The sequence below is a fragment of the Pleuronectes platessa genome, chromosome 22 (genome assembly GCF_947347685.1).
Source record: "Pleuronectes platessa chromosome 22, fPlePla1.1, whole genome shotgun sequence".
In the NCBI taxonomy this organism is placed as follows: Eukaryota; Metazoa; Chordata; class Actinopteri; order Pleuronectiformes; family Pleuronectidae; genus Pleuronectes; species Pleuronectes platessa.
In genome coordinates this window covers 4,638,712-4,780,317 of record NC_070647.1, presented here as the reverse complement: position 1 = coordinate 4,780,317, position 141,606 = coordinate 4,638,712, and the positions used below count along the sequence as shown (strand labels likewise).

Sequence of the window (141,606 nt, the reverse complement as noted above, 5' to 3'; positions counted from 1 at the left end):
AGTTCCATCGTCATTCAATCTCTTTTGATGACCTTTAGCATGAACAAAACAAGTACTGAAAGCTGCAAGCTCACATAAGATCATCACCATTCACGTACATTGGGTGTGCACGTACAGGTGTAAACAGGAATTGCTTGAATAACAGCTTGTCTCCTACACAGGTAATCAGCCCTCTCATTGTAAAATGCAGGATTTAACTGCACAGCAACTGTCAGCAAAGACAACAGGGTCAGCAACTCTTGTTATCGATTATTCTGGTTGTTTGCTTCTGTAGGGGGTCATGTGATATGAGCCTGACTGAAGAATGAGGGCTACATCGTGACTGAAAAAAAAAAAAATCGTATCCAAACTTCTCAATTACTGCCTGTCCAGATTCTCAAAACTCGGGGCCATGCAGTACTGATCCCAAAAATCTCTGTTATAGCGGATCCAAAACAAATCAGGAGAAGTATAGACACCAGACGTATCCCTAAGCTGAGTTTCAAACAAAAACAAAGCCGTATGGATGTAGCCTCAGACAGTGGATGTTAAAGGTGAAACATCTGAACCAAAGTATACCTCCACTGGCTCCTTTATTTTCTCTCCTGTGCACAGACGACCGTTGCAGTAAGTTAATAATCCTCATATTGGAAAAATAAACAGACGACAGTGTTGTTATGTCTTTTCTCAGCCATTTACATGGACCTGTAATATAAGAATATGTGGACTGGAGCGACAGATCTGTATTTCAAAGCTAGAAGAATGGTAATCTCATCAAAACACACAGACATTCGTCCCACAGCTGCTCGCGGCGAACGTGTTGGAACGGTCTAGACCTAAAAAAAACTAGGGAGCTGTGTTGAAAACAGACGTTCAGTGAAAACACAGATGTGATTGTAAAAAAAAAAAAAAAAAGGCTCAGCGGAGTCTGTGCAGTGAACTAAGCTTTGAAATTGATCAGAGAATATTGGCAAAAAGTTTTTTATTCTCTTTAATGGAAAATATGTCATGTTTTTCATTTAGTTGCTGGTTTACTTCCCTCTGACAAAAGGTCTGTTAACCTCCGCTATAAAATCCTTGGCAAAACACAAAGACTTTTGTGACTACCTTTTTGAGTATTGAACAAGTCCTCAAAATGAAATGATCTGGTTTCATCAAGTTTATTAAGTTAAAGAGTTTCATTGGATTCCAGAACCCAATTGTGAAATGCCAGTCTGTCGTGTGTGTAGACTGATGGATGAATTCTGCTCTTATTTTATTTTTTTACATGGATGAGTCCCAGCTGCTTCAAGGTGCTGGTCTCCTGTTAATTTAAAGTGTATTAATATCGAACGTATCATGTATCCAAAACACTCCAAGTTTGACTCTGCAATTCCTTGGGCCTTAAACAATACAGATGGCAAGTGTGAAGCAGAGAAGATGGACGGTTCTTGATATAAATGAGACACATACAGACAGACAGAAACTGTTTTCAGACACAAACCCACAAAGAATGTCCGCGTAATGGAGTCTAGACTTTCTCCGGAGTTTTCCTTTTACCTTTGAAGAACGCAGCAGGAGAGCCTGCGCGAAGACACGTTCACAACAACACAGAAATCTCAGGGCCGTTAATGGATGTAACCTAGACATTTTGCTGCAGAGATCGCTTTTCTTGACATAAAACGGACACCGGCTTGGCTCCAATCAAAAGCTCTCAAATCTTTGTCTTTCTTAAGGCCAATTTATGCTTCTCCGTTTTGACGGACACAGACAGATAGGACCGCCTTCTTTGCCGTAGAACCTCCTCTCCGGGCTCCACGGAGAGCTCTTCATGCAGCTCTGATTTTTCTAACTAAACGTCGGCATGGCGGAGAGCCTACGGATAGCCCTTGGCTGTGATCGGTCCGCTAACGACAGTATTTCGGAACAACATCATTTCCGGACCTCAAACTTCCTGTTTCATTTCCTATATCACAATAAACCCAAACACAACTACGATTCTACGATTAATGTGACAAGTGTGTTAAGCCAGCGGAGTTGTCCGACTGACGGTGGCTGGTTAGAGCCCTGACGGCATGTGTGTACGATCACATACAGTTATAACGAACTTTCATAATGGCGCTAGCGTCCCAGCCACCATGCTAACTGCGGTGGTAACTGTGAAAAAACATGCTGTCGCGACTTTAATTCCACGGCTATCATGAGACTGTTTCTCAAACACCGTCAGGTTAGAAGCAAATACTTGGTAGTAGTTAGTATCGGGAATCCCAGCTGACTGTGTGTGGAAGCTGGGGGGAAGCTAGCTGCCTCCGTGTAGCTTCAAGCTGTTGAATTAGCAACAGAAAAAATTTGCCTTATTTTACATCTTCATCAGCTCCTCTGTTTCTTCCTGAGATTCTATTCTTCCTTTTTATTTGTTTCTAGACAAATCATCAATGCGCCGAATTGCTCGCTGTGAATCATTCGGATAATCTCCTGCTGTAAGCTCACATGGGCTCATTCGGACATTATCCAAAGGCCGACAGGTGAAACTCCGGAGAAAGTCTGCAGCGACTCTGACATTTGGGTTCTCGCATACACTCCCGAGATCTCCTTAAATGATTGAAAACAGCTGACCTATTTCTGGAATTAGTAGATGGAAACAGTATCTTCCATTGTGTTGTTCCTAATGTTTGTTGTTTTGGCACGTTTCTGTGTACTTGTTCTTGAACTGAATCCCCGGAGAGACATATCGTGTCTGCAGTCCAGGAAAATACCAACACAGCGTATCTAATTGCAGGAGCCAGTATTCTTTAGCATTCTTTGTAATCAAAGCAGGGCACTCTGGGTTATTTGAGGTTATTCAGTATAAAGTAGGTTAGAGGCAGTCAACGATGACGGTTGTACAGCTCATGCAGACATCCTTGTTGTCAGGATCACACCGTCTCTGTCATCTTGTTCGTGTGAGAAGCCATTTAGACACCCGATAGCTTTGCTTGTGGCAGAGCAGTTTTTTTCATGTGGCACCACCTTCATTCGGAGCACACACTATTGTCTCAGAAGTTATGCAACCGTCTTTGTCGGTGGATCGTTTTATGCGTTTTTTTGTTCAGTGCTGTCTGTCCCACTGGGATGAGAGAGAGAGCTTTGCTTCTGTCTAACACCGCAGGGGAGAGGTGTGTTTGTTGGCATTGATCTACCTCCGCTGTGTTGGCAGTGTGGGGGGGGGGTTTCTGCACTGAGGGACTGAAGGTGTGAGTGACTCAATGCTGGGATGAGTAATAGCTCGAAAGATATGCCGTGTCCCCTGACGTGGTGGAGATGGTCCAGGTGGCTTGTGGGAGGCTCTCACGCAACGGGCCGGCGGAGGGGGCTCGACCCAGGTGAGGTCAGGATGATGGAGTCAGGTGGGACGTGTGCCGCTGCACGTACACCACACGTGTTGGCTCGTGTGGTGTACGTTGGTGTAGCAACAAGCATTTATAGAACAGGTTATTCCAAGAGCGAAGAAACTTTTACCTTCATCTGATCAAGTGAAAAAAAACATGATTCAAGTCTCCTGTGGCAGTGTCAGTAAAAGAAAAGTGCGCTCAGTCATCAATTAAAGTTTATAATTCAGGGTTAGGGTGAGGCTAACCCTCACTTTGGAGTGTGTGTGTGGTTGTATTGGACCTTTGTATGTGCTGTATATCCAAAGCAATACACTATTCATATAGACAAGGGGACCAACCGTGAGAAATAATCGAAAAATAAAATAAAGATTAATGCTGATTGTGAACTCTGAAATGAAATTAGGCTACATCCACATCCACTCTTTTTCTTTCAAAATTAAATTCATCACCGACCGTCCGTCAGCTCTGTATCAGAAACAATCTCATTCTGTACTAACACACCTCAAAACACATCTGACCATTCACCTGCACTGGACATGGAACCAAGGAGCAGATTGTCTGACTGCAGTGAAACGGTACACAGAAGAAACAACAACCATGAAAAGCTGGAGCAGGGATTTCTTCTTTTGGAACAAGGACGACGTTGAACCTGCAGTACGTAAATGGTTGGTATTTATTTAGCGCTTTTGTAGTCAAATTCACATACACATTCATACAGTGCATCTAGGTGCAGCCCTTTCCCTGTTACACATCACTCTCACACAGCCAGGGGCAGTTCTGGGCTCGGTATCTTTCAGCCGCCCCTCTAGTGTCGGCAAGGCTCTGCATTCAGTCTTGGTTGAGACTGATGTTGCTGGTTATCTTCTAGGAAAGGGTCACGTAATAAAATCAGAGACGGATACGTTGGACCTGATAAAGACCCATGTAGGGAGTTGATATCGGCATCTGCGTCACTATTTCCAAAGTAGCAGTTTCTCCTTATGCAGTGCCAAACTTCTTTCCAAACCACTAATCCTTGACCCCAATGGAAGGGGGTCAAGGTCACGAAAAATTGTGAAAGAGAAGCTGCAACGAGTTAGGAAATGAGGACGACTGCGCAGAGAAATTGCAACTCCACAAAATATTTAACGATTTAAACGACTTCATTTATAAAAGAAGACACTCACAAAATGTCAGGTATTCTGCAACAGTTCAATGCTTTATATGCTAAAGGAGATAAGTCAGGAAGCACTGAAGCTCCTTTCCTCATTTAACAGCTCTTGTTATGGCGGCAGCTGAAATCCTTCCAAATCCTTTCACTCACTAAGGAAGCATCCAAAGCAAAATGGACTATTCCAACTAAAACATGACCGTCAGCATTTCCAAAAGTCTTTTTGCGGAACTGAAAAACTCCAGAGTAGTGAGGACACCAGGTGTAAATGTAACAACACTGATGAGTTATAAAACACATTAGTGTGAATGTAGCCATAAAGTTTGATCAACACCTCTGGGACATTGACTTAACAAAAACACAATGTGCTTTACAAGCCTGGTTTAGTGCTGTTGTGTTACAGTTGCACTTAATAAACTGGTGATGCAGATTATTTTGAAGTAGCTACAGGAAGTGGCACTGGTACATTAAAATACCCCGTTGAATTATTCTGCTCATGAAGGCAAATGGAAAGACCAAACTGCTGTGTGACTCTTATTATTGATGAAAAAGACACACTCACACATACATCTGGCATCTGATGTCAGATGGTAGTGATGGTGATGACTCCCATGGAGGAATAATGACTCCAGTGATCCCACACACTAATGGCTAGTTGGTTTTTATATTTTAGTGAAATACAGAAATCTTATCTTGTGCCATATCAGTAATCTGCTCAATGAAGGTTCTCTGAGAAAATCATATTGAGCAATTTTACTTTGTCTAGTTCAAGCAGGTCCACAAGAACAACAAGGCGCCTACAAATCTTCTCCTTCCAAAGGAGGTTTTTGCATGTTTGCTATTGACTCACTCAATGCAACTTATCTGAATTTGTCTTTTTCCACAAACACACACACACACACAGACACCGATAAGTTTGGGATGAGTCCAAACAGCCAACTCCAAGTCAACAAATAAGACGAATGAGACAAAGACCGGCGCAAAACTCAGACCTCTCAGTCAAAAGATCCACAGGGCTGAGGGAAGTCAGAGATAACAGTAAAAAGAAATTCAATAAAGAGACGAGACGTCTTCCAAATCAGCACAATGTGCAGCAACCAGAGCCTGGCTGGAGTAATGAAGCAGCTGGAAGACATCAGCTGGAGGAAAAGGAGCTTTCAGTGCAAGCAAACTGAGATGACCTGCCTCGTCTGCAATGTGCATTCAGATCAAAGCCACTGTGAAAAGTCTGATTACACTGAAATTATCCTTCCATGTGTGTTTGTGTCTCCCATCGCTGTAATCAGATCCGGGACAAATGGCTGTGAAAAATGTGAAGTGGGTCGGGAATGTATCTGAAGTTAATGGTTAGACTCCGGATAAATAAAACACACTGTGGGTGTGACCGATGCAGAGCACGCACACACACACGCATACACTCACTCCTCGCTTCTCATCCAAACCACACTCTGAACTGCTGACCAACATGACTGATGCTCTTTGTTTTGTTTCCTCCCCACCACTAGCACCCAAACCCACAGTCACACACACACACACACACACACACAAGCAGCCCTACATGTGACGACGGCACAAGAGGCGACCACATGTGTTCATGAGGCCAGTGGGTCACAGTCCCGAAGCTTAGATCAGTGTGGTTACTGATAGAGGACCTTATTTAAACTCCTAAATTCCTTCCTCAAGAGGAATCACTTGTGCAGAAATCCTTTTGGATTCATGAATGGGTAAATAATGAAACTTTTCACTTGTTTAAAAAAAGGACAAAATAAAGAAAATATGTCACACTCTGGATGAAAACATACCCTGAAGTGTCTCGACCAATAGTTGCTTGAACATGCTCAGAGGATATTCTCTTTTATTGTTCTTTTTTGCCTCGTCAAACCATCCTCAATAAATCACAGAACGTTATACCTCCGACACGGTGACTTCCAGCTCTCCATAAAATTGGAAAGAACTGGAAAAGCCCTCGCACCTGCCCACCTACCTGCCTTTCTCATATTTCCAGTAAAACTACAACCCCTCACCTCGACCTTTGACCTGGAGCCTTCGTACCTGTGCAGCTGCAGCCGGCAGGCAGCCACGGCCTGCGGTCTAATGCTTGGGAGTTATGGAACCAGTCTGTCAGCATCTTTGACATTTTCAGACAGGTTTTTGTGTGTGGATGTGATGTAGGTCCAGATTTAGGTTCACACACTCTCTTAATGCATTTTTGTTGTGGTCACACTGTGGAATCGAAACAGGCTCTCCATAATCTAATCAAAAATAAGGCGAATCCACACCCTGAGGAGTGGATTCTTTGGAACCTGTGGGTGTGCAGATATTCTATGTAATTTTTACTTGGGATATCATCAAGTGCGCAAACTCCCCTCTGATGTCATTGGCTGAGCAGGCAGAGGGTTTCGAGTTTGACTACTGTTCGGGTTGTGCAGTCACTACAGTCAGTAAATATTACTTGGCGTGAATGATTAAAAAATTCTTATCAAAATGATGAATCATAATTACTAACAAACTTCACGTAGCAGATAAAAAACAAAAGGCATTTTGAAGTAAACGCACTTAAAAGTATTTTATTGTAGAATTTAAACGAACAAGCCATGTAAAAACTTTTCTCAGTGTGGGACAGTTCTGCTTGAATAACTCACAAGTGACTTTTCAAGGTGTCATTTTCCAGGGAACGCTTTTGCAAGCAACTTAATGACGACTTCCCCTCTGCATCTCATTTGCAGGCATTTGGCCAGCAATCTCACCCGCGCTACTTTTAATGTCTTGTATGTGTGGCTGAGAAGTGGATAAAAAAAACAACTTCAAGGGATTCTAAAAGTTATGATTGTTTTTTTTATTCATATGCAATTCTCAGATTAGCAGGAGGCCTAATCTATTGCACTTTTGTCTGTCCTGGACGAGGGATCCCTCACATGTGGCTCTCTCTGAGGGCTTTCTACCTTTTTATTTTGTCGCTTTTGCTTACTCTTTTTGAGGGTTAAGGACGGAGAACTGACCTTCAACCACATTTTGCAAATACTTTTGACTCGGAATCCTCATTTCCTATCTGCCCGAGTGCAAACTGTGCCACAGGACTAATCTGCTCTGGAAATCGGACAAAATGAAACAGCTCAAGGAGGAAAGTCATTCAGACATTCTGAGGACACAGAGGAGAGTAGTTTTGCCCGCTGTGGGGTCTTCAGAGGTAATACATCCTCATGTCTGATGGAGGGTTTCTGTTCAATAGGGCGGAGCGCACATGCAGTAGTTGGACACTCACTCGCTTTGATGTTAAAGTAGAGCAGCCATCTGGAATCGGATCGCTGACTTTATGTAACTGTCTCTTACCTCATTTACCCTTTAAAAGGGATGCAGAGTAAGGGGTTGGGAGAAGGAGAAGGCTTGGGGTGACATTCAATTCAATACCTCTGATCCTTATCCCAGCTGTTTTGATTAAAGCAGAGTTCTTAACTCTAAAAAAGGAAGAAAACCTTCATCTAGCAGGTTCAGTTACGTAAATCGCAATCATGAAGGTTCTAAAAGTGCTAAAATGTAATGAGGAATCATCAATCTGTCGTTTTCAGTGTGTTTAAAGAGACTTTTTGTGATGTCTCGGAACGACAGTCTCACCAGATGTGCATACAGTTGATGTTGAGAGTAGCAGCAGTTGTGAGTGTGAATCCGTTTATGACCATATGTAGGAATCCAGAATCAAATCCAGTGTGTGTCTGAGCCACATAAACGAGGAAGAATCATAACTTGGATCAGCTTTATTGGCAAAGTCTTTTTAACGCATACAAGAAATGTGACACCATGAGTAGTAACCATTAAGCCCTGACGACTCCTCTAAATTCATAAATTAAAGCCCTTTAAAATAGTCTCTTAGTGAATATTCTTTTACAACTATTTTAATGATTCTTGACTCATTCTTAATGGTTCATATTGTCATTTTTGTTTGTGAAGCTTATATTTCAAGTTTCATCCAAAAACAGATTAACGAGGAGTTGTTATTGCTGTGTTTTGCTTTCTGACCTTAACAGTCACGCTGGCAGGTTCTAAATCCGTGTCTATACAGAAGAGCAAAGACGACAATAAGTAGACAAGCTGTCGGTGGAGGTCAGAGCCACATGGGATTACAGCCCAACAATGTCCCCCTGGTTCAATGCTGAACTCCTGTTTAGTCTAACAACAATACTGTTGCGTGCTGCTGAGGAATGGGTTGGTGGAGAAGAGGGAAGCTGGGGCCTCCAACACATTTCCCTGAAAATGTTTCCAGGTTTTTTACAATGTAGCAGCATCTGTGGGTTCTCAGTCTGATCTGATGGGATATAAGACCAATAGGGTCATGGCACTATAAGATTCTCTTCTCAACTTTTGAAGACAAACGGAAATTTGCTAAGAAAGCTAGCACAGTGTGCAGTTAACCAGCCATGCATTCTATGTTGTTAGCCTGGCTAATTCTACTAAAGCTGCTTTCAGACATGCACTGAACTCTGCAGGTTATCCAGGATAATGTCCATATAAGTCCAGGAAAAGTCAATGTGTGAACACAGCAGGGGACCTCCGTGTTTGATTTACAGCAAGAGAGTGGATGACGCTTCTAACATGCGATAGAAGCAGAAATGAAGGATTAGTATCTTTAGCTCAAGGGAACTATGGCATGTGGGGACTGGGATCGAACTGCCTACCTCCTGATTGTATTGACAATTAGTAAAAAGGAAAGGCTGATTCCAATGGTCACTCAGGCATAGATCATTGAAGCAATAGCCGGGATGTGTTGTCGCTGCCTTCTAAAGGAGGCATGTTTACCATATTCCGTAGAAGAGTTCATATGAACAGATTTCTGGCGTTTCCAGATATGGAGGAGGCCATGGAAGGTATAAGTAGTTACTGTATATTAGCGTCCATGTTGCCGTTCCCCAGCAGTGGTGTATTCATAGCTTGAACATGAGAACACTCTGTCCTGTGTCAAAATAAAGACCTATCCAGTTCCATTTGAAGGTAAAATATGATTCAAACTATGGGTAACATACAAAGTAATGAACTAGCTGTGAGTTTTGAGAATCTGGTCATTTGGTATGACCCCAATAGCATATGTTTAAATAACATGACTAACAAGTAATTAATGATTATATAATTATCATATTGGGCTAACTAGCATCTACCTTCCAGAGAGAAGCTAGTTAGGTTAGCTTGCACGCTGATCACATCCTAGGTGAAAACTTTACAGCATGATGAGTCTTGCTAACATTTGATAGTTAACCTTATTGCGAGTGTACAGGGATGTCTTGTATCGACATGCCCGGGTACATAGTTTGACGTAGAGCACGTATCACATGTCGGGCAACCGCTGGTGCCTGAGGAGGTGTGAAACTGAAGAGTACTACAAATACCGCCCTCTTTAGAAAAATGAAACAGTATATCTGCAGCAAAAGTCCGAACAAAAGGACAAAAGCCGGCTCAGACACGTTTCAATAAAATTATTCAATTTGCTTGTTTTTCCTCACACCAATGCAAAAGAAGACAAAAAACTGGAGGTGTCAGGGTATCCCAAACAATATACAACTCCTGGGTTATATGAAATCTCTATCCTCTTTCCCTGAACTCCCAACACCAGTTTAGACAACTGGCAAACACAGGGGTAGGCATCAAGCAAGAGGAACCAATATTAACTGAAGCTCATGATTGTCACATTGTGTTTTAGTCACACATCTCAGTATTTTGAGGAGGACCACACAGGTTGGAGAGGAAGAAAAAAATAGCACAATCTTGTAGACTTCCTCCGGGGTCAAAGAGCATAGATATGGATCTGTGGTCTGGTGAGAGGCTTGACTTCCTGTATGCATCTGTAAATTCAGCTCCAGCTTCCCCCCTGTAGTTCTCCGTGTTTTGTCTGTGGAATCATATTTTTAAAAGCAGGACAGATGGCTAGGTTTGATTTGACAAATTGAGAAAAAAGCATTTCGATCACCACATCCCCTTCCTCCTGTCGTCCTTATGGTGGAATGGCCTTTTTTTTCAGGCATTTCTTTTCAGTCTCTACTGGGAGAAACCTTTCAAGAGATTTGATGCTGTGGGGAAATGTGCGCTCTCATCTTGATACTATATGAGTCAAGGTTTTGTTTCTTGGCAAGATGCAGCAGCACGCTGCCACTTCAACCTCAAATTATAGTTCTTCAGCCAAGTTTGATTAGGTCATCTGATTACTTAATTCAATTATATGATGTTTAAAGAGTTGGACCTCAAACCAGAAATATTTAGGTAGAGAATATACGCTTATTTATTGCCATGGTCTATACATGTTTGAAAGCGATACAACTTAGCCCTGCAATGAGAGAGCATTGCTAAATGTTTTCCATAGATTGCAGTTTAGGTAAAAACCTCTGGATCTTGCTCTACATAGTCACTGAACAGAAATGAAAGCGGAATCAATCAGTAGCACATACATGTCTTTATCAAAATCACTTCAACACCTTTAGGGATGATCAAGTCTTGTGCTGAGTCCTTAAAGGGATAGTTCACCCAAAAATGAAAGTTCACTCATCTACTCACCACTATGCTGTGGAGGTGGTGGGTGAAGTGTTTGAGTCCACAAAACACTTTTGGGGTTTCAGGGGTAAACAGAGCTGCAGCCAAATCCAACACAATTGAAGTAACTGGGGGACCGAATCTTCAAACTAAAAAAAAACTGATTAGAGAAAATGCCTAGGAAGTGTCCAGAAGCCCCCACATTCAAATTTGATTCAAAACAGCCTCATTTACACCATGTTTTAAGACTAAATGTCCTGTGTTATCCTCGTAGTTACTGTGGCAGCTCGTGAGTATCAGGATAACTCAAGATATATGTACCTAGTAACTGCAGCAGTAACTTTCGAGTTCTCAAAAACACCTCATCCACCCCTCCATTGGCATAGAGGCTTCCTAGCTTTGTACGGGCGGCTGTGGCTGAGGGGGTAGAGCGGTCTTCCTCTTACGCTGAAGTATCCCTAGGGAAGACACTGAATCCTACATTTGCCCTTTCTCATTGAGAAAGTGCTGCACATAGATGCACTGTATGTATTTTTGTGTTAGTGGGCAAAAACTCTACTATAAAGCATTGTGTGTGCTTACGTTCATGAAAACAGATCTGACATTACAAAAGCCCCAGTACTTCAGGTGGTGACTGCCACTGGCTGTAAACAGAGCACAAAGTTTCGCTTGATAAATTGAAGCTTCGGTTCCCAATCTGGTGATCAGAACCCCACAGAGGTTTGCATGACATCTTTGGTAAAAGCACGCACTACTAAAGGGGGGGGGGTTACATGTAGACGTAGCTTTGTTTGAAGGGGCGACTAGCCAACACAGTTTGGCACCCTACACTGATCAAATCCATTTTATTTGAAGTAAAGTTTAAAGTGAGTTCACCTGAAATGCAGCCAATGCCGTGCGTACACAACTGCAGTGATCATGATTGAATGTAACTTTTACAAATCTCCTAGTTCTATTGTTTCTTGCCCCATCTTCTTTTAAGTAGAGTTTATTGCTCCGTTGAGTAAAATGTCATATTATTCAGTGAATGGTGGCCAAGACTCCTTCCGAACAACAGGCTCAGAAGTATTTGCCAACTCCAAACATTTTGCACAAACTCATTTTCCCCTACAGACCCTGCTAACTTTGCCGTGGTCAACAATCCGCATATGGTTATGTTTTTATATTTTATTCATACAAATTCAGGTCCTTTCCTTGGTGAAGAGAACCCCCCCCCCCACTGCAAAACGAGAGATCACACACGCGGTACACTCTCCAAATCCCGAGATGTCACATGTTAGAGATTCTTAACCTCAAACCCTCATCTGAGAATGTTGTTGCTTTAATTCCCACTAGACCCATGAATGAATATTTATGGAAATAATACTGTAACAGGTCCTCAGACAGAAAATTGCGTCTCACTTGGAAAATTACCTGTGGCTCCTGATGTCAACGTGGAAAATTGCAGGACCATTTATGGGTTGTAGTGCAGTGAGAAAGAGGTCTAGTTAGCAACAAGGTCTCGGTGCGGCCTGAGATAATCCTACATTCTCAGGTTTCCTCAGGCTAAACAAACTATGTTTTCTCGGCTAATCTTTTTTTTTTTTTTTTTGGAACACTTGGAGGCCTAGACAGGGACGAGAACACAAAACAATCCGGTGACAGATTTGAAAACAAAGCTCACTCCTGGCATTCATACCTGACAGGCTGAGTCAGTGTGTGGAGGCAAGCAGGGACGCTGCCAAGCTATTTTAGACGATGCCTAATCTGTTTGTGAATGTTTGATATGTGGAGCAGATTGCTATTTGATGACAAAGGGGAGAAAAATCAAATCAAATCAAGCGGCATTCCTCCCAAATTTAACATGCGTGTGCTCTCACTCAAAGTGCTGCAATGTGGACAAATCCATCTCACTGGGTTTGATGGCTCTCTTTTTTTTGTAAGTTATTATACCACTCTTGGCACGCCATGTTCCCTTAAAGCAAAGCTGCTGTCCGCTGCATCTTACCTCAGCCAATGTCAGCACATAGGCAGTGATTACTCACTCCCACAGACTCACAACGCAGCAACACAGGGAAAGCTTGGCATCGCTGACATCCAAGTAAAACGGCCATTAGCTCAGAGCGAGACGTCACCGTCTCATATCTGCAAAGCCCTGGGCCTCTTCAAGAGGAAATGAAAGAAACTTTGAACCTCCCCCGACAACAAAAAGTAATATCTTGGAGGATAAGTGGCATTTCGCTGAATATCACACACACTTGTTGGCATTTGTTTCACGTTTTCTTTCATCTGGAGCACTGGCTTATAGAAATGCCTCAGATCGGTATTGGGAGCGATCCGGGCATATTTGAATGGATCAGTAGTATCTCTACTGCTAATCAAAATTTCATCTTTCGTGTATGCCCTTCAGGTCCTGCTGTGTTTTGTCCAGCTCAGTCTGCTCATGTTGCAGCGCCTCTCCTTTGACACTGTCAGGTTCTGCATTATTGCCTCCTGTTGCTTGAGCCAGTGAAATCAGTGTGTGCATAAAAAAACAGAGTCAGAATGTGTTCTCCTGGTTTCTAGTGGAACCATGTGCGTTGTCCTGCGCTGGAGCAGCACAATCTGCCGGGCCCTGGTTTAACAATGCAACCTATGGCGGGCACACCCTACATAAGTTGCAAGATAAGGTTTAACATGTATGACAAACCTGAAAAATGGAAAACGAATCCTCGCTCTGTGTTTTGGATATGAAATATTATCTGGAGGCAGTGGCGACACAGAGTTTAGATGCTGAGGTTTGAAAAATACAGATTCAAGCTCCAACTATAATATATCATTAGAAAAGCAGTGAAGGAAATTAACGTTTAATAAATGACCGGCCATTTGCTGCACTGAGGAAAGTTTTGTTCTTATAAGAACAAGGAATGGAGTTAAATTCAAGACTGACCAACGAAGCAACGTCGACCCGCGGTGCTCTTTGGACTATAGTAACTCCCATTTCAAAATTATACAGTTCCATAACCACTTCTCCAGAGACTCATTTTCCTCTGTGCAGCTGCACATTGTTTATAATGAGAATTTAATGATAACATGTTTCATAACCAAACAAACGTGGCCAATAACATCGTCTGTGGGAAAACTAATCAGGACTTTCATCTCTGGAACGGTTGTGACATAATCCTGCCCATTTGATGAGGGCTCATTTTTTTGGGTGCATCATAAGAGTGTAATATAATAATAATGAGATAAAGAGTATTAAAAGTGAACTTTGGGTGAAAAATTCGACTAAACAGAAAAAACAACTAGAAAAGGATCTCAAATCCTAAACTGAAAAACTTAGATCACACTGGGGAAACAGTAGGAACTCACGAGTGAAGGAGAGAGGGGGATGACGCTGAGGAATGACGACACACCGACAAGGACAAAGGGAAGCACAGAGACTTACTCACACAGGGAAGGCAGGGGTAATTGAACACAGGTGGAACTCATGAGGACTGGTGCAGACAATCACAAAGGGCGCGAATCAGGACAAAGACAGGAAGTCCAGATGGAAAACACACAAGGAGCAGAAACTACAAAATAAAACAGGAAACAGAACACAGGGTGAACACAAATCTAAACACAGAAAGAAACACAGATTGGGAAACAGAGTGGGACACCATGAAACACAGGTACAGGTCGAATAGAATCAAGGAAAGATAAGAAACACAAGGAGGCCATAATCAAACTGAAAACACTCTTCATCCAAGAGGCAACAAGTGGAGAGAATAAATAGTCACCGTGACACGCCGCTTTCAGCCCTACTCTTGTTTTGTGTAAAACATCCCTGCAGGGAAACAAGTCCATCACCATTGTGAATTAGGTGAATGTTTGAGTGAACAATTATTTGTTGTTCAAGGTTTTTTTTCTTCCCAACCTCACCTGTCATCTCCTGAGGCAGAGAGGATCCCCCGTGACAGGGGGATATTTATCAGAGGGATAAAGAAACACATTGAGCTGACAGCTCCTCTCGGAAGTGTGATGACTGGACATGCTGCTGCTCTGTCAGGACGAGCAGACCAGAAGGTATTTTGACACACAAACATGGGGTCAAGGTTTTCAGGGAGCAGCTCTGTGAACCTGTTTGACCTGCAGCCCCCTGAGGCTGCCCACAAGCGCTACGCTGCTCGGATTGAGTCGTGTGCTTATTGTGTTATTGGTTGTGGGTGTGGATTTGGTGAACTGATCTACAACTCTCATATCCGGGGAGTTTCCAGTGCCTCCCAGCAACGTCTCACCCAGCAGTAATAAAATAGATCTTGTGTTCATGTGAACCACAAGCATGAGAAGAAGCAGCGGTAAGGCTGTGCGTGTGTGCATGGTAATCTCACAGACAAACTGTTATATTATCCCAACTCTGTGTGGGGCTGTGTTGACCTTTTTGCCATGCACGAGCCATGAGTGGGTTTCTTCATCGCCCACGTGGTCCAGCAGCACTGACAGGCTGCTGTGTCCTGTTGTCCATCAGATATGCTGCACACATCATGTACACTCGAGTTTAAACCGTGCTGTCAAAACAGTTCATGCATGTTCACGTTTTTGTCGCCATTTTCCTAATCTGGGGAGGAGCTTTATGCTGTGTTCACACCAAACACTAGTGACTGAGACTACATACAAAGTTAATGTTAAATAGACCCAAATTTTGTGTCACAGAGATTTATTCCATTTGCTTTTATAAAATTTCTATAATATAATCTATTTATCTATTTAGCTTTTGCTTCGCTCGCTCAGGTTAAAATGTTTGAACATTTGTTTTGCAGAAAATAGCATCCTGCTCGAAATGAGGTTGATTAGAGCCACAGTAGTAAATGATAAATTGTCTGTGGCACTTTGTCTAAGAGACGGACACAGCCCCCAGGGGCAATTTTGGGTTCAGTCGCTTGCCCAAGGACACTTCGGCATGCGGAATGGTGACTGGGATCAAACCACCAGCCCTCTGGTGAGAGGACGACCAACTCCAACCCCTGAGCCATATAGAACATTGAAGTTGTGGCCGTAAAACCAAAACAGAGAGCAGAAAGATGCTAAAAGCTTCATAGGGGACAGAGGAGGACTGAAGACGTGGGTAAAGGCCTTTTCAGATAAAAAGTATTTTGCGCTGCATTTTTACTCAGCACAGCAAAATACTTTCTTAATAGATCTATGTTGTCATTTGACCAGGTATTGATTTAAAAAATGAAATAGTGCTGCCTTTAATATTAGTTTTTAAATAATGATGTTCTAAGAGGGTAAAAGATCTGTGAGATAATATGGTGGATGGGTAAAAGGCACAACATCTGACTTACAGTCATCAGATTATGTTTTAGTTCCAATTTCAGAGAACGAAAACTGTTCATTTGACAGAAATGTGGACATTGTGGTGTCAGTTGGAATATCCAAACCAACCGTGTGAGGTTATCTGATGTTAAGTGTTAGGTGTCACTTCCACTTTATAGTCAAAGTAATAGAGAGACTGGGTGTCTGACTCAGACCGATCTGGGAAGTTCCTGATTCTCCACTTTCTACATGATCCTCGTGTAGAGTCTTGAGTTGCATCAGGCTGAGTTTGTGGAATTTCTTTGGTGGAGGGAGACGAGTGGGAAATGATGTGACAGTGACGACGACTCACTGACAGGAGGCCTGACGGTCTGCGTCCGTCAAAAATCGGGCCCACAGGTCTGTCAGGAGCACAAGTGACCTACTGAGAGGTTCCTGATGGGTTGTGTCTTGGCTGGTTCTCAGTTCGCTTGGTTTGCTGTAAGAAAGAGTCATGATGCCGGTTGAAAACTGCACGTTTGCTACTACATATGGTTTGATTTAAGTTACACAATGGTTCCTGTTCAGGGACAAGGAGACAGAGATAGATTAGTACAGAGCTCCCCTCAGGGTCAGTGCCCATGGTTTTTAATTTAAATCGGCAAGGACTTCATATGCATGTGAATGATCTGCGGATCTGTAAACCGACAGTACAGAGTTACACATGGCTCGTCTTATTTCTAAATTCTCTTTCTGCCTGTTCTCCTTGAACCACTCGGTTGTTGGATGTTGCTCTTGAAACATCTCTTTGATGCTGCTTTGATATTTGAGACTTGAAACAATGTATTCTGACATGCTCTGAAGCACCTGCATCATAGCCTAACAACCACACACTGATTGATTGATAGACCAATCGGTGTTGAGATCAGATGCCTGGTGCATGGTAAAGTTTTTAATATCGGATTTGGTAATGAATTGAGATCATTAAACATGATCAACATGTGTAAATGGTGAAAACCAGTGTAATGTTTATATCTGTAATTTTAATTCTGATGAAAAGCAGGACAATGTGCTAGTGAAGGATGGTCTCTGTGAGGAAATATCTCTGAAAATGGATGTATGGGAAGTGATTTCCTCCGACTCACACTGATAACCTTGTAAAGAAACTGAAGCTAATATTATATTTTAATTTTTCATTTAAAAAAAGGATTTCCCATTGTTTCAAGGAAATACCTTGTTCAGTCATCGGACATATTTTTTAGATAATAGTGATACTGTGTATATGCAGGCATCATAACTTCCATTACCATTTGGATTGACCCTGTCTATGGCCCTGTTATCTTGAATATTGGAACAAGAAGTCCTCGGTGTGATTCATACAAGTGAACTGGACACAAATACAAAGATTCATAGGTTTCTGTAATGGAGTCATCCTCAGTGAACTTCTTGTTTACCTCAGTGAACTGCTCTCTCCTGTTTCTGGCAGATATCAGAGCCGATCATCTACATGTATAATCCTCAGTGTTCAGTCTGCACAGCTAGCAGACAAACTGGATTTTCTTGTTATGCACCGAGGCCTTGAATGAATTTACAAGAGGATCTTTGTCTGGAAACGCTGCCTACTCACATTCAAACATCTCATTCAAAAAAAAAAAGTTTGGAGATTTATGTGAATGTTTTTCTAAATTTTCTCATGGTGCCATTTTGTCCAAGTATCCTGTTAAAGAGATCATGTTTCTGCTCGGTTAACTAAATTGATCAAAAGACATTTCTTTTTCCATTAATCAGATTTACTCCAAGGATAATTCTGTTTTTCTACAACTTGGATCTTGCTCTGTTTTAACAGTTCAGCCTTCATTAGCAGCAGGAGGCAGTTGAGACAGACAGGAAACATGGGGAGGAGAGCCTGGATGTGGATTGGGAGGCGGGGAATCATCCTGCAAGGATGTATTTCCAAGGGATAATGGGGCTTAATCACAGGGTATGAGTCTGTACCACTTGGCTATCAGGAGGACCAAACTTTGAATGTACTTTTGCGGTTTTGGCCACTTTTTCAATAGAAATAACGTTGTCTGCACTGGGTTAATGGCTGAGATGTGGGAAGGCTGCGAAATCACTGGGAAGAAGAGTAATGGAGAGAAATGAGAAGTCAGAGGAACGACGAACAGCCAAGTCTGTCTCACTTATTTGGAAGAGGCCACAAAGATGTAAAGGTTTTTACTTAAACATTTTGCCTGTCCGTCCGTTGACAGACCAACATCATGGTTCTTCTTTGACCTATCATATAGTATTGTGGCATGTATATTGTCCAAAAATGGTGGTTAATCAAGCTAAACTGTTAGCTGGCCTGCTCCTGTTGCTGTATTTTGAGTTTTCAATATTATATTTAAGCAGAATGGTATAACATGGTACAAGTAAAGAGAAAACATTTCTATCTCCAGTTTAACGAGGGGGAAATCTGTACCCACTTCCCCCTTCGGACTGGATCACAGGAGTAGAGGAGCCAATAAGAATACTAATGAAGGGAAATAATGAAAATAATGGTACGAATGAACAAAAACAAAACACAGGAAAAAAAGGCAACATCCAGGCTGATACATCTCGTTATTGAAGGTCCCTGTGGTTGGTCTAAAAGTCCCAACCTATACATGACACCACGCTGACAGTCTAAAGACTCTTGTGGGGACTGGCCGTGTTGTGGATGGGCAACAGGTGCGGACCCAGTGTAGGCAGGCATGATGTGAGAAGGATATTCCAAAAGTACATCAGCCGCCTCCATTGGGAATAGAACTCATCGGAAGAGCCTCTGATTGTGAAGTTTTCCAAATTTAAGAGTCAGCCAATATGATACTAGCCTTGATAGATTATCACCCACAGTTCTGCTGCGCTAGCTTCGAGATTCAGCTCCAAATAAAGCAGTTTATGGAACCACTCTACGACCGGTCTGATTGTCTGACTGCTTGCGATTCGTGTCCTAGGTGACTTTGTTGTGGCCTAGTCAGCGTGTTCCCAGATCTCAGCAACGGTGAGCGTAATGTTTTAACAACCACAAAGTTGTAATAAACAGGGATTTACTTGGACTCTCCAGAATAAAACATTATCGTAAAAGTTTAAAGGCCTTGACAAGGTTGGAGCAGAAATTACAACTATAACTGCCATTAAATTATATAAAGTACAGTGGATTTGATGGTAAGAAGTTTTATCCATCGTTCACACTCGCTGGTGTCTAATGTGCATCACAGGCTGTGATACATTCATTTCTCTATGTGTAACCCTGGTACACGTTCAACTTCTATTAAAGTTGCCTGACTGTGTGGGGAGCATGAGCCAATGTTTGGAGAATGCTCTTAGACTAACACACTTAATACGATTGGAGCTGGGTTCTGCCCGGCAGACAAATTAAAGAGAAAGAAAATCTGCTGCACTACGACAAAATACTTAATGTGTTGATTCTAAACTGCTCGCTCGCTGAAAAGAGCCTCTGTCAGTAAACTTTCTGTCCGGTAATCACTTTATTCTTCTTGCATCATCACCAAACTACAGTCCAGTGTGAAGTGTGAACCTCTTTCAGCTCAGATCTGTTTGTTCAAATGTTTCACAGGCTCTTAGGAACCATGTGTAAAGTCTTTCCTAATGGAAATCATGAGGCCTTTCCTCCAATAGACATTTTATCAACAATAAGTTATTATAATCCTGGAGGGACCAGGCAGGGATGTCACTGTTTGATATAAAAAAGCTAATCCTGACTAATTCTTACATTGCAAATGTTTCTCTTGGCGCCCATGACTGTTTAGTTAAGAGTTTAGCAGTCATACATCAATGGGTACCTCCTTTGACCCCTCAGTCCGGGCTCTGCATTTCTCAAAGGGTGAAGTCAGAGCGAAGAAGACACGTAGGCAAAGGTTCAGATGCAAATCTTACACAGACTTTTATTGTTCTTTATTAAATACAGTTTGAGGCAAACAAATGCCTTCTTTCTTTCTTTCTTTTTGTTCCATCTCATTGACAACATCTTGTGCACATACGAAAACCTTCTTTTCCCATATCTCTTCCCCTACTTTCTTTTTCCACTCAAGTTTTACCTTCTATCATCTCAGAGCAAGATATCACTGGATTGAAACATCTTGCCCTTACAGATCTTTCTTCTTACTAAACATAACTTTAACCATCTTGTCTTTACTTCATCTTTTCTGCCTTCAGTCAACATTCCTCTACTTTCTTTGGCAAGTCCTTTACACGTTTACCCGTCCCGTCCCTCACGACAGGTTCATACATCATTACTGCCTCAACAGGTGGGAGCGGTGCCCACAACCAACAGCTCCATGCAAGATGCTACACTGAAAAAGTTCATTCTGAAAAGTCAGCTTTTTCTTAAAAACCAACATGGCTCAGTTTAAAAATTGAATTCGATAACTCCTCCTCTCATCTCTGACATGATGTCAACATCTGATGATTATTATGTTAATCATAGTGTCGTCTTTGTTCTAACAGTGAGAAAATGAAATCTCACATGTTAGGGGATTTAAGTTAATGCCTCTGACTACAGTATATGAAAAAATAAAAAGTGTTTGGGTCCAAACATCTGTCATTTAAGGAATGTATAAAAAAATAAGATCCTCTCGTTTATCTAAAAAAAAAAATCAGACTTTACAGAGAAAGTTGTAGCTTTGTGTAGTACATCTCTTCTATTTGGGGATTCTCTTCTTTTCTTGCCTCATAAACATGCTCAAATTTTTCAAATAACTTCACCTAAAAGCTAAAACAGTGCTGCTTTATGATATCTAAAAAAAAAATAATACTATAATTAATTTTAGAATATAAAAATGTAAAACTTTCATTAACTCCCCATAAACGGTCTAAAATAATGTTTAAATATCAAATTAATAGTAAACAGGATTTGATGCATCACCTCTATCTTCAAGAAACCCACTCATGACACACAGATTCATGTGTGAAATGTTTGCTTGCTTCTTGTTGTGCTTCCCTTATTAAAGCTGTTGGAATTCATGCACGTCTCTGCAGAGTACTGGTTCTCTGTGGGACGCACTTTGAAGCAGGGGTGAGGTAAATAGCTGCCAAAGAGGACAGTAACACAGAACACTGTTGTAATAATACACACACACGCACATAAATACAAGTCCCACGCTTCTCTGCGCTGTTATTTAACAGATATGTACAGAAAAGTCTATGTCCGCCCAGGAGTCCATTGTCTCCTGCCAACTGGAGATTAAACCATGGTCTCTTTTCTCTTCCCTAAAGAACATAGAGACTTCTTGTCCTTTTTGGTTTTGAGTGACGAGGTAAGTGGGGACAACGAAGACGTTGATGATGACGAGGAGGAGCAAGATGAAGGGGTGGGGCTGGGGGTTGTGTTGGTGCATGGCGAGCTGGGGGCTGACTGAGAAGTCGGCTGCAGGCAGTTCTCGTCTGCTTCCTCCATGTGGACGATGGCCGAAACGGAGGAGGGGCGGCGCCTGGAGCGGGCAGCACTCATGGGCGGGCTGGGTGTGGTGGGCTCGTTGACGGGCCGGTGGACGGAGATGGCGCTGCGGAGGCAGTTGAGCCACTGCTGCTTGTGGAAGACGTCGTTGACTTGCAGCGTGTGGGACTGCGCCTGGCTCGGGTCTTGAGAGCGCACTCGGAAAATGTTCTTGGCTGTTAAAGAAAAGAGAAATATGAAATTAGTTGTTTGATATATTTAACAAGGAGACACAAAGCTACAGTAGCAGCCACAAATACTTCAATGTTGGACACGAGCCTTACCTTTGTCTGCGTTGCTGAAAGCGCCTCTGAAGGAGCCGCCCATTCTGACGTCTCCGTCCTGCAGGTCCTCCAGCACCAGGTCCTGTACTGGGATCGGTTGTCTGTAAACCTGGAAACACTGGCGCTCATTCCTGGTGACGGGTCGGGTGAGAATCAGCAGCTCAGTAAACAGGAACACGTGCAGCTTCTGGGAAGACAGACAAGAACAAACAGAATAAATATCAAAACCAGAACAGTGATATTTCACAAAACCACAAGCACAGTTTTCTGGAAGATGTTATCAAAGCTCATGCTTGCATGGTTAGATCAAAGATGGTTGGGGGGGTCCGCAGAGTAAGCAGTTACAGCTTGACTACTTTATACAGGGTGTGAAGCTTGTGTTGATGATGTTGTGTGAAGAGGCAGCCAAATGAGCAATAGGTTGTCAAGGGGGAAGTATGTGTGTTTGATTTGCTCACCGTGCCGCTCTTGTTACGTAGCTCCCCATGACACAGCAGGCTCTTGCAGTGCTCGATGCGAGGGTCCTTCTGTCTGTCGTCCAGATATTCCAGCTTGTCGATGTAGTACTGGCACTCAGACTCTCCTTTCTTCATGTTGATGTCAGATAGAACGCCCTGAATGATTGTGATCTGAGAACAAAGAGGAACCAAATGATTAACTTGCAACACATTTGAGAAGAAACAGTCAAAGGATAACATTGGTTCCTTTTTGATGTTTACTTACAGCTTCCTCGAGCCTGCCGACATCTGGATGCTCTGGTGGAGTGTGTCTCAGTATCTCTTTGAGCAGCAGTGGGTACTTGACCAGGCGGGAGCGTGGAATGTCCAGGAAGCTCCACAGGTCCAGCTTCCTGCTGAACGGTGACTCTAGGCAACGCTGCAGAAAGTCCTGCACTCGTCTGTCCTGTTTCTTCTGGTCCAGCAGCGCCTTGGCTGCCAGCTGGTTGCTGCAGTAGTCTTTGTAGGCGTTTAGCCTGGGCAGCTGCAGAGAAAAGTGGGAGGGAAACGTTAACTAAATGCTTGCTTTATTTTTTTTTAAACCAGAATATCAACAGAATCATCGAGGAACCAATGACTCAGTGAAAAAACACTTACCCAGTTAATGAAAATCTGTCCGATCTGGCCCACAGTTCCGTCTGGCCCTGTTGCTTTGGCGAGCTGGGACAGCAGGTCCTCATGCAGTGGGATGTAGGCATCTAGGTTGCCGAAGATGTGAGTGAGCTCCTCCTCAGACATAATGGAGAGCTTCAGCATTGGGTCATGGTACGCCTGTTGGTGGGAGCAGAACCAAAATTGTCAAATAACAATATCCCAGCAGGCTAAGAGGCGGTGGATGCTATGAATAGCTCAATGAAGAGCTTTAAGGGTACAACAGAAAGACAGAGGAATAAGTCTTGTCTTTTTATAGTTCCTGGCTTGGCCGTGTGGAATGCCTGCCAGACTTTGATTTAACCTGCTTGCTTTATAAGTACTCCCTATGCCTCGGAGGTTTAAAAGTACAAACCTTGCGTGCGAGCTGGAGGTCCTCAATCAGGTCCTGTTCACCACGAGACAGCTCATGTATGGCCTAAGGAAGAGGATAAGAAAGACACCTTCTTAGCAAAACACATGAATCAGGATGTTAGATGATTGCTAAAGACAGTGATTAGACTAAATCTAAAACTGCAGTGGTGCCAAATGACTGGGGTCAACTTTGAATCTCAGGCTGCTCTCTACCTCTCCTTGCTCACTGTGTACAAAACTGTGCAAAGACTGACAGTTGGCTAAGATATCTGGCATGTGCAGGACAAATGGGGGGTGGAGTGGCTGGGGACTGGGAAATAGACTGGGAAATGGTTCCTGGACTGCTTTTGACCCCATTTAGACTATATGACACAAATACTGCAGGGATTTGTGAAACCAGTTTATAAATTAGGTAGTATTTTACTGCTGTCTGGATTTCTGACTTACAATACTTGCCTGGCTACAAATACACTTTTCCCTTTGGCTTCCTAACCACGTTCTACCATTTCGACTGTAATTAACTTTATTTGAGCTGATTCTCACCTCCTGCCGCTTGATTTCTTTTGTTGACAAGGTTCCCTTCTGGTGGACGTCTAGTGTCTCTGACCACAGCGTGCTGTTCCTCCTCTTAGGCGGTGTGGGGGCCGCTGCCTTGCTGCAGGGCTTCTGGGGCGCACCCGGCGACTTGCCATCACCTCGGAATGAGGCCTGCAGATGGAAAAGAGGGTGTCCCAGATGTCAGGCACGTTGCAATTGGAAACAATGTTGTTTGGCAAGACACGTGAAAACAGCAATGGGGTGTCCGTAGGCACAGGGTCATGATGAATTACCTGGATGGTTTGGCCGAAGCGCCGGACGGCCCCATGCTTCCCCGGAGAGATGAGGTTGGCTAGCGACGTCACCCTGCCGAGAGGTCGGACACGCTTGTTACTGGGTTCCTGCAGAAGCAAGAGAAAATGGAAGGAGAGATTAGTCAGGCATTTTATCGTAGCTTGCGTCAATGACAGAAATGAATTGTTTAGTAATGCTTAGTGTGAAATTATCACCGATGCCTCAGCAGTAAGCCCATTCGCTCTCTTGTGACTTCCTTGTGACAGAGCACATCAAGTCATTAATAATGATAATTGACTTTACACGCTTCTTTGGGTGGAGGTTGAGCAGCAACCAGACAGACTGGCGGACCAGCAGACAGACAAAGACACTGAGTCGGAGGAAGCAGCTCCAGCAGCTGTTGGCTCCATCATGTGAAGTGTCTTGAGCCAGACCAGCCCACTGAGCACAAAGACCCTCACTGACTGCTGATCTGGAGGGGAAGGGGGTCTGGTGGAATGCTAAGAATGCACGAGACCCAGCTCTCAGCTGTTGAACACCCCCCTCCCCACACACGCACGCACGCACTGCTACTATCTGGTCTTACAACAGCTACAGTCTCACTTGAGAATGGAGCTTTTCCATCATTCAAACAGAGTAAGATAAATGCCTAGTGATTGCTCTAACTCTTTAACTACCTTTCCCAGGAAGATAAAGTGGTACGTGAGAGAATGGCAGTGTTGTCAGAGCTGTTCAGTAAAACAGACCAGCCGTGTGAGGTTGGGGGGGGCAAGCAGACAGAGAATCTGTCCTTTCTCAAGTGTTTACATAGTGTGGCGTTGCAGGGGGTGCACGGCGGTGTTGATAGCTGCAAGTCGAGACAAGCTTCTTCACAGAGCTTTGCGTGAGAGCAGCCCTACACCTGGACCAGGTGACCCCCCCCACTCCCACCTCAGCCAGCCCTGAGCTTGGGAGAAAGGGGAGAAGTACTTGGCCTCGTGCCAACAACAACAGACTACAGGAATCAAAGTGCTGCAGATCTGAGGTAATGATGCTGGCCCACTGAGCCTCTTCAAAGACAGGACAGGATGAGACAGCCACAACCATAATTGGCATTACCAAAGTTTGCACTCCCCACAGAACAGTCTACTATTTTCACAAACTACACACTAATGAAGCACTGCTCTTTGAAATTGAGTGCAGCACTCCAGCAGTTGCTTGCTTCTCCTGACTCAGGCCAAATGAGATTTTGCCTTGGCTCAGCGGATCTGGGAAACAGAGCAGTCATTGAGGCCCTGCAGACACAGCTGTGGAACAGATACACTTAATTCTGGCCTAGCCTTAGTGCTGGTGAGGCTGCGGTTGAGTCCCAATGTGCTGTGGCCTGGCCCGGGTCTCCACATTAGATCAGATAGGAACAGCCAGACACCCAAGAGAGCACAACAAGCCCTCTAGTGGCGGGGGCCATCGAAAAGACAGCTTTGACTGACATACATGGAAGGCCAGAATTTTTTTATTCGTCCTTGGAAATCAGGTTTGCCTGCCTCTAGTTTATGACCTTTTAATATCTGTAGACAAAGAAAACAAGTAAAACAGAAAAAAGGTGGAGGAGGGTGAGGGGTCCTAAAGTCAATATTGGAAAAGTGTGTTGGCCATTATGCGCTTCCTGTCTGTTTGAGACTGGCCCCAGAATAACAAAAGACCACTAAACCTCTCATTGTGAATCAGTTGTAAAGTGAAACAGTGCAGACAGGGAAAGTTGCTATTCCTGGCAGTTTGACCCAGGAATTACAGTGAGTCTAGCGAACTTTAAAAAAAAGAAAACATATGGAGCCAGGGTTTGAGCTGCTGCTTTGGGTTACTTTTATCAGTGGAACAATGACCCTCTAGAAAATGCACATGTGTGCTCCTTTAACTCTTCATCTAAGATAGCAACTTCCTAAACATCATCCTGTGCTTTCTCTTTGATGTAACCTAATGTATGCTATGAGCTTAACCCCCCCAGATGTGTCCCTGTGATTAAAGCACAGCTTGAGCTAAGAACAGAACAGCCTGACCGTTAATGATAGAGTTGAGGTCATCACAGGGAGAGAGAAAAAAAACCTTGCACAAGGCTAAAAAGTGTGTCAATTGTGCAATTTCTGTGAAAATAAGACTTTTTTCATGCATTGACCACAGACTTCCCCCTTCGTGTGGTTTACTGTCAATGAAGCCACAGCATCCCAAATCGTCTTCCGAAAGGGAACCATGCAGATCTCAAAAGGGGAAGGCAGCAGCTGAAGTGAGTACTCTCAGTACAGAGGCCACACCTGGGTTTCAACACCTGGGTCCCTTTAATAGCTGAAGGAATGCTCTCAGGCCGCTGAGCTGAATTCACATCAAAGACCTCTGACTTCAGAGTCAGAGGTCAAAAGAAAAGTATTTCTAGACGGGACTAAGTTAAATGGAAGCAAGTTTGTTGACTGAGATTTCACCCCCTGTGGCTTTGCTCTTTGCAAAACCTTAAGTCTGCAGACACAACCTGATCTCTGCGTATTGCACCAGGGCTGAGCAGCCTCCTGGGGTGGAGGCCGTTTACTGTTTACAGCTTCCTTCAGGTACAATGTGATCCAATGATTAACTTTTCCAGATTAGGTAGTATCTCGTGCAGAGTTTTAAGTGCCTAAGAACAAAGTTCAAAGTCTCATCTTACAGGAACAGGGCAATTCAGAACACACACAGCACACCCAACTTAGATAAAAACAAGGCTAGGCACTGATTTACTCACATTCTGACACATGACACAAATATATGACTTCATCTAAATGAACTCCAGTCAAACAGTTTCTGCTGAGACACCGGTAGCAGCTGAGCAAAGTGGAAGTACCAGCCACTACCACCACCATCATGTGCGTTTTTCTTGCGGAAACTCACCTCTAAGTCTTTGTTGGCTTGGTTCTGGTAGTCTATCGTTTGCAGAGTCCGTTTGATAGGCACCAAGCTACCCAGTTCATCGTAAGCCACCATAGCTTTCAGTAAAAACACAATATCCTTTTCTTAATCCTAGCGGGGTCAGCTCCAAGTAATCCACATTAGAGAAAAAGGTGATGAAAATCAAGGGTTGTGTGAGCGGAAAAACCCTTAAATAAATAAGCTTTTCTCCTATTCGTAGTTTTCTTCTTTCCTCAGGGGATGAAGCTTTCTGAAAGCTCCCCTCAAACACACATGCACACACACTTTCTAAACTTTGGTCTGAGGTATACTGAGGGGGAGAGGGCTTTATACCAGAAAGTCAGACAGGGAGGAGCCTCCGCTCAGCCCCTGGGGCTGCACATGAGGCGGGACTGCATGGGTTTTGCTTGGAAGTGAGCACAAGCTGCCTATACGCTGTGTTGATCCAGCCACTCAGTGAAGAGTAGTGAGAAATACTAAGACCAGAGGTAAAGTTCCGTATTACAGAGTTGACACAATAAACTCCGATGAGGTCCAACAAAAGTCGCAAAAGAACTGAACCTTGTCTAACATAATACAGGTTTTTTCCTTCAGGAAACTTACCTGCAGTAAAGCCAACCAAAGAATTAGTGAGTTCTGTAGGCATTTTGATATTTTTAATAATGTAGTTCTTTTTTGCCAGATACTGCTTTTGAGATAAACATATGACAGTGATAGTACTGACAATAATTCCTCACATTTAGAAATAAATATATGCTACTAATGCTTCAATTGAACATTGAGATTTAATTATTTAAGGAGAGAGGAAGAGCAAATATCAAATAGTACTTTTATACAAACTTACCTGGAAATGGTTATAGTTAAAGAATATTAATATAGATAAGAGAATATTATATAAATCCTTTATTTAGACAAAATGCTAAATATTTTCGGTTTCCAGCTTATCTAGCACAATTCAAAACGATACAGTGATCTGGGTTAAAGCTGCTATGGGGTTTATCTGCCCAGCTTTTGGTGAACAGCCACTGGTTAAAATATTACACTGAACCCGAAATATTCAGTGTAATGATCAGTGTAATTCTAATTTTTTATCAGTAGCGTGTTTGAAACTACACTGCAGCCTGGAGTCCCTGCTCTCAGTGGGAAGCAGGGTGACAGCTGGCTCATGAATGGGTCCAATGCTGATTCAATACTCTAACAATGATGTTTTGTGATGTTTTAATTTCTTTTTCTTTAAAATCACTATGAATTGAGTGATGTTAGACTTTGGATGGCAGATAAGCCAAATAAATAATTAAAAGGGAGGAAATATAAATAAGTATTCAATAAAGAATACAATCATATTAAAATGTCAATATAGACGTAAGGTTGACAGCAGGGTTTGTTACTTAGAGTTTTAGAAAAGTTTATCTATGAATTAGACTGATTTAAGGAAACTGTCAACATGTCAATGAAGTTCAATCACAGATTCAATTATGACTTTATATCCCTACATTACTGTGATCATTAGATGAGATAATATAATCCTTTATTAGTTCCACCGATGGGAAATTTGCTATAATACGCCATCAAGAGTAAAAAATAGTCATCAGTAAGTAATAATTAGTAACATGTTATACTTAAGTTTAAGGGTAAACCAATGTTTTGCTCCGACAGAATGAATATTGCAAAGTTAACGATCAATAGTGATCTGTCGTCACGATAACATCAAATTACCTATTTATAAATTTAAAAATACTGCACATGCTATAGAGTAAATTCAATGCTGCAACATTTCTGATTTTATTAGACTAATGTTAATCATTAAAACTGAAACCATCATGTATTTCTAACATTGCATCCCAAACACAATTGAGAGATTATTTTGTTTCAACTTCTACAACGACTGGTATCAGGTGCTACAGTGTTTGAAACTAAATGACTAGTTCTGGTTGACATATTCTAAACTAGTAAATTACAAAGTCATTTTATTTTGGCATTTCTTGTTAGCTATTTAAAGCAGTTTCTGTAGGGAAGAGCTCTTTTCTTTCAACCGTCCTTATCAGTATCTTCAGCTGAAATGGGGGAGGTGATCAATTAGAATATCAATAGTAGGGGCACAGTTCAGACAGATGTTTCAAGTGAAACCTGTATATTGGGGGGTAGGGTGCGACTAACAACCATTTGTTGATTGGCCTAATAAGGGGGGGCCGAAAGTTTGGCAATTTCAGTAAACACAAAGGTCCAAATTGAAGCCGAAGTCAGACCTTTGGCTCGTCTTCGTGCATGTTTGCACAACATAGACGACTCCAGCAGACGGGCTGATGGAAACCACACCTGAAGCATACACACCCATGCAGCTGGTGCACAAATCCACAGCAAAAAAGTGGAGGTGTTAGCTCTGGTCTGCCGGAGAGGTGAATGTGTGTCTCAATGTGTGTGAATGTGTTTTGAGCAAATGGACAAGCCCGTTCATGACTCCAGTTCATCCTCCTGGGTCAACATGGAGGTGTGAAAAAGGACAGAGGCCTCATGCTGGTGCTGTGTGTGTGCGTGGGTGACAAAACACAGATGCTGTTCGAGGTGTATGGATGTTGACACCTTGTTCTTTAGGTTTGTTGACTGAGTGGTCTGGAAAGCTCATCTGCTGCAGACCAACAGCACACGGAGTCTGGAGTACACTCATTAGGATTCAAAACAAAGTGGAATACTGTGGCTTCAGTGTCAGCCACACAAAAGGGGCGAAAAAGAACAGCAGAGTGTACAACTATGCAGACTGAGGAGTCAGAGGATTAAATTAAAAATGAATCTGTCTGTGTTTAGTCTGTCCTTACATCGAGAAGATCCTGGCAGCCATGCTGTTAGTCACACTATGGGGAGACCTAGCGCTGAATCAGCTGTACATCTGGCCCAGCCACTATAAAAACTACAGCGTAACGTGGCTAGGCCTGCCTGGCCTGTTCGCCCCCTAGTCACTGTGAGCTGCAGCTGGAGTGCAGCCATGATTTACACTCCTGAACACACAGAAACGCACGCACAAGTACTTGACAATGCGAGAGCAGAGTGGGGAAGGAGGATGAGTAATGCAGTGAGCGGCGGAGTTTCACCGTTGTCTAACCTTTGCCGTGCCAGGAACAGACTTAGCTCTGAGGCCCGAGGGGCTAGGCTCAACTTAACATCCACATCAGCAGCAGTGAGAGCACGACACACGGATCCTAATTACAGCTTTGGGGAAGACACTGAGCAGGCAACCCTGGGCAGAGAAAGTCTGCCGAGTAGTGACCAACTATAACAACATGGGGACGGTGGAGGTAATGCCGCCCTCTGCTGATCAAAGTCAGCATGATCAGAAAACAGGGAGTACAACACGGAATTTTCCATCTTTCAAGGTCGTAACGATTGACCTGTCAGATCTGTCACTCTATCCACATTTCCCATATTTGAACTCTAAGTGAGACTGGACATGGACAACTTTGCAGAGTTACTTGTAATAATAGGTTCCCAAGGAGTGTGGAAGTCTGCCGGAGGGAGAGACCGATAACATTCCCTCATCCGATTTTTGATGATTGACGGGAGCGCTGTCTAAATCCTGTTTCAGACATGGAGTATGTATCACTACTGGTTTCATCTGTCTGCAATGAAAGTGACGTCTTTAGTCATCCACACACTGTCAAGTGCCTCTTACAGAAACGATGGCCACACACGGACTGTTGAAAGAGCTGCAATGTGACATATTATTTTAACTGGTGCACAGGGACCTATGGTTTAAATCTGCGGGCGTAGCTGAAGGTGGTGGTTATCGACAACAGAGAGCCGGCTGTCCTTATGACTTTCCATGTTGAGCTGCTAGTTACGGTTTAAATCTATTCAGTGCTATTGGCGGCACAAACACTAATCAGTGGCTGCAACATTTCCTTTCACAGCTTCAAGTTTACCAGACACACATAAACATACAGGATCCATCTCAAAGGGTTTAAAACCATTCTTTCTACCTGTAAGAGGAAGTGATAGAAAAGTGTTCCTCGGTCAAACCAAGTAAGATGCTGTTTTGATTACATTTGTTTACAGGCCCTCATGCCCTTTATTGTGTTATTTCTCTCTTACTTGAATATCAAAGGGAACGGTACTAATAAAAGGTATTATCAAGAGGGAGTCTTTAAAAAATTTAATTAAATAAAAACTCTTCCACAGGGTAAAGGAGTGGGTTTATCTGCAGGGACCTATAAATACCTCCACTCCTCTGTGTCTATAATTAAATAAAGAGGGGGATATGCAGACGATGTAGACAGTGATGAAACTACAACAGCCCGCAGAAACAATGAAAACCACAGTTCTCGAACCATCCTTGGATTACTCAACAGTTTTAGTTTCTCTTCTTGACGTTTTGTTTTGTCAGTGTTCACACCCAGAACAGCCCTGGTTGCTAGAAAACACAGGGAGGTAACTAAGACTCAGTGAAACCCCACCAATGCTTTGTGGATAGAACAATCTGATAAACTGATAGAGCTTCAGCCTGTAGACACAAACAGGGGAACACCATTTACCATATTAAAATCAGGTCATATGTCACTGACTGTGACACAGCAACAGCTGGACAATTCACATAGGGACGTTCTGTAGTAATGCCCAAAACTCTATGTGTATATTCCTTTAACTTGTACCGCAGTGTTTTCATCTAAACACAAGCACAGAGATCTTCAGGGAATTCGGGCCCGAGTTACTACTAAGGTGATCCAACTCTAAACACCACGTGCGTCACTGACACTGAAGATCTTATTGTGGTGACAATTTGTGTTGGAAGTATCAGGGCACCTAGACATGAGCTGAGGGCAGGACGAGGCATGTGCAGGGCGGAGCCATCGTCCAACCCAATGAGGGGGCTAGACCGCCTGCATGGAAATACATGATGTGAAGCTGGTGTGACGAGCTCAAGAGAAATGTTGTCTGATATGATGCATCATAGGTTTGATTGTCATCAGAGGTAGTTTTTCACAAGCCTTAAACTATGGTTGATATTACTTTAATATCTCTGGAGGTATAAGGCCACTTTGGGTAATGTTGCACATTCCCATCTGTTCACTTTTTCTATTAACAGTTTCTTAATTTTTTTCTTTATTTCTTTTATCCTATACAACACTGTATCACTATGCTGATATAAAATCAACACACCTCTTTAACAGGTCTGAGTGTGTTTATAAATACGACACAAAGAGAACATCTGACAAGCCTGTGCCTGTGGATTCGTTTGACGCAAATCACGTCACCTGCCCCTGCTTGTTTTATGTGCAGTATATGTATGCACTGTTTATTTTCTGTCCTGGGCTCTGTTCATGTAAAGTGGTCGGTTAAACTTGGGTTCTTTATTTTGATATAGTTTAGCAATGTACAACAAAAGTGTGCTTCTTCTTGCTGTCAAGGGTTTGTCACCATGTTTTCTAGTGCACGTGTCTCTCTGAACAGTTTGCTATGGATTTTCACTTCAATACAGCCCATGATCCCAACGAATTAAAGTCCAAAATTAGGTTAGGACCAAAGATTTTACAGTAAGAACTGTGGCCACTGAACATTCAACCAAATGAGCGCCTGTATTTCTTTTTTTTAAATATCATGTTTTCTAATTCACTGATTAGTTAACCAAGGTGAAGTCTTCAGATTTCACTTAATCCGAAGATTCAGTTCACCATCAAGTTCGATAGAGAAATGTATAAAATATTCTACATTTCTGCTTAATAACATGACTGAAAGAAATTATTCATTACTAAAATAGCTACTAATACATTTTTTGTTGGACGAATTAATTATTTGACTAACTGATGTAGCTTAAAAAAACTTCAGAGAAGCTGTGAATCCAAGAAATGGGCGTCAGATGTTATTTAAAACCCTAAAAATCCAACAGTGTGCAGAGAAACTGTAAATGAGCCACTTTCTCAGACCATTCCTCGTAACTCAGAATTTACTCAACAGCTCCATTTGGAGTGAGAGCCAAAGGGCAGCAGTGAATGTACCAGCAGCAGCCATATGTTTAACAAGGGATTTCCACAACAGATGTCTCTGTATATGCCACAGAGTGTGCAGGGATTTGACTGCGCTGGAAGCAGCTCAATTAGAAAAATAAAACACACAAAAACCCAGTTTGAATTTTGTTTATCTAAACCACTGCAACTGATCTGACTGGTTCCAGAAATCCAGGCTGTAAGTCTCTGCTAATCTCTCTTCTGTGGGTGGAGGACCAAAACAACCAGCGTGGATGGATGGAGGCGGCGGCTTGATTGTAAACGGTTCTTTGATGCTTGTCTCGGGATAAGAGGACTTTTGTACAAAAAAATGTCAAACAAGTAACAAGAATCCAAAATTCTGATTTGACATAAACACTAGAAAACTTTGAACCACTTCTGTATAAACAAGCAATCCATGTGGAACTCTCCCATGTCTGGAAGACAAATGAAACATGCCTGAAGCTAAGTGTGTTCTAAAGCACTGACAGACTATGTACACAAACGTGTAGGTGTGCTCATTTAACGCCCACACACATACTGAGGGATATATTTCCCACCCCGGGTTTGGTTGTCTGTCAGATCTCTGAATCCAGCTACCTGCTTTTGCGTAACTAACAGCAGACCTTACAAAACAAACACGGGTTTTATCTAGATGTCTTCCAAAGAAAAACTCTGTCATGTTGATGATATTCTCTGAATAAACAGGAGAAACAGAACCTCCGGCTTTAGCAAGAGATCAGATATGGACTCTGTCTTTCAGTGAGGCAGCTTAGTGTTTCTTTCATCACCGAATGTTTCTGAACGACACCATAAACAGACTAATTTAAGAGAATAATTCATGAACCTTGATGAAGAAAATCAGGCATGTTCAAGGACTGAAAGTGTGTGCAATTCTAAATAAAAATCCTGATCTAGTGAATAAAAATGTGGTTTCCTGAAGGGACTGGTACTCTCTGAGTCACATACTACTTTTGATTTGATTTAACTTTGTTTATAATGACTTGGCCTTGCAAGTCTGCATATGAATAGTTGCATCATTCAGTGGGTCCAGACCAGGGGACCGAAGATCATAGCTGAATCACAACATGTTGTTTATTTCGAAGTGCAGACAACATACGGCACCTCCCTTTTATTTCAAAAGTGAAGTTGTGTGTCACAGTGACTAACACTTCCAAAGCATCAGAGGGAGAGGACTTTAGACTGAAGCTCTAGGTTATATTCGATTGAGACCGTCTGTAAGAAGCCAGCAGTTGTTGTTTTCTCTGATTTCTTCCTTTGGTTTTGCTGGCCTGTTATCAATATGCCATGCTTACATATTAAGGCCCGTTTTAAATGTCATTTCTGCTGTATTGCTTTCATTTGTGTGGGTGTTTTGTTAACATCAACGTACGCTTTTGACTTATTATATGATTTTTATAAAACTGAACGGGTGTAATGTAAAGAGTGTGATCAGACATATAAAAGGAGGAGATGTGTGGATCCTATTTACTGGTTTTTAAGTGGGGTCAACTGACCACCAGGGGTATAAGAAGCAGTACCAGGGGCCTCTGGCAAATCAAGTAAACTGTCTGGCCAAAACACTGGTTTCACTTTCTGCAATGTGATTGTTACTCATACTTCAACACTTTTAAACGAACTACAATCCCATAACAGAAACACAATATTTCAAAATGTTAGCATAACATAATACACAATTGTATCATGATTATAATAAACTGTGAAAGGGGGAAAGAGTAAGAAACTCTGGTGTGTGTGTGTGGGTGGGTGTTATCCGCCTCATCAGGTCTGGTGATGTGATTTACCTTGAAGTCGAAGCTGCAGAGGCTGACTGCATCGCTGTCATCCTTCTCCCTGCGCTTCCGCTTCTGTAAAAAAAGACATGAGTGGTGTCATTAATGAGCACGTGTCATCCGGAGCGATTACGATGCATAGCGTGAGAAGTCACATCTGCCAAAAACACGTACAGGAGCAGGTGAGTCTGGATCACACATGATGCAGTTTGTTTTTGATCCAGGTGTTTGTGCACCTGTAAATGGTTTGGTTTGTATTCATAGTGCTTTTAATAGTCTTGATTACCACTCAAAGCTCCTTACATCACAGTTTGCCACACACATTCATACAGTGCATCTATTAGCAGCACTTTTTTTCAATGAGGGGCAATTCGGTGTTCAGCATCTTGCCCAAGGACATTTGAGCATGCAGACTGGGTTCCAGCTTCCGACCTTCTGGTTGGAGGACGACCGATCTACCCCATAGCCACAGCCGCCCCCAAGGATATTGTAGACAGTTAGATTGTTGAGCGCTCTCTCAAGTTAAAAACAATCAAGATAAACAAGATGTCAGAAGTGGATCATTTATGCCAACACTTCTGTGATTTCAATTTAAAAGAAAATATGAGAGTCCTTGCATTTTGGAACAACTAATATGCTGCAGTGTGTTTTCTTTCCATTCTGATGTAGTACACATCCTTGTCTGGGTGCCATGATGAGACTGTCGTAGAAACATTTACAGCCACCCCATTATCCCCCTGTAACTCAGGTGAGTTAAGCTCATTTCCCCTGTAGCTCTATTGTAAAGCTACAATATACACTGCTGTAGGTCCTGCAGAAAACAGGAAAGGGTTCATTAAGCAGTGGGACACTTTAACACTTGCATGTGGACGGTCAGTCAGCGAGTCAGTTAGCAGGTGAGAACAGTAGTCTGGCCTGTTGAGGGTTGTAAAAGCCCAGAAGAGCAGAGGTGGCTGCTGGGACACCCTGGGGTCAGTTACTGCGCTCCATTAACCATGGAAGCGAGAATGCTTCTGGCTGGACACACAGGATGTCAAGACCTGATAGACCAGCGAGGTGAGGAGGGCCAAAATGGATATATAATGGTCAGGGGTGGCTGACAATGAATGGCTGGAGATGTTTGTTTGTTTGTGTTAAAGCCCTGTGGTGTTGTGAGGCATTTCCTCTCTTTTAGTGTTTGTTTTCCCACAACCATAAAAATCTAAGAGCTATCCGCTCAACAAATTCAGCTCCACACTGTTAAATATTTCCCCTGCCTGATTACAAGTAGAGTTGTGACTTTACATAAGAATGAATAGGTTGGTTTGTTCAAAGTTGCATCTCAATACGAGCCTGTGAACAGAGCTGTGAATCACAAAAGATCGTCTTTTTCACATCTACTCGGGAGACTCAGTGCTACAGCTACAGCACAAGGAGTTTCAGCGTTAGTATTAAAGCTTATAAAGCTCGCTAAGGAATTGACTGACACACTGATGGATTAACATGGCTTAACATGTTAATATATATCTACTTCCTTCTTTATTACATTGCATTACATATCATTAAGTCGAGGCTCTTAACCAAGACTGTACAGCCCCACGCATTTTTTAATCCTCCTTAGTGTCTGCATACTCATCATGATGTCATTCACAGTGCTCAATAAAAGCTAAATCTAATCATGTCTCAACCCAAGAATAAAGTATTAACTTTTTTCTCTACTTGCCACACACGTTTCATCATATATTAATGCAGTTTGAAGGCAATACGCTTATACACATATACACATACATATTTACATAGGAAGGGGTACACACAAAACCTTATGTAAAAACACACATCATATAGGAGTGCCTTGTAAGGGATATGAAGGTGTTTGTCTGAACAGGGACACTAAAGCCACAGTAAATGGGTTGGGTACATTTCAGCAGGTCAGCAGGTCACTGTCTGCTGAGCGTGCGTGCTAAGTGTGAATGCTCCCTCTCCAAGTTAAACATTGCCCCTAAGCGCATGTCTTACATATGAGATAAAAACGACACAAGTGTAATCTCCGTGCAAAAACAGACACAGCGGGGAGAAGGAGAGAAAAAACATGAGCCATCCTGGTCCTCCCACCTTTGGAAATCCCTCCGTCAGCAACTCGCAGATAGAATAACACACTCCAAGCAGCAACTTGTTCAAATGGTTGGTTGGGTACAACGTAAATACTCTGAGTCAACAAACACAACCTCCCCACTCGCCGGTGAACACACACACACACACACACACACACACACACACACACACACACACACACACACACACACACACACACACACACACACACACACACACACACACACACACACACACACACACACACACACACACACACACACACACACACACACACACACACACACACACACGTTACTTCATTACTCATCTGGGGAGCGACTGACAGATCCACACAAAGGGATAATGATGTCCACACAACAGAAACACAAAGAGAGAGCCGGGATGAAGAGCTGCCAATACACACACGTCTCACACTTTCAGATAAACACAATGAGGGGTTTTACTCTTCTGCCTCTAGATACCAGCCTGCTGGGGGGTTTGTTACCTGCCACAACTCCTACAATATCCCATCCGTTCATTCACACGCTTCGTATTACCATGACATCATAGTCAGATGTTCAGAGAAAACTAAATCCATGGTATGACCTGCCAACCTGCTTATTCTGACCCAAACATGTGTTAAGATAGGAGCCTAACTTCTGGTGTATTCAGGGACCATCGGAAATTATAACGTCTGCTAGGGTAGCCACTTCTGGTGGACTTTTAGGCTTAAAACACAGTGGAAATGAATGTTTTGAGTCAAATATGACTGTCGGGGCTTGCGGACACTTGGATGTCTAAATATTTGGTCACTAATTTCTTCAATTGTATTGGCTTTGGATGAAACATTGTTTACCCCTGAGACTCCTAAAGTGTCTTTGTGGACTCAAACACTTCACCCACCCCTCCATCTATATAGTGGTGAGAAGAAAAAGAGTGAATTTTCATTTCTGGGTGAACTATCCCTTTAAAGTGAGGACAATTGAACTTTGACTTTGCCTTAAAACACGTGGATATTGGGTCTCTACTGATCAGATCCCTGCAGCAAGATACGTTTATGAGCGCCTGTAAAACATCACAAAGAGCTAGTAAAACAGGCTACAACCTAATTTCACTCAACACGTGCTATCAGTTATTAAGAGGCATGAATCCAAGTTAGTGGACAACTGCAATGCAACATCAAAGCGAGGTCTACTTGCAGAGTGATGAAGCAGCTGTACTGGGTTCCCTCCCTGACATGGATGAGCATCCAGTGGAGTGCAACACCTGAGAGGCTTTCTGTGTTATCAAAGGTTATGTGATATAAATCCAGCAGTCTGTGGAACGCTGAAATATTCAGATAATCAGCAAGGTGTTGGTGTTAGTACCAATATACATTTCTGTTGATCTGGGCAAGACCTTCCCACAATAATTATCACTGTTTGGGTGAAACACCAGACGTGACTCAGCCACTGACAGCCACATTAAATCACATCATCTGATTAAAGCAGGAATGCTTCTTATCGGTCGAGGCACTCTTGAGGCTGACATCGCTGGCCGTCTGAACTTGTTGCTTGATGAGACAAAAAAGCTCAGAATCTGACTCTCACCCTTGTTAATTACCTTCGCATTCCACCAAACGGCAGGCTGGTTTGATCTGTTCCACCTTGGCACTGGGCTGGAAATCTGATGCACATTCTTGCCATGACAGAAAGCCCCTGGAGGTCTCTTGCCTGATGTAGTCTGAGAAGTGCACCAAGTGCCCGGGAGGGGAATGCTCGCTCAAGTTCGCCTCAGGGACAATGCACCCCCACCTGTACCTGGCCACGCTCCAGGCAGCAGTGAAAAAGAAAATCCCCCCTAACCACTTCAAAGCCTGGAGACCTGGCAAAACTGTATTTAAAGGCCTGGCAAAACCTTCAAGCTTAAAGTGGCAAGGGGGAGGTAGGGCAATGAGGGGCAGGAAGACAAAGACTCTTCCAAGATTCTTTTATTGTTTGCTGTTTGGTCGATTTATAAGTGACAGATAAATTGGAAGCGGGGGGGAGGGGGTGGATTGAAAGGGTGACCTAATGAGGTCCACATGGTTTTGGTGGAAGAGCTAAGCGTGCCATGTCTGCAAATCAAAGACAGCAGGCTGGCACAAGATAAAGAGCTGTTGGCCTTCTCTCATTGCTTTTATTTCTCCCTCCCTGCCTTCAGACGAGGGATGGATTGTGTTTTAGGCAGCTTTAAAGCCGTGGAATGCGCACCCACTCTTCATGTTGCTCGCTGTCTAATCTGTATGCTGTTTTCGGTCATGCTCATTTCATTTAAGTCTGACTGTAAACCACAAGCAGGCCAGTGTATTAGAGACAGCAGCTCTTTGAAGGCCATTATGGTCCTCTGTTACGGGCTGGAATCGGAGCAGGCTGCATGTCCTACATCCAGACTTAAGTTTAGCTCTGAGGGAGTAACACAGAAAGCATAGTCCATGAAAGGGATAAACACGCTACTTACACAAAGCATAGAGGCCAGTTGTTGTGTAAAAAACATTAAAAAAGGTCTTTCAAATATAAAGATTCAAAAAATTGGGACAGGGACAGCTTCTATCGCAGTGAATGGCTTTGCAGCTCTGTGGCCCTCACAACGCTTGACAGACTCAAAAAACTCTTTGCTACCCTGCAGAGTGAAGTCAACTTCATGCAAATATTCACATATGTAGTATAAGTAAGACGATAATCTTGTTGCTAGCAGAAATGGAAGCATAAGAGATGTTTACTTTACAATGCGAAAGAACCTAGTACCTCCTAACAGGCCGACTTAGTCTACATCCATACTACTATGTTATTATCTAAAAAATTCCGTTTAATACTAAAACAATTCAACATAAGCTTTTAGATTCCGTATCAGTTTTATCCCCACCGATACTATCACACCTGAATATTTATATCACATGACCACTCACAATTGACGGGAGCGGGTAAACAGGAATAATTTGGTTGGTAGTTAGAGAAAGAGGTATAGACTACAAATTACAAGCAGCCAATGCAGAATTTACTGTTTTACCATTTTTGTTCAGCATGTCCTTAAGTAAACATTTAATAATCATCAGCTTCCATCAGTACATATAAATAAATTGTTGCCCACACTGTGTATAAAGGAATATTTACATGTTCACTGACAGACTGAGCTCACTCACGAAACATGATGTCATCTACTTTATATACTAACATGAGTGCAGTCAACCCCTTGCGTTAGCTCAGGACTATCTCATTGTTCCTTAAAGGCTGCTCTCAGTACAGCAGTGAATAGCACCAGTGGTAACATAAGATGCTTTGTGGATACGAAGACAGATCCAGATCTTCAGCAGCCTTGAACAAAACCAGGCCAAGATTCTGGATGGGTTGCAACTCTCACAACAATAAACTCGTAGGTCACAAAAACTTCAAACAGCTCAGATTGTCCGCCCCTGTGTTTACAACCAACATTCAACACAACTACTTCAGCTCTACATGGGTAACAACTCCTGTAATTGCAATGGAATAATTTACTCTTATATTTGTTAATAATAATTTTTGGCCTACATATTGTTAGCCTTAATTATTCAGTCAGGCACAAAATAGCTGTTTGTTCCCTATTAACCTATTTTCCTTTGACGTTTGGTTGCCATTTCACCTCTTTTACATCCCAATAACCAACATTCATTTTATTATGAGTTATAAAAAATTTACAATCTTGAGCAAATAAAGGGGGAAAAAAGGATCTTATTTTTAATCACCATCAAAACCAGTCGCAGTTGTGTCTAAACTGTTTCAGTTTTCATATCTTTTTAATAAAGCTCAATAAGTAAAAAGTAAAAAAGTAAAAACATCTGTCCTTCAGTCTGAAAGGTTTATCTGGGTTAGAGTAGCCCCGGGCCAACGAGGAGCCGCCTTTCATCGCTGTGACAGTGAACAGCGATACCATTTCCTGGACTCTGATGAGATTTAAAGCCAATAGAGATTGTTATGATGTTAAACGTGCACTCCCAGTTTGCACGACAGGACAGAAGTCAGCCAGAAGACAACTCTGCACCGTATATCACATATGAAGTAAATAGAATAGGTATATGATTTATTTTTGCTTGGCAATGGGCCACCTTGTAAATTATTTGCCCCTCTCTGCTGTAGGTTGTTTCGATTGGAATATATGAGACTTGCACTTACCAGACTAAAGTCCCATTGTGGTCCAGGGGTGAGGAAGGAGAAGGAGCTTCCTCTTCGCAGTGACCTGTGTGATAACAAATATAAAGGGCATCAGAAAGCACCATGTACAGTACAGAGCCTGTTCATCATGACTGCTTATTCTCATTTGAAGAATGCCCTCAGTGTCACTTCAAGCGGTCACCTCACTGTGCTGTGAACAAACATGACTCCAACCAAATCACAAAATGAGAATATTCAAGAAGCACCCGATCGATTTTAGCCACCAGTGACCCAAAGTCCCAGCCAAAGAGTGAGCAAAGCCAGTGACTTAGTGTAATCAGGGAATTCAGAAGGTGATAAGAGGGGAAACTGGTGGTGTCCTGAGAAAACATCCACTCCCCGTTACCTACCACAGCCTCAGCATGGTGGTGTCGCAGTGCCGCCCTCCAATCCAGACCAGGACTGACAGATAGGAGTCCACCCAGTCACAGAGGAGACGGGAACATGACCCCAGTTAGGCTACTTCCTCAAAGAAGCCTCCTCAGCCACTAAGCTGTCCTCGGATGTAAGACCCCTGTGACATTTGAAGGGGGGTCCTTTATACCACACCTTCCTCCCTCCCAATTATTTGGACAGGTTCAAATGTCTTATTTTGTTAAGATATTCTGAAAGAGGAGAGGGTTGCCTTTTTTGGGACTCCATAGTGGGATTGTTTGTACTAAAGCACCCACCCCCCAAAATCCATTCATGCCTACTGTAAGTCCTTCTCGTGTCAAACCACTTTTCCTTCAAGCCACGTGATAATTAAATGTATTACGGCAAGGTTAGGCCGACTAATGACACAACACTTACCGCTCAGTGAATAGTTGGTTATACACCGAGAAGAACAACATCAAAGCAACGTCTTAGATCTGTCTTGTACCAACAATAAAACTGGATTATTATTGAAGCATTATTTCACAACGACAAAATACTTTGAATGAGCAGTGGGCCTCGGACTGCCATACATGGCTTAGTGACTGTGCAACAAGTAAATACATTACAAAGGCTATGTCCTACCGAGTAGACGCAGCCTGTAAACAGCAGGGACTGACTCCTGTATCATCGTATTTATTGGTAGAGACTGTGACCTTTTTAAAAAAACACCACTAGAAGGGAGATTTCTAAAGTTTCTAGCTGTGAAAATACAAGGAAAAACTATTTGTAATAAATACCAAGTACCGTAATTGTAATTATCTGAACATTCAAACAAACGATGAAATGTTAAGACATGGTGGAGCATGTTTAAAAGAGTGATGACACAACGATGGCTCATCATATTCAGAAGTGACCGCACAGGGAGCCAAACCACCGGCACTGCTCAGATCTAATGACCAGTTCCGGGACTCGTCCATGATCGTAATCGTTGCAGTGACTGTAAATGATAGTTTATAATACTGAAGATTTATGGTTTGGGGTAGGGGGGCTCCCATGGCGGGACCTAAGGAGGCCATCAGCATGCGGAGAATGCTGAGCTGCTCAGAAACACTTGTTCTGCGTGTGTGTCCGGCAAGTGCTGCTCGTAAGGCTGAGCCATTCCAGTCATACTGTCGCCCTGCAAGTGTTGCTTCAGGTGGCGTTCATCCAGTTACACAGCAACTGTCCCACAGCACTGCAGGCGCTGGCAGCACTCCCTGCTAACCTTTCACACCTCCTAAATATGGCGCGGTGCTGGGGTAGACAATAAGCTACATTCATCTCATGACTCATCAACGTGGGTGTGATATTTTTTAATTTGATGGCACCCACAGTGGTTGAGTGTAGTCGACGGGATGATAAAAGAGTATCGAAATAAGCATAACGATATGGTGATGATGGTTTCATTTATTTTCATAAAAATCCATAATAAGGGTCATTTCAGTTAAGGCTGGGAATTTATTTTTTATTATCATATGCATGTGTTGCCTTCTGGTGGTAGTCCTCACCAAGCTAATCTAAATAAATCCTAATGAATCAGGTAAATATTTGGTAAAAGGTGAGTGCATCAAAAAAAAAAATTGTTTACAGTAATGTTTACAGACATTTATAGTTGTTTCCAAAAAAGGCCATGCTCAAACATGGAGTGAAATGCTCCTACTCAGAGAGAGGAGGGAGAATATTTTTAAGGATCAGGACAAGACGGGAATATTTTAGTTTCTGCCGAAAAACATTTATAATCCTTGATAATATAAGAGCGAAAAATAATTGTTCTACGAAAGAAAGAGCCAGAGAGAGGAGTATAACGCCTCACTCCACAAAGCTGGTCAATGAGAGTGAGTTACATAAATGGATGAACACAGGCCCGACCCCCTTATCTGACCCACGTCAGATAAGGTGTGGGTAAGATATCCAAACATCCGGTATGCAATAAATTCTGAGGAATGAGAAAGTCATCCCTTTAGTCACATGGTTAACGAGTGATTTCTGGGAAGCTTTGTACATAAGAATGCCACTAAATAAGCTCTCAACAAACCAGAATAATCCGACAGTACAGAAGTGGTTTGAGATGTTTACAAAACTCTGTGATACCACAATCATCGACAATAAAATAAAAGTAGAGAAAAGTTGATAGTCCTGTTTGGACCACCCACATTGGAAAAGAATGCACCGATGCTACTGTAAGGTGCTTGGAATAAACAGCATGTGTTGTGAGGGAACAACAGCAGCTACGGAGGGAAGGAAAATGAGACGCTCCCTGGGTGTCCCCGGGGCAAGTCAGGGGTCAAAGGTCATTGCAGGTGTTGTTTAGATTTAACTGTCAAAGTGCTAACACCCCTGGCACGGGTAGGTTATTCTGTTTAAGTGTCCTAAGCCATATATTTGACCACTAATAATGTGAGTCTGTATACTTCTACAGGAGGAGCCCCTGTTAGTTAAAACGCCACAGGTTATCTGATCAAAGTTCATAAGCTAATCGTTAAAGGTTTTTGTCCAGCAAAACATCTCCTGTAATGAGAGAATGAGTATGACATGCTTCACTGTGGTAAACAAGATATCTTGGAGCTACTGCATATGGTGACAGGCATTTTTTACCTGTTTTTTCTATGAAAATAAAACCATAATCGGAATAATTAATAGAAAATAGAATTTTTGTACGGCTAATCACACACTTCTTATAGTAAACTCCATTACAGTCCTAACCACATGTCGATGTTTACATGATTTAAGTTGCACTTCTAGAAGTTTTCACCCACTTGTCTTCTCAATCTATGCTGAAATGCTCCATAACGCTGGATATTTGAAACTTTGATAACCTAAGAACTGACGTCCACGGTTTCTTACTAACCAGTGAATAGATGGAGCCGTGATGGGAGAAGAAGAATTTTAGACCTTACTATTGTTTGGTATTTAACAACTCTGTTATAATATACACAAGGGTGTGTTTGTCTGAAATGGACTTTGTCAAAGGTCAATAAAGAGGTTTATCTATGAGAAATTACAAATGTAAATATTACTAAGATGCTTGTGTTCGTGCGTAAGTGTACATACAGAAAAAAAAAAAACTCACTCTACAATATTGACATAACATTGATTGTGCTTAGAATTTGCAACATAATGAGCTTGAGGGGTTTTAAGGCCTTAACAATTGTTCAAAGGCAAGTGGCACTGAAGCAGACAAGGGTATTTGAAAGGAAAGACAGTTGTTCTTGATCAGAGAAGATAAAATGGAAAGACAAAGCTCTTTAGGTCAAAGATTCCCCGCCCGCCCCTGAAACCGCCAATCATCTGTTGAACCAGGAAAGATGCAGGACTTTGCCTGAACAGAACTTTACAGTTTACTATAAAGTATCTGCTCGGCAGTTCCACCAAACAATACTGTATTTTTTAAATAAAAGTTATTTTGAATTCTGTAGGCCTCTTCCACGGATCACATTTTTGAGATGACACAAAAGCACAGCTATGAAAAATGAACTGATCAAGTCACTTCAGTTTCATGGTGCTGACTGTGTGCTGTCTAGCGAGAGTAGGCTGCAACGAGTATCGTGTGAACTCGCAAGTTACTGATGATATCGTCTCACGTCCCTTAGGCGATAGCTTGAGCAAAAACAGTGAACATTTAGCCCCAAATTTGATGTAAATAACCAGTTTTGAGTTGAATTTGTGAATATTTTAATCAAAGACCCACATAAAACTTTAAGTTAATACAAGTCACTGATACAAGTATTTGAAATGCTCATAAAGGCCAATATCATCGATCACCTGAGCTCTAAGCTTTAGCTGTAATATTGCATTTTAAATAAAAAATACATAAATATTGTTTGGTTTCTGTCTTAATGCCTTGGAGAGCACACACGGTTGTGTAATAGTGTTATACAAAACAAAAGGCTTTAGTTGGTCTCTTGTATTCATGACTTTTGATTAAACTGAAAGTTGCTCACAATGAAGCAACTACATGGTCTGATTGGGATGTCTACTTTCCGTCTATTTCACCAGTGAAAAAATCCAAATATTTAAAGTCCAACATTGGCCTGGCTGCTGGTGAGATCATACCATGAGGCGGCAGGTCCATGTTTAACCAGCCAAGTCGATACGTCAACACTTTTGTATTCTTTCAAAGTGAGAAACTGGATCCTTGCTTACCCTTGGTAAATTGCCCGTGGACAGATGAGCAACAACTACACATCTGAAAACTAAATTCTTCAAAGAGAATCCGATCTCTGGAATATAAGGCAGATTTGATTTCCTAATTCATGTGCAATCTTCTCTGCAGGTCATATATATCTCATTAGATGTGCATGTGCATTAATTAATGATTGAGTGTGAGGCAGTTGGCCACTTAACTCAGGTTAAATGATTACTAATGCTATAAGGGTACACATGATACCAGTGTTCAACTTACTATGTCCACATTTTGTGAGAGACCTGCTCCATAACTGTCTATTTCTATTTATGTTCAATAAAAATAGTGTGCAAAGTTTTCTGCATCCAGGAATTTCATCCTCTGACATTTAGTATGAGGGTAATCTGGGTCCCCAGAGGCTCTTCAGGAGTCAAAAGATCCAGTTCTAAAAAAGTCTAGGGCTGGACAAAAATAAATCAAGATAAAAATGTTCCCATTAGTCAATCACGATAAATGTCATATTATTATTATGAGTTTAAAGGCATATTTTTAATCCTGAGTGAAGGCTGTGTTTTAAAATATTTTTCTATTCACAGAAAAGTAACAAAAAAACACAATGCATAAGCAGTAAATAGATGCATAGTTATAATGCTATTGATAGAGACTACACTGCAAAAATGATCGATATTGTTTTATTGCCCAGGCCCACTAAGGTCAATTAAAGCCTCCACTGACGCACATAAATACAGATCCGGTATCACAACAGCACTGCTCCTGAGAAAAATCCCAAGGGAAACACTTCAGTGTTTAGTTTCCCATGCGGTATGGTGCCCTGAAAGCTGATAACTCCCCTGTGTGTATACCTTTTTCACAAGTGACTGACATCACCACGCATTCCTCGCCGCCACCAGCCAGGGGACAAAGGTCGGTTCTCCTCCTGTACCTGCTCTGGTGTGTCAGGGGAAGTGTACCCCGTGACTCAGTGCATTAGCATCCCTGCTCGCCCTGCCTTTGTTTGTCAAAACTGGCTCTGAAACTCAACTGTTTGCTTCCTGACCCCGCCTGCACGCACACGTCCACCTGATACTCTGTGCACCCTCGCAGCAATTTCACGATGCTGGCAGACGGAGCAGGATTCATTAAGATCATCTCACGGGGCTGCATGTTCATATTGCTGTTATATGAAGTGTTATATGATGTGATGTTTATTGAGAGTGTTTCCATTTTTATGAGACGCAAACCGCACCCTTATAACGTTCGTGCTAAACAACATACATGACATCGCTCCGCCCACTCAACGTGAAAACTTAACCCCGCGGCTTTACATGAACAATGTACCCACAACGTCGGGTTCACAGACTTTGAACCAGCCTCGTTTATTTCTGTTAGTTGGATTCTGAACGTGCTTGGCAGCAAGACCGCTCAAAATTAAAACATCCAGTGCCCGTCTTGTACATGAATGCCAGTCTCACTTGGGAAAAATCAAACCCTATTTTTCGCTCGCTCAACTTCATTGCTATTTTTGCCCCGGTAAATCTTGTTATTGAGTTCAAATATTGGTGATGTTCTTTCCATGTTTGTCTGCGGAGCCGTGCAGCTGGGCACTGGGCAGGGCCGGGACGCTTTGGCACACAGCATGGAAAGCGGTTCAAAGGAAAGCAATATAAATGCTCAGAGGGCTTTATTATACCAAAACACACTGATTGCCACGACGTTAGCCAACAGTCTGAGAATTTAGCAGAAATATCAAATTTTATTGGAATAAATGAGCTCCGGGCTGGGACGTGGTTGAAGCCCTGGTCACATGTATGGCCAATACATTGAAGACATTACATCGGGAATGTTTGTGTGTGTAGAATGTAGTTTTTTGATTTGATTAAAGATTCAAAAGTTGTAAAAAGAAATTGAGAATACACGGCCTGAACGCAAGGTTTACGATTGCGAGTGCGGCCTTGGGAATTTTAAGGGTCTCTCCATAAAAAGAGATGCACCAATAAATTCTGTTCTTATTGGCTAACATCAGTCAGATGTTACTCGTACAGCTGATATTCAAACTGGCACCGTTATTTATTAGTTTGAATGGTTTTACTCAAAGAACAAGATCACGTATTTTTACGTAAATCCCATAAAACAAGACTCTCACATCCTTTTGTGCATTTCAAGAGTTATTGGTTGCTTTGATTATTTCTCCTCTCAATATTGGCTGTGAATTGATCCATTCCACGAGTGATCTCTTCCTACATTCACATCTCAGTGCAGGATAAAAAAGAAAGTTCGGCTGCAGCTATGACACATCAGCAGTCTGCATTAGTCAAAGCCAGTGGGTATTTATTTTATGCTGGGTGTTGTCAGTGTGGCAGGAACGATATTAAAACAAGTAATAACAGTGTTAATGCACATATGGGTGGTTATGTGAGTACTGCATTGAGACAGGCATTAAAACCATTTTATCTTTTATTATAAAAGTCTAACAAGTTACTTTACTTACAAATTGGCCCTGAAGTCTCCAACTGTAGAGTAGGAGCCAGATTGTTCAGCTATCAAGCTCCAGTCCTGTGGAATCATCTCCCAGTTTCATTTCAGGAGGCAGACTCACACTCTATGTTTAAGAGTAAGGCTTAAAACCTTTCTTTTAGTTAAGGCTTAAAGTGAGAGCTGGCTCAGCTCTGTCTTGGACCAGCTCTTAAGTTATGTTGGAGGGACACATAGGACCTCTCCTTCTTCCTTCCTCCTCATCCTCACATTAATGTCTGATCAGTACATGTTACTGACTTGACTTCTCCCCTTGAGACTTTGTGCCGTAGCGTTGCAGGATCGCTGCCAAGGCCACACTGTGGAGCGTAGACTCTATTATTGTTATTATGATAATTTATTTTGTCTCCATTCATGTTAGAAGCTCTCTTCTCTCGTACATGTTGATATTGTTATTGTGCTGATGTGCTTTGGTACAAGCAACATCTTCTGCACTCCTGCCAGTCAAGGGAGAGGGATCCCTCACATGTCCCTCTCTCTGAGGTCTTTGTGTTTTTGTCCTCACTAGTTGACAGTTAAGGACAGAGGATGTTGCATCCAATCGATTATTAAACCCCTAAGGCAAATTACGCAAATATGCGCTATACAGTTAAACAAAAATGTATTATACTTTATAAACTACCTACTGACTAAAGGATTTGTTTATCGGACCTGTTATCCACATACACTTCTTCTAAAAGTCCAAAACATGATGTCTGCAGATGAATTAAAACAGGATAGACTGAGTCTGAATGATAAACAGACACAAGACTGCTCTGGCAAAATAAATAAGAATATTAAAAACATATCTCAACATGCTGATGGACTGATGGGACTGACAGGACCAAAAAAATGGGGGGGAGGCGAAGACACAACTTCCCGGACTCGAGGGGCGCATTGTGAGCCTTTGCTGCCCTCTTGTGGAGATTCGACGCAGCAGCAGAAATGAGGTGCACTTTAAATCACAGTAAAACTAAACGTGTGTACTTTAACTATTCGCTCGCAGGTCTCACGTGAATGACATCACTTTATAACTGTGCGCCCCATCCATTAAAGAGCTATAATTTCGCCACTACGCAACACAGAGCTCGTTGCAGTGATGAGCTGACGCGTGCTGACAGCTGCTAGCTAACAGTGTTAGCGGGTTTCAGCTGCTGTGGTTTCACTGGTTACAAACAAAGATGGACTCACCGCCGTAGGCTACTGTTGCTGTTCCCCGGGGGAGACGCGTCATCGGCCGGGGACTTCCCCCTCAGCCCCCAGCAGCTCGGCTCTCTCCTCAGCTTGTCACAACGCGGAGCGGGAGCAGGAGCCTCGCTGGTTTCGCCCATTTGAAACCACAGCGACGCAGGGCAGCGCTGGTTTTATGTCAATGAAGGTGGAGAATAACAACGTGAAGTCTCACTACAACAGAGACTCGTGACTACTCTCTTTGAATATGGCGGAAATACAAAGACTGACCAATCAGAGGAGGAGCGGCGGAGGGGATGGGCGGGGCTACTCCATGTATGACGTCAGATAACAATAACATTATTGTCATTATAATAAAAAAATTCCATTTAAAGACGCAGATTTTTCAAATGCCTACTGTTCCTCCATTATGAGAATATATCATATGATGGGTTCTGGACCTTCCTATGTAAAGTGCCTGAATATAATGTTATGATTTGGCACAAATAAAATTAGATGGAAATTACATTAAATTATGTGCTGAAATAGAAGAAATACACAAATACACCGCTAACATTTTTTATAGGTGTGCTTTCTCCTAGTCCTGGGTTGATTTTTGTATTCCTGCCCAAATTTATTTTTTGTTTCCCATAGTTTGCTTTCAATATATTATTTTTAACTGGTAAAGCCCCTTGTAACTGTGTTGAAAGGTGCTATATAAATGAAAAGTATCATTATTATTTTTATTTACCAGTTGTAGAGGAGTTACTCCTAAGTAAAAAAATGTTTACTTAAAAGTAAAAGAACCACATTATCTATAGATTAAGCAAGTTCTTGCCTTTAAATGTACCAACAATATTACTACAGTATTACTTCATAATGGCTGATTGTATGCAATTGGTCTATTAGTGGACCAATCCTTTTATAATTAACTATTGATTACTTTTAACATAAACAAACAATCTACTTTGTTGAATCCCACCAATTCCTTTAACATAAAAAAACAGTAAGTCTTGGAAGATGCCACTATTGCAGGGTTTTAATACATAATATTTCAGACGAAGCACAATTGTTAATAATAACTGTGTTGTGGTTTACTTCAGTCAGCTGAGGTGAGTAAGTGAGTCCCCCCTTAAAAAAAGTGCAACATAATAATCATACTATCTGAACAGCCCAGCCTTACATAACTGACAAATATTAAACGTCTTCTTTCCAAAGATGGTTAATATTTAATAAGAAATATTTTAATATACACCGATATAAACCTCCAAGGGGCGGAGGAAATGTCACTGTCCAGGCCAGGAGGCTCGGAGGTTGAGGAGAATGAGCACGTCGCACGGTGCCAAGCAGTAAACCCCAAACTCATTGAGCGCAGACTCGGGCGAGGGATCCTCTGCACCTGCCCAGTCCTTCGTCCCCTCCTCGGACTCTTTGAGGAGGTTCCTTAGCAGGATGGCAGAGCCCCCCTTCAGGCACAAGATGATACACGCCTCCTTCACACTGTGGACAGAGAGCGGACAGAGACAGAACTAATGAGACGAATGTGTAGGAAATGTCACTCCAGCCTCGGTTTACCTGAGCAAGATTGTCCAAAAGGCGTACACTGTGCAAATGACATCACAACGGTGCTGAAGTATTGGCTGGGATTCTGACGAGGTATTTCAACAGCGTATGTATTTTCTGTGGAGGAGAGGAGCTCCCTTTACTGCTGACTATGAACTTTTTAAATTTGCACAACTTACATAGACAACACAGTAGAGGAAATAAAAACTAAAAACACATGCTCCTTTGACTATTTTCACTTTCTGAAAGCAATGCATCTGGTTCTTTAGCTGCCACAACTCCCTAGTTGTGGGGATCGGCAGAATCTATAGTTTGTCCATATGAGCATGAGTAGTACCAAATGTTATCTATTGTTATAATAAATGTTGTTATATTATCAAATATTGACAAGACTAGCTTCATTTACAACTTTAATATTATATATCTATATATATTAATATTTAATTTGTTATACTTTTTAAATACCTTCTTATGTACACCATTATCAGAGCTGCAGACATGAGAATTAATAAAATAAGAGATAAGCCTGACACGCATTTGTGTGTTCTAATGACACACACAGACACACTTACTGCTTAAAGAAGTTCTCGGGTCTTTTGCAGTAGTGACCAAACAGAGGAAACAGGTTTCTTGTCATGTCGAACTGAAGCTGAGCGGCTCCGCCATCGCTGAAATGATTTGACAGGATCACCTGAGACGCAGGGAGACACATGGATATAATGAGCTCAGTGTCACTGCACAGTCTGAAAACCACACATATCAGCAGTTTCATACAAAAGATTTAGATTTATACAAAAAACTGTTCATTCTTCATCAAGCACAGGGATCATTATGGAGGAATTGTGGAATAATTATAATTTAATTTAAGTCTGTGTTCATGAGGTTGAACACATCTCAACCGCTGTGGCTGATATTAGGGAGGCTGTCAGGGATGGGATTGTTGTGTGCACCAATAACCACAAGGTGTCATCAGGGAGGCTGCTGGAATTCCACTGTTACAAAAAGATAAAACAATCACACAGGTATTTCCTGAGCTGACTGTCAAGCCATCAGCAAATAATCTGAAGTTATAAAGAAAAGGGACAGAGCATGGTGTGAACAGTGGGGATGGATGTTTCAAATTGAAAGCAGTCTCACAATGAGCTAATTAAAACAGATGGTCAATTGTGATTTGACGAAAAAAAGGTCACGTGACACATGCAGTTCCAATACCAGTGTGTAATATTCACATATATTGAAGAAACAGCTCGCCCTAACTTTAAGCTTTGCAGGTGGGGCGTCCTTCCTTCTGTATTGCTTCACGAGATTGTGGAATGTTTGTCATGGCTTTTGTCTCGGTTTCAGAATTGTTACAGCCTGAGTCAGATGTGTTCCTTTCAGATTTGTTATTGTACTTTCAGGTAGATTAAAGGGATTTCTAACAAAGAACAGCCAAACTAAAAGTTATTACTGAACATTTAAACATGATTTATGAGCTTTATAACATTTCTGATCAACATGTCCCCTTGCGATAGCCTTTCATCTACAATCTTAACCGTTCCAGTCCGGCTGGATCGCATCATTTTTAGTTTATTGTTAAATGCTCTGCCACAAAATACAAATCATTAAAATCATAAAAGCACGGACAGGGCTGTGGACTTTCAGTGGATATTCATTTCTTACATCCTGGTAGAGAAAGTTGTCGAGTCTATCCGCCAGGCCCTGCCAGGCGAGTTGGAACAGAGTCAGACTCAGGACCTGATGAAGGTTCAACAGTCTGTCCCTCACGCACAGCATCATGGGACATGCCGAACTGGACAGGGACATGGTGGACTGGTCATGCGGGGAGGGTAGAGACAGCCACCTAAAAAAAGTCAAAGGAAAAAGAGAAGAGAGTAAATCTGTTATTTTTGGCCAGACGTCAGTGAGATAACAAAAATACAGTACAATCAGGGTTAAGGCTATAAACTAATGATCTGAAAAACAGGTTTTCCACAAAGCTAAAAATAAAAACACTGAGCTGATCTGGTCATTTATCTATCTTCTGATTTATAAGTGTTAAAAGTGCTCATCACAAAAATATCTTTCTGTCCCTTTAGATGTAACTCCATTAAGAACGCTAACAGCATGAACCGAAACGTTCCCTTCGCCCAACACTAATATGTAAGGTACTCATGTCTTACCTGTCGTGAGAGTATGGTTTGGCTTTCTCTGTGATTTCCCTCATGGTCCATTCCAGGAGTCTTCCCATCATATCTCCTTTCAGGCGATCCAGCAGCGCTAACAGCCCCTCGAACAGAGAGCCCTCCAGAGAGGCCAGACGGCCCAACTCCATCTGCCCGAGGTCTCCCAGCACCGCCTCGTCTCCCAGTGACACCGCCGCCTGCTGCAGCTGGAGGAAAAACTGGACAAGGAATAAAAAGATTGGTCAACGCTTATCTCAGTGAAGAGCTTAAGCTAAAACAATCATGTGAGGGTGTGTTTCCATAGAGATCGAAAAGACTGATACACAGATTCACCCTGTTCTTAAGTTGTCGTTTGAGCAAGAAAACTTGGTATCAAATGAAGATTCTACAAACTTCTGACTTTATTTTATTCAACTTCAGTTTTTGTTTGGAAACAGTCAACACTTGAAAGGTTTGGCTTCTTTAATTAAATTGAAGATTTGCAGAAAAATATGTTAACTCTCATTTTGCCAACGACACAAATTAAATAAATATCCTCCCCCTGCTAGGGCCCGAAAGGTGAGATAGCTCACTCTTATCCTTTGAGTTTGTTTTTATGGTGACGTACTGTTGCAGGGTTCAATAGGAAATGTCTTTCAATGCCACACTTCAGTTTTGTTATGTTTTTTGACATGGTACTTTTTATACCTCCATGCTGGTGATTGCTGTGGTAGGAGGCATAAAGTCATATATATATATATATATATAGTATGAGTTTGGACAGATGTGGCTGTAAACTGTAACTTGATTGGTTGACGAAGGTGTATAACTGTATGGTGGCATTTAAATTTTTGGGGTAATATCTGTATTATCCTGAGGAAATAAGGGACAGCATCTACAGTGTTCTGATTAACTAATTGTACAATATATAACTTAAGTTCAAACAGAATATTCCTTTTGGATGCGAGTGTTTAAAATGCATCACTAAAATAGATATATTGAATGACTAAAACTCCACACACCACGTTGTCTCCCCAGTCTCCCAGGATGGTGGAAATGTAGTTGACAGCATTGAGGATGGCACAGTAACGGGCACCGAGGGGACAGCGAGACTCCTCTTTCATCACCTGGGGGGGAAAAAAGAATACCACCACTGGTTCATCCATCTACCTCTCAACCTTTTTATCTGTAAAAGTGTGTACAGTGACACAGCAGAAGAATATTTTAGAGCATAAAGACAGAAATTGTGGCTTGTTTACAGATTCAATTTCTTTCAAAAAACAACCTAGTCCAAAGCTGTTAACAGATATGAACTGTGGACAACGTTCAAAAGGCAAGTTTACATTTCACCTATGAAAAACACAGGAGGGAGAATGTCTGAGTCAGAGGACAATTAATGGGGAAAGAGAGTTTAGCACAAGCTACACAAGTCTGGGTCCATCATTCCCTCAATGTTTTTCCTGTTAACCATGAGCCAAGTGTCTTTCATCACTACTGAGTGTTTCTTGTTGTTATTACCTGGGTGAGTCGTATGCGGAAGTCATCCACCAGCTCTCTCTGCAGCCCCAGAAACTTCAGCTGTGCAGCATGACAGGGTAAGGCCCGGTACCGCTCTGAGTACAGCAAGACAACAACAAAAAACTTGTATATAAACATCCTGTGTGGCTTGAAGATATCCTGGGAAGTTTTCACTAGTAGCAAAGATGCGTATTTAATGGATTCACTGCTTTTCACATATCAACACTTGGTGGCGCCAACGCAGAGAGAAGAAATGTATTTTTAAGTTGATGTTCATGTTGGGCAATTAATAACAAATACGATTAATACATTTACACAATATCTGAAGATCAGTCGTCTCACCAGTGATGACCTGTAGCAGAGTCATGAAGGTCTCTGCACAATCTGGCGCCTTCAGCTCGTCCATATCACTGATGTCTTTGTACTGAGAGCTCCAAGCTCCCTCGGCCGACAGCATGGCGTCCATCTTCTCCACTGCCACTGTAAACACAGAGAGGGACACAGAGTTAGTAGGAATGCTCACTCGCTCTTCTGAAGCAAACTTACTGAGACCTTGCAGACTGTCTTCGGTGTAGCCAGTGTTACACCTTACAGTCTACAGCATGAATATCCGGACAATACATATACATACATACATACATATAAGATACAAAACAAATATATACAGATATAGGAAAGTTGCACAGGTTTTGTGGCTCAATTCATTTAGTTTGAAATAGTACAGATAACATTAAAGAACCACGTCTCTGATGTGCAGGTTTACATCGGTAAAGAAAGTCATCTCCCTTACCACAACTGGATTTTTTTTAATGGGTTTTTGTGTTCTTGTCACCGTACTGTGGTGTATACATATATATATATATATATATATATATATATATATATATGTCTGTATGTGGTGATTTTCCACAGTCTGAGTCACATGCACAGTCTATTATTGTAATGAACTACAATGTGATCTCCTGATCTCTCACAGGCCTAAATATGTCTGTTTCAATCTTCACTTCTGATTAGTCACCCTGATGTAGGTCAGTGTGCAGGTGCAATTTTTTTTAAATCTTTGTCATGCATTAGACGCTCTAATAAAGGCTTTCAATTTTTTTCAACAGCTGGAGTGCCCTGGTTTATTTCTTTTTTTGTCGCAAGGTCTTCCACCCCTGTGCTCAAGAGATCCCCTGCTTTTGATTTGCCTGTGTTAAACAGATTCCATCTTGGTGTTTTAAGATTGGACAGATACTAATGAAGTCAGATAAGATCATCATATGCAGTCAGTGCTGCCTGAGGCATAGACTGTAAATTAAGATGGACAATGCATCTTCACTTCCAACCAATGTACAAAAAATGAAGCCTAAATGTCTAAGATACAGCTGCTGACCTCTTGTGCTGGTTGCATCATTTTGAGCCAGTCTGCAAAGTAGGGATCATGGAGCAGAGAAGCAGTTTTGGGATCCTGACAGCTCGCGCTCTAACAGTTGGAAGTCTTAGCTGTCAATCATGATGTTTTCATAGCATTAATTAACTATCAAATCTAACTTATAAGAAACATGAACACTTGTGTGATAAAAACAACCTAAAATGACATTCAAATATTTGAGGAAAATGTATTCGACACATACTAATCCAGGTTCATGAACAGGGTTTATGACCTATACTGTAGCCAGCCACCAGGGGGAAATAAAGAGGATTTGGAGCTGCCATATCTTTACATATGGATGATACATTCTATGGCCTGAGGTCGTTTAACCACAGACATTAGATGTATCTTCCAATCCAGTTCACCTTAACACTATCTCTCTGCTCCAATCCCACACTAACCTGTATGTATAACACTTATTCAAAATCAATATATCTGTAAATTGCAGTTGGCAAAATCACCTGTTATAATAATGATGGAATAACTAAATTACTGTATACTTCTAACTAGGAATCACACTGGGAGTGAAAGGAAAGCACCAGTCTGGGCTCAAACTCTGAGGTTTAAGTTCCTGCATCCTTGACAACTTACTCTTTCTTTCCACAGTGAGCCACTTCTGAAGGACTGCGTCATCGAGCAGGAGGTGGAGCAGACCGGGCAGCCCCGCCGGGTACGACTGGTTGCTCCGGAGCTCCTTCTCGAACTGCAGCACCTCCTCCACCAGGTGAGAGAGGAGCATGTCGTCGTACAGCAGCCTGGAAGCGTCGCTGGCCACTTTCTCCTGCACCAGAGACAGTAGGCCTCGCCAGAGCTCCACCTATACACACAGACAGAGAGTCATCTGAAAAAACCTGAGAGCTTCCTGTGGTCTTGGTGTTTAGGTGTTGAGAATTAAAATTCCGTTCCAGCGAGAACAAGCGAATCCCTTCATATCTGCTATCTGTTAACAGAATGCTATGTGGTGTCTTTCTGCTTCTTAGTAGAGAACACATCTGAGTTATGTACCTTCTCTCAAGGCAAAGTCATTACCATAGAAAGAATTTCAAGAAAGCTACATGATTAGTTCCATGAAAAAAAAGAGATAAAAGAAGGAAAATAGAGTAATATACCCTGGCACTGATGGTGGCCCCAGCTCGGTCCAGGATCGGCTGGATCTTCTCGTCCATGAAGGTCGAGCTGTTCCCCATCCACATCAGAACCTGTGTGAGGTACCACTCAGGCTGGAAAGGACAGACACAGGGTGAGTCGAAGGTTCCACAGCTTCACCACCAGACTTTTTTTCCTCCGTGGGGATTGTAAGAGTTAAAATTATCATGCGAGCGAAGTTTCGTGAATTGAGGGTTGGTGAAGAACTTGCAGGAAGTTGGGGTGTGTGTAGGAACTTTGATGAATAGGGATAGAGTTCCGCAGTAAGTAGGTGCAAGTAGTTTGTACAATATATCTGAGCACGATGGAAGGCAAAAGTTCTGAACAACCATTATAAAAAGGAGGGAAGAAGCTGTTTAAGTGGAGGAATAACAGGACATATTTCAGACATGTTACATACATGTCTTACTGTATGCGTGCCTGGGTAAGAGAGACAGACCTTGCTGGGAGAGTTGGTCTGTCGATTGCCGTAGAAGTGATATCTGAATCTCCTGCTGAGCGGCAGCAGCATGATCTGGATGGGCAGACAGAGGGGAGGTGCTTGGGACGGAGGTGTGAAAGTAGAAGACACAGGCGGGGCCGAGGCTACACCCCGACCAGAGGCCAGAGCCATCTGAGATATGATGTCATCGCTGGAGGGGGGAAGTTAAAGAAACAAGCACACAGTGTTTTACACAGACATTGTCCTAAGTTTGAAACTGAATCCTGTGGTGGACCAGCTTCATCTCATGATCTAGTCTCCAGGTACTTTCAATCATCTGTTTGTTCAAAAACACAGTGTAAGATGTGTGTAACTTTTATTGTAGCTACTCCTCATTTAAGAGAATAATGATGATAATAAATATATTCTATTGTATTCAAGTGGAAAAGATGCTAAGCCACAAGAGGCACAACCTCCCTTCTTATACTGAAAAATGTTTTTTGCAGCTTTGACTTGATTTAAATGTTTAACACATGTTCTTTTGTGAGGAGAGAACATTGTATAAATAACTGTTACTTGTGTGTAAACATCTAACAAAGGTATTCAGCATTACATTTGCCTTTTCTTGTGGACGAACCAGTGATATTCCAAAAGCAAAATCATTAGTGTGGCTAAAGGCTGCAAGCTACAGTTATGTTTCTTCCAGAGCACTACTAAAGCAAATCAGCTGTACATGAATTTATAATCGCTGATCATTTTGTCAGAAACACCTATAGGCCTGCAAATTTATGTATTTATCAAGCATGTGGCAGCAGTGTACAAATATGTAGGAAATCTTGCAGCTACAGGTGTGATCCATGCAGCTTTGACCTTGATTTGGCGTCACACTGGCAGGTTTTCTTGTGTTTGTGAAGCTGTTTATCTCCTGAGGTTTTCCCACACAAGAGTCTCTGGAGTGTCTCCTCAAAATGCGGAGACGAGAAGAGTCAGACTGGTTGACAGCTGACAGAGAAGCTATGTTTTCTCAGATAACCACTCTCTACAACTGTGGAGACCAGAAAAAGCATGCGTGGGGCAACTATGAAGGTTATTACATGAAGGTAATAAGCTGTGGCTGTGTAGAAGGATACGAGGTCTGCAGGGCGAGCAGTTGAGTGACAAGCAGCTCCAGCTGGCTGCTGATCTCCTGACCATTAGCCATGGGCGTCAGCGACTGTGTCGGAGGTGAGATGATCGGCCAGTGAAGCTGAGTCAACACTTTCTCAAAATCACTGGGAAAGAATGGAAGGAGAATGATTTAGCTCACATCGTGAAACAGACAGTGTTGCCGATGGGCATGTTATAGAAATCGCTATGTGACTGAATACGTTTAACAGAAATGGCACAGAATACTAAGGCAATGCTTGTGTATGTTATAGCATTTCTGTGCTGTGCCACATTTAGATACCCAGTGACGTTATGCAACAATCTACCATAAGTGTTGGAGGCTTCAATAGAAGGGCTGCTCATTCATTAAGAATGGGGTGATGTCATGTTTTGCTCAACTACTTGTGGTTCCATTGCTTTGCAATGTCACTGGAAAGCAGTGGGAGTTGAGAGAAGCTCTACTTTTCAAGCAGCAGCAGCACGGGCACCCGCTTATCAAATCACACTCCTGACATCAAACATCAATCTGGTAAGTAAATCTGGTATGTGTTCATGTGGTTGTGGTGCTCATTTCCCGTGTCCTTCCCTTTAGCAAGGCATTGGCAACTAGCATTGCACATTGGCACCACGACCAGCTATGTTGTGTGTCCTGAGACTGTGATTGTGTCGGACAAGCCTGCAGTCGAGCGGGTGGGTGCTGGGTGGAGGAGGTACTGTGTTAACCTGGTCAGTCGGTCTTTGAGGATTTTGTGCCAGAAGTGAAGCGTTTCCCGAAGGAAGTCCTGGAGGTGAGTACATCCGGACTGACTGAGGCCAGCGTCCAGTGCAGCCATGCTGTCGACTGCCCGTATGGCCTCCCACACACTGCTGGTCATCAGACACTGCTGGACTGCAGCACTGCAGACACACAACGCTTCATAAGTGAATGGAGGCGACAAGAAAATGTTGCATGTTAGGAAAAAAAACAAGGAGAAAGAAAATGATTCTTAATTGTTTTAGCATTGCTTTCCATTACATTCTCGACCTTTATCCACCTGCTCAAGTCATTTTGATTTTCTCTCAGGAACCGAATCAGTAACTTCTTCTCCCTTCCCTGTGTTTACAGTACCTGAGCTCCTCTATATGTTGAAGGCAGCGAAGGTATTTCATGTGTCTCTCAATGGTGTCCACTTGATTAAGGACCTGGCTAAGATTATCCATCCACGGCTGGGCCCCCTGTAGGTGCTAAAAGAAAGGATCATTAATGTCATATCATGGTATAAGTGACAGGACCTTATAGTCACAGCTAGATTCCACCATAATGAAAACATTGAATTGTTGAACATAGCAGGGATTTAAAAGATTTAGCAATATTTGGGATCTGGCATTAAAGGGGGGGCAACACACACACACTTTCTTCTCTGTTTATTAAAATGAACATCTGGTATATTTGAACTGTTGGGTTCTTTACCTGGTGCAGCATGTTGGAGATGAGTCGCTCTCTCTGCTGCAGGTCGTCCAGGGAACATCTCGCCTCCTCAGCTGCAGCCAGAGCTGCAGAGACTTTAGGAGGCACAGCACTGGATACGGTCAGAACCTGGATGACGGAAATCAAACAAACAGTCACATCACACACGGCAATCACAGAGTGTACCTGCCGACCTGAACTTGTGGAGTGTCGACAACCCTAAGAACACAACAAGAGTCATGAAGAACTGTGAAAGGTTAAGGAAGATGCTTGGTGCCTAAAAAGGGCTAAATAGAATCCATCTATCCATCTATGATGTTGTAGGACATTTGTGGCATAGTAAACACTCTGCACAATCTCTGGCTGGATGTAAAAACGTTGTGGTTTGTTTTGAATGATCCTGTATCTTTGTTGCACTGTCACAGATTAGACATCACTGAATACTCAGAGGTCAAACATGTCAGTAATGTCGAGAAGTGAAAAACAAACTCAGACAATCTTCAGCCTGTATATTAAGTGTCATGAAGGTGACATGAAAATAGCCCCAATTCAGACCTGTTTCTGTCTGTCTGGGCTTCACAGGCTCCATCTTTACTTCCAATAGAAGTGTAGTAAGTACACGTTCCCAGTGGGTTCATGCAGCTCAAGAGAAGACGTGTAAAGGAGTTGAGCTCCCACCTGTTTCTCCAGCAGCTTGTTTTCCTCTGTCAGTGTCTGCAGCAGGTTGCTGACATTCTTCAGGGACTTCAGGTCGCTGCCCACCTCCCTCTGCAGGAAGCCCAGCGCGAAGTCCTCCGCTCCGCCCGACTCGGCCGCACACGAGCCGCTGCCTCGCCTGCTCGTGCTCGCTGGCGATGAAACGCTGTCATTTGGTTTGTTTGCAGTTTGCTCTGCAGCACAGACCGCCGCCATCTTTTCTCTGTGATGACACTGTCAATAAACTTCCGGTTTGTAGAGGGGAGGCGCTCGTTTAATATCTACGCGTGAGCCGCGGGCGGTCGCGCCGTCTTTTCTTAAGCGTGCTTTCTGTTTGCTCCACTCAACCTGTACACGCGGGGCAAGCCGATGAAGAAACCAGGGTCACCCTTCTCTGAAGCTGCTACGTCGGCACAGGAGAGACCGCTGGTTACACGTCATCACAACAGTGGCGGATCTAGGATCTTTCTTAGTAAGGGGCCACAAAGGGGCCACAATTCATGGCCAACATCCACGCACTATTCCTTATTCAGTTTGTTGAACATGTAAAGGCTCAGTGTGTAGAATTTAGTGAAATCTAGTGGTGAAGTTGCATATTGCAGCTGAATACCCCTCACCTCACTCTCCCCTTCCAAACATGAAAGAGAAAAATGATGTAAATATGAGTATTTAAATACAAATTGCCCATTCTAGGGTAAAGCAAACAACAATTTGTCCTTTAGATGAAACACACTAGTGAAAACATCACTGGAATTAGTTTATATTCCATTTTCGGTGAATAGACACCCTCGCTACGTTTAGCAGTCAGCTTTAAGCCTTCCTCTTTGCTAAAGATTACAGTTGGTTCAGGTCTGTCTTGGACCACTTATGCTGATATAGGCCTAGATTGTCAGGGGACACTTGACAAATGGAGCCTCTCTTCCTTCTTCTCCCTCTTCACCATATTAATGTCTCATCAACACATGTGGCTGACTTGAATTCTTGCCCATGGTCCTTGTGCTTTATCGTTTGCAGATCCAGGATCGCTACTGGGGCCACATCATGGATCATGATCCTGATGGTGGAACATGATGGTGGTTGATTGTAGACCGTGGACCAAGAGTGTGGCAGCTGATCATAGATTATGATTAGAACTAGATTTCTTAGATATATGTAATATGCCTGCCCACATATTCTTCCATTATTGGTAATACCTCTATCAGGATAAGTTGCATTGCCATTTTCCTTTTTGTATAAATATACATTGACACACCTCTCCATTTATGTTACACTGTCTTTTCTCATGAATGTAAATATTGTTCTTTTGTTACATGCGGCATCTGTTGCACTTCTGTCCGTCCTGGGAGAGAGAACCCTCTCTTGTGGCGCTTTCGATTTTCCTCACTCCTGCTGAGGGTTAAGGACAGATGATGTCGCTCCCTGTTAAAGCCCTATGAGGCAAATTTTGATTTGTGAATATGCGAATATAAATTGATGAACAATCGGTTTTAATTTTAATTCTGCAGCACGTTGATGCTCTTGTCTACTGTCTGTCGCCTTCTTTCCTTCCCGCCCTCACTCTCAGACGTGCTCCTATGTCTCCAGACGCTACCTTGACTTTACTGCCCTTAAAGCTGCTTTTTGCTGCTCTTACAAACCCAGAAACTTTCCACTCCAAAAACATGAATCAAATCTCCCATCTACTCCCACTTCTGACTCATCAGACCTGAATTAACATTTGCCCGTATTGCCTTCTCTGTAGCCCGAGGCCAGTTCACTCTGGGTTTCCGCCGGTTTCCGCCCATCCCTCCTCCCCTCTCCTTTCTCGGTCACACTTTTCCAAGAAATCTGGGGCTTCACTGCTTATGACCTTAACTGTGGGTGGCTTTGGCTCAGGAGGTAGAGGTTCCTCCATTACGTGTGCCGAAGGGTCCCTGAAGCAACTGACCAAGATGTCAGGCGAGTTTCTGGTGATGAGGCCGATGCCTGTGTTAATGTGCTGTGAACACAAAGACGTGATGTCCGCAGCAGAATAAACACGGTATATCCTGACTCTGCCTGGTGCACCGCCCCTCATGTGAACACTCTGGAGATTTCTGCGTTGTTGTCTCCTACTGCATTCTGCAGGTGTGAAGGACTAACTCCACAGAAAGTTCCGACCCAATTCTCTGGACCTCCTCTGGAGTTCAGGTCTGAAAATGGCTTTACACTGCACATGAAGGTGCTTTCAGTGCCACAGAGTAACACCACAAACTGTGTTGACATTATTACATCTTTACTACACCATCTTGTAAAGAAGACAAAATTTCACTAAAGGAAATTACATGTTATTGTAGTAGCTGGTTGTCTATTCAAAAAAGTTCTTGTGCTGTAAAAGTTGAGTAAAAGGCCAAAGCCTGTGACGTTGCTGGCCCAGGCATGTACGGCTGTAACAGTCACCCTGTAACTCTGCAGGTCAGTCTGAATGTGACAACACAAGACCATCTGCCCAACAACACTGTGTGTGTGTGTATGTGTGTGTGCGTGTGTGTGTAAAAACGTGCAGCACAATCACGTGGAGCAGCAGCCTCTGGTCATCTCTGAAAATGTTCACGTGCACATACACCTACTGCTGCGTAACACTGTCTCCGCCCCAAACAAATCTGCTCAGTCTCAAGATTTCTATAGCATATAAAATCACATAATGTTATATAATGACAGTACATACCTGTATGAGCAACCACCCACACTTTTAGTAATAAGCTCGTAATAAAACAGAAATGTCGTTATAATCACTACATTACACTTACTGGTTCTTTTTCAGTTTCTTCATCTGGTGTAATGAAAACAACAGCACAACATGGCCACTAACATGGCTCCAGACTTTGAGGCCTGTTTTTACGTATCTTAAACCCATAGAACATTTCAAACTGAGCCTTTATATTCCAGTTAAATCACGCATATGGTTTTTCTAATGTCACAGTCAACGTCACTCTATTTCAAGCTGCGGCACAACGTGACTTGCTGTCCGTAAGTACCTCTCGTCTGAAAAGTCACCTGACCTAGACTTTACGACTCGCACTAATAGATTTGAGTTTCACCCTTTTCAAAATACATCAAGCACAAACATTGTCCCCAAAGAATCATAACCTTTACTACTGTGGATTCCACTATGAAACTATCAGTCACCTCGTGACACCTGACTAACACGCAGCAACGTGAGTCAGCTGCTTATCACAGGGAGGAAGTGATTCATCCCTCTGGCCTATTAAGCTCCATCATCTACTTACACAGAGCCTGGAGCGCTCTCAGTGGCATTTTAACCAGCTGAGTATCTTATTTCAACCTGGACGGCATATGAACATTAATAGCTCCTGCCGGGTGAACATCAAGTGTCGACTACACAAATGTGTTGGACAGAGAGATGACGTAGTAGTATGATGCCTGACGCTTGTGATGTCATCCCTCGTGCGGTCTGCATCATAACACACACAGAGCACAGATACAAAGGACCCGAAGCACTACTCATTTGCTGAATAGAGGTTACTTGTAGTGCAAAATACGCAAATACATTATAAAAATAATTATACACCCATTTTTAAAGCTAAAGCATTAAGTGCTTTCCAAATTGTTCTGGAACATTCAAATTTTGGAAAATGAAGGCATATACAGTATATAAACAACATTTAGTCATACATCAAAAAATTGGAGTTAAGTCTAGTACTGCTAGTGTGGCTAATAAGATAAAACTTCAAATAAAATTGAGGCTACAGGGAAAATAAGCATAATCTAGGCAGTTGAAATCTGAATAAACAAAGTAAAGTATAAACATATATACAGTATATATATATGAAATACTTAAGGTCATATAGGTCGAGAATCAATAAGAAAACAAGTAGTGTTTAGATTTATAATAAATAATCGAATTAAATAAAATAGATAAAATGGATTAAATTCACCATAAAATAGTTCACTGGAGTCTACAGATCTCACACTGACTTGTTTTAGCCAAGTTTCCCAGCATAACGCCAACCTTGTCAGGACCTGTAGACCTCATATGGGCCAAAACCTGGTCCTATTGAGGTCAAATGTCATTTCTGAGCTCCCGGTTCAGGTTAGATACAAGTTTGTCCATAATAAATGGAAGTTAATGCAAAGTACTATTGAGGTAAGCTGTGCAAAATATGTGTGTCCTTTCAGATACATACAACTATAATGCAGTCAAACTCAACAGTCTTGCAATAAGCCCTCCCTATAGGATCATTCTGAGCTTTGCTGTTTGAGGCACTGTTAAACAATTGTCATCATTGACTTTGTCCAGTTGTTGGTTTTCTTAATTTTTCAGTTTGAAGTGTCATCTTGACATCATTGAAAATGAAGAGCAGGTCTTCAATGTTTCTTCAAGACTCCAATTAAGGTTAAATGAATAAACTGTATATATGTATGTACATATATATGTACATACATATATACAGTATAATACTGTTCATGTAGCTTCATTCATACATTCACACATACAAACATAAACATACTCGTTGTCATGTACAGTTTATGTGTGCATGACAACGAGAACAAAGCACAGGATTAAATGAACTCACTCTGTGTATTGGTGACATCTGATTCACAGGTCTCTCCTTGCCCCCGCCCCCTCTCCCTCCCTCCCTCCCACCCTCTCGGTCTTGGATATTAAAGAGTAAGAGTTGAATGGTGAGCCAGGGACCCTCACATGAAGCAGCGGGGGTCTTTGACAAGAGAAGCCTCCGCTCCATCGGCTCTGAAACCAAAGCTCCTCTGCGCCCTGCAGGATGTCTGGAAACATCAGATCAGGTAACTATCTCTTTGCATGAAGGAAGAACCTCCATCACTCTTTATTCCCTCCATCCTGCTCACCTCTCATTTCATACAGCACTTTTTTCAATTTTTCAAACACGAGGTCATGACATATCTCAATTAGAGCAGATTCTTAAGAATAAGATCTAACTCATCTTGAGGCTTTTGGACTTTTTTCTCACACTTATTGTATTGTGTTAAATTATAATGTGTTCCTTCTGCTGCTCTCTCTCCCAGTGTCTGTGGTGTGGGTGCTCTTGCTCTGTCTGGTACTCTGCAGGACACTGACCAGCACAGACGCAGCACCTCTCTGCACCAATGCCCAGGCTGGGTGCCATGCTCTCTCACTGGCCAACCTGTTTGACCGGGTCATCCAACACTCAGCCAGGATGCACGGCATTTCAAACGACCTTCACTCAGAGTTTGTAAGTTTTTTGCAATGGGCATTTTTACATTTGGTCAAACATACTTCTAAACGTGTGAATTGGATTGTACTTACTCACAAAGAAGAGAGGGAGGGAGAGATATCCTCAGCCGCTTGTGATTCTTACTATTCTCATTAATAACCTCTGTACTCGAGCCTCGGCCGACATTTAGAGGACCGCCGACCTCTGACATTTCATTCTTGCATTCATCTTTTTCATCTTTTTCCTCTCAGGAGCAATACTTCCTGCCCAGCAAGAATCAGATCGGCCGGGTCGGTCGCAACTGTCACACTTCGACCATCCTCACGCCAAACGGCAAGGAGAACGCTCAGAGAATGGCGGTAAATAAAACTCTCCCTCCTCGTTTTTAAAATTAAAATATGGCGTTCTCCCTTTCTCTGCATTTCCCTTTCTCTGCATTTCCCTTTCATTTTCAACCTCCCAATGTCTACATGTGTTCTTTCCACATCCCGAACTTCAAATCATCACATGTGCCGTGACCTAGAGCGTGGCCTGGGTTTGAATGTGACCTGTGCCCCTGTCCCCGCAGAGAGAGGAGCTGACCGAGGTGATTCGGAAGCTCCTGGTGGCGTGGAGAGATCCCCTGTGGCATTTCCACCAGAGCATGGCTCACCACCGCGACTTCACCAACTTCAGCTCCAACAAAGCCCTGGAGATGAGCGACATGGTGCACGAGCTGCGCAGAGGCGTAGAGAAGGTGGCCGAGAAGGTAACGTATGTCTTACGTCAGAGTGAAACGTCACTGTGTGTGTGTGTGTGTGTGTGTGTGTGTGTGTGTGTGTGTGTGTGTGTGTGTGCAGAGCTGGTGTGTCACATGGCTTCCGGGGATGGAGTGTCTTGTCAGTTTGCGTAATCGTTGTTAATGACAAAGAACCACAGACGTCATACAGAGGAGGCTAGCGCTGCCCTGGTCACCCTCAGATGACCTTTTGTTCAGACATTCAGAGGCCAAGTACAGAGGGAGGAGGACACCATTCTGTCTGTCTGTCTCTTTAGCTTGCCTCCTACCTTTGTGCAAAACTACGCACACACAACGTCCAACCAACCAATGCATTTGTTTGACTTTGTTTTTTTGAGTTTTACTTAATAATAGATGAAGAGTGCTGATGAGATTTAGAGAGTCAAGCAAACATCAGACCAACAGTGGGTCGACCTTTAACCTGAGTGTCAGTGGTTCGATTCCCAGCTGCTCCCATTTCACAGATTCTGAACCCATTGATGGCTGAATGTTGTGACAGAATAACCACGCTTTAAAATGTCCTGATTGGCCGATAAGAAAAGCTGACGTGTGAATCCTCTCCGCTCCAGATGCAGATGCTGGGCATGATGAGCGACTCTGTGAGCAGCCAGGCTTCTCCCGAGGCGCTGCTGCCGGCTGACAGCTCTGAGTGGCGCCTGATGAAAGACTACGACCTCCTGTACTGCTTCCGCCGAGACTCGAACAAGGTCCAGAACTACTTGAAGATCCTGAAGTGTCGCATTGTTCCGGAGCACGGATGCTGAGGGCCAGAAATACTAACGACCACGCTCGACTTCCAGACTCATCAACGCGTTGGGATGGAAATGCCTTAGTCAGAAAGTGCACAAAAAGCTGTAGCTTTTGTTGTGTTGTATGGGATAATAAGTGATAATGTTCACTCCTGTCATGAAGTGTGACTGGAACCCAAAGACTCTACCCCAACCCACCGCTTCATGCCTGAGAGCACAAAGAGTGCGACCAAACTATGGACGGAATAAGTGTAATACATGTAATTAAATATTCCTGTTGACCTCATATCATGTGTAAATACAGTCAAATCATATAAATCATTTCAGAAACCCAGATGTAATGTATTTTGTCATTTCTGCAAAAAAGGAGATACTTAGAATAGAAGGGTCCATATATGACAGACTGTAATTAAAGATGGACGACGTTGAAAGGTGGAGTGAAGCCAAAACATCCTGATCACCCCCTGGTGGCTGGTTGCAGTACAATTCATAAAAATTCCACGTCCTCCATGTTAGCAAAAAATTGAAAGGCGCATTCCAAATTAATTAAATTGCTCTTGAATTAGGCAGTTCTCATCACACTGAGGGATGTTCAGGTTTTCATGCAACTGATAGGTTTGGTTTTAATTTATTTTATGCCATAAAGCACCCGTATACACAATGTATCAGCTTTACTTTTGTACAGTGGGAAGAAGTGGAGAGGCCAAGTGCATCTTTACGTACAGTCTGTGATACAAACACTGCTGCTGCTTCAAGACTGATGAAACACATACGGTTTCTTTGTAGACACAATGAGGCCTAAATTTAAGAATGTGGAACTTTTGTCTCCCTCTTCTGGCTTTGAGAGTAATTCCACAGGGATAGACTGACATTCCACAGTGCCAAGAAAATAATTTATGTAGAAAGAGTAAAGTAAAGAGACATCAAAGTCTGCCCTTAGTTGCTTCCCACCGTCCGATACCCTCCTATAAAAGGGACAGACAGGTACCATAGACCATTCTATCCTTCCTCTAAATAATGACTTCCTTCATATATTCTGAACTTTGGCTGCTTTCTGACATGCATTTTTTTCAGTTACTAAAAGCGTTCACCACCACCATACGAGTATAAATCAGTGGGAAATTACAGCTTGGGAATGTACTGTAAATAAAAAAGACAATATATTCAGCTTTATTCTGATGACTAAAAAAGAATCCAGAAGTTAAGAAATCACAGTGGATCATTGGGCTTTTTATCATGTTTATTGAGTGAAAATAAAAAAGAAACATGTCGCAGCTACACTGAAATAATATGTGTGCTTGGGCTGAAGTTCAGTGGCTTCAGGAGGAAGCCGCGATGGAGACGGCCTCGGTGCGTCCAGTGCTCTGCTCTACACAGGAAACATGGAGGGATCCGTCCCTGCAACATACAGAAAGAACCTGAATCAGAAAAAATTGACGATCCCCACAGGCAAATCGCTCAGCTAGGAAAGAGGAGTTACATCATTCTAAAGAAACTTAGATCCTTATCCACCAAATCACCCTGTTTTTGATCCACAGCCATAAGGACTCTCAACTCAACAATCACAGTCAGTGGGCTCACACTGACACACTAATGATGTACAAGCGGTCCCGTTAATTGACCCGTGCACTGATCGTGGAAGGGTGGATACCTTTTCATGGTCACCACGGTGTCGATGTCGTGGTTCTCCTCTGTGGGCTGCAGGTCTCTCAAGATAATCTGTACAAATACACACAATGATTCATTTCAATTATTAATCATCAACTCCTCTTTCATATTCTTACACTGTGTGCCAGTATAGCTACGCAACCTGATTATTATTTCCACCTTTGTCTGTGTGCAACATCTCATAACCTTATAATACCTTATAGCTGGAAGGTCACCACACATATGGAGCAGGTTGGTGAAAAGTCAAGTCCTCTGCATAATTTACTGGGAGCGTGTGGACATGTTGATGACGACAGACTCAAAAATTAAACCAATATAGCAGTAAATGTAAAATGGTACAGATGTTTGCTCAGCCTTTGTCGTCTGGTTTTCAACTTTAAAACATTCAAAATTGAGATACATCATTCAAATTCCCAGTGAGGTCGACAAATTGTAGGATCTGCCTCCCAGCAGTGGAATCAGGACATGTGTAGAGGTTCCACATTTGACCCAATGTTGTTGCTTTTCAGTACCTTAGCTAGTTTTTCAGGCTGCTCCGTGACCAATCTCTGGTAGATCTCCAGACAGAGGGAGGACAGTTTCCCCCCTGCGCTCAGGATGTGATGTCTGCGGGCGGGGAGCGGCGTGCCGGATGGAAGAAGAACAGTGAACTGCTCCGCTCCGGATTCATCCACCTCCTGCAGAAACCAGTGGTGGGATGTAACTGAGTACATTTACTTAGTTACTGTACGTAAGTATATCTTAAATGAATCTGTACTTTATTTAAGTACATTTATTTTAAGGTACTTCTCAATTTTACTCCACAACACATATCTCTACTTTCTTCTCTACTATATTTTTACACTTTATTTTTTAGCGATTAATACTTAGAGAATCGGTCAGTACATTAAAAGTAAATTCAAAGTTAAAATTTGTATTTTCACTGCTGAAAAATTCAACTGTGTTTTTACCTTCACAAGTATGTCTGTGGCAGAAACGTCCACTGTGACGGACTCTTCCTCGGGGGCAAGTCTCTCTCTGCCGACCAGTAAGCCTGCTTGCAGCGCTGCTCCCACCGCAATGACCTCATCAGGAGGCGCCGAGCACAGAAGCTCCACGTCAGAAAACATGTCGCGGATCATCTGCTGGAGGCGGGGGATCCTGGCCGAGCCGCCGCAAAGAACCACCTGAAGACACACCCGTCACATCAGCATCTTGCATGTTGCGTGCAATAAAATTTGAACTTTAAAAGGGTGAACAAACTGTGCGTTCCCAGATGGATCAGTCCAAACACATCTTTCACAAACACTTTACCTGGTTGATGCTGCTGGTGGAGAGCCCTGCCTTCTCCAGCAGACTTCTGATTGGCTGGATGCTCTTGTTGAAGAGTGATGAGCAGAGAAGCTCGAATCGAGCTCTGAAGAAACATGATACTGACGTCAACACGCTGCTAACAACTACTTATTCACACTGACTGTCTAATTCCATTAAACCCAAACATACAGATAAACTAGAATTACCGGTTGTTTGCCTCTGCCAACCAGTGCAGATCCGGTGTACAGATTCTTACATATTTCTTCCCCAGATTCATATAAGGTCACTGTGTCCTTTGAGCATTGAAATGTTAGTAAATGTTAACAACTGATCGAAAGGTGAAGATATTCCTTGTCTGTGTTATATGTCACAATCACATTAAACATAGAACATTTCTTAGTTGCTTGTTTATTGTAGCTGCAAATAAAACGTAATAAAACTTTTGCAATTGACTTCTTGCGATCTTCCCCCACTCACCTCTGCCATGGAACTATGAGTTTGAGATATTTTAATACTGAGTTTAGGAAAACTGTTTCAACTCCATCTGTACATATGTGGCATGTTTCCAATCATTTACCAGGTCGGTTTAACGTCTTACCTCGAGATGTTGCAATCAAAGTCAATGCCGTCGTGCAAGGAGTCGACGAAGCAGTTGGCTGATTCCAGCGAGGACAGAGAGTGTTTGGCCATGTCGGCTCCATTCATCAGCTTCATCATGGCCCGGGCGTTGCTGCTCAAATCGTGCTTATAGGTGCTGCACAACACACACAAAGAATGTAAGAATAGCTGGAGGGTATTTAAGATGTGGTTTAGGTGCTGGTGTGTGTGGGAGGGAACAGAAGGGTTTGGGAGTCAGGGTACATGAGGCGTCTTTACTTGGAGACTGGCCAGAGAAACTCTGGAGGCTCACATACAGAGATTGTCCGGAAAAGGAAAGAAGTCTGCTTATAATAATACTCTGTATTTATTTCTGATGTGCTTTAGTTCTGACAGCATGTTAGAAGGAAATAAAAGCCTGTAACCAAAAGAGCGCCTTGTGTTTCCTCTAGAGGGGCATTAAAACATGTGGGTGTAATATTATGATAAACAAAGTGATCTGTTCACTGTGAAGCTTTTGGCCCCAATAACTGTCGTGTGGAACAGAATATCTACCGTTTGAACTCTGCAGCCAAGTGCTGGGCCAGAGCTTCGGTGAAGCTCTCTCCTCCGATGCTGTGGTCTGTGTGGGTGCTGAGAACCTGGAACATTCCTCCGTTGACCTGCATCACTGTCACGGTCAACGACGTCCCGCCCAGCTTAAACACCAGGACGTGGCTGTCAACACAGTGCAGAGCATCGTCAGGGAAAAGTGGGTGGAATTCAATTCACTTTCTTGCCATAAGGTGGAAATGATGTAAACAACAGGAAGCAAACAGAAACTCATGCATTTAAAGCAACTGATCACATGATGATGGAGACAAAACCAAAGACAGGACTGTGGGTGGTGATGGAGAAACATCTGTTTACGTATTGTATAACAAAATTATTGTGTACTGTAATTAAGGAGGTTTTGTTTTCACCCTGGATCACCACGAAACTTGGAGGAAGGGGAAGAAAGAATCCATAAAATATTGGTGCGAATCTGGACCATGAAGCAGATATGAAACCTGTTGGAGTAACTTTCTTAACGTATATTAATAATCAGCATCGAGTTGTTAATAATTCTAACAGTAAATAAGGCCTCTCTTTGCTCCCTGAACAGCCTCTGTTCTTTGTAGCATGGATGAAACTTTCCTCTGTGATTCTGATCCATGTTGACTTGACTACATCACATCATCTCTACAGATTTTTCAGCTGATCATTCACTCCAATCTCCTGTTCTACCACATCCCAATGATGTTCTATTGGATTCACGTCTGGTGACTGTGGAGATCACTGAACTCACTGTGGTGCTCATGAAACCAGTTTGAGACGACCAAGGCCTTCAAACCATGATTAACAAGCATCTGACCAGTGTTTGAGTCTGTGTCACTGCAGGCTCACATTTATCTTCTCAGGAAACAGACGTGAAACCTGACGTGATCTCTGCTGTTGTTGAACATCCACCTCAAGGTTCAGGATCACGCTTGTAAGTAACACAGTAACACATCTACTGAACTAACGACTAAAATCCCTAGACGTGTAAACTAGTAACATGTAAGGTTCTCTGGACCCTGCGAGTCGTAGAGTTGACAGAACCCTGAGGATGCTGTTGATGAAGCAAATAAGAGGAAGAGGCTATGTATGTGGCGATGGCCCCAACCGGGCTCCAAGATGTTGGGGAAACACACTCAGATCTGATCAGCCTGTTGTGGGCCATCCTTAGCAGAGGAGGTCTAAACAACTGATGATAAGTCCCCAACATCCACTGGATCTGCTCATGGTTGGCAACTTATCATCAAACTAGTGCAGAAGACCTTCAAGCGAACAAGGGATTATCACCATCTTGTCCTACGTTCTAAAACGTCAACACGCTGCTCTTCCTCGTCTTCAGTGTTACCTCTTTCCAGAGTGGTTTTCTTGGCCGATGTTGTAGGCCAGCAGAGCAGCGGCAGGCTCGTGGATCAGCCTCAGGACATGGAACCCGGCAGCTTCTGCTGCTTCCCTGCTCAAAACAAAAACTGTTAGTGCTTTATTTATAACCGCTGTGTCACAACATCATGGCACAGACGAGTGGATGAGTCAGTAACACCACCTACCTCAGAGCACGCTTCTGAGCATGTGCAAACTCAAAAGGGACGGTAATGACCGCTTCATTTACATCAGAGCCCAGAGCGGACTGAGCCGTTTCTGTGGAAATGGAAAGAGTCAATAAATCAACTATTCATGAAGCATGCCAGACAAAAAACAGCCCTTATAACCAGGTTACCTGCCTTTGAAAAAAATCCACATATACCTGCTAATTGTGGTGTAAAAGCAGCATTAGCAGCATTTTGCCTTCACCAATGTTAGTCACGTTGTGACTGATAAGACCCAATCAGGAAGAGAATGTGGATGTCTGCAGAATGGTTTCCAAGTTTATGTTTATGGTAATCTAGACTCAAACGCAGCCCCTGAGTTTTAAAAGTTGAATGAGGCTAACAGCGTTTACAAAAGTCTATGTTTTTGGAAGAAAAAAACTCCAGAGTAGAGTGGATGACAAAGGTAAATAGCTGCGTTGTGTTTTAAAACTAAAATGTATTAGTGTAAATGTACCCTCTGTGTGTACGTGTGTGTGTGTTACCTTTCATTTTGTGTAAGATGAGTTTTGCGACGTCCTCTGGAGCAGCATACACAGGTTGATCTCCTGCTGTGATCTCATAATAAGGCTTATCCTTTTTGTTCACCACCTGAAAACAGCGATCACTGCTTTACTCTCCAATGTTGTGTGTTGAACAAGCATTAAAAAAATTACTGAGACACAAAACTGACAAGCCGCCGTTTCTTTTAACTGAGGACAACTGATAAACAGAACAGGATAAATAAAAGAATGTAATGACGGAAAAATATTTAGTTGTGAAGCGGTGACTTAAGTATAAGGGCCTTTTCTATTTACAGGAATACAAATAAGCATTTGTGTTCCTCAGTGCTTATTTCCTAATTTTTTTTTCTTAATTCTCATAAAATTATGACTTTTTACTCATAAGTTAATATTATGACTTTATTCACGTAAAATTACAACCTTATTCTTCTCAGAGAGTCCCTAATATACCATCCTATTTCAGACATTTGGGGATTTAAAATGGCACCAACAAAGTGAATCTGGTCCCAAACTCACCTGGCACTTGGTCTCTGTTTTGTGAGTTTGTGTCTCTGGATCATCAAAGCTGTTCATTGAGAGACAGAGAAAGAAAAAAATCGGTAATTAATAGAGTGATAAGAAGTGTCTCAAGCTGCAGGGAGGCTCACCATTTAACTCATTTTGTTGACTACAGGCTCTTTATAACATGAATGACTCCTTTAGCTTTGGAATCAAGAGTCAAGGCAACCCATTGTTTGCGAAAAAACACACAATTTCTACAAAAACAAGGAATTTCACTGGTTACTGGCTGCACACAGAGAATTCCCTCACAGAGGGCACCAGAGTTGTTCTTCTAGATTTGCTCTGATGATGGTACAATCTATTTTAAAAGGATTATCAGTGTTATATTTTGGGGGGAAATTCTATGACGATATACATTTAAAACTAATGTATATCATAGTTCAAGGGGGAGTTCTGGTATTTTTCAACCTGGAATAGGGGACCAAGGCCGGTATAATAATTTGAGCCTTTTACTGGTAAAAACAAAAGCACTTTCAGTGGGCAGTTCTCGGACTGTTGCAGTTGCACCATAAGATTACATTGTAGCCACTACTGCAGTGTTGCAGCTGCCGGTGGAGGCAATCTACTGGACCGATTCCAAAGGTTTTTGTACCAGTCATTTACACACCCACATTTATAAACATAGGGAAAAGTTTAAAAGGACCAGAATTTCACTTTAATTTCAATATACAACACGAGTCAAGCTTATATAAGACTAGGTCTCCAGTAAAAGTATTAAGTGTGAATATGTCGTGTCACCTTCTCCCCAGGACTTGCTTCACTTTAACAACTGTGTTGGCGGCGTTGCGGACTCGTCCTTGCTTTGCTGCGATGCCAACAATCTGAAGGAGAGGAAACATCACTCAGTAAGAACATTTCAAACATGAAGCCACTGAGCTGCATAGGAGGCACACAATCCAACTTCAACTCCAATTAGTGAAAAACTGATGTTTCTGGGTGAAGGAATGAAGGAGTATTAAGATTCAAGCAGCAAAACATGCTTATGGATCAAAATGGAAAACAATAAAGACATTGTAAAGGGATGCACACCCTTCATTGTGGATGGGAAGTTTGAATTGCGTTTTACGTGAAATTATGTTGTAGTAGTTAAGAAGATAAGGTCCAGATGAGTTATGATAAAAATCATATCTGTGCATTTACATTTGTATTCTTAATTATGACTTTGTATCTTATAACAGCAAAAGGTGGGGAAAAAACAGCCATGCGGAAAAATAATCACCAAAAACAAAAGTTCCATAAAGCAAGATTTCCTACTAAAAAAGACAGATATTTATCCAAATTAATAAAGTGAACCTTTACATCACTGTAAATGATGCACAACAACAGTGAAACAGGCATGAAAACTGATGTAAAGACAAGTGAAGCTGATCCTGTACCTGCTCTGTCTCTCTGTAGCCCACCACCGCCGGAGTAACTCTGTCTCCGGCATCGTTGGCCACCACGTCAGCCCGCCCATCCTGTACAACAAACACACACATTCACAAACACATTAATTTCATTAAACAGTAGATGTACAGTTAATCAATCCAAACATCCATGTGTCCCTGAAGAGGATCATGAGCAGGAAATGATGCAGCAGACGCTCAGCAGTGGTCGTGTGAGCAGCCATGTTGATGTTACAGGACCGAACCTGAAGACTTAGGTTCTCCAGTTAACAGTCTCCCTACATGTCCATCTTCAAACAACCATCCCCTGGGTGATTTGGCCTGCTGAGAGGTAGAGTGAGGATTTAGGATGACCGAACACTCCTTTGCCTTGAGAGGAGTCAGCGGAGGTGCTTCAGGATCCTGCTGCAGCTGTTTCAGGTTCACCCAGCTGGGACAGAGCTGGAGCTCTCGGGAGAAGGAAGTGTGGGTCACATTGGTGAGTGACGGAGTGCTAAAAGTAGCAGCGATGCCTGAACATCATTCAAACTGTGATATGGAAGCAGACACAAGCTGCGGGGACGTGTTAGGCTGATACAGAACCTCAGGTTTGGGGGAAGATCCAATAACTTGGAATGGGCCTGTATCAGCAGTGAGAAGTCCGTTTCATTTCTAGAACTTAGTCTGGCCCGTCATGCTCCTTTACATAAGAGGACCCTCACACAAGAATCACTGGATGTGACCTTTTTGTTCCTGAAAATATCCTTAAACAGAATTACAGTGAATATTAATGAAAGAGAAGCTTTGCTGTAGGCTCTACTTTTTGCCATTTAAAGCATGTTTGGCTGAGGCTTCACTGCGGAGGTGTACAACGGAAGAAAGAAGAAAACGTGTATTGTTAAAGACAGTTTCAACTCCCATGACACCATGATAGTGTTCACACAGTTTTAGCAGCCACATGTGTCAGAGGGAATTCTGGGTATTACAACAAATATGTCGCCATTTTTCTCAACCTCACTAAGACGCGGGGTTCGTGAGAGGCTCGGCGGAGTGAGTCTGGTCAACACTCACCTTAAATATCGCCACACAGGCGCATGTGTAGCCGAAATGAACCCCGATAGCGGCCATGCTGGAATCTCTCTGCTCCAAGTGATCAACCACGCATGCGCCACCCGCTTCCGCTCCCAGTGACTACTTCCGGTACCGCTCTTTCGAAACAAAAGCTTCCAACTTCTATGTGTTCAAGAGCCCCTTCTTAACTTCTTTCTTTCTTTCTTTCTGTCTTTCTTTCTTTCTGTCTTTAGATGATTTTCCCTTTGAACAACATTTTTTTTTATAATGTTTTATAAGAGCAAGCTATGAATGCCATAATGAAAATTTAGCTCACTTCCACGTTTACTTGTATCTAATTGTGTATTGTAAAATTACTTGAAACTTGAAATACTGACAGTGGGGTTCACCCTGAAAAATAGTGTGTGGAGGGGGAATTCTCTTCACCCCACAAGGATTTTTTTAAAGTAAGCATTAGTGCCACAACGGAAGTTCTCCTGACTTTTCTTTAAGAAAAACCTCCATTTAATATTCCATTACGTTTGACTTTGATTATGTTTTTTTTATCAAACGTCCATAATAAGAGTCATTACACATTGGTTTTCAGCCTTTTTCTGCTCTTTACCGTAACACCACGAATAGACACGCATCAAACTTCAGGCTTGGGCCGGCGTCACCGGATTCTCCCAAACGACGGATCAGATGACCTTATGAGAAACGGGAATCGTGAGAAACTCTCATTCGGGACGTAAAAGTGACCCGATTCTCAATCATAGGGTCCCAATTGTGAAAGCCACGTGGTGACGTATGCGGTGACGCGGGTCCTGGGCTACTCACCGCCGAGACACCCGTGGCTAATAATAACTCACGCCACCATGTCGGTGCTGTCACTGGCCGTTCTCCTGTTTTTCAGAGGCTCTACTTTCTCTTCCGCAGCCGAATGTGAAGGTTAGACAGCATGGTGTGTAATAATAATAATCAATAACAAGCACTGGAGTCACATGGTACCTCTGTGGGGAGTCAGAATGAGCCCTGCGTGTCAGCTCTCTGTACCATGACCTGCCCTGCACGTGCTGCACTGGGATGCAACGTTCAACAAGTGATTGAACTGTGATTTAAGAAGGAATGGAGCTAAACATCTACTTTCAGATTGTGGAAATGAATCAAAAATCCCAGATTCAGCTTTCAGGATATAGCTTCTGAGGGGGCCACAGTGTGCAAAATAAAGCTTCTAATATAACTTGTTGCTGGAAACATAACGATGTTGTTTTAATATTGTTTTCATTTGTGTTCATATCACTTATACTGGAGTGAGGCTGGGCCCACAGAGACACTTACTCACTCTGCTGTGCACTGTGACGGATGAGTGACTCCTGTCCACTAACAGTGCACTGGTGTTCAGTGTGTGTGAGCTTCCTCCACAGATTGTATGGCAGCCTGAACTCAGCCCACACAGAGCTCACCCCGGCCCTGGTGGAGGAGGAGCTGCTCCGGGCATGCACCGTCGCTCAGGGGAAGGAAGCCAGGCTGGTGAGGATGTACTGTAACCATGACAACAGAGAACATCTGGCTCTTTTGGTTTTCAGTCGCACAACTTTGCAGACAAGCCAAACATTTTCATATGCACACAAGCAATCCAAATTCAATATTTGTGGAAACAATAAAAAACACTTCAGTCCCTTAAACTCAAATTCAATTATTAAAAAACAAAAAGTTGTATGTCCCTATAAACTACTGTAGTTGCTGTCTACATTCAGGCTACTTTTTCTTTTACTTTGACCACTAAATTCTAAAACAAAAGATGAAGAAATTCCCTTAAGGCCATCTTGAGATATAAATTTGGAGATGCCCAAAAAGTTTTGGGGGAGTTCAAGGTGACCTTTACATTTGACCTTACTTATATCTATGTTTTCAGCTGCACATTTGACAGATATGAACTTAATTCTCAAACCCTGGGATGATCAGTCGTGTGTTTCTTCTGTTACCTCCTCAGTGTTACTACCTCGGGGCCAGTAGTGATTCAGCGACACGTGTCACAGCATCAGTGGCCCGCCCGCTGGCCTCTCACGTCCCCGTTGAGAAGATCTGTCAGCGCATGAGCAGCACAGACACACAGATCTGTCAGCTCAGTCATGGTAAAATCTGTGTTTCAGATTCACGACAAAGGCTAAACTTGTAACACTTCGTTTTACAAATTTTTTTCTTTATTTCTCAGAGAATAATTCATGGATTTTATTGATAATAATCACGCATGTGTAGGAGACTGATATTAATGAGTGTGCGCAATTTTTGGATCTAGTGAATTTAAATGGGGTTTCATAAGGGGACTGTTGGGCTTTGACAGAGGTATAGGCTATTACGCTGCCCTGAGTCCCATTCTCGTGTATTCTGTGTTCTGTGTGCAGAGCCTCAGCTGAAGGACCTGAGCAGCGACGGGCTGAAGAAGCTGAGAGTTTTGGAGCTGAGGAACATCTTAGCCTCATGGGGGGAGGAATGTCGAGGCTGCCTGGAGAAACACGAGTTTGTCAGCCTCATACAGGAGAAGGCCCCGCTGCACGCTCACACCGTGGAACTATGAGTCGCAATTATGTGTCTCATCCACCCGCACAGTAAATAAGACACAGACTCGCGTATTCTTCAGTATTAATGTACACAGACTTGACTTGGTTATCCAAAATAACAAAACAAATTCAAATTGAGGATTTTCGCCCTCTAAGTTTTGGCCTGATTGTGAAAATAAACTTCTGCTAAACTTTCCAGTGGCCCTCTTGTTCCTCAGGCATCTAACTATAAACACCCAATTTATGCCATTGACCGTATTCACATGGCGGCCATTTTCCTCTGATGATGATTCCGTGATTGGTGTTACCAGCCCCCCCCCCCCTTATTGCTGTTGCCTGTATTGTTAGTTATTCAGTTGAGTTCAAGCGTGATACGTGCATCATATGTCTTGTCGCTTGCTGGTACCATGACCTCTTTGAAAAACTGTTTGTCACTGAAGTGCAATTAATCTTGGGATAGGCTGGGCCGGGAAGGATCCCCCCCGTTGGAGCCTTTGTTCCCCGGGGATGGAAGGACACATTTGTTCGGTTGCATTTGTCGGAGCCTTCTAGACAATTATTACTTTGCTAGATTGATAACATCCAATCCATTTTTTATACAGTCTGCTGTGTCCTGGTAGTGAATGAGCTATCAAATACGTAATTATCCGGTGTGGATTTGGTTACTTTTGGTTTATATCAGGTTAAAGTTACCGGATTTGTGCCAGTATTGGCCCGTTGTGCCAAAGGACACCGGCCCAAGCCACTTCTGCGGATCTGAGATCTGCCCCTAATGGCTGTGCTGACAATGTATGAATGGTGTGTGACAGAAAAGGCGCTGGATATAGAGTACGAATGTGTGTTGTTGTGCTATTTAAATTATTTCCTTACAAAAGTCCTTTAAGCTTGTAGCCTATATGGCTGTGGATTAGTCCGTTAAAAAATAAAACAATCATATCAAACTGTGTACATGGCATCTCATGGTTCATACACCTGGATGGATCACAACAGTCCTCTTTATAAAACAGATAGATATGGTTTAATGCATCAGGGTCAGTTAACGAAAAGGTACAAACAGAGATCTTTACAGAGCCACTCTTGATTGAGAAAATAAGTTATAGAGGTAGTGACCTGTTGAAGATCATAGAATAACCGCAAAATAATATTGCTAATAACAGTAGTGGCAGAACTACTACACATGTGTAACTATATGTACAGCGGGGAGGTCCAGTCACAGGAGACACATACTACTGCCAGGTTTGAACTGCTGAACTCAGAGCTGTGCGCTTATGATCAGATCACCTGTGAAAACATGTTATTAACACGTATGAGCTGCTACAGCACAGAGGATGCTACAGTAGCAAACGGACAGAAACACCACACAAACACACACACACACACACACACTCAGATCAGTCCAGACAGAAACAGGAACTCTGCCCTCTACTGCAGACCCGCCTCAGAGAACAGTTCCTCTGAGTGAACCAGCCCTTTGCTGTACAGACTCAGTTTGTCCCTCAGCCTGCTCTTGGCCTCGTTTTCCACCAAGCTGGAATCTGCACAAAACACACAAACACGATTAAGATTAAGATACATTTATTTATCCCAAACACATGCACAGACATGCAAAGGCACACTCATGTAATTGTAGGGAGATTTAACCTCTGCTTTTAACCCATCTGGTGCAGGACACACAGAGCAGTGAGCAACCATGTACGGCGCCCGGGGAGCAGATGTTAGGGGGAGTAAGGTGCCTTGCTCAGGGGCACTAGACAGGGCAGGGAGAATCCTCTTGGATTTTTGGAAAGATCAATCCAGGTTCTTCTTTTGTTTTTTCTCCGTGGAGTCGAACCAGAGACGAACCAGAGACCTTTTCTGCCCATAGTCCAAGTTTCTGCCACTAGTCCACCGCCTCTCAAACAAGCACACACCTTGATTTTCACTAAGCACTAGAATAAATGTAAGGGGCTGCATTTATGTGAGGATGTCCCCATTAGCAAGGTCTGATTTTAAGACAGTTTAATCTAAAGAATAAGGCCAATGGCGGTCCAGAGCGGAGATTACAACATAAGAGTAATGAAACAGTTATTTTATATTTCTTTTTTCCTTGTACATCATGTACAGACATAAATAATGAGAATTAATCAATGGAGCACGATCAGAGAAAAGGAAACAATTTAATAAAACAAATAGAAAAATAAATAGGATTATGTAAATCAGTGTGAATAAACTGTCAAAGCCTTCACAATAAGGACATTTGAATTTACAAATTAAATATACATTTTGTAACAATTTTCATTAAAAGTTCTATAGATAAACTATGTTATATATTATCTAGTTTCATATTGTACGTTCATGACAATTTGTGTGATTCCTAATAGCAAAAACTTGAGATGAGAAAATTATCCCCCTCTAGTGGTTAAAGGTGCAGACACCTCCAAAATGGAGTGACGTTTGCGAGCTAGTTCAGCCAATCAGCTCGAGTTGCGCCGCTCTATTCATGTGACACATCTCACTCTCCACAAACCTCGATAATAATAATAAAGAAAGCTGCAAAAATTCCACATCACTCCCCAGCATCCACCAGTTGGCTCTGACAGGGGGTAAAATTGATTTGCTCACATCTACCTATTATACTAATGCAATCATATCTGAGTTATTAAGTTCTACGGCTGCAATTCACATCTCAAACCTGTGACGTCTGAAATCAAAAGTACGGTTAACGCAAGTATTTGGGGCGTTTCCTAAAAAATTGGTGAACATGACTGAGTAAATTTTAGACAAACAACTCTGATCATATGTTTTCACATTGTGCCTGGGTAACTTATCTTCAAAACAGACTTACACTGAGGACTCTCTGCGAGGTCGGAGGCCATCCTGTTGGCCCTGCAGTCCTCGCAGGCCTGGCCAGCCGCCTCGGCCGAGCAGCTGCACTCCACGGGCAAGCTGCCGTACAGGTCGGGTTCTGCCTCCCCATGGGCGCCCATAGTCTCACTCAGGTAGGCCACCTCTGACTGGCTGTACTCGCAGGGCCCTGTCAGTGATAAGGAGGCAAGGGGGCTGCGCTGCTCGTCGTGCTCCACAGGTATGGAGGAGGAGGGGCTCTGTGGGGCAGAAACGGCGGCTTCATCGTGCAGGCTGCGGGGTTGGTCGGCCAACGGGCATCTGGGCGGAGGAAGCAGCTGGCTCAGTGTCAGAAGTACCTGGAGACAATTTATAGAGTTTATCTCACCCACAGTATCTTCAAGGATTTCAGCAGCAGAATAATAATAATGATAATAATAATGTTTTTCACTCCTTCTCAGTATCATTCTGCAGCACTGCAGGATCCAGATCTGACACTATGACCCAACTACTCTTCTTATTCTTATTCCAGTTCTTATTCTTACTCTTACCCTATTATGTATCAGCATTATTCAATATTAATTAAAATCATCATTGTAAACACAATTTACAATTTGTCTCATAGGGCTTAACAAGGTGTATCATCCTCTGCCCATAACCCTTAACAAGAGTAAGAAAAAACTAAAGAAACCCAATTAAAAGGAGGAAAACCTCTGTGTCGACACACACACACATTGTTATCAGACACATCATTAAACTCAGACTGGGTCAAAATAACATAATTTGTTCTTTCGTGATGAAGGATGACATATTATTTGCATAAAGAGGAAGTCACATTCAGGAACCACATCAGTGCTCACGTTCTCCATGCTTGGTCTGAGGCGGTGGCGGCTTGCAGTGCATTCCAAGGCCAGAGCCAGGAGGCTGACGGCCATTGCTGTCGGCCAGCATCCGGCCGTCTCGTCCAAAAAACGCAGACAGGAGTCCACACCACCACTGTTCTCCACCTCTGTGACTAACAAGTCTCTCTGAAAGAGGAGAGGGACACACAAGAGAGACAGCAAGGGAATGAGAGACGTGGTTAAAATGTAAACTCAGGGACATGCAATTTTGCTGCTATAAAACTGTCTTTGAGGATAACAGTAGAAAAATTGGATTATTGCATAGCTTTTGTGTGGTTACTGCACTAAAATTGCCAATTGCAATAATTAGTAATAAGATGCTATTTTCTGGATTTTTTTTGTAAGACATGTAGCATGTAGATAAAGGCTTCAATAACACTTTTCCAGCTGTTCAGGGTGGACTCACCAGCAGTTGTTGTTTGTCTATGACCTTCCGTCCTGTCACTGTTTCCATTATCACCTGCGAGAAGGCAAACAGGCATTAATGGAAATGAAGGAATCGTGTTCTAATTCCTGCACACAACATTCTTCATAGTTCTATATTTAGATTGGAGAAACACTGGTGGAAAGTTACTGATTTCTGTTTTGGGATTACTAATGTGCTTCCCCTCCTCCACCACATTACGGCTTTAACTGTAAATAACTTCTGTAAATAAGTAACTTATAGTTATTCTTAAAGTGAGATAACTTTATATGACATGATGGTACTGGTGTTGGACTGTACTAAAAAAATATACGCAATAAAAGCTTTTGAAACGTCAAGTACATTTTTTCGGTAACACTTCTGTGATCAAATGTAATATGGGATGTGCTGTGGATTCACACTCACTGCCCTAAAATCCCACATTCGCGCAGTTATAGAAACATTAAACGCTAAAGAGTCTGATATTTCCCTGTGGAGTTGGTGGAGACCCAAAACAGAGCTAATAGAGAGCTAATATGTGTTTCTGTCATTCCTCTAATTTTCACTTGAGACACAGAATTTGTAGGCTCATGTGATCCTGCTAGAGTTACCATTCCGAAGCTGTAAACGTCCAGGCTGAAGGAAAGCTTGCCATCCCGGATGTACTCCTCAGGGAGGTATCCCGGGTTGCTGTGGGAGCCCGTGTCCAGAGTGATGGTGCATTGCTGACTGGCTGAATAAGGACGTAGACGGGCCAACCCGAAGTCAGACAGCTTGGGCTGCAGGGCGTCGTCTAAGAGTATGTTCTCACTGTGAGGAGAAGGCAAACAGATGTGGACTGAAACTCTGAACTTCACAGATGTGTGTTGGGAATGTAAGAGGAATGGGTTGAGTTTTATAAATTAATAATGCATAAAATAATTGATCATACTCGAAATGAAAGTACTATCAGTACTATCACAGCATTGTTAAGATGTGTTGAAAAAGTTCAAAAACTATTTAAATTATATATTTATTATCAATAAAAATTATATTATAGCACCAACATCATATTAAAACTGCAACATTAACACTGAAGAGGAAAGCTTTAGTTAGAGAAGCTTTTTGTTTTATAACGAAAACGTCCTCTAACGCAGGTTTGAATAAAACCTTAATTGGAATGTGCATATATAAACATTATGCAAACAATATATAACACAAACATTATGAACAAACCTAATGGTAGGTAACAACACAACCATATGGAAACAAATCATATGCCAGGTGTTGATGGCACATAAAACAACACAAATCCAGCAGAGTGGAGGAGAGAAGGTGGACAGCTCCTGACGATTAGTGACATCGAACATCTGAGAGTCTCAACAAAGTAACGTTTATTAAACGTAGGCAATTTGGAAACAGCCTATAACAGCAGTTGTTAGCCACAGGCAGAGCTCTAGCATCCTGTGCTTTTAATTTAATTTGGAAATCATTTTGCATGGGATGTCTTATATTGCAAAGAAAAGACGGCCACATCCTGTGTGTACTGCTCTTGCTGTGGCCCAACATTTACAGAGACAACTCATTCTGCCAAATTTAAACATAGACCACTTGAAGTGCAGCATGATTTGGTGAAGCATAATATTAGATTCCTTTTTTAATCACTTAACATCCATAATCTATGTATATATGTGCGTATGTATACACACACAGACATATATGTATATTGTATATTTGTTCACGATACAAATTGAAGTGTTTTCATCAATGAAAATAGACAAAAGAGAGGAAATTAAAGTAGGAAGTGGATGAGGAACAAAAAGCAAACACGGGTGTCTGAGGTATCCTTCATATTCAAATCATAACGTGCACTATCTAAAGGCACTTTACATAGCAAAGTTAAGACCTTACAAAATTCTAATATAATATGATTCTTTCTAAAAAATTAATTCTTGTTAGAATCGAAAAACATTTTCATTTATTTATAAAATGGTTATTCCATGAAGAAAGGAGAAGGATGAGTGTTTTGGAAGAATGTTTCCAAATCGGGGCGGGAGTGTAAACCTGGCAATGTGCACAATGACAGAATATTTTCTGCAGGACGAAGTGATGATGAAGTGTGTGATGGCTTGTACCTGGAGACGTTGCCACAGATCACTGGGCAGGGCCGGGCCATATGGAGGTGATGCAATGCCTTTGCGATTCCCTTGATGATAGTGAGACGCTCTTCCCAAAACAGAGGGGGCTCTCCATCCTGCAACAGTGACAACATACCACTTCAGACTTAACACAAGTAAATGGTTTCAAACAGCTAATAGAGCCAAGCATAGTCGGATGCACACCACTGAGTGGAAATGACACATGATGGCACAGCATTTTACAACATAGGGAACAGGCTGGAGCAGAATGAACGTCACTGATTTAAATGACAACCCTCAAATCAACTCCTAATATCCACTGTTACTGCTCACAGAGAAAACATAGTTCCTCAAGGCTCCATTTTAGGGCCTCTTCTGTACGTCTACATGCTTTCACTCGTTCAGATATAGGAAAACAAAAAAATGTGTTATCACAATTGTGCATAAGACACACAGATTCACATAACCATACCACAAGGGGGATATAATCGCATACGTGCAATGACAAAGTGCATTGAACTAATCAACGATTGGATAAGTCACAATTTGCAAAACAAAGATACAACTGAAGAAATTGTTTTTGTCAACAGCAAAGAACGATTAAAAGTCATGTTGAGTCTTCAGAGTTAAACCCCTCAAACCAAGACAGAAATCTGGATGATGAAGAATGATGAAGACACATTAACACAATTACAAAGTTATCTTATCACCACCGGGAGAACTTATCAAGGATTTAAGATTCCTTTATTGTTCCCACACACATGCATACACCCTACATGCAATGAGGGGGGGGGGGGGGGGGGATTTGTCCTCTGCTTTTGACCCAGCTGTCTGAACACAGCACGAAGAACACAACACACACACAGTGAAAACGGAGCATTAAAGGACTTATGTCTCAGAAGGATTTAGAAAAACTTGTCCAAGAATTTATCTAACACCAAGGAAGTGGGTCACATCACTCCGGTTCTGAGATCTTTACCCTGGCTCCCTGTCTGTCGAATAATTGACTTCACATTCCTATGGCTGGCTTACAGTGCCTTGCATAAGTATTCACCCCCTTTGGACTTTTCTACATTTTGTCATGGTATAACCACAGATTAAAATTTATTTCATCGTGAGTTTATGTAATGGACCAACACAAAATAGTGCATCATTTGGAAGTGGGGGGAAATATTACATGGATTTCACAATTATTTACAAATAAAAATCTGAAAAGTGTTGAGTGCATATGTATTCACCCCCTTTACTGTGAAACCCCTAACAAAGATCTGGTGCGACCAATTGCATTCACAAGTCACATTTGCAAGTCACATAATTAGTAAATAGGGTCCACCTGTCTGCAATTTAATCTCAGTATAAATACACCTGTTCTGTGACGGACTCAGAGTTTGTTGGAGATCATTACTGAACAAACAGCATCATGAAGACCAAGGAGCTCACCAAACAGGTCAGGGATAAAGTTGTGGAGAAATATGAAGCAGGGTTAGGTTATAAAAAAATATCCAGAGCTTTGAACATCTCTCTGAGCACCATAAAATCCATCATAAGAAAATGGAAAGAATATGGCACAACCGCAAACCCACCAAGAGGAGGCCGTCCACCCAAACTGAAGAGTCGGACAAGGAGAAAATTAATCAGAGAAGCAACCAGGAGGCCCATGGTTACTCTGGAGGAGTTGCAGAGATCCACAGCTGAGGTGGGAGAATCTGTCTACAGGACAACTATTAGTCGTCTACTCCACAAATCTGGCCTTTATGGAAGAGTGGCAAGAAGAAAGCCATTGTTGAAAGGGATCCATAAAAAATCCCGTTTGGAGTTTGCCAGAAGCCATGTGGGAGACACAGCAAACATGTGGAAGAAGGTGCTCTGGTCAGATGAGACCAAAATTGAACTTTTTGGCCTCAATGCAAAACGCTATGTGTGGCGAAAACCCAACACTGCCCATCACCCTGAGCACACCATCCCAACAGTGAAACATGGTGGTGGTAGCATCATGCTGTGGGGATGCTTCTCTTCAGCAGGTACAGGGAAACTGGTCAGAATAGAGGGAAAGATGGATGGAGCCAAATACAGGGAAATCCTTGAAGAAAATCTGATGCAGTCTGCAAAAGACTTGAGACTGGGGCGGAGGTTCATCTTCCAGCAGGACAATGACCCTAAACATACAGCCAGAGCTACAAAGGAATGGTTTGGATTAAAGAATGTTAATGTCTTAAAATGGCCCAGTCAAAGCCCAGACCTCAATCCAATAGAGAATCTATGGCAAGACTTGAAGATTGCGGTTCACAGACGGTCTCCATCCAATCTGACTGAGCTTCATCTTTTTTGCCAAGAAGAATGGACAAACCTTTCCATCTCTAGATGTGCAAAGCTGGTAGAGACATACCCCAAAAGACTTGCAGCTGTAATTGCAGCGAAAGGGGGTTCTACCAAGTATTGACACAGGGGGGTGAATACTTATGCACCCAACAGATGTCAACTTTTTTGTTCTCATTATTGTTTGTGTCACAATAAAATTTATTTTGCACCTCCAAAGTACTATGCATGTTTTGTTGATCAAACGGGAAAAAGTTTATTTAAGTCTATTTGAATTCCAGTTAGTAACAGTACATAATGGGAAAAAGTCCAAGGGGGGTGAATACTTATGCAAGGCACTGTATACAGCAAAGAATGGTTTAGAGCCAACAATGACTGTTCTCTTAATATCAAACTCTTATGTCTCATTTTATATTTTTATATGTCTAGTTTTAATTGATTCTCTTTTGTATTGTCTTGTTTGGGATAAATAATTTTGCCTTGTCCTATTCATTGACCATTTTCTAACAGAAGACTTTGTTCAGTTCTGCATCACTTGCTGCGTCATTTCCTGTTTCACTTCCGGATTTCTGAGTAAAGCGTTACCTGGCAACCACTGTGCTCGGGTTTGAAGTTACACACAGAGACAGGATGAGCAGCATGCCTCAGGTGAACCCCACACGTACCTGTGGGTGCAGCCTGTGGTAGAGTGATCCGTTGGGGAGGTATGGATAGACCAGACAGTAGTGGTCCTCATCAGAGAAACAGTCCAGCAGCTCCACTATGTTTGGATGTTGATACCTGGAACACAAACAGTGCAGAACATATTGGACAAAACCCTATCAGACAAAACCAAGACGGGTATTTGGAGAGTGAGAGCTGGAACATACATGTGATGAACCTCCATTTCTTTTCTGAAGGCGTCCCACAGCTTCTTCCAGGACACGCCGTTTATCTGGACAATGACAAATTAGGAAGCAGTGAGACATCCCAAACTAAAAAAATACTCACAGGCCCATTGTACAGTAGGGTTCAAGCATAGTAGACAGAAATAAAACACTCTTCTATTTATAGTATGAGCAAGGAGAATTTAAATCAAGGAAAAAAAGGAAAGCTGATTAAACTCTTGCCACATCGGGAAACGACTGCTCAGTAAGTTTTGACTGAAGACGTTCCTTCAGAAGCAGATAAAAAAATTCTTTGCATGAGGAAGTGAAACAGAAACACAGCACTGCCATTGTACCCCTCAGCCAACCAGTGCAGCTGAGCAAAGGTGGGCCTTCTTTGGGCAAACATGCAGTGTTCTAGGCAAGTGTAATCTGGATGTGAACCTAAAGTGACCCATGTGGAATATGGTGACTATGGCCCAAATAACACAAAACGGAATTTGGGCCACCTTTGGCACATTTGGTTGACATATATTGCCATGGCTTATTTTTGACCTAGATCTGGCAAACAATAGGTATCCTCTCAAGGGTGTGATGTGGAATGTGGGCCATATCTGGGCTCAAACAACTTTCCTATGTGGGTACAAATGTTCTCTTTCCCGACTCATATAAAACCTCTGATAAACATCTGATAAAAACCTACTGCAGAGTCATTTGACCCAGTAGTAAATACCCACTGTACTCATTCCCAGACAAAATTACAGATTTGAGTGGGTAGTTGTGGGTTTTTTTGAGTAGTAGAATCAATAGTCACCTGCTTGAAAAGCTTCACTGCAAATGTATTACTTCTAATCCGGGCTCTGTAGACGTTAGCAAAGTGGCCTTCTGCAATTCTGGTTTCAGGATGAAAACTTCGGGTTCCTTCTATGACGTCTTGCAAAGTGAGTCCGGCTGTCTGGTTTTCTGCTGACGACCACACTGGAATACAGAGAAAGATCAGGACACGTGTGGGGTATGTCGAAACTCAGCAGCAGCCTGAATCAGCGTGGGAAGGGAAATTCCGCCAATTCACCTCAGCCTCTACTTACTAGGAATTGAAGGTTGACTTGAGGGGCATGCCTCTGGCTGGGGGGATTCCTTATCAGAGAGAGCACAGACAGGATGATCATTTGCTCACACGGAACACACAGATCACCACATTTAACAGTACAACTCTTCTACCTTCACTTCAGCTGCTGACGTCTGCCCTGTGGACTCTCCTGGTAGATCGCTGGGAGGCGAAGGTGATTCTGAAACGACAAGATCAGATAATAGGTGTGCACCGCAATAGAGGAACGGAGAAGGGGCTTTACATTTCCTGTGTGTAATTTGCACTTCCCTCTTACTCAGGCGGTTTGTAATCAAACATAAGCATTGTTGTAACAAAGGACAGTATAAAAAAAATCCACATGTCTGTGACTGACCTTGAGCTGGACCCTGGAAGAGCTGCAGGGCCCTGAGGTGGCCCATGTCCTGCAGCACCTTCTGCAGGTCCCGCACCCTTTTGTTCTGCTGGGCCCAGGACCACAGCAGCTCCATGCTGGGACTCCGGCCCGCCGCCTCCAAGCGCTCCAACATGCGAAGTTCTAAGTAGCTGGGGAGGATTCGGACAGCTGGGGTCCAGGAATGAAGACGGACATAGGGAAGATGCCATATTAAGCTTAGAGGAGAGACTAGTTTCTTTTTACCCCACCGTATATACAGAAACACAATTTTGTATATATTATGTTTCCTCTAGTTTGTATTATATTTCTCATCGTGGGATGTGAAAGCAGATGGTGGATTGTGGATCATGGATTGTGCTAATGGATCGTGGTGGCACCTGACCATGGATTATGTTTATGACTAGATCTCTTAGATAAACAAAATGCCTCATCACATCAGTATAACAGACCTCACCTCTATCATTCAAATAGTCATTGCTGCCCCCTTCATCCCTTTTTCTTTTCCATAGATACTTCAAACATGAATACACCTGTCTTTTCTCATCACGGTAGTAAATATTCTTATTCTGTTGATGTGTTCAGTCACACGTGACATCTATTGCACTTCTGTCTGTCCTGGGAGAGAGTGGCCTCACATGTGGCTCTCTCTGGGGTTTCTAAGTTTTCCCCATGGGGTTTTTGGTATTTTGTCCTTCCTCTTGTTGAGGGTTAAGGACAAAGGATTCTGCATCCTGTGAAGCCCCTTGAGACAAACTGTGATTTGTGAACATTGGCTATACAACTCAAATTTGATTGGCTGATTGATTGATTGATTGATTGACTATATCATTTGCTGTCTATGATTTTAAATGATACTGTATGAGGTTGCTTCTTGCCATCTATGTGTTCTTTCCTTATTTGTAATAGTCCTCTGTGAAGCACTTTGTAGCGGTTCTTTTGTAAGGTGCTATGTAAATAACGTTATTATCCCAGGGTGTTGATAACATGGTTTTTATGGATTAATTTAGAGTAGAAGAGTTTCAGGGGTGAAGTATAATTTTAAGTTGCTCACTAACCAACAAAGAAAACATAGAAAAATCAAATCAAGTGTATTGATAGTTTTATCATAATAACCAAATCCTCCTCATCTTATTAACCAAATGGTTTCAATGTAACGTCCACAGTTAAAAGGTTATATGCTTGTTTAGGATTTCCTTTTTTTTTAATAGTAGAAGTTAAGCAAACTCTTCTTTGTTGACAGAAGTCAAGACTACCGACCATCATTTTCGTATTATCCATAAAGTTGAACTACTCTGATGAAATCTTTATCAATTGTAACCATCTGAATATGGTGGCTGCGGTCGACTGGTGTGAAAAAGACGCTCCACTCACCCAGTCCGCGCCAGCCGAGGGTGTCCCCTCCGCCGTCCATGATCCGGTGAAAGCTCTCCAGTAGAGCCGGGGGGACATCGTAGAGCAAAGTGTCGGGGTCCATGTCCACGTCCGCGGGTTCTCACTCAGACACTAGTTCGGTCCTGAACACAGACAACCCCGCTGAGGTTACACAAACACGGAAACTCCCACTCTCCCCCGAAATGGCATGCCCGTCTATTCACGGCATTACGGTACAACTGCTTCGTACCCGAACATATTTATTAATAAGCAGTGTTGGGCAAGTTGCTGAAATTAGTAATTAGTTACAGTTACTAGTTACTTATTTTAAAAGTAATTGAATTACTGTATATCAAAAGTAATTAGTTACTAGGGATAGTAACTTTTAAGTTACTTTTATGTCTGCTTTTTAAATGTAATGAATATGAATAGTACTGAACAGTTAAACACAATAAACACATATTTTGTAATCAACAGGGCAACAGGCCTTAAAATCAGGCAGTAGTTCAAAAATTCCTTTTAATACTTGACTTAATACAAAATAACTGTCTCAGTCATTTAGCAGTGTTTTTTTTACCACAGAGCCGAGGCGCAGAGCAGAGCCTGGGCGCAGAGCAAAGCCGGAGCATAGAGCCAGGGCGCAGAGCATATCTTTTTTATGTGCGCCGCAGGATGTGCGTGCGCAGGTTTTTTATTAATTTGATTTAATTAAAAATGTATATATATTTTTGGGCGCAGAGCCGGGGCGCAGAGCCGGGGCGAGCCCCCAAAAAGAAAAGTCTGGGAAGTAAGTAGAGAGTTTAATTCTGCGTGGAAAGATTAATTCGCCTTCACTGCCAACGATGCAGGTTTACCTGCATGCTTGTTATGTGGCGAGGAACTAGCAAACACAAAAAAAATGTATTGTTTAAAGACATTTCCAGAGCAAGCACACAGCATCTGCTGAAAAGTACCAAGCTGGAGATGAGCAAAAATAACATAGTTCTGTGTTTCATTTATTTCAAAGTAGGCATACACATGTATTATGTTCTCTTCTTCATAAGAGTTTGGTGTTTTCCTTTTTGGTGACAGGTAAAAATAGCCATGGCGGCGGCGAAAAAAAAAAAGAGCTGGTATACGTACGCAGGAGCGTCCTCATCATGACTGCCTCTTGTCCAGTCGTGCATCGACCCACACTACCGTCGCGATCGACTGGTAGATCGCGATCGACGTATTGGGCACCCCTGCAAAAGAGAGTAACGCGAGTAACGAACTCATTTTAATTTCAGTAATTGTAACTGCGTTACTTGATTTAAAAAAAAATACATCGTTACATGCTCGTTACCGCTAAAAGTAGTGGAATCACAGTAACGCGTTACTAACGCGTTACTCCCAACACTGTTAATAAGTAAAGGAAATAAGGGAATTATCGGGCCAGCTTGCTTCAAGATTACAGAACCAAAACATTTTATGGAATAAAGCGACTAAAACAATTGAATATTAAGACTCAAAATGTAAGTGAAATTAGTGTGCAATAATATATAAATCATAATTGACACTTTGTGTGGCAAATAACAAACTAACTGTACTTTGCACAGTTTTTACTTACAACATATTGCACAATCCATCCACTGGTCCTAATAGTATTTATTATATTAAATCTTTGTTCCCTATTTATATGTCTTTTATAATTATACTTGAAGAAATACACCAGAGCAAGTTCCTTGTATGTGTAAACCTACTTGGCCATTAAACCTGATTCGGATCATTTAAATACATAGAAAAAATTATTTTGGCCCAAATTTGACCCATGCTGTCACGGTGTCATCCGCATCAGATACCATGTGGAATAATATAATATTTCCCTTCTACTATATTTAGTATTGGTATTATTTGCTACTATTATAAGTGTCTAAGGTGAATGAGATGTACAGTTTGATGGCCACAGGAAGAAGTTCTGTGGTGCTAGTCTGATCTACCATTTAAAGGCGATGCCACCATGAAACCGGTTTGCCGTGGATGATGTGAGAGGCATTGTCTATAATACTGAGTGTAGTTTCCTCAGCATCTTCATCCCTGTAACCAAGTTCCACTCCCACGACAGAACCATCTTTCCTGATAAGCCTTCGTCCTGCCGCCCCGGCCCCAACTAGAAGATAATGCTGGCCACCGCCGGGTGATAAAGCATCAGCAGCATGGTTCTGCAGGCATTTAAAGAGATACGTCTTCTGAAAAAAATAGGTGGCTCTGACTTTTCTTGTAGAGCACGTTTACTGGAAGTCACCTCTTGGACATTTGGCCATAAAAGTAAAAACTGCAAAACAATGATATACCAAACTATATAGGCCCACATGTTAAGGAACCCAGAAACTTACATAAAATTTGAAAAAAATATATGATTATATATAAATTGAATTGAGAACGTTAATGTTTGATTCCCAGGCCTCATGAATGTTGGTGTTGTCTACTGTGGTAGTGTGGTTTTTTTCTCCTGTTTCCTCCCACTTTTCTTGACGTAAATGAAATCCCAAAATAATAATGATAAAATATATATATCAGACTGAAATTCTTACACATTCCCATTTGTATAACAGAATGCTATAATTGTTTTCTTTTGAACCAATGTTTGGTAACATGACATTTATATTTTCCCAATGACATTTACATATACCTACTAATTCCACCAACATCTGTCTGTCTGCATATATCTCATGAATTGTTTATCTTATCGGCTTCACGCTTGTCATGTGTAATCTTAGTGTAATCTGGACAGGCGATATATTCAGTATTAAGAAAATAAATGAATAATTATCAAATAATAATTAAATAAATAGGCAACCTCCGGCCCCCTAGCTTTGGGCCATTTCAACATGTCCCACAACAGTTTGAATATGAGCTCACTCCAAATGTAGGGGGCAGTCTCCCTCCTCCCAGATGACTGGTCTGTGAGTCACCAAGTCAACTCACACTATCGCAACAATGAAAGAAAGCCCCTAAATTCCAGTCACTCTACTAATTTAACTATCTACCTAGCCTGTGTGCTTTATGACAACCCTTCTGTGAACTGCTATTCTTGGTTTTCAGGACAAAGCTTGAGTGTGATACAAGGGTTATTATGAACCTTGAGCTCATTAAACCATAAACTAACTTTTACCACGTGCAATTGGAGGACAAAAGAATAAACGCAGTTGTCACAAAATATACAGCTTACCCTATCTGTAAATACAATATATATTTTTTAATTTAGGTGTGTTATAGGGTTTTTTGTAGAATGAAAAGAAAGTTTTTTCACATTAGTAAAGTATTAAGTGCCATCCAAGCATTTATATTGCAGTTTCAGTCTCCGTCTCTACAACCATTACGTTGTGCTGTCAACACTAAAACAGCAAAATAGTGTCACCAAATTGATGTAAAGAAAAGAAATCTACCTAATGGGACGCATCCAGAGACATGGAGAATTTCAGAAGAGAATTTTTCCTTGTTAAAAAAATGTAAATGCAGGCAGGTGAATTTTTGTTTGTCATTTAAAGAAATCAATTAGAAAACATTATACTCGGCTCTGTGAAGAAGTTCTTTATTTCATAAATGTGTGCCACACAGCTCTTCAAATCATTATTTTTCCTTTATTTGACAGTCTGAGATTCATTAAAAAACAGTGATTAAATGATAGTGCTTCAGCTTTCATTACATGATGGTGTTGAGTCAATGACTAAAAATCATATTTACATTGGCCACTGCAAAAATTTAAAAGCAGGTTATTACAATCTCAAGCACGAGACAACATGTCTGACAATAAACACTCATGTCCTCCTGATGTCAAATTTATATTAACATTAAATGCTTTTGATGGACTATTGTTTTTGTTGTCTTTCAAATTGCATCAGGAAGAGATTTCCTATTTGCCCGTTTCAGGCCGGACAAATCCATAGACTCACTCAAGCTGCACCAGATTAAACATACTCATAAACATCGGTCTCCTAAATATGCCTGAGAATTTTCTTGGAGTTATCTAGGTGGAGACAAACAAACACATCGACTTTGTTTACATGGACAGCAACAATCTGACGGAGAATGTCCTGTTCACTTATTCTGAACAGGACATTATTCTTATTATGATGATCCCATGAGCAACTAAAAGAATATTGGGTTCACTATCCCGTTTACATGATAGAGAGCATAGTCAGATTATGACTTCCAGAATTCTGCAACTGAATGTGGATGTTGCAAATGCTGCAAAAACTCCGATAGGATGTTATATAGTCATTGAGACGTATACATGTCTACATAAGGCCACTTGGAACACTCCACGTCTTATTTTGATTATTGCGATTAAGTATTCCAATCCCAATCGCATGTAGACATTTATACATCTTAATTTAATAATAACATTCTTCTGGAGTTTTAACAGCATCCTGTGTCATTGACATGTAGGTCGTAATCAGACAATGCGCTGTAACACGTGAACAGCAATATGAATGGAGTATTTTTGTCACCTCAATAATGCTTTACTAAAAGGGATAGTGAATGAAAGTTCACTCATTAACCATTCACCACTTTGCCGATGGAAGGGTGGGCGGAGTGCACTCCTGGAGTCTCAGGGGTAAACTTTCTAGAGCAGAATCCAACACAATTGATGTCAATGGTGAGTCCTTCTACAGACGTAATAGAACAACAGAAAAACCCTTACATGTTGTGCTTTTTTCTGTTGTTTTATTACGTCTGGAGATAAGTCACTAACGTCTTCAATTGTGTTGTATTCGGCTGCAACGCTGTTTACCCCTGAAACTCCAAAAGTCTTTTGTGGACTCAAACACTTCACCCAACCCCCTCACCGGCATAAGGGCGCGTTGGTAATTAGTGAATTTTCATTTCTGGGTGAACTATCCCTCCAAAGTAAGCTTAATAGTCAGACTATTACACGTGACATCTATTGCACATCTGTCCGTCCTGGGAGAGGGATCCCTCACCCGTGGCTCTCTGAGGTTTCTACGTGCTTTTTACCCTGTTAAAAGTTTTTTTTGTCACTTTTTCTTTACTCTTGTTGAGGGTTAAGGGCAAACCTTGTTAAACCCCTATGAGACAAATTGTGTATATTGGCTATACCCAAATATTTGATTGATTGATTATTGGGGTCAATGTAAACGTAGTCGACTTAAGGCTGGATCAAGTGGATTTCGCTGATCCGCAGAAAACAAATTTAAATTCAAATCTTCTTCACCTCCTCCAGACTCAGCAGACCTGTGGTTATGAAACAAAAGATAAACAAAAGTCAATCAGATAGTTTCTGAAAAGATTTCATGTTTACTGAATTGAAAAAATACATTGACTATAATTAAGGTACATACCTGGAACATGGTGGACCACCGAGCTTACAGGCCAAGCTCTGCAGAGAGGAAAACACGAGCACATGTTGAGAAACTGGACAGTTAGGCCACTGTACTTGTGGATGGTTCAAAAGAAATAACAACACAACGACATTATCAGCTGCATTTCCACCACAGGAACTTTCCCCGGGTTATTAACTTAAGTAATTTGGAGTGTTATTAGCAGTTGCTCTCATATAACTATAATAACTCCAATATATTGAAGTTAAAACTAACTTGAAATAAAAGAGAAAAAAAGTGTGAAAGGGAGTGTTTAAAATTACAATTATAAAAAATCTAAATAAGAATAGAAGTAAAAGAGAAACTATACAAAGGATAAATTAAAAAATTCTGCAAGTGGCTGCCTACTTATTAATGTTATACCGTATATAACCATTATACTTTGTAAACCTTGAACAACCTGATTTTGCATAGCTTTACTTAAAGGGATAGTTCACAGAAAATTAGTGTCGGGGCTCACGGACAATTGGATGACACCACACGAGCAGTATGGTTGTGTGTTGTGTTGTTAACCCTATGTCTGAAGAAGAGGTCACAATTGGCTTCAATTGTATTGGATTCGGCTGCAATGTGTTTACCCCTGAGACACCAGAACTGTTTTGTGGACTCAAACACTTCCCCCGACCCTCCATCGGCAGACTGAATTGGCATTTTTTGGTAAACCATTCCCTTAATGATGGCCATGATGTCAATATTAAGACATGCGACGGACATAGACAGACTCATACCCAAAGTGTGATCTTTGGTCATCCCCAAGTGCTTCACTCTGCAAGCGAACTTGTCTTCTTGGGTCAGGGTGACAGCCACAGATTTGGTCAGGTGGTAGTTCCAGTTGGCCTCGAAACCCAGCTCCGTCTGTTTGGCTTCCGGAATTTTCTCTCCATTCTTCAGCAGATCAATGGTGATCAGTGGCGGGTAGAAGCAAGTCACGTGGCAGATTAAGATGTTGTCTTTCCCGATCTCTTCTTGCACACGGGTGTACACCTGGACCTTGGGTTTAGCTACCAAGAAGAAGAAAAGATGTCACACATTTCGAAAAACAGAAAATGAAAACAGATAGAAGAACTGGTGAAAAACTTATTTTGATTTTACTCATAAGCCGTTTTCAGACATGTCCTGCGGGTAAAATCCGGAGAATTGGGTACAGGGTTGCACCAACATTTTCAATATTCAAGAAAACCAAGATGGCAAATTTGAAACTTGAAACTTGGCAGCACACAAACCAATGGGTGACATCACGGTAGGTTGACTTAGATAATTTGTTTTAGCGTCAGTGAATCATAAGAAGAGAATGTAAAGCAAACCGAGAATTTGAAAACAGAGATTCGACGTAGCCACGACTCGCTACAGTTTAAAAAGTTGATTTGTTTGTCGCCACAATATCAACACTGATCATCCCATAATGATCGATGTTGTTATTCAGGAGTTCAACCTGTCTTGAGAGCAGCGCATTCTTCCGCTCTATTCCTCTCTCTCTCTCTCTCTCTCTCTCTCGCTCACACAAAAACACACACATATACACACATATACAAACATATACAAACAACAGAATCTGTCAACTTATATAGTGTTATATATAAAGGGGCAATTCGAGGGTAAAGAAACCCACAATTTGTACAATTTACACACTTTATATTATTATTTTACAGTCAATAGATCCCTTTCATCTAAATTGTACACACTGAAACTGTAACATAAACAAGTTTGCTCCTCTGAGAAACAATATTTCTCAAAGTTTATATCTCTCTATTGAAATGTACTTCTTCGTATCTGACACGGTGCTAGGCAGTAAACGTGTCTGAGGCCTTGCTGGCGTTTCACTCGAAGACACCTGAACGTACATTCTAACATAAACACGGACTGAAGTCGAGGTACGTACCATCCTTGGCCAGCGAACAGCAGATCAGAGCTGATAGAAGAATAAAGACTAACTCCTGCATGTTGTTAGCGATGCCGGAAAAGATGTTGGATCTTTATTCTAATATTACAGTTGATAAAAACCGCTCCCGAGCCACCAAACCGAAAGTCAAATGTGTCTTTATGATTAGAGGCGGAGATACGAGTCAAACCAGGAAACCAGGACAGCCCTCCCCAACACGCACCACAGAGGGCGCGTCTACACCAATAGAAAAAAAAGAACTGTTACTAGGTAGAAGTCCGCCCGACATGTTGTTCGCTGTTGCGCAGTTACATTAACTTCTCTGTTTTTGTTCCTTTTTTATATTTATAGAGTTGATTCCCTAAGTTGAACAGCTTCTCTGTGTTTGCCATGGGGACACGTCGTGTATGGATTGCTTTTTAGAACTCGTGACGTCGCTCTTAATATCGTTATTATACTTTATGCAGAGTATTTTTGCAATAGATCAGATTCTGAAAAACGTCAATATATATAACAAGGAACTGTGTCATAACCTCTTACCGCTGAAATGAATAGAGAAGAAGAATGTTGTGAACTTCTGTATTCTCACTCCTCTTTTTAATAAATTCCACTCCCCCCCACCACCAAAAAAATCCCCCCCTCTATGGGTTTGTATTTTTGTATTTGTGAAATAATGTTTTTGATGTCGGTCATTGCTAAATGCCCCATTTGGTTTTAAATTTATCATTGGACACTTAAAATAAAGGTGTTTTTAAGGAAAAAAGTTTGCTTTATGTTGCTTTTACTCTAATTCGGATGTATTAACATACAATAAAGGACGTCTAAATCATGACACATAGCACAATATGTAAAAGTGATTGGAAACAATAGGACTTTGTAGAATATATAATTCAAAACACAAACACACATAGAGACATTTGAACACACAAGAGGGGTTCTCTCGAGGAAACAATGTGTAGGAAATTCAATGCTAAAATAATATAATAATTTTTCCCAAACTCTAAATATGCAATTTTATGTTTTCATGTTTTAGAACTGGTTTATTATACTATTAAAGTGTACTCTTGACACACATTTCATTGTGAAGAGTGAAGGGAAGCAAATGGAAGTGAATGTCGTCCTTAACAATGTGTGATTGTAACCATTAAAGTTGTCTCCATGTTTACTTGACCTCCCTGAGTTGTCATGGCCTGACAGTCCCTTGTTTCCATGGGTGTGTTGTTAGGTGTCATATTAGTCCTGTGGAACACAAACACAGATACTGCACAACACATTGTCCTTAGGAAAGAAAGATACACAAGAAAGATGTGATTATAAAACCAAAATCCTTTTATTAGTCAAATTATTCATAAAGTGGAAAGTATATCTAAACTTGTTGTTGCCCCTCACTTGGTATCCTGGTTTAATTTTGTTTTTTATATTGATAGTTAAACTCAAAGAGCAATTTCAAATGCACTAGAACATTAGCATTCATCAATTATTCATATAAATTATAAACACATGAGACAACTATGGAATCAGTATGAGACATGTCATGTACATCAAACTGTCTCAGGTGGAACCCTTTATTCAAACAGCCACACATCATAATAAGTGACTGCAATGGTCATAAACAAATTTAACATAATGACACATATTGTCTAATAAAATGTGTGAGTTGTAGAGGTTTGGATCTTAAAAGTGAGGACGTAGATATACTTTTAAAGGACATTTATTTATTAATGAGAATAAACAAAACTCTTAACTGAAAAAGGAAATCACCCTCATACCATCAAGCACAGAAAGACTAACCCATGAATCTATCATTTATCTCAGCAGTTTACATTTCAATATCCAAATTCAGGAAATAAAAACAGTTAAGGTCCCAAACAAATATATATGTTAGCCAATAAAATCAATAAACAAGCACATTTCCTTACTTCATCAAAATCTATACACGCAATCGTCACTATCAAAGGCTGGAAAGTAAGTTGGTAAGCTACACAGGTCTAAATTATCAGCAGCCCTGTTCAATCCTTTTATTTCATTTAACAATAATAGTTTCCTGAATATGATATTGTGGTTTGGTTCTGTGATCAAATAGAAAAAGCAAGAAAGGCTGTCAGCGCCCGGGATCCTTTTGATTGAAGATGTGTAGATTAAACGTCACTGTAGCTGGAGCCAAATCACCTGGACAGGCTCCTCCACGGGGAGAGACATCACGGCGCCGGGCAGGAGAACGCATCGGCCTCCTGCTGCGGCGTTCAGATGTAACGTCCCTGCCGGTGGAGAAGCCTCGCCGGAGAAGTCCACTCACCAAGCGGGGCTTGTTCTGCCATTTTACATGTTTGGCTCTGTAAAACAACAAAAAATAAACATATATAGAGGATTATATTCATCTCATGAGCCAACACTTTGATTTCACATGTCATACTTCACATTGGATTATATTTTAATATTTAGATTATTGATGCCAATGACTGGACACATTTATAACTATTTATCACGGAGGATTCTGCTGTTTTATTTACATATTTTCTTTCTTTCTTTCTATTTTACCTGCATGAAGAAATATTTTCTTTCTCTTTCTTTCTCGCATGAAGACTTATTTTCTTCCTGTCTTTTCTTCTTTCTTATATTTTACTTACATGAAGACATACTTTCTTTCTTTCTTTCTTCCCTCAAACACATTTCAGCCTAGATAAACATGTGCTCTCCTACATTTTATTGAAATAATTTATATCTTCCAAGTGCTGTATGCATATTTTGGTGGTATCACATGCTGTATTGGTAGATAGACTGTTCCGCACACATTTCGGCTGACCCCAACTCACCCCAGCCGTATTGTTTAACGTTGCTGATGTGGGTGATCTTGCAGCTGTACTTGTGTCCATCGTCGGGAGTGAAGGACACGCTCCTCATCAGATGAAACTGCCAGTTCTGTTTGAAGGACAGGTCGGTCTGCAGTGAGTCAGGGATCTCCTGTCCGTCCTTCAGCAGCTCGATGGTGATGTCGGGAGGGTGGAAGTTCCTCACGTTGCAGATCAGGGTGTTGCCTTCTCCATACTTTCCCTTTTCAGTGGAGTAGACGTCAACCTTGGGTGGACCTGAAGGCAGCGAGGAGAAGGAAATTAGATCAACTCCCGGCCTTCACAGTCTCCTCGTCTCAACCTATAAGGGATTTTGGACTGACAGGTTAGGCGGCGCTCTCGGCCTCTCCGCCATCACCAAAAGGCGGAATAAGGAAATATGTTTTGATAGAACGAAGTCCCCTCCGCCAGGTTTATTGACCGACCGGTTATACAAGTATATTTGTGTGGGCAAACATTTGCAGGGAGGGAGGGACTCAAAACAGAATGGTGATACTCATATAAAGATACATACAGAGTAGAATGAAAAATGTTTTTACAAAAGGAATAAGAACACATAAATCAAGACGGAGCTATCATATATGGTTGATCACAACACAGATAGTTGAAGTGCGCAGGTTGGATTCTACTATTTATTCTTGTCTTTTGGGAAAGGGAAGGGAAAAGGCGATTTCTCTTTTTACCCACAAGTGAGGCCCTCTCGATTTGACATGGTGCCACAAGGATCTAAACTTAAGAAATAAGCCCTCAAATCTCCGCAGTGCCTTCGTGTGCCAGTGGAGGGTGCTGCTCTCCTTTTGAGATTTTACTGGAAATCGAAACTAAATGCAGACTGAAATCCCGAGGGGAATTCCACGCACTTCAAAACCATGATGTTTTATTATTTTTTCTAGCATATTTTACAACATAAATCTAACTTTACATGATCCTTTGGGCGACTGAGCATCTTGTTACAGATTCTCACATTATTATCGCCTGCCTTTGTGTTCCCTTCATTTACCATCAAACACGCACATCCTGGTTAATCTGCGATAATAGATATGGTAATCTGTGATGTAGTTCACCGCCACAAAGGCTGTTTGACCACAGACGTGGTTTCTGGAATTATTTGGTGAAATGACGAAGTGGAAGTTTCGGGATGCTACAGATTAAAACAGGTACTCACTGTATGTGGAGTCCACGCAGCAGTAGACTGCAGCCAGAGCCGCCAGGCACAGAACAAACTTCATGCTTGATCGAGTCTTTGTTTTCCAGGAGCTCGGAGAAATTGCGCGCATCCACACTGGTAGATATGATGGACTAAAGTGAAAGTCTCGGGAGCAGGGTAATGAAGTGTCTGACTCCCTGAGACCGCCCACAACGGGTCACCAACCAATCATTAATCCCCATCACATTGTTACTAGGTAAAATAGGATCACACAGGTTTGGGTCTGTGTGGAGAGGGTTGTTTTGGGAACTTGCTCCACCTCCTTCATGAGACTGCAGAAAAAAGAAAAGGGGAATTACTTTGAGTTGCACAAGCTGACCTCCAGACCCAACAACAGGAAGAGCTTAGAGTTTAATGATACACTTTGGAGATTTTATTGGGTACAATTTATTAAGTGTAGTGTGTAGGGATCTAATAGGTCACTACATCATTTTTTATTTACTTTATATGTTATTATCTGTATTTCTTTTAGAATATTAGAGTCACTGTTCATGTGCTCAGTGAATGAGTCGTTGAAGAGGAAAAACAATAACATGGCTGTGGCCCTTGCAGTCGCCTTGTCTCAACTCAAATGAGCTCCCATGGGGGATTTTTGGATGGATGAGCTCGATGGCTCTCTCTACCACCACCGTCACACCTAACCAGGGACTTTATTTTGTATTTTTCCAGCTTCATCCTCCCAGTTATGGTTTAGGGTTAGGGGTTCCACTCTGGAAGATGTCTGTCAGCAGGCACTGAAGCTGCTCCTGAGACCACAGCTGCCTTTTGTCCTCAAGCATATGAGAAAATAAAAACTAAATCTGAAATAGAAGTGAAACTATGCACAAGCAGGGAGGGGCCCTCTTGAGTTATTGATTTATATTTGTGATCAGCCATTACGCTCCGAGACGATGGAATGACCTACCAGTGTATCTGAGAGGAGCTGGAAATGTAGATATTTGGAAATGTAAACTAAATAACCATCTTATCAGCCGGGCTTTCGTGTGGTGTTTTATAATTTGTATAATATTTATGGCTTATTTTAGACTGGTCTTTTTTAAATCCATTTATAATAAGTTTCTTATTATTATTTCTTTCATTCTCATTATTAACATTTTATTTTATTATCATTTACTACACGTTTAACAGTGCATTGGTCTATGAACGTATTGATCCTTTTGTAAAACATTTTGTCAATCGCTTGTTAAACACTCTGAACTACAATTAATTAGTTTGAAAGGCGCTACATAAATAAAGTTTGGAGTGATTTGATTGTCCAGTGACCAGAACAAGGAGCAATGGTAGAGGCAGCATTTTCTTTCTAGCAAAACACTCTATAGCCAGTGGGGGGTGCTGTCCCAGCAGAGATGGTGGAGCTGGAAATCGAAAGTAAATCTGGACTGCTGAGGGGAATTCAATCGATTCTAAAAAACAAAAGGCCTGTTTTATCTTTCTCTTTCACATGTGACTCATGCATCAACTCTTACATAAGCCCAACCGACTGTACCCTCATTCCCTGCCTTGTGTTCTGTATACATACACCCTGATGATGTAGTTTATCTAAAAGATGAGATTCTTCTTCCCTTTCTTTGAACCTTTGGTTAAAAACTGATTCAAACTTTCCTAAACAAGTTCAAGTGTAATGATAGGCACTTTTTTTTCTCCTGAGGAATATTGTATTGGATAGAGCATGGTGATAATTTAATTGGTGCAATATGGGTGTGCCTTAAACTTAATCATGTGTCACTGAGTCATCTATTTGCCAATCCTGGTGAACCAGTTTTTTATTATCCTAAAAACAAAACACCTAAACACATTCACAATTTATCCTGTAACCCACTCAAGGATAATGTGAATGTATTATATTCTTTCTCTCTTTCTCTCTCTTTCTCTCTCTTTCTCTCTTTCTCTTTCTCTCTCTCTCTTTCTTTCTTTCTTTCTTCATAAATCTTATGTTTTTTTTAATTTGTTCTCTATACTGAAACGACTTTGAAGTGTTTCACCAAGTTAATCACAGCAGAAACTGTTTTGCATTACTTGAAGTGCTGAGTTCATTGAATTGCCTCCAGTTTTGAATCTTAAAATTCTAATCTTTTGATTATCATGAGTATTTAGCTGATAACGATATTAGCTCATCTTGGCTGCTGTGGAGCAACGTTTCATATGTACAGTTGTAAATTCACCAACAAAAGTCTTATATCATATAACATTGTAACTTAATTGTATTATATTAAAATGTTTTGTCAGATAGGTGTGATTAATCTGATTAATCACCATTTCTAAATGCCTGACAAATCCCCATTTCCTCTCTATATTGTTGTGGGAACGGAATGATAAATAACAGAGGGCGGATAAATACATTTAACATTTTTATTTTCTTATTGATGACAAATCCATGTGATGACAATGAGTTATTAAGATTGAAAAATAAAATAAAATCAAACTAAAACACACTGACCGGCCGCTTCACGTGAGCGAGCTCTGATCTCACTGCGTGTGTGTCTCTGAGAGGGGGGCGAGTACCAGGAGCGAGTCATTCCGCGCATGCGTGAATGCGTTAATGAATAAAAAACGTTAATGTATTAATTCCACAAATTATCAACACTCATTACCACGTTAATCATGACACTCCTACTTATATTATATTCATCAATCAGACCAATCATCGCTCTTCTGGCCCAAACCTAACCCAATCAGAGGCAAGGGAGAGGCGCGTCGTCATCTTTAGGGTCACATCGCTTCCGGGTTCTGCTGAGTCCAGTGTTTTCCAGCTGAGCGATAGACACGAAGGAGCGACAAGATGAGTGCCGAAAAGTACCCCCGGTCTTCTATTGAAGACGACTTCAACTATGGCACCAACGTTGCTACAGCGAGTGTCCAGATTCGAATGGGTGAGTGGAGAAGTGGGAGGTCCTCAGCGTTCACGGCATCTTTCCACGTTAGCCGAGGCTATGCTAGCCAAGGCTTTACGTTTACAGCTTAAATTTTTTATTTTATTCCAAACCACATTGCTTGTCCCCGGAGTGCAACTCAAAGGCGCATGGAGCATTATCGAGTCACAATTGGAAACAAGAGAGAAACACTGATGACATCCGTGCAATGTGCAATGTACGCAGACAGTAAAATAACACTGCAGTGGACTCAATTTAAAGAGTAAGAGTATATGGATGTAAAAGGATGGTGAGCAGGGTAACGGCTGTGGAATCCGATTTTAAGAACGTATATAAATAGTTAACGGGAAAAAGTGAATATGACCACCACTGTTTTGTTGTTATAGCGTCAACAGCCACACATGCTAGCAGACACTGGACCCTGTTAGCTGGATAGACGACCAGTGGCTGGGAGTTAACACTGAGAGTTGCACCATGATAGTTTCAACGTTGTCACTGTTTACATGTGGTTTCCTGTTTGGGGTTTTGTTTTTATTACGTAACGAGCATTCTATGTAAAAGCTGTACCTGACGTTGTTAGCTTTAAATCCCCACTGGACAAGTTCATTTTGAGTAGAACAAGCTGGTTATACTGGTGCAGACTCAACACGACCATTTACTTAGAACTTAGACATGTTTTCACGTACACACACTCAAACAAGCCTTTGAATCAGTTAGGACCAGCAAATATGTCCTCACAAAGTCAGAATGTCCTCACAATGATGGTATTGAACCAAAATCCCCCCCATAACTATAGACAGACGCACGCACACACACACACACACACACACCTCATTCATATTGACTCCTGTTCATTGTGGACAGACTAACCAAACCTTTTCCTTAAACATGACCAATTCATGCCAAGCCCTAATCTAGTCCTAACTACAATACACATTGTACACAATAAAAACAAGATGAGTAATACCTGGACCACACACACATACACACACTCACACTCTATTTGTAACTACTGCTGTTGTTGGGTAAATGAAGGGTATCCTCTGTATACCTCTGGTTCAGAAATACATGTAATGTAAGTTGTTGTAACGCTGGGTCTCCACTGCTGTCTTCACTGATCAGACTTCCTGAGGAAGGTGTACAGCCTCCTGAGCTTGCAGATCATTCTGACCACGGCCACCTCCGCTCTCTTCATGTTCTCCCAACCCATCAAGGACTTTGTCCACGCCAGGTGAGAGAGTTTTTAACCCAGATGCAAAGCATTGAATGTCAAGATGACAATGCAACAGTTTCTTTCACGGCCCTTTCACTGTATGGGCCTTTCACTCTGTATCCATAGCAGTACCTTTAATTAAATAAAGCTCACTAGTTTAGATAGATTTGGGAGCTGGGCCAGGCCTTAACCACACGTCAATCTCACATATACCTGGTCAACTCACCACACTATTTATCTCAGATTCTTTGACACACCCTTTCCCTTCCCTAACCATATCCATGCATCCCTCATCCCTACCTTCCTCCACTATCCTCCTATCCCTATCCTCATCCCTCCATTCTCTCTTACCTCCTTTCCTCATCCCTAGCCACATTCCTTCATCCTCCTTCCCTCACTTAATATTGCAGATTGTTTTGGGGATTGTGAGATGGTCCTACCGCTTCATAGGAGCAGGATTTGATTTATAATGTGTTATTTAAGCAAGACACTTGAATGTATGTTATCCTATTGTTAATGTTAATGAAAACATCTGTTCTTACATGAACATTTAATTTGTATATCTTGCTTGGTTACACCTTTTTAAGATGATGTTGTGCTGTTGTCTGACTGTGGTGTGGTTCCTTCCTCAGTCCTGCCGTGGTACTGGTTTCGGCTCTGGGCTCTCTGGTTATCCTGGTGGCCCTGGCCGTGTACAGGCACAAACATCCAGTCAACCTCTACCTGCTGCTTGTGTTTGTAAGCCTTTTCTTTTTGGTTTCCAGGATGTTGAATACTGAATTGTTTTATCTCACTAGCTTCGTATTAGAGAAAGGCCCACTAGGTCAGACCTGGTATTAACATCCGTCCTGAGAGATTCAATCATAGCTCTTTGTCTGTTCTTACCTGATGTTGAAATGCATCCTGAATATCAGGAGGAGCTGAGTAAATCTACAGGAGAGGAGTTTACACATTTGAATAAAATATTAATCATTATGTGGTTGGTAGTGTTGCCACAAGCTACTAATGTGATTTGAGTAATAAGTATCCATTCAGGAGATATTTGGTAGCCTTAAAAGTTGTGATTGGATCATTAAGGACAGATGTTGATCCCAGATTTGAGGAGGGTCTGCGTAACATTCAGGTTTAGGATATTTACCCCCTTCCAATTATGTCCATATTTACCAGTTTGAGATAGTGGATTAGGTGCGCATTGACACTTTAATAAATACTTAGTTAACTTACAAACTACAAGTACCATTAATTTTGTGTTGTTCACAGACCCTGCTGGAGGCGGTTTCCGTGGCCACAGCCGGTAAGTACCTCTTTTCAGGGATTTAGATAGTTTCCATCCTCTGAGCCTGTTGGCAGACTCTCCTGACTCCAGTTTCCTCTCCACAGTGACCTTCTATGAGTACTCCACTGTGCTGCAAGCTTTGTGCCTGACCTGCGCTGTGTTTGTTGGACTGACCGTCTACACCTTCCAGTCCAAGAGAGACTTCAGCAAATTGGGAGCTGGGTGCGTGCGTCATGGCTCCCGTTACAACTGGTTGCCCAATGTTTTTTGGAACTCAATGCTGCTCTATTGGGGGTACACCCTCAGACTTACAGTATCCTGTCTGTTCTGTTCCTTACAGCCTATTCGCCTGCCTGTGGATCCTCCTCATCGCAGGCTTCATGAGGGTGAGTGGAATGTCCTGACATGATTATGTCTGTTTCATATGACATTAATAAAAGGGGAGAAAAAGACTGAAAGAGTGAAAGACAGGGAGAGGTCAAGTTGTGCATCTTCATCGCTGAGGCAGATGAGATACACAGCTCAGTACATTGCCAATAATCCGATCTCTCTAAGGCGTCATCCATACAACTAGGTCTTTGTTTCAAAAGTGCATTTTCAAACTAAACCGATCTTTGTCCACTCGAGCATTTTGGCTCTGTATCAGTCCCCGCTCCATGCTGACTCTTTTGTCGCTGCAGTTCTTCTTCAACAGCGACAGCACCGAGCTGTTAATGTCCGCTGCCGGGGCTCTGGTCTTCTGCGGCTTCATCATCTATGACACCTTCATGCTAATGAAGCAGCTCTCCCCTGAGGAGCACATCCTGGCCTCCATCAACCTCTACCTGGACATCGTCAACCTGTTCCTGCACATCCTGCGTCTCCTCGACTCCATGAAGAAGCACTAAGCCGCCAACACCATATTCTGCCTTTATGGAAAGCCACAGATACGGCCGTGCTGTGATTGTCTTGTGTTCATGTGAGTTCTACTGTCCTGACATAAATAAGAAGTGACATTTTAGGGAGGAATCTTCTTGAATGAAATAAAGTAACTATAACTCAGTGGTTGGTGAACTCTTTCCAGGTGGCTGTGGGACTTGCTTCTTTTTATTTGTGGTTGCTGATTTCATTTAAATTGAGGATGTCCTTATCAGTGGTGATTTGTTTTGAATCCAGAATTTACTCCTCATGTTATGACAAAACTCTATGACTTAAACGTATACATTATTTTAGAACCCACTAGCGCACCCAACTGGCCAGATGGCTGCTTAACTTGTTTTGTTTGCCTTTTTCTTAAGTATAATTACGTACATCTCAAAAGGGATTTTACTAATATATTCTCAAATTAAATTTATTGTTGAATGTTTCCAATGTCATAAATAACTTGTTAATATTCCACCAGTGACCTAAATTCCTCACATATGTTAATGTTGTACAATATATAAGAAGATGATGACACACTGTATGCTGGTTTTTCATGAAGGTTTGGTGCATGCCTGGGTTTTTTGATTCCTGTGATTGTAGATATTGTATTTTTATGAAGTGAATGTAACCCCGGGTAGCCAAACTCTGATTGTTAAGCATTAAAGTGGATTGAAGAATTGAATCTGTTGATTTTTCATGAATATTACGTGATTCTATCCTCTGATTGTATCAATCTCAAGCAGCAAGAGATGGGTGAATGTTGTGACAGCATCTCTTCAGTGATGATAAATTATTTACCGTGAGAATCCAAAACATTATTATCCAGAGAAATGGAGAAAATATATTTTTTAATAATTTGCTCAAGGGTTTATCCACATGATGACTTATGGAGGTGCTCATTCAGGTTCAAAGGTAATAAATATCAGAAAAGCACACATTCCAAGATAATATCGGCAAATAATTTTCGGCGTATATTAAGTGACATAATAAAGAAATCAGAAAAGGATGTCATTGTAAATGATCAAACAATGCATTTTTCCACATACAGTATCGCTGCATCTTGTTGGACTATAAACACAACCTAAAGCTCCTATAGACTGAACTAATGATTTATGATCAAACGGTGAGAATTATGTCATTGTGACATCACTATGAAGTCAGATAATTACCTCACATAATGTAGTAATGTAGAATAGAAATTTTCCAAATGCTCAACCTCGTTTAGCCTCTGATGTCATTCTTCAACAGTTTATAATTTAGTTACTGATGTAAACAGTTCCAGGCTTTCTGGTTTCAGAACAGAGCTTCCAAATTACCACACTAAATAAATATATAACAACTAATACAGCTTCATGTTAGTTGAACAACTATAATTTAACTCTGACAGTGATGCATTTATACTCTTATTCCATCACTTGAGTTCAGAATACCAAGAGAAGACTATGATTTGAAACAAAAACTAAATCCTCTGATGCCTTTTTTTGGAAAAAAATATGCCCAATGCTGCACTCATAAAAAGCATTTCAGAGAGATGAAATTAACCACATTTTTCCTCGTCTCTTCTCTACTTGAAAAACGGACTTGGCGGCTCAATCAGTCTGAAGTCTTGACTTTCTTTTTAAGGGCGACTTTGGCTCAGGGTAGGGTCGTCGACCAACCATGAAGTCGGTGGTTCGGTCCCCAGATCGTTCAGTCTGTATTCCGAAGTGTCCTTGGGCAAGACACTGAGCCTCACTGTGCTGATGGATTATCTATGAATCTGTGAGTGAATGAAACTTTGAGTGGTTTATAAGACTGTAATAATCATTGTATGTACACTAAATGCAATCTTTCATCACATGTTGGTTTATCATCAGATTTCTCCCTCACTCATAGGGCTAATACATTTATCCTGCTTATCCACAGAACATTTGTATTTTTCCAGTGATTCTTTCCTATTAGAGTTAGGTGTATGATGTGTGGGGAGTCAGGCGACTGAGGCAGGGGGAAATGTTGGGGACATCTGTCTAGATAAAAAAAAATGGGAGGAGCAGAGTGATCAGAATGAACCAGTCTGGAGTCCTGACAATTAGAAATGTCTAAAATCAATAAGAATGTGCACAGATAGTCCTCTAAATACTCAATATCAACTAGTTGAATCACACAACCAGTTTGTAAAAGCCTGCCAGCCTTTAGCGCTGTGTTGCAAAAGAGCTCTCGACTTATTAAAGACTGCTGTTAATGCATCAGTGCTACAGACGTGTTCTGGTGATAGCTCTACGGTGTGAGGTGTATGTGGTTTAGACACTTAAAAAAAATACTATATATTAATGTCAGTGACAATAGCGCAGTTAAAATCCTGTTTCCTAGAATTTCATCCTTGAAATGTTCCTTGTCAATATCACACCTAGGGAAGGTGATATCTTTTTTAATGGATGGAATCAATTGATCCACATTGAGCATTAGAATAAAGCTAGAAATGGCTCGTCATTCAGACACTGGTTGTCCTTCCACACCATCTTGCACATCTCCAAGTTACAGATTCAGGAATTTGGCAGTTTTCTTAGTCTTTCATATCGCTCACAAACCTAGGTCTTTTATTGAATGCCTGCGGGGGAACAGCTGCACACGTCTAGAACAGTGGTGGGTAGACAATTGATTTGCTGCCAGAATATCTGACCTCTTTCGGCAAAGCAGAGCTATATTTCTTTGCCGATTTTCTGCACGAGGGCTTGTTCATCGCCTCATAAGGGAACATGCTACACACACCACATTGGCTTATTCGAGGAGAACAGGGTCTTTGGGATATTGCTTGAGAGTTGCTTTTCATGATAACATAAACCATGACAAGCCAAACTGCTGCTCGAGTATTTCTATCTCCTAATCAAATATGATCAAATACTTGAGGTAAACATTGAGTCTTGATGTAAGTAGTTTTAATACCACAGTGTATCAAAAGAGATTGTGCGGCAGAAAAAACCCTTTCACTTTTATATATATTCCATTGATTATTGTAGTCTATTATAATTATAACTATTTTTACATTATTATGACTGATGTATAAACATGTACATGAAATTATTGTAATTCGCATGCAATGTTGCTGAGCACAAACGGAAGAGAGGTCTTCTTCATCGTGCATTGAATGGCACTTCATGGATGTTATGCAAATTGCTCAATTTCAATTAGCTTGAATTGGATACAGAAAATGGAGTCAAGTCTAAGATAAAAATGTTTTTTTTTTTAATGAAACCTATATTTTGTTTGAGCATCTGTGGGATTTACTATCTATCTATCTATTGTTATAATAACCACAAGAATAGAAAGTTAGAAATGGTAAAATATAAATACATGTGTTTAAATATTTTAGGCCATGTTTTCTGCCACTGGATCTGAATTAAAATATAACAAATATAAAGTAGATTTCATGTATTTACACAGACGGTAAATCCAGATTTCTGTGAGCCTTGTTGTGGGTCAGGGTTAAGCATATAACTGTGTGTTCTTCCCTGAATGAAACAGTAATGAATTCCTCCTCAGCATGAATGTGGGCATTATTAGGGTCAGTCAACAGCTCAGTGTTACTGTGGAGGCTGGACCTTGAACGCAGCACAGTTGGTCGTCTGCCACTTCACCTCTACGTCACTTCCGCCACACAACCTTCTCCCAGAGTTTTGTCTAAGATGGCGTCAGTGCAGTTAACGGATGAGGAGCTTTTCTCCGAACTGAAGCTCTTCGGCTTCACGCCGGGCCCGGTCACCGAGAACACCCGCCCCGTGTATCTGAAGAAGCTGAAGAAGCTCCGCGAAGAGCAGCAGCAGCGGGGCTCCCGGGCCGGGAAGACGCGCAGCACCGCGGCCGTCAACAGCAGCACTGGCGGCGGCAACACGGCGGGATTCAGGCCAGCCAGCCATGACGTCACGCACCTGAGCTCCAACAGGAGACCGGGCCGGAAGTCTGCCGTCCTCGGCTTCAGCTCCGACGAGTCTGACGCCGAAACTCCACTGAGGAGAAAGGGCCTCAATCACAGTGGCAGGGCGGACCGGAGCCCCGCGTTTCAACAGCAGCCGAAGATAAGGCCTGCCGCGACGCCGACCGGGGCGAACAAGAGTCAGTATGGCGCCGGGAGTGCGCTGAATAGCAGCGGCTCTTCCCCGGGTCCGGACGGAAAGAGAGGTGTCTCGTTGGGCTGGGGGGTTCGGGCAAGATCCAGCCCCGAGGCGGAAGGGGGGGATTACGACGAATCGGGAGACGAGGACGATTATGAGGGGGGAACGGAGAAGAACTCTCGCTCTTTAAACGGTTGCGGGGCGCCTCACTCGGTCACTAGCAAGTTAGCCGGGGATTACTCAGACTCGGACGAGGAGGAGCTCGGGGCCCTTGCCGCCGAAGACCGGCGGCGGGACAGACTGGAGACTCGGCGGAGCCACTCGAAAGCGGCGTTCGCCCGAGGGTCCCAGACGGGAGGGGCCGCCAGAGAGGTTAACCCGCCCGGGAGTCTAAACATGGTGGGAAGTCGGAGGGAGGAGGGGGAGGAAGACGAGCTGAAGAGAAGGGACTTGGACCCGCCGGGAAGCTCGGGGAGGCGAAACTTTCCTAGGAAGTCCATCTACGTGTCCCTCGCCGAGAACCACAGACGAGACGCCGGCAAAAACAACCACGTCGACAGCGAGGACGGCTCCTCCAGAAGCGGCGGCGGCTCCAACAGGTTCAGCATCGGCTTGAGACCGCGCTTCACCAACTACAGCAGCCTGTCCCAGCCGTACCGGGGCAACCACTCCAACCACACCGCCCCCAACCACTCGTACAGCCAGGCAGCGCTGAAGCAGAAGCTGTCTGGCCCGGAGGACGAGCTGCTCCAGCAGTTCAAAAGGGAAGAGGTGGCCTCCCCCGGCAGCTTCAGCGCCCACTACCTGTCCATGTTCCTGCTCACAGCCGCCTGCCTCTTCTTTCTGCTGCTGGGCCTCATGTACCTGAGGATGAGGGGCTCCGGAGCCTCGGAGGCGGATGGAGTCAGTAAGTGTCTGATTAGATGTGTCACTCAAAGTTTCCCATGATCCATCCCCTCAATGGGTAAAATGTGCCCACTGGTTTAGGTCAGACAGGCTAATCCATCCCCATGTGGCCTGGTTGTTGGGTTTGTGTGTTTGTTTAGTTTTTGTCAGGCTTCAGAAGAGTGGTGTACCCCATGTAGACAGAGCTGCTGTGGACTATTACACCCGCCTGTCCTGCAAGCAAAACACTACCTTGTCCTTTGTACAAACTTCAGGAGATTCCTATCAATAATCAATTTTCTTCTTCACCAGTGTAAAACGTGAAGCAGTTGTTCCAAATGTCAGCAACTATCATACAAGCAACAGATCATCCAGTGCAGCTATGAGCCTTCACTGCTTCAACTAAGAAGAGGCCTGATTTGTTGTCAACAAGTGCAAACCATGAGCACAGGTCCTGTCTTCAGTCTGTCCCTCCTGCAGGTGCAGTCGCTGCCTGTGCTTTGTGGTGGCCGGAGCTAGCAAGACACCTGACAACCATAAACCACCAATTTCGAGAAAATGTCTAAAACGGCTTCTAAATCGATCTGATGCATTTCTTCTCAAGCAAATGACTTCTAACTGTCTCCAGACATTGGCTCAGAGCTGGTCTGTCCAGGCTGCCCTGCATCATCACACTTTTCACACACTCCACACTCCCAGTGGGTCTGCTCCCTGTGCAGACCTCCGGCTCTTTAATACAAACTGGTTTCAGCAATAACACGGTAGAAGGAATGCTATTATTAGTCAACAACTATAATTATGCACTCATAATTAAAATAAAGCTTAACTTAGGCAAAATTGTGACATTACCAATTCCGACAGGTGATGTGTTGCACATTCCTGCCAGCGGTTTCACCTGATCCCACTGATCTGCTGCACACTAAGAACTGGATTCACTGAACCCCAAACCCTGGATGTAATAAACTCCGTATGAATCCGTTCTTCCAATGTGACCAATTTCCCCTCAATGTTCAAAACCAGTGTTGTTGAATTGGAGGAGAAGCCAAACGATAACACTTCAATTTACAACCTTGAACATTGCTTTGACTTTCAGCAGTTTAAACAGTTTATTTCACACATGACAGTCAGGTTACTTTCACACTGCTACACGTGTATTTATTCGGTAGAGCTCACATTAGTGTTTAACCAATAATACTATTAACTTACGCTCATCATAGTTTTTTTTCTCAGCTTCCCACTCGCCCAGTGAGTAAACAGCCAGATGTGGGATTGCAGACATTTTCTTTCAGCATTATAATGTGTACAGTATCATTCTGTTCAGACTCCAAAGTGCCTGGCTGATGTGGTGAGGCCTCAAGGGCTGAGCTTCGTGTACAGACACTGACTCACGTGTGAAGTGATGTCTGCGCCTCGCTCACATTTCATGTCTCCAAACACGCCGTCTTCTTGTACAAGTTTTCCTTCCCACCAATCCAGCTGGTGCTTTTTGCACTTCTGGTGTGTTTGGTTTACCGTGCACTTTTAATGAGCATGCTGTTGTTTCTGTCCTGACTCTACCACTTTCTGTGTTTTCCTTGCAGCTAGGAGCCACCCTTTTGGCAGCGACTTTGACTCGACTTATGTAAGTAGATATTTTCCTTTGACCCCCCCCCCTCCTCTTCGGGTTCTGTGTACAACAGCTAGGTTGCAAAGTTTTTGTTCAACATGTTTAGCACAGGAAAGGCGATGTGTACAACCTGGAATTAGATGAGCATGATGGATGTGAGTGGTGGACCCGGTTGAAGTGCTGCCATGCTAATGAAATTAACTGGTTCTACTCCTGGCCCTGCTGCAAACTGTCCCAGAAACAACACTACCCCTCAAGCTTCGGATATTTTCTGTGATGTGCACTTGGCATGAAAACTGAAGAGAACCAAACGTCTGGCTGGGAGTTGTTTCAGATGTTTTTACATCAACAAATGTTGATTTGTAGAGCCAGGTCAAACTGAACTGAATACTAGTCATAACTCGCATTAGGTTTTAAATTCATTTTAAGATTTCCCTAAATCCCAGGTTCTAGATTATACAGATGCCCTGAGCCGAACCAGGCATATTTTAATAGATTAGCATCCGCAAGAATACAGCAGATCAAAATACGATCCTTACTTTACTCTGATGTGTTTTTTCCACCTCAGCCTTCTCATGCTGCAGTGCTGTGCCCCGATATGACAGCCAGCCTCTAGAGTGCAGCACTCTGCTGCAAATGTGAGTGAAAATATAGAGTCTGCAATTGTGGAAAATTGTCTGATGGGCACGCCAGTGAGTGACTCCCAAGTTCAAACACTAGTGTGTCTGGATTTGCCTAGTGCCAGCATATGCAAAAGAACAGCATCCAAAAACGTTCAGATAGCAGCAGTCAGTTAAAACAGATGCTCCTGGTAATGTTAACTCAGTGAGTACCTTGACCAGCATTAGCGAACATAAACTTGTCTGTTAACTGATTTATATCGGTTCTGAAGCTGGTGTTTGTTCAGACTTTGCAGATACAGGACTCTAATCAGTGTTTGAGCCATACAAATTGATCCAGACATCACTGCTAGTTTGCATTCAGGGTTGGTCCTGGCCGAAGTTTGGGCGGGGTGTGAGTGCGTGTGTCGATGTGTGTGTGTCATCGCGAGAGACAAGCTGAATTATGAATGAATGAGAAGCTACGAAGAAAGATTTGACTCGTTTAAAGAAAAGTATCGATCATTACGTGATGAGCGACGTTAAAGCTGTACAGGGTCAGAGACATCAGCTCCGTCTGGGTGTGTGAGGGAGAGACAGCGAGAGGGGAGCAGCAGTCTGTTTGTGGCGCCATTACCTTTCCCTAACGTTCTGGTACTATCATACAGAAGCTAGGCAATTCTTTTATAGTAATCAACCGCTTATAGGCATCAATTTAGCCAGGACAAACATGATCACTCCTAGCGGTTTCAACTGAACTAGAATTTTGTTGGAAAATGGAGGCGGTATGAATTCTGCAGGAAACCCCTGCTTATATTTAGCCTCCCTTAAGGTTTACAACTAATCAAAATGCCACCACAAAGTTCTAACATAAAAAATTAACTGTATTTCTGTTGGTGTGTGTTTATTTTTTGCAGGACAAGGCAGATAAGGACCTGATCTTGAACTTGCTGCTCAATCTACATGACCATCTGGCCAACATCGCTGGTAGCTATAACCCCTCTGTGTCTTCTGAGTGACTGTTCGATGTGTCGAATAAAGACTTTTCTCTCAGGAAAGGTTCTCTCTCTTTTGTTGCTGCGATGACAGAGTGAGCAGCGGTTCTTTATATTCATGGAGTGTGTTTATTCACAGCTCTTTCACTACAGAAATGCGTTGTTAAGCGTGCCATGCTTTTGGTCACAGTATCAATATGCAATCATGAGTATTAACGAGTACTAATCCAATAGAGGGAGTTAATGTGCTTCAAGTAATTTAAAGGTTTGTCAGGTCAAGGTTAGAGAAAGGTGTCAGTGGGGATGGTACATTATCTCTGACCATTGATAAGACCAGGGCCTTGGCATAGTTAAACGTTTCTATGTAATATCAGTGGTTCCCATTAATTATCTGTACTGTAGCTGCCTTTCATATTGTAATTTGTCCCACCACAGCTTCTTAATTAACCAAAAAGTGTTTATACTTCTCATAATAACACAAGAGATCTCAAACTTGGTTTGTGCAGCACTATTTGCAATGTGCTCAGGCTATTGCGAGCTACAGTCCACAATGTTAACTAATCTTTCACTCTATGTTGTGCGTGAAAGGGACCTTTGTGCACATTGCATGTGAACCTTTTCACTGACTGATACTAAAAGATAAACATTTGCATCTAATGCACAGACAAAGGAAAAGCAGTACATTGTGAAATGGATATGGAAGTTCCTCACGCCAGCATATGTTGTAATGGAAATAGAGGAACTTATAATGACAGGTGATTATATCTTTCTGAAAATATCCAGTGGTTTGACAAACGCTCATAAAGCACTTTATTAGGAACATCTGCACACCCGCTTATTCATGCGTTATCCAATGAGCTGATCGTGTGCAGCGGTGCAACAGAAAAAAGATGCAAATACAGGCCAGGAGCTTCAGTTAATGAATCATCAATTGATCAGTCAGCAATTTCTCTGAATAGAGCCAAAAAAAAAAACACTTCAGTGAGCTGCAGCTCTGTGTTGATGAGAGGTCAGAGGAGAATGCTCAGACTGGTTAGAGCTGACAGAAAGGTTACAGCAACTCAGATAAACACTCTTTACTGTGTGACCAGAAAAGCTTCTCCAAATGAACACCACAATCAACATTAAGGTGGACGTTCTACAGCAGCAGAGACCGCATCAGGTTCCTCTCGTGTAGGCTAAGAAGAGTAATTAGAGGCTGCAGTGACACAGACTCACCAACACAGGACAGATGAAGTCACAAAACGGAGTCAACCGTATGAATCCATGGAGTGATGTGGTAGAACAGGACATTGGCAGCATGAATGTGCTGATGACCAATCGGTTGAGAGGGTATGATGCAGTCATGGAGCATAATCTTAAGGCCTTGAAGAACAGAGGCTGTTGAGGGAGCAAGGAGATCAATAATTCCATTTCAGTATATTCTTAATGAAGTACACAATACATGAAATACTGTTCAGTATTCAAAATCTAATGTGATTTAATAACTTGAGGTTGGGCTTCTCATACAATCAGACCGGAGAGCTATTCTTTACTCTAAACTGAATGTTAAACATTGTGTTGAGATGAATTTAGCCAGGGTGTGTGTCTTTTTCTCGTCACTGATGGTTTGAAACTGTGATTACAGGCCAGCATGACTGTGGAGACCAGAAGTGTCCGAACAGGAGTCTGTCCATAGACGAGGCCTCCGCATATTTAAAGGTACGTCCCCATTAACCAGAAACAGACCGCAAGAGGCCATGGGATTCTTGGTACTTGCATATTAGAAAGGAGAAACTGGAAGCTTGATAAGTGTTTTTACTGAAGTGGGTCAAGGGTCACTTCTGAATATTGTGTTTGTGGGAATTTTCCCACCTGCAAAACATCAACCAGGATAATCAGCAGAGGCACAAGGACAAAACTCCTGTAAAGTGCAAGTTGCTATGTTGACGCAGCCGATTATAATTTCTGTAAAGTTGCGTAAACAGAAGGAAGATTGACTTGCTATGAACAAGCAGCAATGATATAATGTAAGAGCAGGGATATCTTTTCTCTGATGATTCTGACCTGCACACTCTGTCTACATATTCTTACACTCACAGTATATTATATTATCTATTGTATCGCCAAATACTTATATTGATACCCGTACTATATATCATATATTATATCATACTCTTTGTATATTCTTTGTATATATAAGTCTATATACACATATTTTATTTATACATGTGTACATGTTATTATTATATTTTACTATTATTATTATTATTATATATACTGTTGCTGCTATTATTACTATATACTGCTATTATATTGGTATAATTACTATCATATATATTATATACTATATATACTGTACTATCTTTTATATACTGTCTAACAATAACATTACCATCATATCATCAGTACTTATACCATCATCTGCCACTGCACCTTATCTACCTATTTTATCTTGTGTTTCTGTTTTTATTCTTTCTACCGCAATATTTTATATTTTATTCTATTGTATTTTATTGTATACAAATGTACCGGCTGCTATGACGACTTAATTTCCCCTCGGGGATGAATAAAGTAATCTATCTATCTATCTATCTAATCAGGGATTTAACTTTGAAACGTTAAAGTGTTGCAAATATTTATATTTGTAACATATTGAACTGAAACTGGGGGGGAAATTGTCTTGACTGTTTATATTGAGTTGAACCGTGTGCGAGCAAATGGGCAAGACTGACTTTTAGAAGAGCAGCAGTGTGGCCGCTCAACCCCGATAATATATCCGCCCAAATGAAAGCAAGATGTTCCGTGATACAAGCATTAGTGTGGAGGAATCTGATGCTGTCTCTTTCATCAGTTACCCCTTCTTTCTTTTTATTTAGGCCCAGAATAAGGAGTTTGAGTACCTCGTTATCAGTTCTCTGGAGTGGATAGTCCGGACAGGACAGGACGTTGGGATAAGGTAACTCACAATTGAAATATGGTTGCTGATCACAAGCTCCATCTCGCTGTCTGTGTATGTGACATGTGTCCTCACTCTCTGTGTGTAGGCTGACTGCACAGGTAGCCGATGAACCAGTGACCGACGTGTCTGAGATCTACAGGCTGGAGTCCACACATCCCAAGATGCCCTTCACGTGCCGCTTCCGCCGAGCCTTCCTCACTGTCATCAGCAGAGTCTTCCTCATCGCAGTTGGTGAGACAAACCACAGCAAGCCCAAAACATGATGTCACAAATGACTAAACGTATTTAGTATTTTAGATTACTGAACAGAGCTGTATGTGCATTAACTGTGCCTCGAGACGCCCCAAGTAGCTGTGTTTGAATTTGTGCATCCTGTGTTTGTGTGTGCAGTGGTAGGCTGTGTGTGGAGTTTGGTCTGCTATGTCAAGTATCGCTGGAGGAGAGAAGAGGAGGAGACGAGGCAGATGTACGATATGGTGGAGAGGATCATCGGTAAGGACCCCCCACAGTCACTGGGCCGTCAACCAATTGAATACAGTGTTTCCCCTAGGGCACTCTTTACCAGCGGAGCTCTCTGAATACCCTGGGACAAAATTCTTAGGTTCTAAAAAATACTGAATTAATGAATACTTTTGTAAGTTTGAGATGAGTCTGTAACTCTTACTGTTTTTTTTTTTTACATGTACAGACGTATTAAGGAGCCACAGTGAGGCTTGCCAAGAGAACCAGGACCTGCAGCCCTATCTGCCCATCCCCCACGTCAGAGACTCCCTGGTTCAGCCTCAGGAGCGGTCAGTACCAATGCTGTCGCAGTTCGATCCAAATACAACAAATATATTTAGGCGTAAAATCACTGGCTGATTATAAATCCTGCTCCTGTCCCACTGTCAATCTTGAGTTTAGATTTGCGGCACTTTAACACCTACCTCAGTTGGCCTGGACCGTCTGACTTTTCAGTTTATTCCAAACCAAAAGAGGTGGTTTTCTTTCGTCTGGATCAAACCATTCATTCATTTTCTCCTTAAAATCTAAAAGACTACTGTTTTCTATGCACTGCATGAAAATAAGTTAGCAAATACAAAAGCTAGATTGACAACATACCAACATCAGACGCACACCCGTCTACAGACCAATCAAGGTCACGTTTATGCAGACTTAGCCCACATAGGTGAGGACGACAGGCAGTGTACTCCTGAAATTTGAAACCAAAACTAACTGGATCAAATACAATCATTTTCGGACGACGGTCCAGACATGTCCCTGAAAACTGTTCAGCATGTTGTTTATTCTTAGGTTGTCGGTTCCAAATTTGGGCTCCGTAGAGGCTGAAAAGGCTTCACCTTATAAAGTTTTAACCTCAGGAGCCGCTGGTAATCTTGAACCGGCCGACCTGAGCAGTCTCCAAGGTTCACACTGGTTCAGCAGATCGGATAAGTGTTCTGGATCTAAGCTGCTCAGCGATTTATTGACCAGTAGTAGGATTTTAAAGTTAATTCTTTCTGAGACTGGTAACCAGTGAAGTGATCTGAGGACTGGAGTCATGTGCAGCAGCGTTCAGCTGGTGCTGCCTCAGACAGATTTGTAATGAAGAGCTGATTACAGATCGACGGAGCTCTTTTTTCCTCAATGAAATCACATGCAACAGGTTGATCTGAGCCATATTAAAATCCTATTTCAAGGAAGTGGAACAAGAGATGCATTGAATGTGTTTGTGTGTGTTGTGTAGTTTTTCTGGAACGGCTAGATATGTTCTTTTGTGAATTTAAAAAGGGACATTTTTTAGAAGCGACAAGATTTTTTTGCCACCACTGCGATAGGTGTGTGTAACAGGTTTGGGACATGATGTGTAGTTACTGCTGTCTTCTGTACCTTTATGTTTAAAGTCAATTTAGGATGCAACATCAGAAAACGTGATGCCTCAGGTGAGGAAGAATTTGTGAGACATTCTGCTTCTGCTGTTTTACAGAAAGAAAATGAAGAAGATTTGGGAGCGGGCTGAGAGGTTCCTCTCAGCCAACGAGTCCCGCATTCGAACAGAGAATCAGAGGATCGGTGGGCAAGACTTCCTGGTCTGGAGGTGGATACAGCCTTCTCTCAATTGTGACAAAAGCTCACTGATGCCCTCTAAAGTCTGGCAGGGGAAAGGTAACTCGCACTGACTGTTTTTCTTGCTCAAGACTATACTGGACCAGGAAAGCAGGAAATTCCCTTAGGCGTTTGTCTATAAATGTTAATTCTCCATTTCATTTGGTGCTGACACATTCACAGCACAATTATTTTTCTTGTTTATAATTAGTGGAGCAGGATATCGGCACTGATCTCCTGATTGTCAGAATCAGTTCACAATCAAAAATCCAATTGAATCAGTTACGTCAAGTGTATGCCAATGTGTGAAGCGCTCTTCAGAATTAGTAGAGAGAATAAAATCCCTCTGGCCTGTCTTGCTCTCAGTGCTAAAGAGTTGTGTACGATACCAGTAGGGTGGCTGCAGTAGTCTGAGTTACTGGGGTTGCACAGTGTTCAGGCACATACCAATCACATAACTTTCCCACTGACCACACCAACTAGAGGGTTAGAAATAGGTAGATATATAATTTATAAGGTCCATTTTTGTTTATCAGTGGTAGCACCCAGGTCACCAGTTGGCAATGTGAAAGTGTGTGCTCCATCGCATCAGAGCAACTGAGTCATATCACACGACGAGAGGAGAGTGGACCAACAGGGAAGATGACATTTGGTGCTAAAGACAATTACAGTGTTCTGGCTGTTTCAAAGACAGATACAGAGAAGGGGGCGCAGAAGGCTGTACACTTTACAATAACAGCTCAAAACCGCTCAAAGATCTTTTACGTTATTACGAGGAGTGGATTATCCGGGTAATTGAACACTGCCAAATATTGAACACTGCAAAAAAAAATTCAAGTGGCTTCAGTACATGCTGTACAGACAATGAGCCGACAGACATCTTCTCTTGTCTCTTCTCTTGAGGTGGACAGGTGGAAGATTGAGTGGTATGCAGCCTTTGGACATGAGGTGTTTTTGTGCTGCTTCAGACCTTGATGTTTCAAATTGCCGCTGCATGAAGCATGTTGCCACCTTAGGTCCCTGCACCTTACAGTTTCATAGGCCCTGGTAACATGTCATGTATTGGGAACCTAAACATTGCTCTTATCCGGGGTCATATCGTTTCACTGTGATCACCATGGACCCGTGGACTGCACTGATCCAACTGCGCGCTCACTGAAACTTCGTCTCTCTCTCTCCTTCAGCTTTCCCTCTGGACCGGAGGAATTCCCCCCCCAACAGCCTGACTCCATGTCTGAAGATTAGAAACATGTTTGACCCAGTCATGTGAGTTGAGTCGTCTCTGCTGCCTCCTCGATGAGCCGTCGGGAGCTCATTCCTTTTTCCCCACATTCATTTTACCGTTTGTAAATTCCCTGTATGTGTTTTCTTTTTTTCAGGGAGGTCGGGGAGAACTGGGATTTAGCTATCCACGAGGCTATCCTGGAGAAGTGCAGCGACAACGACGGCATCGTCCACATCGCTGTCGACAAGAACTCTCGAGAGGTACGCTCCGTCCTATGAGCAACTTGCCCTCATGTCTGACATCTATACTTCTGACTACAGCAACATCACACTGTGCTTCTTGCTCTCTCCACAGGGCTGCGTCTACGTGAAGTGTCTCTCTGCAGAGCACTCAGGGAAAGCCTTCAAGGCACTTCATGGCTCCTGGTTCGATGGTAAAGCACCCACTTAATAACACTTAGATTTACAGCACATCAGCAGTAACAGAGTGAGAAAACAAGGATGCTGCGCTGCCACAGGTACAAGTGAGAAGATGAAATACTATCCAGGAAATCCAGTTTGAATAATTAATGAGTTTTGAGCGCCGATCGGTCAAATGGCACGCAACCGCAGATGCTTGCAGTCAAGTGCAGACCTGTTGCAAGTGGAAACTAACTTGAGGAGCATTTATGATTTATTCATTTCATTCATCAAAAACCATAACAACATTGTAGTGTAGAGCTCATAGATCAATACATTAGTTACATGGTTTGTGAGGGCCTGCTGAACTTTGTTCCTATTACAAGATTCACAACTTGGAATAGAACAGCCAACACAGTAAGCGGATATAATAGATGAAGTTATCGATGTCCGAGCATGATGTGTATCCCATCACATTCAAGTGTTTGGCTAACTTGCTTAACCTCGAAATGGGTTTACCTGCTTCTGATGATAACAAATTAGTAAAATATGCTTTCACATTCACTCTTGTTAGGTTTCTTATTCTGCCAATTTCTGTTTTCCTTGCCTTCGCATCCTCTGCAATGATGTTCACGCTGAGAATAGCGAGCTAGTTGTGACTTGTAGCTAGCTGTTCACTGCAGCTCTGGGTATTGGACGGTGAGATTTGTCAGAAAGCAGTTTTGTAATGCTCCAGCAGGGTACACCAGAGTTGCATAGTGCAGTTCCAAGCCTCCAGGGAGCGATGACAGATCACATTCTCCCAATTATTAGTATGTTTCTTCAAAACGGATTTTTAAGCTGTTATTTTAGGGTTTACGTTTGATCTAGGATATTTAGGCAACGGGGGCCGTAAACACTTGAAACCGCTTCACCTTTTATTCTAAAACTGCAGTGATGCGATACAACTTTCATGTTGAGACAGGAGCGCCGAACCCTGGTATTTGGAGAAACGTGAAACAGCAGTAAACAAAATGCCACATGTAGCTATGGACATCTGATAAGCTCAATGTATCGAAGAACACTATGATGAGTGGTCAGTGACTGTTTCCTTCTCATCTTGACAGGTAAACTGGTGACGGTAAAGTATCTGCGTCTGGACCGATACCACCAGCGCTTCCCACAGGCACAGGGCTCCAGCACGCCCCTGAGGGCCTCCATCCTCCACCTGAAAGCCACGGGCACCACGGACACTGCGGCCAGCCCGCAGCAACACGGCTCAGCCAACTCTTCAGGCTTCTCATGAGACGCCCATTAGCATTAGGTTGAGCGTCATTTTCTTCTGTGCCCTCCCAGCGTCACAGCACCAGTCTGCTGCTGCTCCTTCGCTGCTTTATAACGGGGAAGACTTCAGTCTGTGCCACGGGAGAGCTGGTTCTTTTTTTTCGTTTGTTGATTTTTATTTTTATTTTTCAACACAGGATAATTGCAAGAAAAGCTGTTCTTCGTTGCAGTTGTTTGTTTTCTATAATCATTGTATTAGAAATGTCATGGATTTAACAAGGAAGCCAAGCTCTTCTGGAATATTTAAGATGTGTGCAGATACTCCAGCCCTCCCTCCTTCTCTTCCACGGTGCAACCAGCTCATCCCATGATGGAATTCATCTGGGCACTGTATAAAAAAACGGCTGCATGTTTCAGAGTATGCCTCTATGTAAGCTTTCGATACAACACAGCGTGGATGTTGATTTTTCTTGAAGATGTTCGATGTACTCCTTGTTATTATTATTACTCTGATTATTATTATTTAGTTAAGCAAGGGAGGCATGACCAGATATGCAGCGGGTGTCCTGTAAATACACGTGAATGGTGGCACAAGCTTTATTATTACATATTTTCTATTAAAAGCAAAACCATAAGGTCATTTTTTTTTTTTTTTTTGTTGATGCTGCTGCTGTTGCTGCTGCTCATTTGCCTCAGCAGAGTACGTGTGTATGCAGAGGCGACGAGTCCCTTAGCGGCTGCAGTAGCACAGATGCACACAGTAAAGCTCGGGCTGTAGAACCGAGCCACAGTTACAGTGAGGATTCAGCCACCGTGTGTTTCCTTTGCTCCGTGTTTTCTATGAACGGGCTTTTCTTTCCCTTTGTCCTTGATTTTGAGCGATTGTAACAAAATCAGGGGGTGTACCTTTAACAGTCACCTGCAACTTTCTACTGCAGATATAATCCAATATATCCCAGAGTTATTATCACTTATTACATTTATTATTTACCTCTCTGAAGATGGGTAATGTTATGCTGCCGATGCGACCTCCTGCATTGAATTGGAGTTCCACACCTGTTCTCATGCAAGCAGTGTGTGTGTGTGTGTCTTCACCCTTTTTTTGTGTGTGTGTACGTGACCAACAGACCAGACGAGGACTATGAAGTCAGAACATTTTGTGTTTCCTGTCGTGACGGAAGCTGTTGATCACACAACACGATGCTACCACGCTTTTTTGTCATAAGGAGTACTGTGCGAATGTTGTGGGTTTGTAACACTCTATTCTAAACACCCCCAGCCCCCTGTGAGGAGTCTTCACTGAACTTAGGGATTCCTGATCGCTTGTGTGTTTTTCAGCACCTGTGTATTCAGAAAATGTTTGTTTTTTTTAAACTCCAAGAGATGCTAGAAATTATGAAATTTTTTTAATGCAGTGAATTGAAAGTTGGATTCAGTATTTGCAGTGTGAAATTGTACAAATGATGCACATTTCAAATGTTCAAAATCTGCTTCGTTAGGTAGCGGACGACCCAACAGTGCCTTAAATTTGTGCTTTTAAAAAAAAATAAAAAAGACTGGCACTGCATTACTGGACTATGTACTGGATTTAAGAAACAGAAACAGTTCAAAGGGTGAGTAAGGCCTGCCATAGATGTAGTTTTGTTAGTTTTACATCTTCAGATTTGGTATTTTGTAGCAGTTTCCTTTGATATTAAACCAAATGCTTCTCTCTATTTATTTCATTTTTTTTTAACAGCCATGGTGATGTACTATTTTAATGTCACCTTACCTGTTACATATGTGTCAAAACTTTATCTCATCAAGAATCAAACCGTACATCCACTTCCAAACAAATGTCAGGATGTGTAAAACAACAAAATAAAGTGAACACTTAAAGAAAGAAGCCAGTTGTTTAGTGCATCACTGTAAACTATTTTTGTACACCCAACGGAAAAGTGCACATAAGGCGTCTCCCCTCACGCTGACTGTCATGAGGCTGAATGTCAATTGTTTGATGTGATGCCACCTCTCAAGGCTCGTGCTTCACCCAGAAACCTCATGGAATGCGTTCTCTTTACTCTGATGCACTTCATGTCAACACTGTACATTGATATGTGGTCTGTTATGTTATATGCAGCTTTATTTCCATTGCATTGTATGTTTGGATTTACCAGCATCCCTAACCTGCTAGCCAGGGGAGTGGGAGGGAGGGTGTGGACCAGAGACATTTATATAGATAAGTTCTAAATGTAATTTGTCAGTTGTACAAACGGCTCAAATTAAAGAGTTATTAGGAGTTTTTTTTTATTTGATGTGCTTTTCTGTCTTTCGCACACATGGGGGCGAAATAGCTCCACAGCATTCTGATTAATTTGCGTTGAGGCTGTTTTTAGTTTTGGATTTGATGTCAAAACATCTACTTGTGGAGTACTAGGTGTTTAAAGTTGTAAATACCAGCCTCAGTTAAGAGCATTTAATGGTGCCTCACAGAAAAACCTCCTGTTTACTCTGTCTGTTCCCCAAGAAGCATCAACAACACAAGTCAAGATTATTACAAAAAAGCATATACACGGTTATGATGTGTATTAAGCATCATTCATATTTAGTTTGATAAGTAGTTACAGGTGTAGAAACCGATTTTGTGACTGAGGCCAAAGTCTGTGCTTGGTAAGGGGCCATACAAATAAACTTTCAGAAATTAGTAATAGGATATATAGAGGGTTAGATTAGATACAAAAATCTAGGATTTCTCTAAATCAGGGGCAACAATTTTCACCAGGGGCGGGAATATATATCATCCATACACAATTCCGGATTCAGTAAGCCACACAACTCTTGAACATATTGTGAAAAGTGTCCCTTGTTAAAGCACACATATATATACTACTATATATAAACATTATAGATATTGCATTCAAAGCTCATTATGACACTAACAAGTACAAAACTCAATTCACTTGATAAACACTGCCATTATATTATTTATTAATAGATTATATATTATAGATTAATTAGCTGTTCATTCTCTTTTTATTATTAGAATATTTATCATCTTGTAGCTGCGTCACCGATCATGAAGTGAGGGGGGCTAACATGACTGTTAACTTAGTCATGTGTAAACCGGTAAACAACACAGTAAACAACACAATACATGAACAACTATGCTGCTGTGTTTGTATGTCTAGTCCGATATTGTGGGATGTGACGGAGGTGAACGGAAACGGTGAGGGGTCGAGACCATATAAGGACATGAGCGGGTCCCCTTTCACCCCACCCGCACATAGACATTATTGCTGGTCGACGTCCCCCTGCTCAAATGTTCCGACGTCACACCGTCATCACCTCATCACCGTTCCGACACCTCCCGGTCGCCGCCGCCGCTTCTCTGCTGCTGCTGCTTCTCTCCGGTGAGTCTCTGTCGCGTTTATCGGTTAACAGGGAACAGTTCTGCATATGAACGGTAACATGGCGCCCGTAGTTAACCGTGTCCTCTGACGGGCGACGTACAGAACAATCGGCAACAAGGATTCACACGAATGTTCGATAACGAGCCAGTTATTGTTAATTTTAGACTCTTGAGTTTGGACAGCTCGGTCAAACATGGCGGCGGCGGCCGCGGGCTCCTAATAACTCCGTGTTGTAACTGACACTTCGGAGTGGAGCTCAGGAGACATGACATGTTGTGACAACGTTAACTGACAGAGTCAAGTACGTCTTTACTAACAGGGGCCAGACTCTACATGACGTATTCAGTGTTTTCTTATGACGTCAGAGAACCAGTTGTATTCCCTGATGGTTGGAACCATTGCATCAACTCATTGAAGAATTATAAACAAGTTACGTTTTAACCTCATCTCGGTTTTAAATTTGACTGTATTTTAAAGATTAAATTATGACTTTTCTTTGGTAATTTTCACATCCTTAAATGGATTCCACAGTGTTTCTATGTGAATACAAATAATATACAACTATATACAACAAAACTATCCAAATGTACGACCAACTTTTCAGTGAAGATGGAACTGTCTCCCCCTCTTTCTACCTTGATCAGTTTTTGACAAATGTACATTTTTATCTGTGTTGAGCACATATCTACAATGTTTGCAAAGTTTGTCAATGAAGGTGTTTTCCGATGGTGGATCTCAGAATAGAGGCGCTTGGCAGCTGTGGCTCTCACCGCAGCTTTATTTCACCACCGAGGTGACGGCATTGTGTTACAGAGCTGCTGCTGGAATCAGCCCATAGCCCCGGTGGCTGTGACGCTCGGAGCACAAAGACAAGTGGACAAAAAAACACAACAGCGAATTTCAAAAAGACTGCAGCAGATAAATGCAACAAAACATGAGGGCAAATAACGTCATGAAACAACAAATAATTCAATTCAACATGTAAAAAGAATGATAAATCATGAAAAACAAAGGCAAACAACATCACACAATGGCACGCAAATCATGCAACATGCATAAAACAATGGCGAACAAGTCAGAAAACAGCAGCAGATAGGAAAAGACAACCACAACTTACAAAATGGCCAGCAACATAGGAATGGCAATTAATTCACCCCATGTAGTCTCAAACTAAACAACAAATCGCTAAACAGATTGGCCCTTAGGACAACACGTCACAAACACTACGACCCAGAGGAACGCACAGCAGCAAGTAGGAGCTTTTTGCCCCTCACAAGTATGTTTACAGTGCCACTTTAAGTCCTGCCCTTGCAGAGGAACAAACCGTTGGAGTCATTGTTTTACTTATGGTGCATACGAGCTACAAAACCATTTCAGGAATTCTTACACTGTTGTCTGTCACATTTGTGTGAAGCAAAAGAGCAGAGCACTGTGAGTGGAGCGGGAGCTGTGGCAGAATCATTTACATTGTTACGAATCTGTCTGATTGACCTGTGACCTCTGAGCTATAGGCAGCAGAGCCTAAGACTGAGAGAGAACTGAATCTGAGTTGAGCGAGCAAAGGTTCACAGCTTCGTGGAAGTGGCTGCGTTCTCAGTAGATTTTATTTTGCGGGCCACTTGTTCATCCTCTAAACAGTTTACTCACATTTATTGTCATAGTGTTTTCTAGCTTGTTACAGCGTCAAATCCTATCTCTGAGTAAAGCCAGACAGGAGAGAGTGTAGAGGACAGTTTTCCTGCAGGTGAATACTGCCACACTGCTGGAAACGTTACCATATAAGGGCACCTTCGTTCAGCTTTTATCAGAGCTCGTCTCAGAGGGAATTTTTCCTCTTCGGATTTTTTTTCTTTTTTTTCCTTCCTGATTGAATGTTCCCTCTGGTGACGTGCAACGGCTGATCCGGAGACATTAAATAGAATCCAACCACCGCTGGGATGAGGGGATGTTTAATGGTGTAATGAAATATATTAAAAAGGGCAGTCTCTGTCTGTCTCTCTGTCTCTCTTCAGTATGACTGTGTGTCATGGCCGTCCTCCTCAGACGTGGGCTCTCGGTGGCCCTGCTTCGTGCTGTCAGCGGCTCAGTGTGCCGCCCTGCGCTGCGTGCTGCTCCTCTAGGTAGAGTAACTTCCTAGCTTTACTATGTCGAGCTTTGACAGGGCAATGAAGGCTGACGTGCTAATTGAAGGAACACAGTTTTTTTTAATGTTGTAATCCATCCATTGTGAGACTTGTATCACCCAACATATCATATCAGTTATTCACTTACAAGCTCCAAACTGTCTCTGGAGGCTACGTCTGGAGCTTCATATCAGGGTTGTAGTGGACAGAATTGGAAAGTTGTGGAGGAATAATAGACGGGGCTCAGTGGGACATCGGGGGTGCTCATGTGCTGATGATGGATCAGAACATACACTGTATGTAAAGATGGATGACATGACTCCTCCCCAAATTGAAGCAAAAGTGTCTCAAATGCCGACCGGTGGGTGGCAGCGGTACAGGTCATAAATCCCACCTCCTCCATGTTAGTGGATGGGACATGGCTCAGTGACGTGTCATTTTGTGTGGTTCTTGTCACAGTGGTGTGCGTTTTTAATGATCATTATTGTGCTGTCACTTTTACTGGAAATAAAAACATTCATTTGAAAGTGTGGTTGTTTCAAAATCGACAGTCTAGAAGCGTAGAGAAGTAGACCGTCTGAAGTAGTTTGTCTCCTGATCCAGCGGAGGGCGATCACTGTCAGCTCAACCAATTGCCTGCCCTCTTGAGGTATTAGTAAAATAAGTCAGCGTGTTAAAACTGCAAATATAATGTGAATGGTCTTAATTTGGGATTTGTCCAATAAAGACACAAGGGATATTCGTATTTGTTTGTCGGTTTGTTTGTTTCTCTGTTAGTCAGCAGGTCTATGCACAGAACTACTGGACACATTACCAATAATCTAAATGGAAGGATGTGGTTTGGGTCAGGAAAGAACCCATTCAATTTTGTTGCAGATCTGGTTCAGGCATTTTTTTCTTCACTTACTTTAACATTACAAAATAGGATGTTTTTTTTAAGCATTTTCCTTGATTTCTCAGGGAATACATAATGGATTTTGAAGAAAAGGCGTCTGTGTTTAGGGGACTAATATTTAGGGTTTTAGGATTATCAGCCTCTTGTCCGCTAACGGTATCGCAGTGTATTGTACACAAACCAAATGGACAGCAGTTTCCACATTTCTAGATGGAAGTAGAAAGTAGGGATGCACCGATATGGAAATTCTTGACCGATACCGATATTTAAAATAACAATCTGGCCGATAGCCGATACCGATATTTGTTTATTTTCTTTTTGTTGTTATTCATTCACCCTTTTGTGCCAGAAAAATAATTAAATCATTATTTAAAAAGCACTATTCATCACTCTTATCTTTTAATGAGCATAAATTGAATCAGATTTATGAAACAATCTCTGATTTAAGTAAACTTTATTTAACAGAGACCTATTAGGCCCATTTTACCGCAAGTTGAAATGGTTCCTTGGGATCTTAATGAAATGTCTGTAACATATTTTGGTCAAAATACCACAAGGATAATTTGAAACAGCACCTTTTTATCCTGTCTAAAACAGTCCTGTTAAAGTATCATTATAGAGAACGCTCTTCTCATTGATTTACGGTAGCAGTATTGCCCGTTTATTAGATGTGTTACGGCTTCTGTGTGTATAACGTATGTTGTCAATTCCCTTGTTACCTGTGCATGAGACGGATGAATAGAGCCGGTGCACATGAGAATAAAGTACTTAAACAGACGCTACGCTCATACTTTTTACACCAAGTTACACTGCGTGAGTCAAGATAACTTAACAAGCCCTCCTCAGTTTTACCTGTTTTTAGTGTCGGGCCGAAATCACATCGCGTCAACACCCACCGTGGCCCTTCGCGATGCTTGTTTTAATTAAACAGTCGGATTCCCCTGGTCCGCACCAGTTCTCAGTCAGCTGCTAGGCGCCAGCCGGAGGGTTCCCCCAGCGGCCGCCGTAGCTGAGGTGATCCGCGAGAAGGGCCCGACACGCGTCCAGAGTGGCCGCCGCCGACCGCGTACCCAGTCCCCTCCCCGCCTTCCGCGCCGGCGCCGTGAGGTGCCACCGGATGAGGACCTCCCGGTGCCGCACACTGAGCCTCCGGCGGCGCGGAGAGGAGGGCGACTGCTCCCCCAACCAAGGCACGTGCCCAGCGGTTTTACCACAAATATGAACATCTGCCAATGATATCGGTGAAAGTCAAGTTTATTACCGATAAGCCGATATCAGTAAACGAGGCGATTATCGGCCGCTACCGATGTTCGGCCGATAAATCGGTGCATCCCTAGTAGAAAGACATTTGGTTTTGAAACATCATGAAAGACTTTGAGATCAAGAGGTATTCCCCCAAAGGGCAATAAAGTTAAAAAGAATGCAGCAGTAGGATTCAAATACGCATAGCTGCAGTGTACAAAATATATCTTTTCTTTAATATAATATAATATAATAATATGAACACTGGATGTCTTTTGAAACAAATGGTTTTATTGGAATGTTGTGTTGTCTGGTCAGCAAGATAGATAAGGAACGTATTTCCATAAATCTTGAAAAAAATGAAATAAACTTTTTAAAAGTTCATAGGGACGTCATTGTCTGAAAGTACAGTCCCCCGTGCAGCACAGGGCGTTGATGTGTTTTGTTTTTCTAGGTGTGTGTGTGTGTGTGTCAGTGTTAAACATGCCCGTTAACCAGTCTCCTTCAAACTCTGTGTCACCAGTGGGACTCTCCAAACAGATGCCGACGACCATTGCTCCCATTCCACATCTTGTCTCTAATCCTGTGTTGTCGTGTGTTATTTCTCCCTCTGTCTGCTCCCCCTCCATCCAGCCCAGTCCTCGGTGTAGTCCTGCTGAGGGGCATTTGTTTCTAGTGGTGGGTGGCGAGCCTCTGTCCAGCAGCCATGTCGGGCTTCAATCTGCTGCATCTAATAACCAAGAGTCAGCCTGTAACTCTGAGGCCCTGCAGTCTTCCCTCAGGTCCACTGACTGGGTGCTGTGTGCCTGCTGTGCTCTGCCTCTCTAAAGCCTTAACACCTGGCTGGTGTGTCTGCATGTCTTTACTGTCCCCGTCTGTGTGCGTTTACATTGACCTAAGCTGCTTTCAGCTATTTACTTCCATTTGATTCGGAACAGCTCCTTTTGTTTGCACTGAATGAAGTTTCAGCGCTCCAAACTGGACCTAACCTGAACAGGGCTGGTTACTGGACCTCAGTGCCTTTTTAAATAGATTTGAACTTGTAGCAGTGAGTATCAACAACTTCCAGGTACCGCAGTTAATAGTTCTGAATGCTTTCTGAGTTTCTTAATCTTGGTCACTCCTTGTTTTATCAGATATAAACTTGTTTCAAAGTCTAATTTTGCCCAGATTTATTTTACACAGATGAATTTTGGCCTGGAAGGTGCTTCTCCATCTCAAAATAGGAAAAGGGCCTCCGACACCTCTGGATGAAAAGTTAACATTACTTTACTTTAAGAATAGGCAGTTCTGTGCTGCCCCCTGCTGGACTACACTGAAAAGCAGTACACCAATTTGATTACTGTTGAGCGATTTGATTTTAATATGTAGCATGAACAAGAATGAAACGATTCATTCAGGGCAGGATTCTTAATCATAGTCTTGCCAGCAAATGTATTTCATTCAATCATGATATATATACAAACACACATAACAGAGTTTCTGTGATGTGTTTTTAGTTGAGGATTTAAAAAATGTATATTTAGATAAAGGACAATTATAAAGGTTTCTTTTAGAACTTAGCACAAATCCCTCACAAGTTACAGATAACCATTTTGTGATCCCTGTACTATCTTGGATGTTTTGGCTCTCATTTAGAATTTGACATCATTTTTCCACACTTTTCCCTCAGGTCTTATAGAATTGTCCAAATAGGGGCACACCCATTCTTGTCATTTTAGAAATAGTTTTGTCTAACACCTTAGCCAACAGTTTCCTCAACATGTCTGACACAAACCGGGCACTATTATTGAGGTTATGGTCTTGTTTCATGAAACAAAACTACTGTAAGAAATTGGGAACACTGTTTAAAAAATAAACACCCCTGTTTGAAGTCAAAGCTGACGTCTGTGTGTGGCTGCAAAATAAACAACTAACCCCCCACCTCAGAGGTTAATGATAATCCAGACGTTTAGGAAGAGTCGAGCTAAACATCCATCCCACAAACAGAACATGCTGTGTTTACATCAGGGCTCTCCCTTCTTCAGTTGGCTGAAACATCACATTACTCACTGTTGACTCGTTGACTCAGACACAAACAGTAGTGCCCTTAATGGTTTAAATAGCCACACTGAACCTTTATCCAACGGTCCATGTATCAGCTCTTCTCACTTGTGAAATTTCAAAATGCTAACACAATAACTATTCACTGCTTGGCTTTTGTGTGTGTGGTTCTGTTCACTATATGTACACTGAAAGGTTTTGTCACAGGTTCCTTTTGAGTTTTGGATTAAATCAAGCAGTTTTTGGCCGGCCTGTTTTGTTTCCATCTTGTGTCTCAGAGCGACGTCAGGAGAGAGGAAGACGTAACGTTTTGTTTGGCATCAACCTAAGGAATAGTGTTGTGACGTGCAGCTCTTCTTTGTCTTGCCGCTGTCATCAGCAGACTTGTAGTGTAAATATGTGTTGTCGTCCCTGCCTCCCCCCCTCAGGAGCGTGTAGGACCAAGAAGACATGGACAGCGAGCTTCTCTCAGGAGGAGCTGAAGAAACGTCTCACTCCCAAGCAGTTCCATGTGACTCAGGAAAGAGGAACTGAGAGGTGAGGGGAACCGCTGCATGACTCTTAACTGCTGTGCCTCTAGTATTACTCAAAATTGTGTATGTACACACCATGTCTGTGTGTATATGTATGTCTATATCTGTACATTTAAATGATGATGTGTGCATTCTGTTAATAAACAGTATTTAGTAATTAGTACATCATGCTTTGGTCTGACTGATGGAGCTTTCTTTCACCAGTGCGTTCACTGGTGAATTCACAGATCATAAAGATGAAGGCACCTACACGTGTGTTGTCTGTGGAAATCAGCTGTTCAGGTAAGTGCTGCATTGTCTCCCTGATATGACCGTCTCCTGTAGGACCATCTCACCTTCTAGTGAATCAGACGGGGGGGGGGGGAATTAAAAAATAATCCTTTGCCTTAGTCTTCCACTACAATGTAAAACCGCTTTTATTTGTTACGCATGGATTTAACATGATTACTGTTTCCTTTTATAGCTCAAAGACTAAATTTGACTCTGGATCAGGTAAGTTAACTCACTGTTGACCTTATTGTCCATTTTCTCTCCTGCTCTTCTGTCATTACAAGCTGCTCCTATTTCTCCTGGAGCTGGTCTCAGTTTTGAATGTGCAGTATAAAAATGCTGGTGTTTGCTGATAATTGTCCTTTTAATAATTGATCAGTGGCTTTTCAGTATCATGTGATTTGAATGTTTCAACCTTATTAAGCAGATAATATGCATGCTACTAAAGTAATGGCTATAAGCATTGAATATGCAGTGAGTGGTGGACCAGGTACATGTAATAGTCAGTCAGCAGCAGCAGCATGGAGCAATGCGGATGCATGAAACATCACCATCAACTTAAAGAGTTGAATCATTCCTGAATGAGTTGAATCTGACCCACTCTAGTTTTTAAAAGTTGTAGATGCACGTATTTACACCAGGAACAGTTTATTGGATGAAGTTTAAATGCATTACATGGTGCTGACATCATTTCTCCAGCCCTGTCCATGTTCCCTGATGTAAAATCAAACACTGACCCGCATCAATTCCCATCGGCGTGTCATGGCACCTGTGTACTGACACGTTTCCTTCCTGCCACCATGGGTTCAGGTTGGCCATCCTTCTTTGACCTGGTGAAGGAGGAGTCTGTGACTGTGACCGATGATTTTTCCTATGGGATGCACAGAGTGGAGACCACCTGCAACCAGGTACAGTATAAACACTGCTATTTAATTCTTTACCTCAAAGACGTCAGATGAAGATATCCAATGCAGCAGCTCGCCTGTAGCATTTCACAGGCAAATAACAAAATACAAAACAAATTAAATACATTTAACAAGATGTCACTCAGTCCAGCGCATAACTCTGCAAAGGCCCAACAGTTCCCTTATGAAAACACATTACACTTTATTTAGATCTGCACCAAATTGTGCACACCTTCTGTCTGGTGACTGTTCTTTCTGAAAAGGTCATTTTCAGACCGACATGAGGCCTGCCTTCAAAAACTCATTGATTTCGCTGATGCCACTGTGTCAACAAAGCGGTGGTGCCGAGGCAGTGTATTCAGGCAAAAAAACAAAGCGGGTAAACCAGCAAAAAGTTGTAATGGATCCAACTTTGACACAAAGCCGTCCAGCAACAGTGTTTTGGCAAATTAAACACATGCAAGTGCACATTCCTGTGAGAACACAAACACAAAGCCCGGCTGACCAGTGATGTACCAGCTCATATTGCTCATAAGCTTTATTTCATTTATGGTTTTTGTTTATTTTTACTTTAAAATTGCACTGACAGATTGCAGACGATTATTTTGGCACGTAATCACATGACACAATTGCTAGTTACTGCAAATAACAGCTAAGCTGTTGGTGCCACCTAAAATCTTCATTAACTTGAATGATGAATGTCCAAAAATTAGCTTTGATTGGCCCCTAAAGTGCCCCTGTCCTGTCAGTAGTCTTAGAAAAAACGAACCAATAAAACATACAACAATTTATTATTTTTATTTCTGAAGCTGTTTTGAAGATGTTTATTCAATGATTCTTGGCTCAAAGATATTACTGATCTGGAATTTCTTATGGATATAAATGGCCCCTCTGTGTAAATTGTGGCCCCTTTATGGCCCCTGATTTGGAAAAATCCTAGATCCCCATCAGAACAAGTCTACAATCGAACACATCAAACTTTCCATTGATGTGTTTCAGTGTGGCGCTCATCTGGGACACCTGTTTGATGATGGACCAAGACCCACAGGGAAGCGCTACTGCATAAACTCAGCCTCACTGGCCTTCCAGCCCAAAGACACGGCATCCTCCACCCCCACCCCTGCGGCCGAGGGCGGAGCTGCCAGCAGCTCAGCGAGCGATGGGAAGACGGAGCTCTGAAGGACATGCCGGCCTTCTGACTGTGTGTAGGAGTCCAAAAGTTCCTGTAGCATTGAAATACTTCACAAAGTACAGACAGAGTGAGGTGATGTTGTGGCAGAGACAAGCAAAGTCCTCTATTTCTAGACACAGACCAAATGCACCAAATAATCTGTCACATGGGAAAGTGCATGTTTCCTAAACAGCCATAAAACTGCAACACACGCACACACTGCATTAATTGGTTGCCTTAAAATAATCATTTGGTATTTGTCAAACTGGGTTTTGCAAACTTTTCTCCGTTGTCGTCATGAGGGGAGCAGGAGGAGGTTGTGTTACTGCCACAGGACCTTCACCCATGTTTCAGTGACGACTTCCTGTGTTTCCATTTGGTATGAGCTTCTGCTTCCTGCCCCATGTAACAGTGTCCTGACTGAATTATGCATTTCCCCCAGAAAAACATCAACATTGACAAATAACAAAATTCCTCCCTTTACATATCCAGTTCTGGGTTTTAGCATCTGCTCTGCCAGTTTATATATGGGTGAAGTGTTGTGTTCTAGACAAACAAACAAATTTGTATACACAATAAATATATATTACTATATTAAAGTGTTGTTTGATACTGAGAGGTTAATTTAACGATATCACCTATGCAAGTGCTAGCGTCAGCAGTGACCGAAGGAATCTTATTGTGGAAAATAATGTAGTGCGGCCTCCAGGTCACTTCCTGTATTTGTTCCTTCTTTAGTCCTTTGCTTTAGGAAATATTTTCAGCTTGTATTAAAACAGTTAATGGATGAATAAAATATCTTGAAGCACCATGTGACTTTTCTTTCTATTTTTCAATACATGTATTCATGAAACAATCTCAGCTTAATGTCTACTTACTAGTTTCTGTGGAGCTTCAGTGAATGGATTGACACAGTATGAGATAAATGTGGGATCATAGTCGTGACTGCAGTGAAAGAATCCTCAACCAAGAATAGGCTTAGTTTTTGTATCTGTAAGATGTTTAGGGCCATGTAAAAAAACACAATTGGGGTAAAAAGGATGGAAATGAAAATTAATCTCAGACTTAGGCCTTTTCTCTGATTTAAGATTTCCTAAATGTGCAGATGGCCCCTACCCTCTTCCCAATATATATTTTGTTGTAAGGTGTTTACATTTATTTCCTTTTATGTGTCATATGGCATGAGCTATGGAAGCTTTCAGGGTTATGGTTAGTTGGTGTAATATTGATAGATAAAATAGCATTTTTAACCGATAGTTTGGCTTAAATGGCTTTAAATTAAGTTTGATTGGTTTAGTGACCATTTTCTTAAAGTGGGGAGGTGGGGAGTGTGATGAATGCTTTCTGCATGAACATCAGTTTATACTTAATTTCTACTGTCGCAAACTTGCTAGTGCAAAGTTTGTAGCTTCTGTAATTCATTATTTAATTATCAACATCTTGATTTTATGAGAGACAACCTCTCCTGAAACCACCAGCAGCAGATGACTGGTGATTCCTCAATAAGTAGAGAGCCTGAGGTTCCTGGCTGACCACTGCGATTGTGCTGCCAGCCCAGAAGAGGTCCTCAGAGATGTGGTTTAGCAGGAATTTAAAGCTGGGGGTCTTTCCACACCGTCCCTGCTGATAAGGAGAAGGCCTGTATCCTCAGAAAGGGCAAAGTAAAATGACGCAAAGAACACTAAGGTCAGGGAGGAAGCTAATCACATGGCTGAGTGATTGGAACACAGGAATAGGATAAATAGGGGAGAGGAAGAAGGAAGGAAGAAAGGAAAGAAGGACGGAGTGTAAGACGGACAGAAATGAGGGTACGAGGGTGTGACAGTAAGACGGAAGGAAACGGAGACAAAAGCAGGATGTGCAAATGACAGTTGGGTCGGAAAACCGCAAAGGAAAAGAACAAGAGTATAGCAGGAAGAAATAAAGACTGACCCACATATGGAGGCTTTAGTTAAATCTGTAGATTCTTGAAACAAGAGTAAAATCTTTAGTTTTAATAAAAGCGCAATCAAAAGAGGAATAACATTTGAGATGGTTAGGAAAAAATACTGTGTAAGACCCAAAATTCAAACCCAAGACTCATAGAATCAAAAAGCAGAAGCAGTAAAAACTGAGGTTATTTTCAAATCAAATCAAATTTGATTCATAAAGCCCATAATCTCGAATCAACAGAAGAATCACAACATGTGACGTACGTTTATATTAAGGTATTATTGGTGCAAAACAACTGATCACCTGCTCTATGGGATTTGCACTCGTAGAATTCATTTGTACTAGTAGGAAAGTGTGTGTGTGTGTGTGTATCAAATATTGTGCAAAACAAATTCACACACCAGCGCTTATAGAGAGTATTTCAAAATGAAAAACAAACACAGACTGAGCAGAAATCTAACCCAGTGAAAGATTGTCTTAAGTTTCTGTTCTTTCTCCATAAACGTGACCTTAGGCGCTTACAGCTCCCTTCACTCTGGATTACCTCACTAGCGCCCCCTACACAACCCTGTGAGAGTGGCAGTTCCCCCCTGCACCAGAATCTCTCAGCCTCGGTTGGCGTCTGAGGTAGATCCAACTAAAGCACTCTGACGAAGGTGAGCAGGGAAACGTGGTGGTCTGGGTTAATAAACCACACGTCACAAGTCTCTTTGGACTTATTTCGACACCAGACCGCCATCTTCCCCTCAACTTAACTGAGAGCGTCTAAACGTAACCTTTAACATCTTTATAATACAAGTGGATGTAGAATCCAGAATTAATCCATATGGCAAAAAGAGCTTCTGTCCCTCTCAACAACACAGAAGATATCGCTAGGTCCTCCACAGCTTCCTCAACTATCTGAGTGAAGACCTGAGAACACTGATAACATGTCTCTGACTTTGAAGCAGCGTATTGATAATGTCTGTCTGGGCTGGTGAGTGTTACTACTGTTTGGGTTGTGACCTCGTTGACTCCAAGAAGTCTGCTCTCACATTCCTCACATTCCCCACAGACCCAGACCCATACTACCACCCCCCCCCCCCCCCCCCCCCCCCCCCCCCACACCCCCACACACACTTTCCAGAGAGGTAGAGCTGGACACACACACACACACATAACCTGGGTGGTATAGAAGATGTTTTCAGCTCAGCTGCTCTGTAAAGAACAGGTAGCATGTTACGAATCCTCGGCTGAAGCTGTAAACATGTTTGCCTGTAGCTTCGCTGAACTGTTGAAAGGGACAATTTGTTGAGCTTCAAATACCAAAAAAGACAAAAATAAGACAAACATGCATACGTCCATAAAAACAGCTGTGGTTGTGTGCAAACCTTTTTTTCCATTCTGATAGAAACGGTTCAGATTCAAGGTTTCGGGTCGACACTAAAGGGATAAACCAATCATGTATTTGTATCTCAAAGCAGGAGTTTTATTTTATTGAGTTTTTCCAAATCAATGCATCTGTACAGAATTCTGTCCGAACCCAACCAAGCCAGAGAGAAAACTAACAAAGCCCGACCCAAACCCGAAAGCTATTCTTTTTTTTGGGGTTCAAACCCGAAGTTTTCCTGGATTACAGACACACGCAGCAAAATTAAATCAAGTACATAGCCCAGCATCTTCATACAGATTTAACATATTCACATGCAGAATCTATTTATAGAGATTTAGACAGCGGCAGACTTGAGGCA

The 141,606-nt window shown here is 42.1% G+C and overlaps 11 protein-coding genes and 1 long non-coding RNA gene across 15 annotated transcripts; 5 read left to right on the top strand and 7 right to left on the bottom strand.

The window, feature by feature from the left end:
- Nucleotides 1–20,127: 20,127 nt before the first annotated feature.
- On the bottom strand, nt 20,128–27,544 carry net1 (neuroepithelial cell transforming 1). Its single transcript, XM_053414934.1, has 9 exons — nt 27,213–27,544; nt 24,320–24,427; nt 24,033–24,197; nt 23,491–23,553; nt 23,082–23,255; nt 22,711–22,968; nt 22,446–22,616; nt 21,988–22,174; nt 20,128–21,879 (listed from the first exon to the last, which is right to left on the bottom strand). Exons 1-9 carry the CDS (start codon nt 27,303–27,305, stop codon nt 21,452–21,454), a joined length of 1,647 nt encoding a protein of 548 aa, XP_053270909.1. The 5' UTR covers nt 27,306–27,544; the 3' UTR covers nt 20,128–21,451.
- Nucleotides 27,545–35,006: 7,462 nt separating this feature from the next.
- Nucleotides 35,007–47,114, bottom strand: LOC128428704 (uncharacterized). The gene is made up of 3 exons (XR_008333817.1): nt 46,656–47,114; nt 41,235–41,298; nt 35,007–35,070 (listed from the first exon to the last, which is right to left on the bottom strand). It is a non-coding gene; the product is annotated as an uncharacterized LOC128428704 (long non-coding RNA).
- Nucleotides 47,115–50,486: 3,372 nt separating this feature from the next.
- Nucleotides 50,487–61,384, bottom strand: rint1 (RAD50 interactor 1). Its single transcript, XM_053415419.1, has 15 exons — nt 60,951–61,384; nt 60,276–60,401; nt 59,934–60,049; nt 59,549–59,722; nt 58,810–58,950; nt 57,698–57,890; nt 57,222–57,332; nt 56,704–56,929; nt 55,041–55,178; nt 54,699–54,793; nt 54,203–54,307; nt 53,199–53,419; nt 52,699–52,879; nt 51,609–51,727; nt 50,487–50,973 (listed from the first exon to the last, which is right to left on the bottom strand). The coding sequence occupies exons 1-15, from the start codon at nt 61,182–61,184 to the stop codon at nt 50,760–50,762; spliced, it is 2,394 nt and encodes a 797-aa protein (XP_053271394.1). The 5' UTR covers nt 61,185–61,384; the 3' UTR covers nt 50,487–50,759.
- Nucleotides 61,385–65,622: 4,238 nt separating this feature from the next.
- LOC128429129 (prolactin) lies at nt 65,623–67,987 on the top strand. The gene is made up of 5 exons (XM_053415418.1): nt 65,623–65,753; nt 65,994–66,181; nt 66,415–66,522; nt 66,732–66,911; nt 67,511–67,987. The coding sequence occupies exons 1-5, from the start codon at nt 65,732–65,734 to the stop codon at nt 67,703–67,705; spliced, it is 693 nt and encodes a 230-aa protein (XP_053271393.1). The 5' UTR covers nt 65,623–65,731; the 3' UTR covers nt 67,706–67,987.
- Nucleotides 67,988–68,912: 925 nt separating this feature from the next.
- hspa14 (heat shock protein 14) lies at nt 68,913–77,884 on the bottom strand. Its single transcript, XM_053414967.1, has 14 exons — nt 76,907–77,884; nt 75,848–75,928; nt 75,210–75,292; nt 74,427–74,475; nt 73,893–73,998; nt 73,369–73,459; nt 73,170–73,274; nt 71,804–71,965; nt 71,250–71,405; nt 70,652–70,754; nt 70,309–70,524; nt 69,871–70,035; nt 69,342–69,409; nt 68,913–69,088 (listed from the first exon to the last, which is right to left on the bottom strand). The coding sequence occupies exons 1-14, from the start codon at nt 76,961–76,963 to the stop codon at nt 69,010–69,012; spliced, it is 1,521 nt and encodes a 506-aa protein (XP_053270942.1). The 5' UTR covers nt 76,964–77,884; the 3' UTR covers nt 68,913–69,009.
- On the top strand, nt 77,403–80,392 carry cdnf (cerebral dopamine neurotrophic factor). The gene is made up of 4 exons (XM_053414968.1): nt 77,403–77,833; nt 78,288–78,415; nt 78,879–79,020; nt 79,291–80,392. The coding sequence occupies exons 1-4, from the start codon at nt 77,761–77,763 to the stop codon at nt 79,461–79,463; spliced, it is 516 nt and encodes a 171-aa protein (XP_053270943.1). The 5' UTR covers nt 77,403–77,760; the 3' UTR covers nt 79,464–80,392.
- Nucleotides 80,393–80,441: 49 nt separating this feature from the next.
- On the bottom strand, nt 80,442–92,962 carry irak3 (interleukin-1 receptor-associated kinase 3). Of its 2 annotated transcripts, XM_053414966.1 has the most exons (14): nt 92,851–92,962; nt 91,729–91,871; nt 90,337–90,525; nt 90,095–90,162; nt 89,962–90,010; nt 89,688–89,851; nt 88,877–88,941; nt 88,673–88,787; nt 85,689–85,807; nt 84,186–84,384; nt 83,578–83,631; nt 83,130–83,297; nt 82,271–82,628; nt 80,442–80,981 (listed from the first exon to the last, which is right to left on the bottom strand). In XM_053414966.1, exons 2-14 carry the CDS (start codon nt 91,829–91,831, stop codon nt 80,869–80,871), a joined length of 1,764 nt encoding a protein of 587 aa, XP_053270941.1. In that variant the 5' UTR covers nt 91,832–91,871; nt 92,851–92,962; the 3' UTR covers nt 80,442–80,868. The 2 variants fall into 2 exon arrangements, with proteins under 2 accessions (XP_053270941.1, XP_053270940.1); XM_053414965.1 differs by lacking the exon at nt 92,851–92,962 and having other exon boundaries at nt 91,729–91,920.
- A 2,303-nt stretch (nt 92,963–95,265) lies between these two features.
- On the bottom strand, nt 95,266–99,169 carry LOC128428638 (beta-2-microglobulin). Its single transcript, XM_053414859.1, has 4 exons — nt 98,971–99,169; nt 97,820–98,092; nt 97,053–97,090; nt 95,266–96,945 (listed from the first exon to the last, which is right to left on the bottom strand). The coding sequence occupies exons 1-3, from the start codon at nt 99,029–99,031 to the stop codon at nt 97,077–97,079; spliced, it is 348 nt and encodes a 115-aa protein (XP_053270834.1). The 5' UTR covers nt 99,032–99,169; the 3' UTR covers nt 95,266–96,945; nt 97,053–97,076.
- A 1,107-nt stretch (nt 99,170–100,276) lies between these two features.
- On the bottom strand, nt 100,277–103,144 carry LOC128428637 (beta-2-microglobulin). The gene is made up of 3 exons (XM_053414858.1): nt 102,985–103,144; nt 101,784–102,056; nt 100,277–101,303 (listed from the first exon to the last, which is right to left on the bottom strand). Exons 1-3 carry the CDS (start codon nt 103,094–103,096, stop codon nt 101,290–101,292), a joined length of 399 nt encoding a protein of 132 aa, XP_053270833.1. The 5' UTR covers nt 103,097–103,144; the 3' UTR covers nt 100,277–101,289.
- A 2,584-nt stretch (nt 103,145–105,728) lies between these two features.
- Nucleotides 105,729–109,970, top strand: tmbim4 (transmembrane BAX inhibitor motif containing 4). Its single transcript, XM_053414857.1, has 7 exons — nt 105,729–105,896; nt 107,019–107,127; nt 107,742–107,847; nt 108,370–108,403; nt 108,490–108,607; nt 108,726–108,771; nt 109,066–109,970. The coding sequence occupies exons 1-7, from the start codon at nt 105,806–105,808 to the stop codon at nt 109,270–109,272; spliced, it is 711 nt and encodes a 236-aa protein (XP_053270832.1). The 5' UTR covers nt 105,729–105,805; the 3' UTR covers nt 109,273–109,970.
- A 2,957-nt stretch (nt 109,971–112,927) lies between these two features.
- Nucleotides 112,928–127,258, top strand: lemd3 (LEM domain containing 3). Its single transcript, XM_053414856.1, has 13 exons — nt 112,928–114,283; nt 115,842–115,882; nt 117,384–117,453; nt 119,089–119,162; nt 120,320–120,399; nt 120,488–120,633; nt 120,793–120,894; nt 121,091–121,193; nt 122,369–122,547; nt 123,672–123,753; nt 123,867–123,972; nt 124,067–124,145; nt 125,217–127,258. Exons 1-13 carry the CDS (start codon nt 112,951–112,953, stop codon nt 125,393–125,395), a joined length of 2,574 nt encoding a protein of 857 aa, XP_053270831.1. The 5' UTR covers nt 112,928–112,950; the 3' UTR covers nt 125,396–127,258.
- A 1,343-nt stretch (nt 127,259–128,601) lies between these two features.
- On the top strand, nt 128,602–138,753 carry msrb3 (methionine sulfoxide reductase B3). 3 transcript variants are annotated; one of them, XM_053415159.1, is made up of 6 exons: nt 128,602–128,762; nt 135,494–135,602; nt 135,803–135,880; nt 136,062–136,090; nt 136,679–136,776; nt 137,773–138,753. In XM_053415159.1, exons 1-6 carry the CDS (start codon nt 128,672–128,674, stop codon nt 137,950–137,952), a joined length of 585 nt encoding a protein of 194 aa, XP_053271134.1. In that variant the 5' UTR covers nt 128,602–128,671; the 3' UTR covers nt 137,953–138,753. The 3 variants fall into 3 exon arrangements, with proteins under 3 accessions (XP_053271134.1, XP_053271133.1, XP_053271135.1); XM_053415158.1 differs by lacking the exon at nt 128,602–128,762 and adding an exon at nt 130,761–130,882; XM_053415160.1 differs by lacking the exon at nt 128,602–128,762 and adding an exon at nt 133,656–133,804.
- The last annotated feature ends 2,853 nt before the right edge of the window (nt 138,754–141,606 follow it).

Coding starts and splice junctions, on each gene's coding strand:
- net1 (XM_053414934.1), bottom strand. CDS start 27,305: ATGGTGGCTTACGATGAACTGGGTAGCTTGGTGCCTATCAAACGGACT. Junction 24,198..24,319: donor GCTTCGGCCAAACCATCCAG/GTAATTCATCAT, acceptor TTCCATCTGCAG/GCCTCATTCCGAGGTGATGG. Junction 21,880..21,987: donor TTTCAGCAACGCAGACAAAG/GTAAGGCTCGTG, acceptor TTTCTTTAACAG/CCAAGAACATTTTCCGAGTG.
- rint1 (XM_053415419.1), bottom strand. CDS start 61,184: ATGGCGGCGGTCTGTGCTGCAGAGCAAACTGCAAACAAACCAAATGAC. Junction 59,723..59,933: donor CAACATATAGAGGAGCTCAG/GTACTGTAAACA, acceptor GTGTGTCTGCAG/TGCTGCAGTCCAGCAGTGTC. Junction 57,891..58,809: donor CTGCTCGCCCTGCAGACCTC/GTATCCTTCTAC, acceptor TCCCCCCTCCAG/CGATGACATCATATCTCAGA.
- LOC128429129 (XM_053415418.1), top strand. CDS start 65,732: ATGTCTGGAAACATCAGATCAG. Junction 65,754..65,993: donor GTCTGGAAACATCAGATCAG/GTAACTATCTCT, acceptor TCTCTCTCCCAG/TGTCTGTGGTGTGGGTGCTC. Junction 66,182..66,414: donor ACGACCTTCACTCAGAGTTT/GTAAGTTTTTTG, acceptor TTTTCCTCTCAG/GAGCAATACTTCCTGCCCAG.
- hspa14 (XM_053414967.1), bottom strand. CDS start 76,963: ATGGCCGCTATCGGGGTTCATTTCGGCTACACATGCGCCTGTGTGGCG. Junction 73,275..73,368: donor GCTCAGAAGCGTGCTCTGAG/GTAGGTGGTGTT, acceptor TGTTTTGAGCAG/GGAAGCAGCAGAAGCTGCCG. Junction 70,755..71,249: donor TTTGATTGCAACATCTCGAG/GTAAGACGTTAA, acceptor ATGTTTCTTCAG/AGCTCGATTCGAGCTTCTCT.
- cdnf (XM_053414968.1), top strand. CDS start 77,761: ATGTCGGTGCTGTCACTGGCCGTTCTCCTGTTTTTCAGAGGCTCTACT. Junction 78,416..78,878: donor AGGGGAAGGAAGCCAGGCTG/GTGAGGATGTAC, acceptor TTACCTCCTCAG/TGTTACTACCTCGGGGCCAG. Junction 79,021..79,290: donor GATCTGTCAGCTCAGTCATG/GTAAAATCTGTG, acceptor TTCTGTGTGCAG/AGCCTCAGCTGAAGGACCTG.
- irak3 (XM_053414966.1), bottom strand. CDS start 91,831: ATGGACCCCGACACTTTGCTCTACGATGTCCCCCCGGCTCTACTGGAG. Junction 83,632..84,185: donor ACGTTTACAGCTTCGGAATG/GTAACTCTAGCA, acceptor GCCTTCTCGCAG/GTGATAATGGAAACAGTGAC. Junction 83,298..83,577: donor TAGACAAACAACAACTGCTG/GTGAGTCCACCC, acceptor CTCCTCTTTCAG/AGAGACTTGTTAGTCACAGA.
- LOC128428638 (XM_053414859.1), bottom strand. CDS start 99,031: ATGCAGGAGTTAGTCTTTATTCTTCTATCAGCTCTGATCTGCTGTTCG. Junction 98,093..98,970: donor CTGTTCGCTGGCCAAGGATG/GTACGTACCTCG, acceptor TCTTCTTGGTAG/CTAAACCCAAGGTCCAGGTG.
- LOC128428637 (XM_053414858.1), bottom strand. CDS start 103,096: ATGCGCGCAATTTCTCCGAGCTCCTGGAAAACAAAGACTCGATCAAGC. Junction 102,057..102,984: donor CTGCGTGGACTCCACATACA/GTGAGTACCTGT, acceptor CGCTGCCTTCAG/GTCCACCCAAGGTTGACGTC.
- tmbim4 (XM_053414857.1), top strand. CDS start 105,806: ATGAGTGCCGAAAAGTACCCCCGGTCTTCTATTGAAGACGACTTCAAC. Junction 107,128..107,741: donor AAGGACTTTGTCCACGCCAG/GTGAGAGAGTTT, acceptor TTCCTTCCTCAG/TCCTGCCGTGGTACTGGTTT. Junction 108,772..109,065: donor TCATCGCAGGCTTCATGAGG/GTGAGTGGAATG, acceptor TTGTCGCTGCAG/TTCTTCTTCAACAGCGACAG.
- lemd3 (XM_053414856.1), top strand. CDS start 112,951: ATGGCGTCAGTGCAGTTAACGGATGAGGAGCTTTTCTCCGAACTGAAG. Junction 119,163..120,319: donor AGGCCTCCGCATATTTAAAG/GTACGTCCCCAT, acceptor CTTTTTATTTAG/GCCCAGAATAAGGAGTTTGA. Junction 121,194..122,368: donor CTGGTTCAGCCTCAGGAGCG/GTCAGTACCAAT, acceptor GCTGTTTTACAG/AAAGAAAATGAAGAAGATTT.
- msrb3 (XM_053415158.1), top strand. CDS start 130,789: ATGGCCGTCCTCCTCAGACGTGGGCTCTCGGTGGCCCTGCTTCGTGCT. Junction 130,883..135,493: donor GCTGCGTGCTGCTCCTCTAG/GTAGAGTAACTT, acceptor TCCCCCCCTCAG/GAGCGTGTAGGACCAAGAAG. Junction 136,091..136,678: donor TAAATTTGACTCTGGATCAG/GTAAGTTAACTC, acceptor CCATGGGTTCAG/GTTGGCCATCCTTCTTTGAC.